General features: G+C 40.4%; 3 protein-coding genes across 8 annotated transcripts; all 3 read left to right on the plus strand.

Annotated features, from left to right (window-relative positions):
• Positions 1 to 744: 744 nt before the first annotated feature.
• Positions 745 to 65,672, plus strand: LOC308067350 (uncharacterized protein). Of its 5 annotated transcripts, none has more exons than XM_080396081.1 (20): positions 745 to 1,022; positions 1,287 to 1,387; positions 1,763 to 1,832; positions 2,630 to 2,760; positions 4,488 to 4,576; positions 7,185 to 7,284; positions 8,626 to 8,669; positions 9,822 to 9,899; positions 20,266 to 20,462; positions 22,689 to 22,753; positions 25,721 to 25,827; positions 29,066 to 29,177; positions 35,261 to 35,363; positions 46,559 to 46,598; positions 47,590 to 47,641; positions 50,789 to 50,900; positions 55,961 to 56,044; positions 57,593 to 57,716; positions 62,512 to 62,602; positions 63,689 to 65,672. In XM_080396081.1, exons 1-20 carry the CDS (start codon positions 857 to 859, stop codon positions 63,761 to 63,763), a joined length of 1,941 nt encoding a protein of 646 aa, XP_080252207.1. In that variant the 5' UTR covers positions 745 to 856; the 3' UTR covers positions 63,764 to 65,672. The 5 variants fall into 5 exon arrangements, with proteins under 5 accessions (XP_080252207.1, XP_080252208.1, XP_080252210.1 ...); XM_080396082.1 differs by having other exon boundaries at positions 35,264 to 35,363; XM_080396084.1 differs by lacking the exons at positions 62,512 to 62,602; positions 63,689 to 65,672 and adding an exon at positions 56,666 to 56,707.
• Positions 65,673 to 65,763: 91 nt separating this feature from the next.
• Positions 65,764 to 83,632, plus strand: LRAT (lecithin retinol acyltransferase). Its single transcript, XM_080396153.1, has 2 exons — positions 65,764 to 70,335; positions 70,873 to 83,632. The coding sequence occupies exons 1-2, from the start codon at positions 69,796 to 69,798 to the stop codon at positions 71,023 to 71,025; spliced, it is 693 nt and encodes a 230-aa protein (XP_080252279.1). The 5' UTR covers positions 65,764 to 69,795; the 3' UTR covers positions 71,026 to 83,632.
• A 2,531-nt stretch (positions 83,633 to 86,163) lies between these two features.
• RBM46 (RNA binding motif protein 46) lies at positions 86,164 to 108,596 on the plus strand. 2 transcript variants are annotated; one of them, XM_080396111.1, is made up of 4 exons: positions 86,164 to 89,313; positions 94,589 to 95,056; positions 96,437 to 97,219; positions 104,702 to 108,596. In XM_080396111.1, exons 1-4 carry the CDS (start codon positions 89,163 to 89,165, stop codon positions 104,725 to 104,727), a joined length of 1,428 nt encoding a protein of 475 aa, XP_080252237.1. In that variant the 5' UTR covers positions 86,164 to 89,162; the 3' UTR covers positions 104,728 to 108,596. The 2 variants fall into 2 exon arrangements, with proteins under 2 accessions (XP_080252237.1, XP_080252236.1); XM_080396110.1 differs by lacking the exon at positions 104,702 to 108,596 and having other exon boundaries at positions 86,164 to 88,394; positions 89,152 to 89,313; positions 96,437 to 103,148.
• Positions 108,597 to 140,886: the final 32,290 nt, after the last annotated feature.

Below are 140,886 nucleotides of genomic sequence, written 5' to 3' on the forward strand. Positions count from 1 at the left end.
GAATGTTGTGTTTCTCAGTGTGCTTGCAAATTGTAGCATTTCTTGATTTGCAAGAGAAAATTCAAACCCACTCAGAATCAAAGCGTACACGTGTTAAGGGAGCCCCGGCGGCTGCTGCATGGGATGCATACAAGACTGATTCAGTCACAGCCCCTGTCACATCAGGCGAAGGATGTGGATCTTCTGTAGGCAGCACCTGGACGTGACCAGCACCCTGTGGAGACCTCCACAGACCTCCAACGCAGGCTGCAGGATTGTGAAATTTTGATTTTGCCACCTTATACACCAAGGAATTTGCCGGTGTGGTGACATTTACCTCAGCCGGGGACCTGAGAAACCCTCCCTGTCACAACCCGGACACCTACTCCCACAGCAGGCCTTGTTTTCTAATAAACACCTTTTTATTTAGGGGAGGAGGAGGAGGAAACAGTGTCACCAACCTTTCAGAACCAGACCACCTCACACGCATTTGACGTCCCCACAGCCCTGAGCAGGGCTCCCACCTTTCAGGCGGCCCGGGGAGCCCGTGCCGGCCCCTCAGGGCCGCGGCAGCCGCACACCCGCGGCTGGGCCAGCACCAAGGCCGAACCCAGCCGGGCGCCCTGTGTCCGCACGCCCCGCCGCGGGGCCGTCACAGCCCTAGTGCCGCTGCCCGGCACTACGTGCGGAACAAGGCGGGCCGGCCGGCCCCAGCGGGCCTCCCCCCGCCCCGGCCATCCGCGGCCATCTCCCCCCGCCAGCCCGCGCTTCCCAGCCTCCGCTCCCCGGCCCCCCCGCAGCTGCCGCGGGCGGGGCGGGACGGGGCGGGCCCGGGCCTCAGCCAGGGGCGGCGCCCACGAGCCCGCCCGCCGCCACCATGAGCTGGGCCGCGCTGCTGGGGCTCCGGGGGCCGCGGCTGCTGGGGGCCGCCGCCCGCCCGGCCCGCCGGGGCCAGTGGCGCAGCACCGGTTGCGAGCCCCCGGCGGGCGCCGCGGTGCGCATCGGCTGCGCCTCCGGCTTCTGGGGGGACACGGCCACCGCAGGTAGGCGTGCGGCGCGGGGCCGGCGGCGGCGGCTGCCCGTGGGGGCGGTGGGGAGACCCGGCCGGGCGGCGGGGCCGGTCGCTGGGCTATCGAGGCCTGGCGGGGCGGGCGGCGGCTGCTGCCGGCGCCGCGAACGGCTCCGTTGCGTAAGCGGCAATGGCAGGGGCGGGACGGCCCGGCTCGGCTCAGCCCTGCCCCGCGGCTGCGGCCGGGCCGGACGGGGCTGCCGCGGTGCTAACGGCGCGGTCTTCCCTGCCCCGGCAGTGCCGCAGCTGCTGTACGGAGGGAAGCTGGATTTCCTTGTCTTCGACTATCTCTCCGAGATCACCATGTCATTGCTGACGGCTGCCAAAGCCCGGTCTCCCGTAAGTAGCTGTCGGCAGCCGAGGCCGGGCTGGGCGGGGGCGGGGCCGAGGCGGGGCCGGGGCGGGGCCGGGGTGGGGCCGAGGCGGGGCCGAGGCGGGGCGGCGGCCCCCAGCTCTCTCGCCCCCACAGTCTCTTCAGGACTCTTTAAGTCTCTCAGACGTGTCAGGCTGTCTTTGCTTTTGTATTTTTTTTACTCGCGCGTATTTATTCGATTTTATATATTGTTTCCTCTAGTCAGACCCTTCACGTCCGTTTCTAATAGCGTTATCCAAACCCTTTGAGCGCTCCTTGTTCTTCCCTCGTCTTGGTTAACTAAGCAAGGGGGTAGCGTTGACTGAAGTGTAACGAACGGTTACAGCTTTTAATTATTTCAGGGTTTGGGTTACACTCCGGATTTTGTCTCTGCTGCCATGGCTCCCTATATAAAAGATATTCACAGGAAAGGTATGCCAGTCTGCATGTGTTTGTGTGTTAATGAAGTTAGCTGCTCTGATATGTTTTGTGGGGCTTCTGTTACTATAAACAGCTGCTTTTCCCCCAGCATCAGCACAAATCCCATTGTAATAGGTGTGAAGTACAGCTCTGATGGTGACATTTAAATCAGGTTTTGTGTATGTGTATCTCTGTGTATTTATTGTTGTAGCTTGAATTTGTGAATGGAGCATCACTTTGCACATCTTTGTTAAAACATGAGAGCTAGACTTTTTCAAGGCAATCTGGAAGTTTTTCAACAATCCCATAGAGCTTTAGAATATCGCTTATTTGATCGTTTTTCTGTTTACATTAACACAGCTTCACAAGTTTCTTATTTTGAGAGGTGAAAGGGAATTACTTCTAAGTACTCAATACTTTGCGGTCTGGAATCTATAGAGACAGATGCATATTTCTGCTGAAATCCAGTTGTTTGGAGAGCATGGATGCTTGAGTGACTGCTGTCAAATACTGTTCCTGTAGGAGTTGTTCTGATACAGTCTCTCTGCCTTATCATGTATGTCTGTTCAGTCCCTTTCTCCTTCCACGTGTAAAAGAAAGATGAGAAGTATCTGTAACAATTCTTTTTCTGTAAACAATTTTGCTTTGGCTTATTCTGATCCTTTCACAGATTAAATGAGATTCATATTTTAACATGAGTTTAGTACTTTACTTGATTAGATGTCTGACACCTTGCAAAGATGATACCTTTCTTTATATATATAAGTGATTGTTGCTGCTGCTGAACTTAATTTGTCTTTTTTGTTCAGGTGTTCGTGTCATCAGTAATGCTGGTGGAATTAATCCACTTGCTTGTGCAGCTGCCCTTGAAGAGGTGGCAAAGAAGGCAGATGTTGATTTGAAAATAGCTGTTGTTGCTGGAGATGACCTAATGAGTGAGGTATTTTCCTTTGTCTTAAGGCTTAGTAGCATGGTGGAAATTATTTTAATCTATATAGCGTGAAGGTGGCATTTACTGGCCTACTGGTATAGGAACTTACTTTGTGTATTTTTATGCAGAAGCCTTCTGCTAGAAGCAACATTTTTAAGATGCTCTTCTTTATTTCTTTTTTTTTTTTGATGCATGAAAAAAATTCCTGGCTTCTCTTGTGTTTGGTGTGTGATGGGACTGTGTTTTTTATAAGGCTGTAGATCTGCTGTTTATCTTTTTGAAGCAAACTGTGAATGCAATCTAAGGTCTGCTTGCCCTTCAGGATAAGCTAGGATGTGCTGTTACTTATTGTTTCTGTCTAAACTAAATAAACCTGAATTTTAAAAATCTTAAATTTAAATGTGGTGTAGTTGCCACGTGTTCAAATGTTCCTCTCTTCTAGCTGTTTTTAGTAGTTTACAGGCATTTCCTGTTATTTTGTTTACCAGTGCTTGTTTTTCTGGTTTTATATGATTAGTTTATGGCCAGTAAGGTTATGTTAAGTAGGAGGTTCAAAGTTTTAATGTTAAAAAAAAAAAAGAAAGATGAGATACATGGCTTTTTTAATTTAAAGGATGATGCTTTATGTATGAAGTCAGGTTCTGCAAAAAAGTGTTGGCTGTACCTGAAAAGATACTGTGAAAACAGTTTATATACTGGTAGTAGTTAGGAGGGGATGGGTTTGCGCTATGGTTAAATCTCTGCCTGTAACTTGGAAAATTATTTATCTGTGTAGGCTTTGTTACTCCTTGCATACTATTGAATGTGGAAGATGGTCAAGTAAGATTCTTTATTTGCAAATTACGTGCAGTGCTTGGACTTCCTTTCGAGAAACTTTTGCCTTACTGAAATTACTTTAGCATCAGTGGTCCAGAATTTCATCACTGGTCCGACAGTGAAATAGTCATTATTTAAGCTTGGCTTGGATGTTTCTGATCTGAAATAGATTATTTTCTATGCTGTTGTCAGTACGTAACTTCCAGGAATCAAAACCAGACAGCTTTTACAGAAAACTTTTACTGTTGATACCAAACATCATAAATAATGCTAGGATATGTTATTTGTGGTTTGGAGGATTACAATCCCTAACACAGAATAATAAATAAATTCAAAGTGGAAGATGTTGGGTTTTTTCCCCACACTATAGATCCCTGCCCTGTAGCTAGTACTAGACATTGAGTCTATGCAGTCACTAGCATCTGGATCCACTGGTTTCCCAAGCTGCTAATTAATGGTCAAAACCACCTTCCCACACCCCCCTCCCCCCCTCACTGTATCTCTCTGGGAACACAAAGTATTTTAGATATCACCTGGAACCACAGAATTATCCTTATTTTCTGGCCACTCCACCACTGCCATTATGGCAGACACATTTCGTAGGGTTTGATTTATCCAATCTTAGAGCAATTAAAGACAGTTTAAAAGCCTAGGGAATATGTCAGTGCACTGTAGTTGATAATCTGTGGCTGACCTAGCATTCTTTAAAGACTGACTAACTCTTTTGTGTGCTGGAAAACTATGGTTAAAAGTGTATGTAGGGCTTTTAGCCATTCAACTGGTTTGTATTGGTGCTAACTAATGATTCTACGTTGCTTAGAGTTGCTATGAGGTGTATCTATTGTTTGATACTAATAAAAGGCTTACAGTAGATACTACAAAATGCTTACAGATTTGGTGTTTTGTTTCTTTTCTAACAGAAAGAGAACCTCAAAGGAGCTGGTATCACTGATACAGAGAGTGGCAAACCATTTCCAGAGAGTGTTCATAGCATGAATGTGTATCTTGGGTGAGTTATTTGAGCAAGTTGGTTTTATTATGCAAAAAATAATTTTAACACATTGACAACATGAAATTGTTTTGTTTTGCAAGTAGAACCACCTGGTTTGTGAGATTCACCTTTGTGTTACTCAGGCACCCAGAAAAAAAATTTGTTTGTAACTTGTAAATAAACTTTCAATGTAGAACCTTGCCAGTTGTGACTCCTTAGCATTAAATCTTCTGTGAATCCTCAGGTTTTAGTTCAAGCCAAAATAGTTCTAGTTTAATTATAACAATAGTAAAAATACTTCTTCATATTTGGAGTATCCTGTTGCTGTGTGGAGCAGTTGTTTAGGGTGTTGTCACTAGAGGAGTGCACCTGAGTACTGGGACGTGCTCTGCGCACTGTAGGAGGTTCCATTAGGCTGCACTGAATTGTGTGTCAGGCTGGCTTTCCAGGACAGATCACAGTTTTGAAAGATCTCCCTTATGATACCAAAAGCCTCCCATGAAATCTTTAAATGCAAGTGTTCTAGCGGCCTGTTTGTGAAGAGTCACATTTTCATTGTCACTATGAACTTCTGCAGATGAATCAATGTCAATCAGGTCGCTCAAAGGGGCAGGACTGAGAAATGGGAAAGTAGTCAGGTGTTACCAAAAGCCAGCATCTCTTCCAGTTGGTGATCCCAGTGATCCTGGTTTTGCTTTTCCTTTCTCAGTGTTGTACATACCATCCCTCCTGTATTCCTGTTCAGTGTTTCTCTAAAGCCCATGAGCACAGTTCCCCCCGTTCTTATACAAATCTTTATGGGAAAACTACTGTGCTCTCTCTTTTATCATTCTCATTGCACTTTCCAAAAATGCATCGCTGACAGGTAGCAGGGTACGGCTGTACCTAACACAGCATGTCTTTTTTTTTTTTTATCTGTACAATAAGAGCCTTTAATAAATGAGTCTTTTTAAATTCGTTTTTAGTGTTTTCTGTTGTTGCTGGATTTTCTGTTTGTTGAATTTTGACTTGCAACATTTGCAGACCATGAGTTTAACTGTAGATGAAATCTAAGAAATAACATTCAAGATTTGTAATTATGAGAAAGTGTTCATTGCCATTCTGTGATTCATGAATTAAAGCAATGCATATCAAAGCAGAGAGGACAAAAGCAGCCTAGTATGAGACATTTTAAAAATCTGTTACATCTGTCTCGGCTTCATTAACAGATGCTAGAACAGCAGTCTCTTGGTTTTCTGATAAAAGTGGTATTTCTTTATGGGCCCCTTAATCTTAGTTGCATTGAAACGTGATGCTATTATCAATTTCTAAAATTAGTCATTTTTTGTGAGTTATTTGGCAACATCAGCAGTGGATGCTTATTTATGAAGCAAATGATAAATTGATATATACTTGTAAAACAAGTCAACATTGGAGTGTATTGGGTAAAATCTGCAAGTTCTGTAGACAGTTTACTTTTAATTCCCTAAATTGATGTTTGCAGTTTGATTCTTGCTTCAAAGGTGTAAACTCCATCTGAAAAATGTGCACTGGGGTATCAATACTGAATTTCTTCTGTCCTTCCTGATTTGGGCTGTTAGTTCTGTGGACTGAGCTCATGTGTGTTTGCAAGTGCCAAATGACTTTACTGGTTTTTTAAAGGTCATTAAACAGTTTCTCTATCGGTGCCCTGTATGTATGCAGAAACCCCATTTATGCTTTATACTCGTCACTTGTTACTCGATGCTATTCCCAGAGGTGTAAAATGTTTCTGTATATTTGCTTGTTCTAGCTACTATCCTTTGGTTCATGTAGCACTGGGGGGGAAGGACCCACATACGTATATTTTATGTTTACATTGCAAAGAGAACTTCGTGTCTTCTAACTTGCCTCAGACAAAAACAGGGCTAGGTCTATAGAAACTAGAAAACCACTGCTCTTGGTTTTGTTTTTCAAGACACGTTGTTTACATGGCTTGTGTTCTCACACTGCCTATTTCAAGAAGAATAAAAGAATCCAGCACACAGCATGGGTTTAGAAGCCGGGAGCCATGCCCTCTGGTCAGAGCTTGAGCGGTTCACCAGGGTGAATCTTTTCAAACTGAACTAATTTGGACTGGGCAGACTCTTAAACTGACCAAATCTGAAAAATCTATTGCTTTGAAAATAATGACTGCACAGTACTCCTCTTGAAGTTGGTTGATGCTGGAAGTTCTAAAACCACATACATTGACCTGAAAAGTTTTAAATTGGAGGGCAGTGTCCCTAAGCTTTCTCTGTGAAGAATGTTGGTCTTTATACACTCATCTACAAACGAAACAAGAGTAATGAATCTCTGAAAACACTTATTATTTTCTGTTACCAGTAACAGAAGTGACCCTCTGCGTATTATGGCCAAGATGGTTTCTATGAGTATCAAGACAAGTGTTTCAATTATGTCATTTGGATACCCAAATATGAACGGGTGTTATGATGATTGCTTTTTAAAATATTCTTGTTGTATATACAAAATGACAAATTGGTTGTTAAAGTTGATCTTACTATTTCCTATGGGATTTTTAAGTGATTTTTATCCTGAGTGTAGCAAGAACTGATTTTTTTAAATGATGCTGTGAAAAGTACTTCCTGTTGTGTTTTGTGTCCTTCAGTGCAAGACCAATAAGCAGGGCTCTCGACCTTGGTGCTGATATTGTTGTGACGGGTAGATGTGTTGACAGTGGGATTGTATTAGGACCACTCATTCATTCTGTAAGTACAAGTTAATTTCCATATGATAATGAGCCTATGTGAATGAATATTCGGTATTCATTGTCAGACAATTTTTGTTCCTTACGAAAATGTAGATACTAAATAAAAAATAATGAGCATTTTTATTATTTTTGTCCTTGCATGCATGAAAAATTGCCAGCTTTCACTTCTCCTAAACGTATAGCAGGGATATTTACAAACTTGTGTATCATGAAGCTGGAAGGCGTTTTGGTGAAATTAAGGAAGCCTTACCATGTTTCGCCACTCCTTCCGCCCCCTACCTTTTTAAAATATAAGAAAATTTAAAATTTAAGAAACAGGTATATTTTTCTTTACCACAAGGTGGCGATAGTAGAGCTCCCTTTGGTTTTGCCGGGGGGGGGAGGGTTGCACATGAGGGGGTCTAAACCACTGGTCTTTTTCAATAGGTAAGCAGTTTTTCTTTGAGTTTCATTGCAACATTTCTCAAATTCCTTGATTTTCAACAAGGTGTACAAGCAGGATATGTGGTTTTCTGAAGTATTTTGAATAGGTTATACATTTTTGTGAATGACCACACACTGTGAAATATGTAAGCTTTTTTTCGGTGTGTATTTTTTTTTTTAAAAAAGAGGGTATGTGTTAGTGTCCAATTACAAACATCCTTTCTAAAACTTCATACTTTTCTGACTTCATGTATATTAAATATAGTCTAATACAGAATTAAATTTTCCCATTTATAAGTGCCATTATGACTTGCTGTTTTATTCCTAGCTGTTTAAATTTTCAAAATAGTTGCCAGTATGTATGAAGGACTGCAGAGAGGCTTTACTGAAAGGTTTTAGGGAGACTTGTGCTAAGTTCTGAGTAAGAAACAACAAATATATTGCTTGCACTGTGTTGGACTTGGGGGGGGAAAAATATGTTCTAGTTTAAACAGAAAGCATACTCCCAGATCTTAAGGATGACTGGTGGTACTCCAGGAACTGATAATTTTTAAAAGTTGGAAAAAGATAGCGGTTTGTTTACATGACACAAAATAGATGCTAGATTTTTATGCAAATTTTGGGTAACATGGATATAGCACTTGTTTTTTTGAAGAGGGGTGTGACTTGGAGAACTTATATTTGTTTGCGTGTATTGATAAGAGGAAAACTGAAATACATCAGAGCACTTTTACTAGTTTACTGTATAGCAACTCAAATCCACATACAGTGTCTGCCAGTAATTGTTCTTTAGATTTCTGCAGTTAAGGAAAAATATATCCAATGCGTTATTACTCAAAGCAGTGAACATACTATGTGCACTTTTCTGTACTGTATGGAACTTTTATATATTTAACGTATTTGTATTTTCTTCTAGTTTGGCTGGAATAGGGATGAATTTGACTTGCTAGCTGCAGGAAGGTAAATGATATAAGAAGAAATGGGTAAATTTGTATTTCATATCATAATGTCAGGGTAACAGAACTCTTTAAGCATTTCGTGATTTTGCATTTTATTATTGAATTCATTTATTTGAATGTTTCTGTTAGGTTTTGGGTTCTTCTTTAAGGCTTGCTTAATACTCTCATTTGGAATTGAAATTATAGAAACTTCATTCTGGAACCAACTTGAAGTAACAAAATGAGGAAAGGAGTGTGAATGATTTTATTTAACAGCTTAAATTTCTCTTCCTGTCATTTTGTGTCAAGAGGTGAAATCTTACAGTACAGACCGGGGATATGCAGCTCTTTCTGTTTGGCCATCACTGTTGATAGTTGAGATGGCAGCAGGTCTTACCCTCAAGGATGCACAGAAGGAGATTCAGTCAGAGGTCAGCATCCTTGTATGGTTTTGCAGAAGCGCAGTGTCAGTACTACCACGTGCAAACCCTAGTTGTAAGTCCTGCGGTTAGGGATCTGATGCAGAAGGCATAGGGTAAGATTCTGTCACCTAATTTAACATTCTGCATCACCTGACTGCATTGAAGTCCATAAAAATGAATGCTCACTAGGGTGACCTGAGTACACCTAGTAGTAGTCTGCTTGGACCTCCTGTTGCTTGAGAATAAATGTGGAGATAAGGATCTCCCCTGTAATTCTGTTGAGTGTTTTATGGGTTATCACAATCAAAGACTTGAAAATCATAATACATAATCATAACACATTCTGTCCTTCACATTGGAAGTGAGATGTTATATCTCTTGATTTAAAAATGGGGTTTGCATATTCAGTTCCACACAGTGCAAACTGCTAAAATACTGCACTTAGGTCAAGACTTCTAAATGACCAATGAAACTTGGTTCATGGTGTTAGATAATCTCTCAGGTGTTCTCTTTTTTTCAGGAAATTAGTTTGATTCTTTATGTAAAAGTTAGTTCTTTTTACTCTTACATTCATCTTTCAGAATCCCTTATTATGTTTAATGTGAAATTTACAAATACATTAGACGCCTATAGAGGAAAAATAGCATTTTCTGTTACATAGCTTTATTTCCATTGTACTTTTCTATTTTAAAGTTGGATATGTGAAACTTAATTTTACAGAATATTTAACTACTTGAATGCTATCTTCCCAGCCTTGCAGGTCATCTCATTGAATGTGGTGCTCAGTGTACAGGTGGAATATTCACTGACTGGCATGCGGTACCCGACTGGTAGGTAATTGTGACATCAGCATGTATGTTTATGGTGGGCCAAAGATGAAATTTCCTACCATCTGTGTTGTGAAAACTGCTTCTACTTTACTCTTTTGAGGGAGGCAGCATGGGCCTCTTGATATTTTTCCACTGTAATGTTACTCTTCTGTGATCTGTTCTCCCTGTTGCAGTTTTCCTTTCTGGTCAGTTGGGGACTTGCTTTGTTAACTTGAGAAGCAGATGGTTTGAAAAAAATTTTGGCTTTTTTTTTTTTCTTTTTAGATATTTTTTTTCTGTTTCCTTTTTCATCATCTGCTTTTTGGAGAGGTTTGCTGCTGGTTTTCATGTATGATTGTAATGGAAAAGACAATGTGCATATTTTTGATGCTGTTTCGTCAGTCTTAGTTAAATCAGAGTTACCTACTGTTCAGTCACAATTTTTTTTTTTTTTTTGGTAGAATCATGGTTTAACCCCAGCCGATAATTAGTGCCACGTAGCCACTCACTCACTCTCCCCTTACCCAGAGGCGTGGAGAGGAGAATTGGACAGGAATGTAAAACTTGAGGATTGAGATAATAACATTTTAATAAACGACATAAAATAAAAGAACCATAATAAGAATAATAATAGCAACAGTTATAATGAAAAGGAGGGAGAAGGGGAGAGAGGAATGCAATCCAATGGGAAGGGAGAGAGGAAGGCAGGAATGAATGTATGGCACAGTCCTTTCCTGCTCTATGATCTATCTCATAAATGCGTTGAGCTGGCAGTCCTTTCAAAAAGTTACATGTGTGTCTTGTGTTCAGACCTACTGAATAAGACTTTCACATAGGTAGATCCGTCTGCCTATCAAGGAAGGACTATTACAGCCGCCTTTTGACCAACTTGCTTCTAAGGGTAGTTTAAAAGTAGTCAGGGAATGTGCTTTGCATAGGGTGGGCGATTCTGGCTGCAGTTGATTCCTATTTGCCTTGGGATGAGAGGAAGGAATCTTGTTCTGTGCCGTATCAGAAAGGTTAATCATAGCTTATGTTAATGTAACGTTATTTTGTCATCTGCACAATCATCTGGCAAGAAGGCCTTCTAATTTGGGAATGAATATTCTCATATCTAGGAATCGTAAAATGTAATACGGCTTTTGATGCAGCAGGAGCACTAACACCCTCGTAAAAAAAAAAAAACCTACTTATGTTTGAATTTGAACAGGGTATTACAATGATTTAAAGGGCACAAGTCAGATGTATGCCAAAATTAGGGGCCTCCTATTGGTCTTAATCTTGTTCCCTTACCATTTTCAAAGATATTAATAGCCTCAATTTTTAATTTGAATTTTCCTTTCCTGTAAGGTATCATTAAGTTGAAAGGTGCAAATGAATGACACTGGTAATTTGATCTGCTTTGAATGTTTGTGCCTAGTATCAGAGGGTCAGAGGTTTCCAAGTTGCTTCCCCATGTGGACATCAGTTACAGAGTAGATTGTGCCCTGTACCTCCAGGGGTGTGGAGAAGACAGTGCCCGTAAGTCACCTTAAACTTTCTAGGCTTTCTCTTTCTATGTTATTTCAGGGCTGGAACATCCCCCTGTTACTTTTGTCGACTTTCTTTTGTGCATGTTTCAGGAGACAGCATCACACTTGCTGGTTACGGCCCCTTGGTGTGAGTGCGGGTCACAGGACGGGTCCCCGGTTTGCAGAATGAGGCCACCCATCATAAGCATGGGCATACAGAAGGGTTGGCTAATACTTTTCTGCAAAAGTTCCTTTATGTGATGAAGGGGAGGGCTGAAGAGTGGTGGGAGAGATGCAGGAGGGAAGGGTGGCTTCCATCAGCTGCGTTCCTGCTCCCAGGTTGACCCTGGCAAGGAGGCTGCTGGGGGCAGCCTGTGGTCCAGGTGGATGAGCCAGCAGGGCACTGTGCCCTGCATCCTGAGAGCTGCTCTCCAGACCTAGTTCCCAGGGCTGCCAAGCTTTTTTCTCCTCCTTGTAGTGACTGTGATCCGGAGTGTCATCCTGAAAGATGTATTCTGCTTTTCTGAGTTCCTGAAAACTGCTGATTTACAGGTGAAGGCACACAGGGCATCGACAGAAACGGGGTCAGATGTTTCTTTTCACCTATTGGAAGGCTACTAGCCCTGAGCAAACTACACGTGTTCTTCACTGTTGTGTTCAATAGGAAGTCAGATGAGGGGTGTATAGTAACAGGACACTGTTCAGTTTTGAAATTTATAACTGCTAATCTTACTCCTGATGTATCTCCTGTTGATTTTATTGTGCTGTATCATGAAAGTTCTTAGATTCTCCCATAACTGTGACTCTGAAAGGCCTCGCTTTATAAAAGAGTGAAAGAAAAAAACAGAATACTACTTTTCTTACTAAAATGCTTGGTAATTATTTTTAAGGACTTTTCTGTGAGAAATGGCAGTCTGGTTTTAAAAAAAGGGAAGCTTGAGTGTGTTAAGCTATGAGCTACTGGAGTGAGAGTAGCTAATTTTACAGACAGATACCCATATATTGCATATGTACATAGCTAATACTCATGTTTGCGTACATGTAAGTCATGTGACTTGTCTAAAATCATAGTCGTCTTGTGGCTTGGAAGGGACTGGTGCTGGCTTGAATTGCACCCAGTGCTGCTCTTCTGCCTTGTCCTCATACAGCCGCGTGCACAATTCTGAACCATGCATGGAGGTATTTGTGCTAATGTAAAGTAATTTGTTTACCTTTAGGTTAAGTCTATAAAGAATTAATCATAGACTAGTGGTTTTGTTTGGCAATTTGGAAAGTTCTAGGCATTTAATTGGTGAAATTATTGAACATATTACATGTCAGCTTGTATGATAAACTACTAAAAGTAGTCAAAACCAAAATAACATGTGAGCTTTAATTTTTCATGTAGAGAGGCAGAGTAAAAGATTGACTAAAGTGGACTTGTGGTCTAGCATACCCATTTAGGATACAGGGGGAAGAAAGGAAGGAGGGGAGGAGACTTCTTAGAGAGCCTTGCAGGTGGTGTCCCTGCCCCCTGATAGTTTTTTTTACTATATTTAGTCCCAAATGCATGAGGGAGGAATATTACAAAAGCTTTTAGGCTGCAGAAAAATGCATGTTCTATTTGATAGCTTAGTAGTAAACTGACTCCTTAAGTTAAAGCAACTTGATGACATGAAGTTCTTGTATTTAGACAGTCTAAATCTGTTTTCATGCTGATGATGCATTGTATAATAATGCACAAAAATAATGTGATAATTCATTATTTCAGTAGCAACCAAAACATGCAATACCTGCTGCCACTAGCATTGCTTATATTGCCAATAGGTCAGCAGAGCTCTGGCAGAATTTACAGAGGTTAGTTGTCTATAGTGTATTAATGATTTCTTCCTAATTTAGGAAAAGCTATGTTTTCAGCTGTCTCCTGAAGATAAGTGTGTGTAACTTCAATCTCAGTAAATCATAGTGTCTGTGATCATCATGTTAAATCTAGACCAGGCCAGCAAAGGCAGTAAATGTGGGAGGAAGAAGCCAGGTCAAATCTCTGTGTTTGTCATTAAAGTGCCTTTCAGGTACGAATTTCCCGCTGCCGTGAGTGCGTTTCTGCAGCTGAGACCACTCACCATTCAGTTCCGCAAGCCTGTACTGGACCTTCAGGCTAGAGCTTACGGAAACCTGTCGCAGCATTTATGCTGTCCCTGGTGACTGAACACTAGATGGCAATCTCTCTTTTCCTCGCATCTTTTTGCAGAAGGTCGATTTGGTTATAATTAGACTTGGGTGGTTTTTTGGTTTTTTTTACTGTCTTTGAGGTGTTTTTCTCGCTAGGAGCAGTAGTGTGGGTTGCCCTTCTGTCTGGCTGCTGAAAAGGGTGTAAGTGTACTGCTAAGAAGGACTGATGGGTACAAGGTTTTTTTGAACCTGTAAACAAAAAAAAGAATTTGCCAAGCTTTAGGCTTATACACCTTATCTGTCTATTGTTTATACATAATCAAAAATAATTAACTGTGTAAACGAGCACTTTTAAGTAAAGCCGGGCAAGTCAGGGTCAGATCTCACGTTCCGTGCATATGTTGTTATATGTCTGAGTACTGAGGTACTGGATTGGACCCACTTCATTCATCTCACATAGTTTTTTAGGTTGGTTTGGTTTTGGTTGTTTGGTTTTTAATTTTCTTGAGGTGCTTGATGCAGACCACTTCTAGGAGCTTGGTTCCACTGCAAAAGAGTGCTTTAAGGCTCAGGAATGTTCATGTGTGTAGATTGTGGCCATTGAATGGTTAGCTGTTAAAGTCTAATCTGTTCTTTCTTTGTCTTTGTTGTCTTGGTAAAGTAAGTTTTTAATGTAAAACAAGTAAAGTGCATGTTCCAACTCGAGTTACTTCAGTTGATAGAAGCTTGGCTTAGCTGATTTCTGTTGGCTGATCTAAGGCACCGGGATTTCTTTAATTGTGCTGGGTGTATCTCCTTAATGTATTTGACTTAAAGGTGGGAATCTTGAAGCTGTAAAGTTTTGTCCAGTTTTCATGAAAATGGGCAGACAGATGGGATAGATGCTGTTTACTTTTGCAGTAAGAGGAAGGCTGCTTGACTCACCTCTTGTGTGGGCGCAGATGTTTAGCAGAGAAAATGCAAGAAACCACTAGTTCACAGTTTGTAGAAGACTAATGTGTGTTCTTAAATGACTGATTCTAAGTAAATAACATCAAAAAAGGCATTCACTACTTCTGTGTTATTTGTGTAGTAATACATGTCAGCAGATGGTCAGAGGAAGTGATAATACATCACTACTCCCTATTCACTGTCTAGTGCATAGCACTCAATAGGAAATTCATGCAATGTTTGAAAATGAACTGTGATAATCAGAACTGTATTGATAATGCACAGCTCTGTAGTTAATTTAATTTAACGCCAGATATCACTGTCTCTTACTATTATTTAGTGCTAATGGGTGATTAGTACGTTGTTTTGTTTTGTTTTGAAATGCAGGAGAGACTAAACTAATGCTGATCAGTAGAGTAATCATTTTGAGGAGATGATAAACACTGACATTTTGCCCTAAGCCAAGAGTGTGCAATGGTTGAGACTGCATAATCCTCTGGCCTGGGATGACCAAAAGGGTAAGTCAATAGTTGTAGTCTCTTAAGGGCTGGATCCAGATTGCTTAATTTGGGACTTGGAACAGAATCCAGTATGCGAGTCCCAACCAGCAGTGTGGAGTGCCTTTTTTTCTGTAGCACCATCTATTCCAGGCAGCAAAAAACAGCAGGCACCCTGTCTGATTAGCCTGAAATTGCCTAGGTCTTAAGGGTTCACATAAAATGCATACTCTGAAATGCCCTATAGTCCGAGGAGATAAGCAAAACATTAATTGCATCACTGAAATTGGAATTGCAGCAGAAGTTAGGAAATCTGTTGGTACCTACACGTAAAGATGCGTATACCTTGCACGATCGGCACAAACTTACAGGTCTGACACATGTTAGGAGGGCTGAATTGGTTGTAAAAAGACTGTGGAAGTGGTAGCAGTTTCTGTGTTTTGCAATAGCATTGCAGTTGAGATACATGCCCAGGGAGTCGGGAAGCTTGGCTTGGAACTCTCCTCAGTGTGACACTCATGGGTCACATCCCAGGAAGCTGCGTTAGCTGTAAAGCTAAAAGTTCATACCACAGCCTACTTGGACCCGGGTTCACTTCCATGTCACATGCATTTCTGTGGCTTTTTTGGGGGTTGTTTTCTTTCTTGCAGCAGCTTTCCCTACAAGTAAATGTACTATGCTAATTTTCCCATCTTTTGTTGTCAGTAGTCTCCTCAGTCTGCCAGTAGTGGCCAGAATGAGGTACTTGAGGAGTTTGGCACCTTAGGAGAGAAGAAATACCATTTTATCTCAGGCAATGTCTTTCTCCCTGAGCCAAACAAGACCCAGTTCACAGGTTTTACTTTTTTTACTTTTTTTTTTCTTTTTTAAATGCAAATAGCGTAAGATGGGTGGCAAAACAAGAAGGAAGGGTGTCTTCATAGCCACACAGAGGTTGACTAGTGCATTGTCCCAGAGCAGACAGAGAGGAGACCTCTGCTTAGACATTACCTGTGACATGCCCATAAACTGTACCATGTCTGAGAGCCAAAAACTGAAGAAGAACCAGCATTTTACGTGGTAAAAATTGATCTGCAGAAAACTGACAGGAGACTCAATTTCAGAGCCCTGGTTTCTGTCAGGGTAGGGGAGCAGCTATAGGTGGCTGGTGAGAAGGTGGCTGCAGCAGCAAAACCAGTTTGGGAATTTCATTACCCCTGTGCCGTAGTCAGTGAGGACCTGCTTTAAATGGTAACTCCTCCCCTAGCCCCAACTTGGAGGCACTTTCTGAGATTTAATCTTGGATTTATTGGGATTTATTCAGTGCTCTGCTTTACTAATGCATATAATTTAATTGTTAAATACCAAACATGCAACCAAAACCAGACATTTTATATAAAAGAATAGTAGTTACCTCCTGTCACAAACTGATGTAGGTCTCTTCTGTGTTGTAATTCTGTGTTAAAAGAATTGCTTGAAATGTTTTAGAAGTAGTATTTCATATTTATTTTCCGTATTGTATTCTATTAATTAAAAACAGTCATATAATTTAATTTCATTTCAGTAGTTTCCTTTCTGAATTGTTAACATTGCTTAATATTGCCCCATCCTACTAGGGGATTTTATCGCTAAATCGATGCAATTCTTTTATTACTGAATGGTGCTACTTGGCCACTGTGCCGCATTGGATGCCATGGCTGTAGTTGCTGCTGAAGTTCATAGTTCTGTGGTTTAACTCCCTTGCTGCACTGTACAAAGTTACTATTTGGCTGTGGATTATGGCCAGCATGAAGTTGGTGTGTTGCAGACCTGAGGTCGTTATGGTGGGCAGCCATGAATTGGGCAAATGGAAGTGCTGATCGGGGAGATGCTGTGATCATCGTACCTGTGGTATGTACTAGAATATTGCATCCAGGTAGTTACTGCTACTAGTGAGCTCTAATACCCAGGTTAAGTAGCTGTCACTTGACTGAATCGTGCCACAGGAGTGACTTAGTCCCAGTTTGTTTCCAAGCTGAAAATTAGTTTTAAGTAATATCTTCTAGCAACATAAAAAACAAATTTTTCTCTTAAGCATGCATGTGTTAATGTAGGTTATTAACATATATATATATATGTTACGAGGTAGTATATAGGATGTATGTACTTTCGCAGTCATCCAGTTACAATACAGGTGGAATCCAGCAGCTTCTTGCTCAATTCCTTGCATTTGTACAGTTGACCTTCATCTTAAAGGTCTTCCAACAGAAATTATTCTGAATTGATTTGAATTGTTAAAAAGTGAGGGAGGCTTTCAGAGCTGGCGTGACTTGGGAGAACACACATCTTCTGCAACTAAGTGAGCGTTCAGGAACGTTCCTTGGGTGGTGGTGTACTTTGAGAGGGAAACATCCCTCACGCTTATCTCGGATGAAGGCAAAAAGTCTTCCTTGATACCTTTGCTAACTGTTGAAACAGAATGAGCAGTGAAAGAGATGACCAAAGAGTAAGTCACTGATGGTGGTGATCTTTTCATCCAACTTCTTTCTGGGTTGCGGATCTCAGGATGGTTTAAACATGGCTAAAAAGTCTTGGCTTGCTAGGACATGCTAGTGTCTTCTTAGGAAGACTTTTGGCTTTCCCCTTTGTTCTTTGTTCAGTTTTGTGGTGGTTAGTGGGTTGCTTTTTTGGGGGAGGGTGGGTGGGTGACAGGTGTTTGGGTTTTTTTGTGTTACATGTCTTCTTCATACAGTTTTCTTGCAAGCTTTGGGTCAGTGCTTTGCTGCAAGTGGTACCAGCTGAGTGTCTTTTTTTATATAGCAAATATGCCTCGACCTTAAGAGGGTATTTAGAAGCTGTTCCAGAAAATGTATTTGTACCTGTATGGCCTCCTTCCAGCTACTTGGCAGTGTAAAAAATTGCACCGTAAAGATCCTCTGACTTTAGCGTTAAGATAACAGGAAAATCAGTGTCTGTCCTTCCTTCTGCGAACTAAGGGACCTGAGTAAGTGTTGTTTATGCTGATACTGGTTATCCGCTGTCTTCCATAATTGGTCTAATTGTTGTTAGATTTTGGGTTTGAATGATTTGGGTCTTTTGAGAGTGGAGCTGGGCAAACTGAGGTTTAATCGATGTTAGTAGACTCAGTGGTGCATAGTAGAAAGTTGAGTGTCTATGGTTTACCCCTTCGTCCTTCAAAACAAAGATCCCTGGGGCTGGGTGCAGGAACGTGGTGTCAGAGTTGCATGTGCTGCTGATGATCACAGTGGGCTGCAGCAAGGATGCCAGTTGTCCCTCCGGTGGGATAGGCTGCGCTTTGTAGTCTGCCTTGATGTGAAGGTGATTTCACTTAGGGGTAGGTGATTGAATAAGCTGCAGTGAGCCTGCTAGCAAAGCACATGGTGCTGTTGCCTTGGGACGAGACAGACGAGTGGGAGGGTCAGAGCACACAAACGTGGCACCAAAAGGGTAAAAGCTTCTTAATTTGTTCAGTCACTGGTCCTGCTGTGTGACGCTGGGCGGGTTGTGGTGTTTCCTTATCTGTAAAATTGGGATAATTGTCTGTGTTAGTCCGTTACCCTGCATTAATGTGCAAGACCAAGAATTGAAAAGGTTTTTTGGGTGGTGTTTTTTTTCCATGTCGTGCTTTAATAAAATGTTGAATTACATACTTCTTACTGCCATCTTTTCTCCCTTCTCTTCCCCTCAAAAAAAACCCACGATAACTTCTATAAAAAATTGTTGATTCCATTCAATTCTCTGTATTCACCAGGATAGGGTTTTTTGTTTCCTTTTATCTGTTTAGCAGTTTAAATGGTTTCAAGGACCAACTGGTATATTATGAAGTATAATCCTTACTGATTTGACATGGACTTTTCTAGGTGTCCTATAGCCACCGTACTTCTTAAGTTGTGTATGTTGTCAGTATTAGTTGCTGATCTCTGGTAACAGAGCTTGTCTCTTAATCCTTGTTTTAAATAACAGGGTTATGTTTGAAGCTCCCCAATGATAAGGAATCTGTTCAAACTCCCATGAACTTTTACAAATGTCACTTAAAAGTTCACTGGTTTCTTTGCTTACTTCCTTCGAAACTTTGTGGATTTATGTTACACAAACTATGCTCATCTAACCTTTGCTGATAACCAATTGAGTTGTATGTTCAGCACATTGTTGCCATTAGCACCCAAAATTAATTATTTTCAGGAATGGACTGATTTTAAGTATGTACAAAGGACCTGAAGGTCATTGACTTTAATTAGAATGGTGATGTTCACCACCTTTCATCATTAGGACCTTCTTAGAACAGTTTTGCTTTTGCAAGGGGCTGTGTCTCCTTAATTCATTCTGTGTCTCTGGGACACATTACTTGTACAAATTTCCATCTTCCTGTGAGAGCGGAGTGAGCCACGTAGCCTTTTAAGAAGAATATTAATGCTCTGCTGTAATTTTCAAGTACTTTCTGATTTTTTTTATTGTTATTACTTTTGCTCAAATTCTCTGTAAATAAAATAAAAGTGTTTTAGCTGGGAAAAGAGATCCAGTTTTTGTCCTTGTAACCTTGAAAATTCTGCCCTGCTACTGTAATGACCAGCGTATGCCTCTCTCAATAAGAGTTACTTGGTCGCTTTCTCTATGTAAGTCTTGTGAGAATGTCAAATATTTTCGTTTACAAACATGTCTATAATTTTCTGGTTTACTACTTTTCTATTTTGCTATGCCTCATAGTTCTCTATTCATTTGGTCTTTTATTACTGTTCTGGCCTGGAAATCTTAACTTTCATGTATCTTTGTTTTCTGGTAACTTCTGTCTATAGTTTGTTACTAGCATGTGAAATTGTCCTTAATAGGTGTGAACAGTCTGTTCTTCGTGCTTTGGCTGTCTTTTTACAAATCCAGAGTGCAGGATGCATTTACATGTCTTCACCTTTTGTCTTGTGTGTGGCGTTGTAGCCCAACTAGGGTAGAATTAGCAATGATGGTTTTTCTTCTGAATTTACTTCTTTAGCCGTAGTCCTCTAATTCTTTTGGCTTCTTGTTACTTTAACCATTTCTGTTAGTGTCCTTCTCCATTCCTTTCCCCTTTTCTACCTGTTCGCTGTTGGTATCTATTGTTACATCTGCACTCCTTTGCCAGGCAAGAAAATTCATCCTCTTACTATTTTGATCAGTTTGTTCAGTGCTTTTTCTTGTGTTTCTGCAGAAACGACCAGATATGTTACAACTCTTGATCAGTTTTATTTAATTAGCCGTTACCATAAAATTCTGGTATGTTTTTACTCATTTTTCTTGTCACTTTCCCTATGTATTTATAGAGTTTTTTCAATGTTTTTCATATTCTAGGCACAACATAGGCTTTCCCATTGTAGAATGTTCCTCTGAAGGAGACTTTATTCTTTCCAAACCACCAGACACAGGGGGACTAGTATCGTTTGGCACTGTAGCTGAGCAGTTGGTGTATGAATTGGGCAATCCTCAGCACTATCTTTTACCAGATGTCACATGTGACTTTTCCGAAGTTTCCATCACTGAAATTCCAGGTTAGTCCTCTTACATGTCAGTGAACTGGTTTATCGAGCTAAAGCAGTTACTTTAATTTACATGTTTTCTCTGTGTATTTCTTGTTAAATCAGTTCCGTGGAGTATGATACTATACCAAACTGACTTTTTCAAGGACTTTTGCTAGAAATGCCTTTAGAAATTTTAACCATACTCTTATTTAAATCTTCCTGGCTGACTAACTCACATCTTTGATCGCTGCTCCTTTTGCTTTACTTCTAAATGAATGCCTTGCACCTACCAAGTCTTTAAACTATGTATTCTGTGTGAGCAACATTGAGACAGCTCCACTATGATCTCGGAATTTTTTAAACTGCAGGTCAGTTTCTTTGCTCAAAAAAAAAAAAAAAAGTATGTTTTGTACATGTTGTCTTATATGGCATTTGAAATGTTAGTAACAGTGGAAAGCTGTGTCTTTCAAAGCACTGCTTGGTAATGGTGTTTTTCTTAGACATTTGGGTGGATCAGCTTAATGGTAGAAGCATGCTTAGGTACTGGGTTTCCAACAGACAATCTCTGTTTGAAAAAGTCCATTTGCTATCCTCAAAAATCTCAACGGCCAGTAGACTAAAGATGAGGATAATGTATGTTCTGGATTTAGTTTTGAAAGCAAAACAGACAAAAAGACTTAGGCTTAACAGATTTGAAGATCTATAGGTTGGATAAGACCGCTTGGAAAAAAAAATCATTTGAACAACAGTCATTTGAAGTTTGGTTTTTACTGCATCCGTATTATATGTCCTTTTTCATTCTTATAGAACTTAGCTGTGACAGTATGACAAGTGTCTCTCTAAAACTTAAGACAATTGAATTCTCAAATTAAAAACTTACTGTGATAAAACTCAAAACACTGTAGTGTCAAAAATATTTTGCTTCAATAATAAAGGCACTGTAAAGTTGTGCAGTGAACCTTTTGCACATGCAACATAACCAAATGGCAGTCCGATAAGGCCAGCTTGCTGCTCTTAGCCACCAGTCTTTTTTTACAAAAAAAAAAAAAAAAGACACTCTAACCTTCCTATGAACTTTTAGCTTGCAAATGACCCGATATGACATGTTTGAACTTAAAATGAACTTTCACATGAACTTTCAGTTAGCCTTCTTAGAAATACAACAGATGGAAAATGGGCAGATTTCTTAAATATTTTTAGTTTGAAGTGCTTTGACACGTACCCCAGTAAAAACAGGCAAGCTATCTATTTTTTTCTGTTTACATTGCTGATTTTATTGTCCTGCTGGATTACTTGCAGTGTTTGAACTGAGAGGTGCTTCTGTTTTCTTTTTGTCAATGAATACTATGCATTTTGTTTTGTGGGGGTTTTAGTTTGTGTTACTCCTTCACCTGGAACATGAAACTCTTCCAGATCTTTACCCCGACTGTAGGGATATTACTCTGTATTGAGAGTTACATTAACCTGATGCCAGTCTTGTGGAGAGAGTGATGTTATTTGAGTGATACGTAAAATTTCTGCTAGTCACATTCACTTTTTCAGATACGTTCTGATTTATCTCTTAGAGTATTTGTTTAAAGCTTTGAACTGCTTCCTAAATATTTGCAAGCAGAGGTTAGGTGCAGGTGAGCTCCAGTACTGCTGGCTGGCTGTCATAAGGTGCTGATCCTGCACTCTAATTTTCACCGCACCTATTGATTTTCTCCTGTTCAAGCCTGAATGTGATGCCATGACAGCAATTTTCTCCAGTTTCTTTTTGGCATTAATATTCTTAATACTGACAAGAAGGCTAAAGTGAAATTACCCCTTCACTTACTAAGCTACCAGCAAATAAGCTTTTGCTCTTTTCTCATCTTCCTTGTTTTGTTTCTTTACCGAGTGGACTGCAGTCCACACAGGCAACTACAGTGAATTGTGTGCTCTGTGTGCGTGTGTGCAATAAATGGCTGTTAAGTGGGAAATAACTATTGGGTCTGAAGTCCTAAGGCTGCTTTCTGCCTTAAGATATATTTATTTTTTTTAAGTACAGGAATAAACATTTCAAGCATTCTGTTGAAAGGCTCATTTGCTGTTCGTGTTTCTAAGGCAGGGGAGGACTGTTGCATGAAGGGTTCTCTCTTCTGTGGCAGTATAGCTATCAATGCTTTGCTTTTTAATTAAGTGCATTTGATTAATATGTATCACAAAAGAATGTCTTTGAAGTTACATTGAAGAAGCTTAAATACTGATTTTTTTTTTTTTTTTTAATTACTACAGGTTTTGACGGTGGGGCAGTGAAAGTTCATGGAGCAAAAGGATCGCCTCCTTCAACGTTTTATAAGGTATTATCTCTTTCTGTGAAGTTGTAAGGTATTTTTGATTTCAAAAAAATCTTGTATTTTGGAGAAAATATTAAATAGTTTTTGCCAAAAACTGTTGTCACTAAAATTGTCATCCTCCCTTCTCCAGGAGTAAAAGAAGGTGGGGGAGACAAACTTTGGTACATAAAACCATGTTAATTTGTATAACAGGCTTATCCACAAACCTCCAGAGAAGACTGGAATTCATTTATAGTAATAATGATAATTTTTAGAACATGTTAGCCCAATAACACCTCTATACTTCTTGATTTTCATAATGGTATGTTGATTTTGTTCTATTTCATTGTGAAATTTATCTGTGGCAAGTGGTTTTCAAAAGGGGAGTAATGAGTAATCACATCTGTCAAAGACAGCAACTAAGAATGGGACAGGTGAAAGAAGCCTTTCTTGCATTTCTTGTAAAACTGTGAATTTTTTGATTTGTTACTATGGTCTTCCAGTGATCTCCATTTCCTGAATGAATGCTAATACGGTTCTGTTGGAGTATCAGTGAGGCTGGATCCTTTTCTTGTTTAAACTAGTGGCAAAACTGACTTCTATAGAAGCAAGATCAAGATCAGAAACTAACTGCTTAGCACAGCCGTATCAGAAGAGAGTTAACCTAAGCAGGGAATTGTGCTAGTATTTCTGTTTAAATAATATAACCTATGTCTGAATATCACTTTTCTGCAAAACTCTTTACTGCATTTTTGAAACATTTCTGACGCTTTTAATCAGTTTTATATAAGATAGGGTTTCGGTATTTAACAGACAGGGTATTTCAGAGGTAGTTAGTATCACCAAAGCAGGTTTGGGTTTGGTGGGTTGTGAAGTCAGAATAAAGAGCTCGCTAAAGGTTCCAGAGTTGAACCATACTGACAAAGCCTTTTTAGAATTCAGTGTACCACAGGTCACTTTGCTCATGCCCTTAGTTTTTCACTTCAGTCACTTTATGGAAGGGGGGTTGATATTTTGAAAGTATTGTGGGAGTGCAATCTGAACATGAGTTTTTCTAAACTTTCCCCTATTATAACGAAGCACTAATTTATTTATTTATTTTTTGATAGGCAGCCTACAATTTCAGTACAATAATAGTCTTGCCAGCTTTTGCATTTCTTCAGGATTTTAATTACTAGTGCAATAATTTTAGTTACAGAAGCTGGAACAACAGTTTTCCTTTCCATGAGTGATCTGTGTCTGCGTTATCTGCATCTTGCAATAACTGTGTCTTTTTAATCTGAAAATAAGTTTTTGTTGCATTCGAAATGGGAACAAAATAGTCTTAAAACAAATTATAAGCACATTTTTTAAAGATGTTTAGTTTACAGTGTCACCGTATAACTGACAGAGAAGTGAATTTAGAAGTAATTCCTAAAAATGACATAGAATGAGGAGTATACTTTTGTACAAAACATCAAATTCCATCAGTCAGATGATAGCTATGCTGATGCTCTTACTCCTGTAATAAATAGTGGAATTTGATACTGGCAAATATAGAAGGCAGTGAATATATGAAGCAGGAAATACTTTTTTTTTTTTTTTTTTTTTTTGCCTCCTTGGTCAGATTGTGCGGTTTGAAGCAGAATGTTTTGCTGCTTCTCAGCAACTTTTCTGTTCAGCAGCCTTGTCCTCCTGCAGTTTTTGTTCTTGACTTTACATTTCCATACTTCTGTATACCTAAGGGAAATAACTGAGACTTAAGATTTTCAGTTGATGAACCATGAAATGGAGTAAACAAGATAGTATGACAGTTTGTTTTTTACATAGCAGTAAAATAAAAATAAGATTTAATTTCTTTATTATTATGTTTTAAGCAGGACATTTGAAATGTAAGTTTAGGAATATTTTTAAAATAAATCTTACATTTTGTATATTAAACAGTGTAATGATACTCTAAAGTGTTAAGTTATACTTCCTGTGAATTATTTATATATATTTTAAAACTGTTAGTTGGCTGTAAGTAATAAATGTCCATATGCTTTGCACCCCTTTTTTTAGAAGTAATTTTTAGGAAATTAGTATGTTCAACTTGGCTAGGAAGCGACTGAATAGGCATTATAACAAGGTAGAAATATTTAAAGGGTGTGTTACATCTCTCCGTAACTGTAGAAGAAAATTATTTAATTGCAGCGTTAAAGGTTAAGTGTAGTTAGTAAAACTGTGATAAGAGAAAGGGAGATACGAGGTAGATTTCCAGGATAATAATGAGAAATACATTACCTGTGAAATAGTTTCTCAAAAGTAATGGCTGAAACACCATTTTTTGCAGACATTTAGAAGTAGGCTGGGTAAAGTGTTTGAAAATCTACTGTAGATAAAGCATTTCTGGTTGTAGATATTTATGCTGAATATTTTACCAGGTTCTTCAATTTCTGCTCTTGTTTTTATGTTACCTAACAAATGTTGAAAATGCTCATTATGCTTAGTTTAGATACATCTATTAAAGCTTTTCTACCATTTATGACCATGTATTATGGTAATCTCTTTCACCGTGCTAGAGCTCTGTTAAGCAGTTATAGTACTGGAAGTCTAGTAAAATGCTTATTAGTTAAATGTTTGCAATATATAGCATATTCTTTTTTGTGTGCGAATGTGAGTGTATGTGATATTTTTTTTTTCCCATTCATTTTAATACTTCTGGGAAACTTAGGTCTGATCTATTTCACTGAGGTGGATATTCAGCTTTTCATCATCAGAATGTGTCCTATGTACTAAAATAGGTAAGTACAGGAGGATTTGAGGATGACAATGAGAAGTGATTCAGGGTTTGTTTTGCATATCTGAATATTCCAGTAGAATTTTGTATTTTAAATAATTGAGTAAATTTTTGTGATGATAATGGTTTCTTGCTATTCTGCTTTTGCTTCATGTATGGATAATGATTGTCAGAGAGCATTTATAGCATACTGGTATTGAATCCCATGTAATGTCATAATCCCTTATCCTTAGGTAAATGCCACTTACCTTGATGGCTTCCGAGCTACTGCTGTCTGTCCGGTGGGAGGTCCAAAGGCAGTAGAAAAAGGAAGACGCACTGCGGAAAGTATTCTGCAAAGGTTAGTATTGGAGTCTTAGAAGGGGGTTTCACTTTTTCTTCTCAGAGGTGATGAAAATAAAGCTGTGACATACGATGGCAACTGTTTTAACCTTGTGAGAACTCTAGAAGATTAAAATCTTCCAATTGGGAGGACACCTCAAGACTTAAGTAGCCTGTTTAGGAAACCTGTTTTTAATGTGTAACTACACTTCAGCTACATTTGACAGAACAAGAAAGGTCTCAGATACTGTTGAAAATAGATAGCTGGGTAGTGGAGAGAAACTCAAATTAATGGGGGAAAAGCTGTGACTCAGATTAAAATGTATTAGGTGCCAGAGAGAAACCCACATGAAATACTTTTCGCTGACTTTCACAGAACATTTTAACCAAAAATCTTAGTACTATGAAATGTGGGCAGTTTACAAAGTTTGTGTGTTAAACAAAATCGTCTTAGTACCTTGTAAAATTTGGCTAATGATTTTGTTTACTAGAACAATTTTACAATTTTAAGACAGACTGATAGACCTTTAGACGTATTGTCATGCCAGTATATTTGGGTGAGGAGGGATTCCTCTTAAATACAATTCCAATGCACAGAAATATCAGAGCTTTTACTCCTGATAACCCCAGTCTTTCTGGTTAGGAGATCTGTCTCTTTGTGCCACATTTTATATAGAACTTCCCCACATCCTATTATAGACCTGTGCAGCAAGTACACCAGGATAGAAGTCTGTCAGAAATGCAAGCTTTTCTGGGGACTGAGAGTGACTCGCTGCTCGTGTGCCCACGTACAGCACTGGTGAAGGAGGAGCTGTGTGACTTCCCTCAAGAGATGTAGCAGATGAGAGCAGGCTGATACGGGATGTCTAATTAAGTTCTGGGATCCCTTTCTTCAGTTGTGTGAATGTGAAAAGTTTGCGTCCAAGAGCTACTGAGAAAATGAAGAAAAAAAACCCTTCAAAAGCTGTAAAATACAAAGACTTGGAAGTCTCCAAAAAGCAGTCTTTCTGGAAGCTAGGTGATTATTTTGGAGAGAAAAAAGAAATGGTATATTTTCCCTTTCCTGTTTGCTCTTGGACATTATTTCAGACCAGACTACATGAATCTTTCATCTGATTGAAACAGCTTGTGGTGCTGCTGCCTCTGTGACCACCATAAAGTTAATTTGGGCTGCTTACTGTGCTGTCCTGAGTAATCCTTGGAAGAGGGCTGATAAAGGCAGCCAAAAGCTGGTTAACTGGCTTGATAAGTGGCCTCTAGCCCATGAAGCATGCTTGGAGCAGTTGTGGCTTGTTCTGTGGGTTAAAAATATTACCTATCAATACATTCTCCATCTCAAACAGTCTTAAACCAGCTTAAAGTGTGGAATCATTTATTCAGCACGTTTGAAAGATTTCTCTATGTCAGCCCAGATATAGAATAAGACATTAAGCTATTCTGATCACAGAGAATGCTCTAGCAGCAACTACATCTTTTTAGGAAGCTCCAGCTTCAGTATTTCCACCAGTTCCTGTTGCAGGAGAATGTCTAAGGACATGATCTTTCAGCAAGCCAGCCCCCAGTCCATTCTAGGTTAAATTCTGCCCAGTAGTGTAATGGCAACAAGTACAGAATAAAGTGCACAAATGTAAAGTGCTTCAATGATACAGGTCAGATTAGCTGGTAGCCTAAGACATTAAGAGTTTTTGCAGCTAGTAATACAACTTTTCTTGCATGCTTCTGCTTTATTTGTTCTTTAATTTTTGAAAGCAGGAGAGGTTTGGCAGTATGTGTGTGAAGAAGTCTCTTTGGAGTAATCTTTGGTGTCCTTTCGTTTTTGATGGTTCTCTATTGCATTACCAAGACATCTGTGGGTAATTTTTAGCCCTTTCAGAATGTATTGTGAACTCCAGTATCTCAAACTGTAATGCTTGTAGATAAGTAACTTAAAATAACTTATTACAGACATAATTTGCAAATTTAGGTACCTTAAATCAAGTATCTATCTTTCTGTGGTCACTGAAATAAAGATGGCCTCATTTGTGGTACATGGACCACCTTCGTGGCTTTACAACAATTAGAAAATTGTATTTTATATTACAGTCCTGTGTACTGCTTAATTTTTCAGGTACCTTGTTAATATTTACAACGCTGATAATATATTAACAGTGTCTTCAAAATGTTCCACTGATGCAAAGTATTCTTCTCATCCGAATTCCAACGTTTCAATTGATACAGCTAGAAGGGTGCCAGAACAAGATTGTTGGGAATCCAGTTTAGCTGCTTCAGAATTTAACTTATTTTTCCAGTCTCCAACATGTTAACAAGTTGGTCTTTTTAACAGTTGGATTCTTTTAAAACTTTTTTCTAACTTTTTTTACTGTGTTTTCTTTTTTTATTTTATTTTGAACTTCATATGATTATTTTTTTAAAACTACAGCAATCATATTCAGTTTTAGTGGTTGAGATTTAGTCTCCTTTTTCTAAGAGCTGTTGCAAACAGTCTGTTTAATCTAAATTTAACGCCTGTCAAAAGCCAGTATTAATTCCTGGCTCACTTAAAGCAATGTGTCTTTTCATGGCATATAAAAAGAAGGTAATGTGCATCCCCGTTATTAATTATGGTTGGAGAAACTTGGCATTCTTGACACAATGTGCTTTGGTGCAAATGTCCTGACAGAAAGTTTGAGGGATTTCAGTGCTAGACTGGGAAGGCATGAGTAATGAAGAAACATTCTCTTTAAAAACTTCATCTACTTTTTGGCATTTGAGTTGCATGTTCATTAACCCCAAATAAATACCTTTAAGGTTTGAATGAAGGTTCCCTCTTCAGTTTGCTTTTTCTTCATTGATGCCTGTGGTTTAATGAGTCAGTCTTATGTATTTGTTGGTAGTCCATAATGCCTTATAGCAGAAACAGAATTAAGAACTGGATTACCAGTATGAAAACCAGGGAGATTGCATATACTATAACTACATTTCAAGCTGTCTTTGTTTTAAAGATGAAAGTCAGAGCTGGAAACTATTTTTGTCTTCCTGTCATCTTTCAAATAATTCAAATAAACGAAAGGCTCAGTTTGAAACCTAGGGATAAATTCAGAGGCATAACTTCCTTGTTAGTAATTGCTTGATCTGTAGTATTCAGATATATTTGTTTAGTGTAAAGTATTCATATTCCAGTTTACATGACAGAGCCTTAGCTCCTGTGGACCACACAGGGCTACTTCAGATAATCATTTTGAGGCAGTTTACTAATAAAAAACAATCATTTGTTGCAGGACTCGTCTTATTTTCAGTCAGCTTGGGTATGAAGATTACAGTGCAGTTAACATACAGGTTTTAGGGTCCGAAGATACATATGGACCTCATGCTAGAAGGAGTATAGATGGTGTAAGTATTCAGTGGAGCGTTCTTAAACTTTTACTGACCTCTTTTAATCTCTCCATATTGTTATCTTTTCCACAACTTTAAAGGAAGTCACTGTCATCTTGGGAATTTCACCCCATCGTCTTGCAAAGAATTCAGTGTCGCTACTTAGTGTACAAAATTAAAACTGACTAGGTCTTTGCAGTATTGGGTCTTCCAGAAGCGATGATATGAAATACTACAAAAATGTTGGCTTTGTAGTGTGTGTTAATGTTGTTCATTTAAATAAATCGTCTTACAGAGAAGTTCTTGTGACATGGACTAAAATTGCATGAGATTTAACTAAATGACCACATTATAAAGACTGCAGTTAAGAGATGGCAGTGTTAGTGTTGCCTGTGCAACTTTAAAACTGTCTGTGAGTCCTTTGTGAAACAATCTTCAACTTCATAATTCTGTATCCTATTTTTTAACTTAGAAAATTTTATAGATATTACAAAATTATAAAATACAAAATACACATAGTGAAGATTATGAATGATGGCCATAGCCACTGCAGTTGTGATATACTTGGTCTGTTTTCCTAATCTAGAATATGAAAGTCCTTCTTAAAGGAAAAAAGACTGTAAATCTTGTCCTCACTTACATACACTTTAAATATTTAGACAGTTTAGTTTGTTCCAGAGCAGTAGCATTTAATTCTTCTTTGTCAATGGCAGTCTTACAAAACTCTTAAGGTACACGTGGCAAAACTCAGCTCTGAGTTTGATCTTAGGAGTGACAACACTTAAAACAGCTGACAGTTTGTATGTATAGGAAACAAGAATGTGATGTGGAGAAAGACAGCAAAGTTTTTACTATAGAAATTAAGTATTTGTAGAAGTTGGGCAAGATTTATCTTGCAGCTGTTCATTTTAGTGCTTGAGCTTCAGTTTCCTTCTGCACAGCAGCAGAAGTTTCTTCCCCTGAGTAACAGGCTTTATAATGTGGTCTTTTTCCTCTTAGGACCATAAAACCTGTTGTGTTAAGTGTGTTACTGAGATTGGAGGATAGATTTTGAAACATAGGAGCAGATGTTCCAGGTGTTAAACTTGTCTGTATTCTGTTCATACCAGCTGCTTATGGTTATGCATTGTAATACATTAATTAAATTGTTACATAGGAAGCTTTTGGTCTCATTGTATAGAGCAAATATTTTTTTGAAAAAGAGCAGTTTCTTCTTCCTTATTGCTCAGTTTGCCTTGCTTACGGTACATTAAATAAATTTTCCAAATTACATTGAGTATTTGTAGTATTTTCCATATTTCCAGCCTCAACTCCCAGGTCCTATATTAAAAGTAAATAGAGCATTATCTGTATTGTATGTTCTTCCCCATGCGTGCCTGAAATAAGATATGAGAGCTAAGGCTGAAATACTGGAAATGGCTCCATTGCCTCCTCCCTTCACTTGGTTCCTCCAGCACTTCAGAAGAAGCTAACCTGACGATTTTTCACCTGGAAAGCAGCTTAGTAGCTTAAGAAAAATGGGTGGGGAGTGAGGTTTGCTTTTCCATTTAAGATATAAAGTCATAGAATCCAAAGGAAAACGTCTGCTTGTTGGGGCTTCAGGTAGGAATAACGTAGTCTCTCAAACCCTCTTTCCTACCACATCTTTCCATACAAAATTAGACATGATTATTTGGGTTGCAAATAACAGTGCTCAAAACCAGAGCCATGTTGTGTTAGGCAGTATATTAACGCACAAGGAAAACGGTTTCTGCTTTGAAGATTCTAGCATCTAAATTTAAAGTGGAGAAGCAAATGTATTTATGAATACCGAGACAGGTTAAGTTGCACAATATTTGGAGCTCAGTGAACATGTCTGATGTGCCTTGAATAATTCTCACATATCCCAGGCTTACGGAGGCCTGTGTTCTGTAGCTGTTCTGACAACAGAAAGGATCCTTGAGAAATCAAGAAACACTTGCCTCCTTCCCTTTCTGTCTTCCCCAGCTGTTTACACGGTGGTTGCTTCCCACTATGATAGCTTGCTTTATCAGCAGCAGCCCAGCATGAGCAAGAATGGGACTTGAGTCAGCCCTGAGTAACCACAGCAGTATTTAATTTTTAATATTGCCTGCTCTTTGGGTTTCTGGTGGGGAGGATGGCGGCATTTTGTCAGTCACATTGTGACTGTGTCACATTGTCACTCAGTGCATGGTTTAGAAATACTGGATGTGTTTCATGTACTAATAGTACATCAGGTATTAGTTTGCTATATAAAAACTGTGTGCTGTCTCTAGTAGTTTTCTACTAACCCTTTGTTAACCAATTTACAGCACATTGTTAGGACTTGCTGAATTGTAACTTTGTTTTGCTGTTTTGGGGTTTAGTTACGATACAATAAGATAAGTGACTCGAAAATAGTCTATATATCTAGTTTTAATACTGGATTCACCCACTCAGAACAGGACTCAGCACATTGTCTTTGTAAACCATTGTATATATATGTGCATCTGTGGGCAAGGAAGTAAACCTCAAACCTAAATGGGATGTTGGAGCCATGGTACAGTTTAGAACCAGGAAGCGGTTGTGAATGCATACGTACGTTTTCCGCAAGAATATTTCTCATAATTATTTGTAGTAATTTAATGAATCTCGTGGTAGCTTTAGGAACATCAAATATTTCTTACAAAATGCATTTGAATTTGTGTCATGGCTGCATATTTTCTGTGTAGAAACAGTTTTTTACAACAATCCAGTGAAGCTTTTTTTTAAACTGGAGAACTGATTGGTTTTGTATTTGTATTGCCTTGATCAGGATATCTGTTTCTGTATTCATAGAGGACTTCTATCCTTTCAGTGGCACATGATCTGCTGGAAGAATAGAACCTCTCGTACCTTGGCTGTGCTAAACTTTTATTTTAGGGCTTGCCTGCATGACTATGGAGATAAACTAATAAAAATGTGCATCAAGTTTGCATGATTTCCTACGTAATAGTATCGTGGCAGGTATTTTCTGGTCTGGGGGTTTGGAGGCTGAGAAACAAACTGTGTGTGTCTCCCTGTGAGTATGTCTATATAGGGGTACTTAAGAAAGATGAAAGCAATTATATTTATTGTTATGGTACCTCAGAGTACCTCTGTGTGGATGTGCCACTAGAATAGGAATAGAGAAAAATTATCTTTCAATATCATGAATATTTAGGACTTATGTTTAAACACACTAAAACAAGAGGACTTTTCCTGGGTTTTCGCTGACCACAGCTATAAAGTCAGGAACTTTTCCTCCCTTAGTGTAAGCTGGCATAAGTGAGCTTGTTCGTGTTGGGGGTTTGTCAGGTATTTTGGTTGGAATAGAGGATTTAGTTGTCTGTTAACGTATCCAGTCTCTTTGGGATACACTTACAGTAGCCAGGACGCTTAGTGCAGCGTATTCCAACATTTATGGTAAACACCATTTTGGCAGCTGTCACTAGGAAATACATCCACGTTCCTACATTGTTGAAGTTACTCAAATTCCTGAAATTGACTTGAGATTTTCGAATGTTGACATGTTCAACAGCATTGCTTTTGGGAAAAATGTACTGTATAACCACAGGAAAACGATTCTAATGTACTAGATGTCAGGATTTCAAAAGGTAATACTCAATTTGCTGGTGTACGTAATGTTTTTAATAACGCAGCTTCACAGAAATGTAGGCAATTAAGTAGCACTGGAGTTACGAGATGTGGTAAAAAATGAGCAGTTTAGGACTTCAGATCCAGCATGTAGTTTCTCAGATTATTTTGAAGAGGGAGATTTTTTTAAAGTTTAAAATGTTTAGTCAAGTCCTAAAAATTGGGGTGGGAAGACAATTTATTTTGTGATGATACTGTTAAAAGTTACTAAAGTTCTAATGAATAAGTTTATATTTTGTTAGGCATATTAGTCTAGCATTTTTCACTGCCAGCTGTGTAAATTGACAATTGATTCAAGTAATTTTTACAATAGTTTTTGACACGACTTGTAGTTCTTGAAATCGGGGATACCCATTCAACTTTGAATAGTGAATAAACATCAAAACATCCAGCAACAAGGATGCAACATGATTTTCTCTGATGGCAATTTTAATTCAGTTCATCTAACAACTGCCTGCATATAGGAACAATTTCAAGGTGTTTATCTTTTCTCTCCTGTTCCTGTGTGTTAGAGGGAAGATGCTGTTAGTGTGAAGAAAGGTTCCTCTGTCTTTTCTGTGCCAAGTCGCGAAGGATTTGGTGCTGTGTAGGGTGATGCTGTTCCAGCCCAGAGGAGGAAGGACTCCTTTAAGGAGTCATGGCTCCATTCTTTTAATCTCGCCAAAAAAATGTCCCCTCTACTCCACACCTCAACCGCTGCGTTTTGCAGTTGGGGCTGTTGAATTCTGGCAGCTTCTGTATCCTTCTTGTCTGCCGAGTATTTATGCTCTGATGCTTTCAGAAATGTTACCGGTTTCTGTATCTGAAAGAAATAGACTTTCTGCTAAAATCTGTTGTGTTATTTTAAAACACTCACGATTTTATGAGCAATTGGGAAGCTATTTAATGTTTCATAAATTATTATATGCAATGAGAGACGTTGGAATAAATTTTAAAATGGCTTATTTTTGTCATATATATTGATTTCCTGGTACAGCAGACGTCTGGCATAGATTCAGAAGGGCTTGGATCTTCCAAAATCCAGTTGTTCCTTGCTTCAGGAAAATGTGCTCTTCAATATCCTAAGTAGATATTTGTTCAACTTTCCTTTACTTTTCTACATTTTTAGAACAGCTGCCAAATCTGCAAAAATCTGTAGATGGGGCATTTAGAGAGTTATGAAATGCTCTGAGATCTGTAGAATAACAGCTCCCCTGCCCCAGGCAACCCCAGGCACTTTGGTACGTTATTCTTGCTGTCATGAAATACATCCTTTCCTGTTGATGTAAAAAAAAAAAAAAAGGACATGAATACTACAAGAAGTCTCCTGGTATCTTGTAGTCAAACTCCTCCTTTTTGAATTTGATGTTAAGTAAGCCGAGAATTTCATGTAAGGTTATGAAAGAACTTCATAGAAGTTATAGAAAGAAGTTTAGAAACTTTCTTTGTGTTCATTAACAAAGAAATCTGACTTCCAGGGAGAAGAAACACCCTGCTGCAGGACTCCACGCCTGGAGTAGTGCGGTGTGAGAAACTCCTGACCAGTAGATTTTGATACCTTGTGCAGTCCCGTTTCATCTGTATGATGGAAGTGGTTGTGCTTGTGTTTTGGGACAAGACAAGACAGACTTCTGTTGTGAGCAGGCTTCACATTTTTAGAGATTCAAAGGTAGACCAAAAGTGGGTCTTCCTGGTGGATGCAAATTCTTGAATAATGAAGTCTTTGCCCTCAGTGAGACCTAATCTTCACTCTAAGGCTTTGACAGCGTATTGATTCAAATGATAGATCTTGCAGTGGCAGAAAAGAGATTATTATTTTTTTTTTTTTTTTTAGAGCAGTAAAATCTTAAGCGAGAGAGAGTGCTTATCTGCAAGAGCAGGTGTGTTAGTTGACTATAGAGTAGGGAGCAGAGTGCTGGCTGGGTTTACCTTTAGAGGAGTATCTGCTCTTCTGTCTGGAAACATGGTGGCTTTCACAGGTTCTGTTCTCCCATTTAACTCCTAAGTATTAAGTTTGAATTCTTTTCTGTGCACAGATCTGTTTGCTTCGTGATGCTAAGAGAGGTAAACCTGGCTCTTAACTTGACCTCAAAGTATTCTTAGTGCACTTAAAGTAAGAGGAAAGGTTGTTTGCCAGTTCCACTGAGAATGAAGTATTTAATTTCTTACAAAATTTCTGTTAGTTATGGTACTTGATTCTTTGAGAATGCTGGAGAAGAAGCACAGTTACCTAGCTTCCACCCAACACCAATTTCATGGTAGCAAAATAAAAAAGATAATGAAATTTTAACAGAAAATTATAGTGATGCTGGATGAAAAGTCACAGAATGAAAGCTGTAGTTTGTGGCAGTGAGCACTAAACATTTCCATTAGATTTAACTTGAATGCTGAGCTACAATTATTTTTCAATTTGGTAAATTTAACTGATGTTCTGCATCTAAGCTAACTGAATTTCTGCTTTTTTGAAGCAGGGTCCTCGGGAAGCTGTTATTTGGCTTGCTGTACACCATAAGCAAAAAGAAGCTGTAGAGATCTTCTCCAGAGAAATTGCACCAGCTGGAACTGGCATGGGTAAATATTTACATCATCTTGTAATAATTTTACAGTGAATTTTTTTTTTTTGTCCCTGAGAATGACTAGCACCCAAAGACTTAGTCGTGTTCAGTTTCATTCTGCTGTGCTTAGTGACATTATAATTGTTTTTAAAGGTATTTATTGGTGTAGAAATGGGACCTGCAGACATTAGCAAAATGAAAGTTCTGGAGGTTTACCTCTGTTCTTTTGAGACTCTTTATCCTTCTATTGCTGCTACTGTCCCTTCCTGCTTTCCCCCCCCTTTCCTCGTTTGTCTTTTTCCTACCCATGGTTACACTGATGTGCAATAGCGTCTTACTCTGTTTTACCATGTTATTAAACCTCAGTGATGCTATTAGATTTCACTGGCGATAAACATTAAGAATGTTATTCAGCTGGCAAAATTTTACCACAGTGTCCAGCTGGTCTCTTCAGCACTTTATCATCTGATGTTACTGCAAAGGATTTTTATATATACTACTGTACTTCCGTTTAATGTGTAGCTGCTTTTGTAGGTAATTACAACTTTCAGATGTAAACCAAAACTTTTTAATACTGCAGTGATAATGCTAACAACCTGCATCTAATTTTTTATTCACAGGGTATCTTAACTACCAAACTTGAATTCTGATCCTGCACTATTAAGTCTAACTTCAAACGAAGCTGTCTTTTTAACATTCGATTTTGTATAATTTTGTGATGTGCTGCAACTATTGCAAGATGTTGGGGGTTTTTTGTAATTGACTTGTGAGGTAAAGTCAAAATACTGGGATTTAACCGATTTGTCTTCATATTGAGTGTGCATTTGAAGTATTTGCATAAGCATCACTTAGTGTGAAATAATCTATGCTGCTGTCATTTACCAAATGTTTGTTCCAAAAAAACCCTTTACATTTGCTCTTTGTAGATGTCATTGGATTCTCTTCACTTTCTAGGATGAGTTACAGTTCGGTTATTTTGCACAAACTTCTCTTCCCACCCTCCCTACCGCACGCCAGCCCCGTTTCTGTTCTCCTTCCAAGCCACCATTGTATCCATCTCAGCTGTAGGTGGCACGTTCATATATTGTGATTTGCTGCTTATGCTATGGATACTTGTCCCACCTTTTATTATCCATTTAAAATTGGGACACTTTATTTTGAGGACTAGAGCTCAGATACTTTGCAGTGACTTCTATGTATCTTAATGAAGAATATATCCAGGATTTACATAGATCTTCAAAATCGAATTCCATGAGCTTAATCTGAATCTCTCAACTTCATAGCAAATCTAGAATCCTGATTAATGGAGGGGTGGGTAGGTGTTGCCTTGCAATTGTGGAACTAATAAACATCTTATTTTCAGTGGATGCAAAATTGTATGGAAGTATGCACATTCTGTGTTGTGGTCTTTACAGTGGTAACAGAGATACAGTTAATGCAAGGCAGATTTCTTTTTTTTTTTTAAAAAAAGTTGTTTTTATAGAGGCAAGGTCAATGCATGGTCTTCCCCCCCACCCCCGCCCCACCCCAAGGCAGAATATGATCATGTAGAACTAATTGCAGTTGTTCATTGAGATAATTTTAAAAGATTCTGCAGTTCTGAAGATGGTTAGTAGGTCAGCATTTAGCATGGATGTAAGTTGCTTCTAAAGACTTTTTTCTCTAATGAATGAAAGTTGGACCAAACTGCCAGTTCTATAGTTAGTTAAGGGTTCATAATTGAAGTAGTTTTTCCTTTTTCATTAACTCAAGTAGACTATGTAACATAACTGAAAGTAAAGATCTATACGTATTTATTTTATATATGCATAGGAAATCCCCTAGAAAATATCTTTTTGAACAAAGGAAAGCTGGGTAGATTTTAAAATAACTACTTATTTGTAAGATCCAAAGCTAATGGACATGTCTCTCCAATTCTTAATCTGTGCCTTTTTTTTTTCTTTTTTTTCCTTTTTTTTTTTTTTTTTACAGAGCAATTACCGTGTGTATAAGCCTTGCTTGAAGTCTGAAAGTGCTAGGTTTAATAAGATTTGGTTTTTTTTTTCTTTCACCACGGTTCTTCACAGAATGAAAAGTTAAAAAAAAAAAAGAAATCTGTGCTACCTGGGTTGGGTGGAGTATGTAGAGGATTGAAATTGAGTTAACATGATATGTGAAGATCTGTGTTTCAGGGTGGCTGGCAAGGTGTCCGTTCACACTATCAGGGCTTCTCACCATGGCAGATTCATTCCTGTGTAGAATCAGGTTAGGCAGTCTGCGTGGATGATGGGGGGGTGTTGGTTTTGTTTCCTAAAGGAACAGTTTAAGCTTTTTAGAACATCCTGTGGCAGCTATTATTAAAAAATAAATAAATAGATAATTATCCTTTTGAATTCATAGAATAGCTGCTAATGAGCAGCAACGGGAAAGAGCATATTTCTGGAATCATCTGGGGCATCTGGTGATAAATAGCACTTTTGCTTGCCAGGTACAGGACTGCATGCAACAAGGTTGTGGGTGTGCCTGATATAAATTACTAGTGTCAGAAGGTATGAGAACTGTTTATTGGCATACTTCAGAGTGCTTGAACAACTGCATAAATAGTTATTTTTTTAATTTGTTGAAGAGATACTGCTTCATGCAATCACTTTCATTTGCTGTCAAGTGGTAGGTTTCCATTTTACCTGTACAGATAAATTCAGTGTGTGCAGAGAAGGGTCAGAACTGGGATCTAAATGCGCAGTAGGCTGGTTATTGATGTGGAATACTTTTAAGTTAGTGGTTCTGAAGAGTCTTTTTTCTTTTCTTGTTTTCTTCAGTGAGACTTAAGGGAAAAAAAAATTGTGCAACATTGCCAAACAATAATTAGCGGTGTACTAATAACTGAATCAGCTTAATGATGTTTAGTTTCTGACAGCGGGGTAGGCTGCCAGAACTTGCTGTGAAGAGCAGAACAAGGAGTACCTGCTGCTTAATTGTCTTAAAACAGGCAGCTCCATAGGCAACACTTGCATAGATGGGTGAGTGATCTTGGGAACAGAAGCCAGAACCAAGATTGTTGTTGTCCAGCGTGAATTCTCTAGTAACAGCACTTGATACTCCTTTCCTAGCCCCTTCTCCCTCGGCTTATTTGCTCTCTTTGTTTCACTAGGCCATTTTCTTTTTTTTTGACACTTCATTATTTTTGGGGTATTTAACAGTGCCCTCTAAAAAATAAAGAACACTTATTCAGTCTGTACCAGACAGAAAGGTAAAAAAGGATAAGTTTTGTTCTTCTGCTTGGACTATAGAGACTGTGGAGTATTGTTCTCAACTATATTCTTCTTTCATCCCAATAGCAGGTTGGTGTTTGTTACTCTGTGATGTGTGGACAGTTGTACAGATAATAGTTTTCATATATAGCACCTTTCATCCAAGAATTTTTAGCAAGCTATGTAAATGCCGTTGACTAAGCTTTCTAACATTTAGCAACATTGGAAAGTAATCTCTCTGCTATACAAATGGTTTCCTGAGATAGTGGAAGGAAGCATAACCGCAAAAGAATTTGAATTAGAGTCCTTTTCTGCTTTTCCTTTAAGAAATGCTAGAGAGGAGCTCCACCAATATTTAAGGGGACCGGGCTAGCTAAAATTTAGGAACGGGAAGGAGAGAGAGAGAGAGAGAGCGAGAGAAAGAAAGAAAGGAGACTTGATGATTCAGAATAAGGGTGAGGAGTCCTAAGAGCTCCTTCTCTGCTCCACAGGATTTTCTAGTACTCGTACATCTGAGAGGGAAGCAGCACCCAGCCTAGGCTATTAGATTCACCTGTGTTTATCAGCTTCATCTTTTGAGATGGAATCGGGGAGCACTGTCACTCTGGGGGTTTTGTCAGGTTGTCTCAGCCTGCTAGTCACTACTTGTGGAGCCCTGAGCTGGGTTTGGTAGGCAGGGCTGGCAATACTATCATCATATGAGAACTACAAGTTGTAGGTAAAAGACGTATACATTTATTTAATAGCCAGTACTAAAAGCCGAGTTTTGAGGGCTTTTACTTAGGCTACGCCTGCATCACTTGAATCAGAAGTTTTCTGAGCTATTTGCCTGATAAACTTTGGGAGGGAGTTCAGTTACAGTTTTTCAAACGTGTGGGGAACAACAGTAAGATGAAAAGAAATTCTTTTTCTTCCTGTGATTAGAAAGCATATTACAATTTTGTTGAGGAATTGTCTTCCTGATGCTTCACAGCAGAGACTTAAAACTTACAGTGTTAGGTCTTGAGTGTCAGAGATGTACTTTTTAGCTCTTCTAGTGAATTTAAAGTCTTAATGTCAGTATTTCTTAACTTTTGACTGATTTTGCAGCTTTGATTGTATCCAAAAATGTTTTGAAATAATACATATTTTGTGTATTTGTGTATGTAAAGGATAATAAAACTTGGGCCTCATAAAAGGAGAGTGCTCCATAACTTCTGATCAACTGGAGAGTGCCAGCTCCCCCCGCCCCATTTGTGGTAGATCTTTCCTTCTGATAATCAGCAGAAAGACAACTGTCTCAAGGTGCCGTGCTGATTTGAAATTCCGGATTTCTTATGAAATCTCATCCTCTGTGCCAGAAAGAAAAGATAAAGGGATGCTACCTATATGTTGAAATGAGCTGAAGCAACCAAGTGTGTGGGCTCTGCCGTACAGACCAGGAGTTGAGACCTGCAAGTCTGGGGAGGGTGGCAGCTTTTTTTAAAAAGCCTCCATAATCAGGAGTGAAAGGCTGAGATTTTCATAGCTATTCCCTAACATTTTTTTTCTAATGCTTTTTTAATTCCCATTGTTTTTGTTGAAGATTAGTGAGGTACATGAGTGTACTTGCACAGAAGTTTTCCGAAGTATTATTAAAAACCACGGATGAGATTCTTAAGCCTGAAGAAGAATTTAAAGTTACTGTATATAGACATGCCATACGTTAGAGAGTGATTTGCTGTTTATTTTCTGTTTGGAATGGAAGGCTTTTACTGTAAACTTCTGTTGAGCATGGTATTTAGTTTGCCAGTTTGAACACTTAATCAGTTTTCATTTGGATTATGCTCTTCTGATGAGCTTAAAGGCATACAAGTTTTTTAAAAAAAGAATAAAGTCAAGGATACAAGCTATTAAAAAAAGTCACAAAACCTAATCCAATCTTCTAATTTTTTTACTGTTAACACCTGAGTTAAACTTTCAATTGGTAAAAGTATGCTTTCTGTTTATTTCACGGTACCTTGAACGTTGATAAGAGCCAATTTTTAACAGCAGCTGGCAAGCTTGCTTGGCTTTATGCACGTATGGTCCCCTGAAAAAAATAAAAACTTTAAATGTGTCTGTAAAATGTTCAGCCTTAATAGTGAATTCTTCGCACCTATTTTCCTGTTCCATAAAGTGAGCTTTTCTGTACTTGGCAGCGAAGAATCCTAGGCACGTAGATTCCGATTTTTACATCGGTGGTAGCCTGTGGGAGTTCAGCGAAGCTCTGCGTTTTCCAGTCTATAGCAATTCACCCTCACTTCGTAAAAGCTAGCAATCACAGAGCAGGTTTGTACTGCTCTGTGCAAATGTCTTCATTATGTACGGTCTGGTCAGCAATAGGATTAACATTTCAATAATTTGGATGTAGTGTATTTATTTTTTCAACTTTAATTCAGATGTTTTATTCTGAATAAAGTGCAGTGTGGAAGAGGCTCAAGAGGAGCCTTGCTGTGGGAAATTGGCATTTATAGTTTAATAGGGGTTCGGTAGCTAAGAAATGTTTTACTAATAGCTGAAATCATGTGCTGACCCTTATTTCACATCTAAATGACCGGAGTTTGACACTAAGATGACAGCTGGTTAGTACAACTTGAGATTTTAAAGTGCTTGAGTATATGTAAATATTATGATTGATCTCCTAAGCATGTTGGAAGATACTTCCAGAAATGTTCTCATTCTAACAGTTTAGTGCAGTCCTCAGTTTTTGAGACTAATACTGCAGAAGATAGTTTATCTGCTGTATTCGGAGGACGTAGATAGAATAATTAAGGACATATGATCGACCCCTGTAAAAAAGATTGGATGCATTTTGTACTTCTGCTCAACTATATTGTAGGAACTGTTGAATATAAACCCTGTGATTTTAGATTTGTCTAGTTCGATAATTTAAAAAGAAATGCTTGAAAAGTAGACTTCTTTCGATGTCTGTTTTTTGTATATAAATATATATATCATTCCTTAAAGTACGTAGTAAATAAATTAATGTTTTGGTTGAGCTCATTCATTCACCAGAAATATAAAGGACAAACCATTTAGGGTTAAAATCTGTTAAGTTGGTAAGCAAGAGACATTGTATTTTGGATCTCTGTGAAGTTCCAAAGAAAGAAGTGTCACCTGTTAAATTGAAAGCATTTAAAGCTTTTTAGATTTCCACTAGTCAGAGCATTTTCATGCTTTTTTCACTCCAAAACATTTTATGAAAAGTTTGGTTCAGTGTAGTATCTTTCCTTCAGATACGGCATAATGGTTTTTTCTGTTAAAAAATACACCGATTTCTATGGAAATATTTATTATTTTTTGGCAGAAGTAGGTTTAAAGAGCGAGAAGAATAAGCCAAAATTGGGTGTGGCCATTAAAGTAGGATTTGAGTAGGCTAAGAGGAACTATTGAGGAGGCAAAACATAAGGCTCTTCGCCATCAGAAGATCCAGTGGGGAGTTACGAGAGCTGGAAGGAATGAAGCTTGTTTTGCTGGGAATTTGCATCTCATAGATAGGTTGATTGCAGGCTCCGACTGGAGCTGCTCCTGCCGCAGGGCATTTTGCAGGGTGTCATACCTATGGCATAGATGGCAGTGCATTAGAATATGGTGGTTCTGCATATTGAAATAGGTGCTTGTTTGGGCTGATCTTGGGCATCTTTTTGCCAGGGCTGGTTTTCAGTGGATTCCACTCCCTGAAATGCTTGTATGAGCATTGGAGCTGGTGCAGGGGAGGAGAGAAGAATGAGACAAAGGATGAACCGAGAGCAACATTGGTTTTTCTAGCACTCTTGTTTGCCTGCTACCACTGTGCATGAAATTTGTCAGAAACTTGCTGTCTTTTCCAGCATAGCATATATGATTTTTAAAAGTATTAGTACTTGCATGTCCATCCTCGGATGAGTTTTGTAGGGCGAGAGAATAAAGAAGATTTAAGGGGCAGCTGGATAAGGAAAACATATGTGGGGATTCAGAAACAATGGAGCTGCTGTATCAAGGAGTATATCGAGTGGTCTTCATCTTGTATTATCCACATGCACAGCTGTCGCTACACTGCTGCCAGATCACAGGGTTGTGGTGATCATGGGGTGTTAGTGTGCTTTGATGTTCTTGAGGTTCCTCTCCATCCTTCAGATTTGGATGAAACATGCCATTGGACCCAAAATCTGGGGTCTTGCAGGTATGCTGGAAGAGTCATGGACACAGAGGAAAAAAAAATGACAAATATAAACATACATACATATACGTGCAGAGGGTGATGGTTTGTTTTTCCTAAGGTAATTAGGCTGAGAATGGATAAGATAAAGTAGGCTAGAGGGAGGAGTCATAAAATGAAAAGACATGATGACACTGTTATGAAGAATTGCACAGATTAACCAAAGAGCAGCACTTGCTAACGAATAATTGATTCTTTATTTTGTAGATTGAGACCTTTAAGCACAGAATCCAAAGAAAGGGTCCTATACCAGTGCTTAATCACCTAGAAAGAAGTAAATTTAATGGACTTAGTGTCTGACATTTCTCTTATCGTGCCATATACTTGGGAGTTAATGAAGGTGGTGGAACTGGAGTGGTGTAATACCCGGTACTGACTCACTGCTTTTAAGTGCCCAGCCACCCTGGGAATCGGTAGTTACCAGGCTAGATCCTAAACTACAGTGAGGGAAAACGTTCTCAGAAATGGTGGGGTCAAACACTGGAAGCAAAATAAATATCGCGATACTTAGTTTGATTACACCAGACAACTGCTGTACCTACAGATGTACAAAATACAAACGGATCGAAAGGAAGGTCTCCAACTTAAATGCCGTCAGCCTATTTTGCAATACATCAGTTTTGTGCCATTCTGAGGCACAGAAGCTGGCAGGTAGCAGTGGTGACTTGTTTGTGAACTTGAAGTGAAGCAACTTGTTCAGGAGGGTGACTGGTATGACAGGAGGGCAGATGGGATGACATCGTGTTTAGGGATACTTTTGTCTGCCTTGAGGAAGTAATAAATGGAGCTCTGCTAACTAAAAAGTGGTCTTGTAAAGTTTCTGGGAAGGGAGATCAACAGCTTCAGTTTAGCTGATAATCTTCCCAACTTTATATATAACCTTATCAACAGTACTGCAGCCTGATTGATACTTTCTACAAGTATGACCAATTGTTGGTGTCACTGTAGGTAAACATAGGTATTCCAGGAGGGAGGGAGGCAGAGCATCTACAGAGATACTTAAGCAAGCCATGCAAAGTAAACGTAAAGTACAGCACAAGGAGATCTTGTTAAAGGAAGTGTCATGGGACAACAGTTGCTCTAAGGAGACGACAGTTAATTTGGCAGAAGTAGGTCTGGCCACAGCGACAAGGCTGCTGTTACCTGGTTGTGCTTCACCTTCCGTTCCTTCTTTCAGTTTAACTGGAGAGATGTAATGGAGATCTGAGCGCTGGGTTGAGGTGTGGTGGTGTGCTCCAGGGGTGTTTACACAAATAACAAATCACTGATTCTAAGCCATAATCAATTTAAGATTTGCTTCACCTTCTCTGCCTGAAGCCTAAAGGAGAACTGCATATAGATAAAATTAAATTGTACTTGCAAGTGCTCCCATCTTGCTTATGTTCGCATAAACAATGGATTGGGTGATCCTAATAACGTTGCAACTGGAATATTGGTGTAGCTTTGCGCTTGCTTTCATGTGCAGAGGTAGCTGTAGCATCTGGGGCAGATGTGCTGTTACAGTAGCTTGTGCTGGAGAACTTTGGAAGACTAGCAGTAGCAAGCAGCAGGAGGAGGTTGTGGTAGCCTCAAGGTGTGAGCAGTGGTTGCTCTTGGATGGATTGTTTTCTTGTCAGTGTTCAGAGAACTGCTTTGTTGTAGGAGCCAAGTTCCATTGTGTGAGAGCAGGCAAGTGAAGAGCTTTCTTCCAGAGCTTTCAGGAAGTTGAAATTATGTTGGAGTAAAATCTGGTACCCTTAATGAGCAGTGCGGCTGCCTAGCAGGAAGCGAGCCTTGTGACAATCCGCAGATAATTTAAATTAACTAGCTTTATGAACTTACATTTTCAACCTGACCTTACCATACCCAGCCTCCTCCCCCAGCAACTTAAATAAACAAACTAGGCACATAATTTGGTAAAATAACTTCAGTTGGTTTTAATGTTGAATGGCAGATTTCTGCTTGAAGGAGTGCCCAGGTAATACGTATAGGGCTGACTCTTCACTGGATCACTTTAGATTGTGTAACACTAATGTAAGGGATTCTTTCACATTCTGTCCGCTACCACATTTTTTTGCAGCAGAACTTATTAGATAAGGAGGTGGTAGTTCATGGCACTTTTTTGGTTGAAGTAATTATTTTTTCCCTATACTAAAAAACATCTTATGTTTTGGAGGAAAGAGGGGAAGTTAGTGCTAACACACTTGATCCCTTCCCATTGTTCTCAACTGTAGCAGCTTGTAAAGGTTGCTAAAAGTAAAAGTCAGAATTTTGGGGTTGGTTTCGTTTTTCAGCCTCTGGCCCCGTGAATGAGTTAAAACGTGCAAGTACTGCACTAGCACACTGGCCAAGGTGGCAGAGCATGACAGACTAGCCTCAGGCAAAAGACCTCTTCCATACCTTTAGGGTTATTCACTGTAGTTACAATCTCTGAATCATTCAGATGTGCACTGAATTTTAGTTTTGTTGATTCCAGATGTGTCTCCAATTGGAGCAGTGTGATCAAGATACGTATCTCGATCGTACTACTGTGTAACCTCGAGTTAACAGCCTTCCTCTTCAAAAACTCCATTAAACCACCTTGCTAACCACTGTTGCAGGGAGCTCACCTCCCGTGCACATGAATGTGTCAAGAGTGTAATCTGTGCTCTGGTGTACCCTCTGTGCTGCCGCTGGTATGTGGCCACAGTAGCAAGGCACTGAATCCAAGCTAAAACAAAGTAGAGGTTATTGGTGTGAACTTGGGTACTACAGCAGCACAGTTACATGGCTTTTAGTCTGTGTGGAGCACAGAGAGAATTCACACCTGGAGGAAGCATGAAGCCCATTTTAGCCAGGATTAATTTGGGTAAATACACCATACGGGCAGCTTTCCACAGCATTTGTTTTTAAGGGACTGCTTAACACACTTCGTTAATTCCTAGACTCATTTAATGTATGCGCTTTACGATTTCTTTCCCCTGAGGAGCTCTGTGGAGCTGTGATGTATTGTGCATGCATGCTGTCCACGCCAGAAAGAAGGGTGAGAAGCTGTGCTCAGGATGAGGAGAGCAGAACTGTTTCTTTCAGAAGTACTGAGCTGGTAGATGGGTTTCATGGTAGCAAAGCCTGGCAACCTAATATATGTCATTAGGTCATGTGTATATTGCATCTGTCGGTTTTATATATATAGAAGATACACGTATTAGGTCATATGGCAACCTAATACACAGGAGTCTAATTGCAGTGCTGATTTCTGCAAATCTGGTATCATGCTAGTGACTTAAGGCCCTAAATTACTTATGTATCAAAGAGAGAGAATGAGATCTGCAGTACCCAGCACCTTAAAAAAGCAAAGTTAGACAGTGAAAATGCTGAAGAGGAAGATGCAAGTTAATCTGAAACAGTTTATCCAATAAGCAAAGTCATATTAAACAAGTATTAAACCATGGTTCAGGTCAGAATTGTTTCTCTGCTCTTTTTAAAAGTAAGTAAAAGAACAGCAGTAAAAAACCCCAAAGCTAAGTTCTTTTTCTATCAAGTGTGTTGCCTGACTGGCATTGGAATACAAAACGTTTGGAAGAAGAACCTACGAATTTAGTTTATACTTCACACATTTTGAAACTAATTCATTTTTTGTCAGAAGTCACAGTGCCTTTTACATGTTTTGCCTTTTTAACTGCTGCATAAAATACTCAGTTTTATTAATTTATGAGAACATACGTAATTTCCTAGGGATTTCCCAGTATTTATTAAATGTGCATTATAGGAGCATTTCAAGATGGCTTTAACAGTAACTTTTGTGAATTTGATTTCCATTTGCAGCACCTGGCCTCACTGGCGTTGTTGGAGGGCGCCCCAGAGTGTAAGTTAACTCCTGATCGTTACCTTGTTGTAATGTGTGATGGTAGCGTTCCTGCCACTCGCCATCACAAGCTTCCCCACCTTGAAAGAGCAGCCACAGAAGCAACTGAAGTTTCCTGTTGCACGCTGTGCTTAATAACTAATGACAAGGTAATAGTGAGTGCTACAAGATATGTAGGCAGATAGTAACATTCTTTATTTTAATTATTTAATATGAGTCATGTAAGTCTATGATCAACTCATAACGATGTCTTTGCTTAATGAGCTGTAGGAAGAACTTTAAATGTGACTTTATGGCAGGGCAGAAGCTCAAGCATGTGCAAGGACCTGCAGGTTGCTGGACCAGGTTTCTCTTGTACTGCTTAGTTTGGAATATGGGCACAGCAAATTTATGTTTGTGCCAACCCACTTACCCTAGAAATGTGAGGTCGAATGTCCCAGAACGTCCCACAAAATGTTAACATGAACCCATTATGTGAGCGATCTGAACAGAATACTGTTGAGAATATTAAAAAAAAACTGGTTTGATTCAGTATTTTTCTAGATATGGCTAATATCTACCATACTCGAGAGAGTGTCTAAAACTTTCCTGTCACTAAGCAAATACTTCAGTATTTGTCTGTCTTGCACGTGGAGGTGGGGGAAGAACCTGTAGATATCTTGCTAGTAGCTCTCTGCAGCTAGCCTACGTGTCAACGTGGGGCTAATGCATTCTTTGTCAATTTTTTTTTTATTTTAGCTACTCCCCCTGGTAAAATTTTCTTTTTTTTTTTTTTTAAACAAAATCTTACTTTCTTCATAATGAAATCAAAGGAATTTCTACACTTCTCAGGCTTTCTAAGATGTTTGGAAAACTATTGCTAATCGTGGCTAAATAGCTTTTAATTTCCGAAGTGTTTGTGTGGTGTATGGATATTCTAAAGATGTATGATCTGACATTTTCATTAATTTCTGGTTAAATGCATTTATCCTTGTTGGTTTTGTATGTCTAGGTCTCCAGTTTTGAAGCCATTTTTCTTCTATTATCCCAAAAGCAATGTTCAGGTAAGACTTACTGCTTAAAACCTGCTCTGTTCTCTTTGAAGTCGCTTGTAAAATTCTGCTGACTCTGGCATTTTTCAGTGACTTTGAGTCCTAAAACTGCGAAGTATTCTGGTAACTTTGATTAAAAAATATTTTCTCGGACACTGGTGTTACTCTCGCAGCATGTTTTACAGCGGTTGAACTTGCCAACCTCGCATTTTAATTGCTGCGGATTTTGAAATATCTTGCATCAAAACTGAACTTCTCTTTTTCAGGTTCCTGGAATTGTAGGTTTGAATTACTTCTACTGCATCTGCAGAGTGGTTATGAAAATTATGTATTTTGAGAGTTAACAGTCCCTCTTTAAAGAGAAGGCAGTTGGGTGTTCAGAGTTGAACATCAATCTTGTGAACTTGGACAAGTCTTCTGACTTTTGGGGGCATCTATATTTTGTATATACTACTGTAAATAAGTATTAACATCAGTTAAATTTCCCCAGATTCACACAGGTTTTGGTCTTTTCCTTCCAAATACTCTGTCTATAAAAATAGGAATAGTAATTTCTGCTCTTGCCTATATGGCAAAAACTGTAGGATTATGAAAGCCTGTGCAACTGTTGTGATGCGTGTCCCGGAGGAGCCCGTGAGTGAGATCTCTCTCTGTGGCCCTACTCGGTTGGTAACGATAGTTTCTTTCAGTCTGAGAAGTTACGGGTCAGGTGACGGGGTGGCCCTAGGTGGGAAATTACAGCGTAAGATGAAACATTGAGCTAGAGCCCTACTTTCCTGTTATGCGTGTACGTCTGTCTAGATCGAAGTCTTCAGGACAAACTTGAAGAAACTGGTTGTCCTGAAAACTAGAATGTTTGGATTTATAAATGTTGGTCTCTGTTTTCTGAATGGAGACTGCAGACAAAACTGCACACACGCCCTTCTTTTTGCAAGGCCTTTAACTGACTTGAAGCTATTGCAGGCATCTCGTGCCAAGGCATCCTAATGATGATGCTTTCTCACTTAGTTAGAGCTTTCTCACTCATTCACCATCGAGGAAGCAGCCAAAGGCCAGAATGTTGGTCCGTGTTGGACCACAGGTACTGTGACAGGGTTCTGCATAGGGTAGTGGAGGGAAGCAGGAGGAGCACAGGCGGCAAGTGAAAAGATGGGGGGCAAGCGAGGGGGATGGACACGAACAAAACCCAATTGATCTAAACCCCAATGTTGTAAAACTGTTATCAGCCAGCAATGTAAGTGTTCTAAGCATTTCAGAAAAGGACTATTTACTTTTTTCACGTGCGTGCAGTGTTTGGCACAGGCAAGCCCACATGTTATACTTCTCTTTGAGTGATACTCTGCATTAATGGGAAATAATTTAAGATTGATTTTACAGAGGAGATGCTATTTAGTTATTAAAACTAAGTTTATAAACTGTGTGTAGAGGAAAAGCATTAGAAAAAAACCCTACCTTTCCTGTCATTTAAAGAAATTCAGCTACTTATTTTTACAGTCAATTACATTTTGCTTTATGCAAATGGCTTTTCTTTGCCAAGTTCAATATGAAATTATTATCTTTATGGGAGTTTAGCCTGCCACTGTTTTGTAAACATACTAATTAGCGCTGTGTTCCAGACTTCGTAAAATGCTGTTGAGATTAAATAATAACCTAATTCAGCAGGGAAAACAAGCTGTGTCTCGTGTGCTCTTTTCAATACAGAAAATCAAACCCGTTGCTCTGTGTAACTAATCTGAGTGCGCTGATACACTATTAGCAACATGCCACGTGACCTATCGCTGCTGGACTGCAGTAATACTAAAGGTTATGTAAAAGTGTGGTGGAAGTGATTCAAGTCCTTGATTCAGCATTTTGTCCATGTATTAACGACGGTGGTCTAGGTAGAGATTACAGAGTAAGTAAGGGATAAATTAACTGCTTTTCTGGATTGGAAGTGCAGTTACAAAGAGTCTAGCTGCCCTAGTTCAGCATTTGACCTAAAACCAAAAAAACTCCGTAAGGAGATTTTCAGATATGTTAACATTGCCACAGTGGGTTCTTTTGTTTTGTGTTTGATAACACCTTTCTGGATGTCAGCTTGGGTCCAGTATTGCGTGTGGTGTTTCCACTGCTCTTATGCAATTGTCCTAGTTTATCATCTATCACCGGTGGTGTTAGTGCGGACAGTAGTTACTTTCCATGTGTGCTTTTCCATGTTTAAAAACATGCTTTAAAAACCTAAAACTCTTCCCTAGGGAGAAAAATTCCAGCCAATGCTACTGAAGGCAAAAACAGGTTTTTCTGAAATACATATTTATTTTTTTTTAATCTTCCCCTTGCATAAGCATTGGAGACCTGTGTCGCTGTTGGCTATGATCTAAGAACGATCTTAAGAAAGAGGGCTGAGTAGATTTACCTTGCGTTTGTTGACAGCTGGGCACTGATAACTGCTGCAGCTGAGTTGGTGTATATTGTTTTGTTGTGGCAGCGTGACCTGATTGTACGTCTGAGTCTTCAGTACTGGGAGTCCTCCAACGTAGATGAAATGGACGGAGTTAATTTTTCAGCGTGATTGTGCTGTATGATTTAATTGGAGAAACCTTTGCTTAATCTTAAGTGAACAGGCCAACCAGCTGATGAATTGGCACACTTCACTATATCTATTTTTTCCGATTTCTTTGAGGGCAGGGGTAGGGAGAGCATATCATACAAGGTGAACAGCATGGCATTCTGCAATTTCATATTTTCATCTCAACATAGATGCAAAATATCCAGTATCATTTTATTTTGTTCTAAGTTGCTTTCACAAAATTTATCTGAAGATGACGACAGGATCCAAAGGGAGGTTTTTCATTAATATGGACAGGGACATTAAGAAGAAAAGAGGTTGGTTATATCATGGAAGAGATGGAAAGAGAGAGATTGGTCTTGCTTTGAAACAGACCCAACTAGATAGATCACTTATTTGATTTTTATGCTCTTTTCCCTACACAAAGATTTCTTTTAGATTTATAATAGATAATTATTGTGACTTTCTAAAAGGGAGTGACAGAACCTTATCCATAACGCTATTACTGAAAATGTGCCAGGTCAGTACTTAATTAGAAATATATTTTATTTATTGACTTTGCACTGGATTTCTAATTTTACAGTTTGAAATTTGGTATCTTTTTCTTCCAGATCAACCTGTTTTTAAATGGTCAGCATGTGGAAACATTTGAGGAGGATCTCACATTTACGTCAGATGAGGTTGTTTCCTCTGATCCACCTAAGATGAGCAGTGAATTGAAAGGTCTGTTCATCTTTTTATTTGTGAATGCATCATTTGCTATCTATCAGCCTGGAAAATCATGTTAGATTTTGTCTGTGAAATATACTTTTGCCTCTTTTTATTTTTAAGTCTGTTGCAAAACACGTAAGCTACTTTTATTGGAAGGAAGGAGGTTAGCATCACATAGTATAAAACATGTTTTGAAACTAACAAGTATGTAAGTAAATTGTCCAGAAAGCTTAAGCCTTAGACACAAATGAAGACAGTTGAATGCTGCCTTGAAATTAAAATGTGGTTTTGACATTTACTGCAGTATATGTATATACAAAATATATATGATATGTATAATATATCACATATTTTATATATATATATATAATATATATTAAATATAATGTTAAGCCTGGAAATATTTGGGTTCTTACATCGAAATAGCTGTTGAGAATGGAGAACAGACTTACAGAATGCTTAGCTTTTAGGTAATTAAATTTTGGCCCTATTCTATATGATAGCCTCTACAAAATGAACAAGAATGGGATCAACCCGGAACTGGTGACTTTTAAAGAAAACATACTGGGCTAATGAGATCCAACACGATAATTCCTGTGTTGCTGGTAGACTTGTCTAACCAAATTCTCTGCAGAAGGAAAAAAGAAAATTTGAGAAGGGCAAACCCATGAGCTGGGTAAAATGGGTCAGGATGCCTGCAACAGAAAGGAAGTGTTCAATCACAGCTGCCCTTACAAGTTCGGTCCTAGATTATGGATTATTCAAAGTGCTAGGCACTCAAAAATGTTTACATTTTTTTCTAATGGCAGAACTATATACAGTGTTTCTTAACATATAGCACACTTCATAATTCCCTTTCGGTCCAAACAGAATCTTTATTACCTTATTCCTGCTTACCAGAGAACTGAGAGAACTGATTTAAAGCTGTGAATAGGTAATTTCAAATCTAAATTGGGTAACTGTACCTAAAGATTACTTGTTAGAAATATTTCTAAAAGTAATACTAATGCTGAAAGCGTAATTCAGGTACTTAAGTCTGTGTATGCTCAAAAAATTAATGCTCTGAAGGCACCAATATGTTAAGGTTTATTCTGGATTCCAGATACAGGCAAGTAGTATTTCTAAAAACTGGTAATAGAATAGTGTAACAACTAATTGTAAGTTTGTAGGGAATGTTTTGTATCATGTAGAGAAACACTGAAATACACATAGACTGTGTTTAATGCCATTTGAAAGTCACCAACAGTGGATGCCTGATTGATGCCTGAGTTAATTTTCCCCACCTATTCAGACATCTCTTCAATGACATGATTTATGTGTCATGCAGAAACAACTTAAACTCTTAAATACGTTTGCAGCTCTTGTATCTGTTGCAAATCTATCATCACACCAGAACCTCTGTGATACCTGGGAGTTACCAGGAGGGCAGCAGGAGATTTGGACCATCAAACCGGGGGAGTTAACGAATAGGGAATCATTGTTCCATTTAATAAAAGGGTTAGCAAAGGTCCTGGTATATTATTTTTTTCCCCAAGGTGACTACAGTGCTAACTATTGGAGAAACAAAAAGCTATTGGGACTCCCGATTGCCACCTTATAATTTGAGAAAACTTCGACGTGTCTGACATGAGCATTTAAGTACTGAATTCTTCAGGCTTTATTCAGGCGAAACCCCACTTTTGAGGGACAGCAGAGCTCCTCTGGTTGTTCCCCTGAGAAGCATCTCTTAAACTTTTGCCCTTAGTTGTAAATATAAATGTTTTCTGTATGTCACTAAATACTTCCCTACTTCTGTGGCTTAACCCACAGGCAGCGTGGATGAGAAATAGATGAATAGGTTAGACTGTAAAAGAAGTAACTTCTGCTAAAAGACTTTCTGTCAGCATTTAGTAAGGAGGGAAGTATTTTTCTTAGTTTCCTTAGTTTCATGGTTATCTCAAGTGTGAGGGACTGTTAGTTGTCTTTGAATAGATAAGAGAAATATGTGAAAATGGATTTCAGAAATGCTGCTAGATGTGGTTCTGGGAGGGTGGAATTTGAATTTACCATTTGCCCTAGCAAAATTCTTCTGTAGATTTAAGTTGTTTATTGAATGAAACTAATTTCCTGATAAACAGATCGCGAAAGATAAATCAATGAGAGTAATAAGTAGAGAACACCAGAACACTGTCTGTCTTGAACTGGTTTTGTTTAAAGGAAAACTCTCAAAGACTGCCTGTGTAAAATGTCTGATGGAGAAGACTTCTACAGCTTATACAATTTTAACATAGTCATACTTCAGCCTTTGAAGAAGCACTACTTTTATTTTTCTTCTTGGAATTGTGTATTGAATGAAATTATTAACAATAACATGATTTCTGTGGTGCATGAAGTGCGGTAGTCTTACCCAGAATGAACAATGAGCTGGACTTTTTCAGATCCTTTCTCGATGGAGATGTTTAATCAAAAATAGTATTCCTAATAAATAGACCCTTCAATATTTTCTGCCGAGTTTCATGGCACATTTCTGTTTGCATTTTTCATGGAACTGATCGTGAACTGAGCATCAAGCTTAAAACAAACTTCCCGTCAACTCTTTCATTGTGTGCTTCCCCTGTTTCAGATATCATGCTATGGTGACTTACTACCAACGGATAACCTTTCTGCCAGACTAAACTGGAATCACTTGCAGTTCATTTTTGACAGTAACCCAACGTATGTTGTAAAACTTCAGTTAAAGCAGTTGTTTGTAGATGTTCCCTTTCTGATCCTGCTGTGCCGTAGAAGAGGTTGGTGGGATGAGCCCCCAGCTGTTTTTTACTGTTTTCCCCATTATTGCCACTCAGATGTGCCAGCAGTAAGTGCTGCCAGATCTGTTTCAACCAAGTACGTGCCATACACTAAAATATATATCATACAAATTAGGTGTGATGTTGTAGCAAGGCATTTTTGTCATCCACAGTATCTCCCCCTCCATACTAAAATGAACTCTGGGGATCTGTCCAGCTACCGTAGACTGCCTCCCTGTCTGACAGGGACAGTGAAAATGGCAGCCAGTAGGATTTGGAAGTAGTTTCTTTCATACCCAGCTTTGCTAAAGCTTTTCAGGTCAGCCTGGCTCATGTCTGAGAAGTCAGCAGTTCTTTGTGGGCAGGAAGGAGTTAAAGGTAATGATGATTTAGCTGGGGCTGGGTTGACCTGATCACCTGATGCGGTTCACCCGTTGGTATCTACCCATGCCTTAATAGTTGGTGTACTTTAAAGCATACTTGAACTTGCCACAGTGTTAACTTGGCTTTAAAGTGTAGTTCAAACATTCATGTGAACCTTGAGGGTGAATTTAGATCAGTACATTTACACTTCTTAATATAGCCTGCCTTTGGTCAGCATTTAGAGCATAGCATCTTTAGTATTGGATCTCTTACTCCCTAAAATAAATTTTAAAAAAAGGAAAACCAAAACAAAACCAGCACAATAGTTTGATATCCTCAGCAGAAGCAATAACAATACAAAAAAGATACTGATGCATTTTCAAATTGCATTGTCTTGCAGTATGGTTTCTCCAGCATAATTGCTTGACAAGACCTTTTCTTCAATTCCTTTAAATTTGACAGTTTTTAACATGTTAGACTGAAATTTGCTGTGACAAGCATGTGCCTGGGACTGAACTGTTTGGTGTTTTGCAGAAATGAAAAAAAAAACAACCAAAAAACAAAAAACCCCAAACAAACAATGTTTTGGACGTGTTTCAGTTGCTTCCTGTGTGGCTGCTACCAGCAGCTGTGGCAGAAGGCAGGAGGGGCCGTTGCTTCCCCGCTCTGAATGTTCCCTCTGCTGGTGTCCGAGGAGCAGGGAGAGGGGGTGGCTGCCTCTCCTGTGCAGGGTGACAAAACAGCAGCAAGGGGAGAAGGGCAGCTGAGGGGTGACAAGTCTAGGTGAGTGAGGAGCATCGACGCGTCCGTTAGAGGTGCTGGGACTGAAAAGCCAGGGAGGCCAGGAGAGCTGATGTGGCTGTAGGGTTGGATCAGAAGCAAAACTGGCTGGAAACTCCTGGATTCTCACTGCCTAAAACCTGGGATATAACCTGTGCTTCAAGTTCCAGTGTTGGGCTGCTGTCAGTGTCTTAACTGAAACTCGGTGACAAGCGTGTGCTTCATCTCTTGCTTTGGGGAACAGAAACTATATGGTGATAGCTTACTACCCTTAGTAATCAAGGATTGCAAGATGTCTGTGCTGTGTAACTTAACCATCAAACCTCGTGGATAAACTGTGTGGATCCCACAAGACTGAGTTTTTGGATTTGGGCAGGAGTGGGTTTGTGGGTTTTTGATGTGCAAATGGGTAAAAATAGTAAGAACTTAGTTCAGTGAGTTTAGTTCCTAAACACTTGGAAGTCCAGTACTCAGACATCTACAAGTAAAAAAAATAATTGATTGGCTTCCTACTGAGCATGCATTTATGACCTTGTCTTATATAATGCTGAGATATTTACAAAATTTCTAATTTGAAAATGAAATCTCTGGTTTCTTCTATGTAGCTGAATAAATACCGGTTATAATGGCATATGAAAGTGAGAGGCACGTGTTGGCCTGAAATGGAATTTTAAATTGTGACTGTTTTCTACAAACATCATCAGAATAAACAGACATTACAGAATTATCAGGACAGTAGCAACTACATTTTTTTCCGCCTGCACTGGAAGCAGAGACTTGTGTGTGTTAAGGGGACAAAAGCTGTCAGCTAGTCAAGAAATGACAAGTAGCTGCTATGGCTTCTTCAGAGGTACCACATGGCGAAGACCAGGATGAATTTTTATATTCAAGGGTGGTGGAAGAGGGGATTCCTGGCACAGTATTTGGCTGTAAAAAGGTAAAAGGGATTTGGGAAACTGAGCAGGAAGGATCAGTTTTGTAATTTTGGCCCCCAGCCTTGCCTCTGTTCTGTGCGTGTTCCTGTGGGAAGAAAGCTTTGGAAGGTTTTCAGGAGTACTACAGACAAGGCAGAGGGTATACACTTAAAATTACAGTTACTTCTTCAAAATGTACTATTAGTTGTAGCTGTCATTAACATGTATTCATTTTTATGTTGTCTAGACCTGCCAAGCGGTCCACATACTTACCGCTTAGAAGATCTTGCCTATACTAGAAGTGGAGATAAAGGCAATTCTGCGAACATAGGTATCTTTCTTTTTCTTGCTTTCTGAAGTGATACAAGATTTTTCACGTAAGATCTACGTATCAAGAGCTCTTAATGTTTTTTTTAGATGTCTCACATTACTTGGGTTTTATTTTTTTTAATTGTGGCTGTGCTAAAACAACAGTCTGTATAAAACAAGTATATTACTAGGGAAATATCTGTAGTTTTCTGTTTAGCAGTAGTCGAAATCTGACGTACTAAGAAAAAAAATTGCATGTCATACTGCAAAGAAAGGTCTTTGTTTAGGGTAGCAAAGTCAAGCTCCCCAAAGTTAAGAAATGCCTTTTTAAGGTTTCCTTTACATGTCAGTTGCTCCTCCTTCGTGTCTGTGTGTTATGTAATACAATCTTTTGCTTGTCTGATCATGTATAATATTCCCATACATCTAATTTTAACATGCATATGGCTCAAACATTGACAGTGTTAGGAGATGCTGAAGTTGTTCTTGCATGTAAGAGGATGTTTTTATTATATTGTTAATCCAAATGGTGTATTTCACTGTGCAGTCTCTTTACATGGATTGTGCTGCTGCTTGCATTGTTTAATAATTCCTTCTATTCCTTACTTCTGCATGCAACAATTGGCTCTCTTACTTGTTGGAGGATTGAGAGCATGTGGTGTTCAAAGCTCAGTATGAATTAAAGGTGCGTTTGGGATTTGATTTGCTATTAGCTGTCATGCTAAAATTGATTAATTCTGTTCATTTTATGTTTAGGGATATCGTTTACTTGTCCTTGTTTGTGAAACTGGTTTTTGGGTTGAAGAATGAAAGAATGTTGATTTTTATTTTTTTTTATTATTATTTTTTTATTCTTTTTCTTTCCCCGTGGATGACCACTGTTGCAATGTAGCATTGCCAAACCGTCAGTGATGCATCACTGACAGACTTCCTCAGATACAGACACTACTGCTTTATTAAGGAACAATGACAAGAACAAACTTGACCTCTAAGATTAATTTGGCTGTGAAGTCCACAGATAAAAAGATCCCCGTGACACAAATCTGCTTTCCTGATTCTGCTGTGGAACCTCTCAACTTCAGGATAAAGTTACCTGAAGCTTGTGAAAGCATATTTACAGCAATAAAAATGTAATTGTGATTTCTCATGCTTACGTCAGGATCTCACGCAAGAAGTAGGGCAAGGACCGAACCTTCAGTCATTGATCATGCTGTGTTATCGGTAATTGCAATTACTTATCTAAGTCTTGGAAACCATTTAGGGGAAGACACGTGCCTGTGGGTTGTTTGTTGTGGTGGTGATGTTGTTCTTTAGGTGTCTTTCAGTGGCAAGGGACTGTTTGCAGCCAGAAAAATAATTAGTCTGGGAGCATTCTTTCATGTCATTCTTCACACTAAGTCTCTACTGACAGAAGGAAAGCTGTCATACTATTGGTTTTTATTCAGGAGATCATTAAAGAGGATCCATATACATGGTTTCAGTTAGGATCTCAAATCAGTTTTGAAAGGGTGAATACAGATCAGTTTTAACAGCTGCTGTTCCAACTAACACAAAGTTATACACCTAACAGGTGTGATAGCACGGCATCCCCTCTACTATCCGTACCTAAAGAAAACTTTAACAGCCGAAGCCCTGGAGAATTACTTCAAACACCTTTTAAAGCAAGAAGAACCTGTAAAAGAGCTAGTAACAAGGTGAGTCGCTTGCTGTTTGGTCCTCAGTTGTACAGTAGATACATGATGGTATCGGAAGTTATCTTAAAGTATGTTAACATAAATATTACAAACCTGTGTGTATTGTTTTCAGTACATTTTTATGTATCTTTCTTTCCCTTTTTAAGTAACAGCTTGAGCAGTATTAATTGAAAAAGAATAATAACTTGGGCCTCTCCTGCAACTGGACAAAGGTAGTGAATCCATTTAGTGAAGGCACTTAAAATCCCAGAATTAGCACATTAGCGTTAGGGCTATTTCTTTGTTCTGTTCGGTACAGAATGTTTCTGCAAAATAGAAGTAACTTCTAATGTCCCTTCGGAAAAATATCTTCCCACTGTTCTTTGAACCATTTGGAGCCTCTTACCCACTTTTCTGACACATATACCAAGCCAGAACTGAAAGAAAAAAAACTCAGCTAATTTCCATTTTTAATATATGAAACGGAATACATCCTGAAGAGGACGCTTTTACCTATCTGCAAAAGAATGTCCTCTGCCAGCGGATGGCATTATGTAGTATTTTTGTTTTCATGGTGGTTTTGGCTGATGCTCAGGGTCCTTCCCGGGGACTGGCACGTGAGACACCCACTGTTCCTGTAACACGAGGTAATAGGGCTGTTTCTCCTAAGGATGTCCAATAAAACAGTCAACAGAATTCAAACCTTTTTCTCTCTTCAAAAACAAACAAAAGCTTAATATTGCACAAACCATTGAGTCTTCTAAAACCTGCTTTCATACAAAGTCAATTATTCTGCAGATCTGGAGATTCTGCCAAACCCATTATGTATTTCCATGAGTAATGGATAAACCCTTAAGTGTCTTTTTGCTTGTTGAAACAGCTTGAGTCAGAAAGGTGCAGCTCGAAGTTCAGAGAGAGCTTGGAGTTACTTTAACCCCTGATCTTTGAGTTGTAAGTGCCATTCTTTGTCTTCATAAGCGGCTCAGTGCAGGTCTCACCCACTGTTTCATAAGTGCTAACCGATCTATCTAATAAACTGATACCAAGAAATGTGATTGAGTTTCCTTTGAAACGTAAAGAAGGGAAGAAATCCAAAATGTCATGCCTCTTAATGGTACTTCTAGAAATTGATTCATTGTCGTTCCTTAATGCTGTTTATGTTCATGAAAAAAAAAAAAAAAAGCTAGAATTTGCTGTGTCTGGGTGAAGGCAATTTATTGTGGTTAATTAGATTATCTGTTTCTGGGTTTGGCTTCCTTTAATGATGTGATAATGGAGCTCTGTGAGTGAATTGAAAAGCTACTGGGGCAAAAGAATAAAGCCTTTTGTGGAAATATTTAGGATTATAAGGAATAAAGAATTACAAGCTCATGTGCTTCAGATTGTATAGTTTGTTTTTACATTACTTGTTTATTTTTTCGTTGTAACTGTCATAAAAAGAGCTACCTTACTCTTTCATTTTCCTTCGTTTCCTTTATTTAAATTGCGAGTGGTTAAGAAACATGCCAGCCATGGCTCTGGCTCACTACAGAGCAGAGAAATTCAGCCAGTTGTCTTTCATTCTTTTTCATTAAAGCTATTAAATAGGTGTACTAAACAGGGAAAAGGTGGGATTATCCTGATGGAGAACACTGAAAATTTATAAACTTCCACATTTTCAGGTAACATAGTGACAAAAGGTAGTCTTTCAGACCCTGTGTCCCAAAACCCCAAACCTATACCATTGCTTCTTCCCCTTATGTAGAGTACATTCTTAATAGATCTGGTAATCGTAAGATATGGAATAACAGACTTCTAATTTAGTGGTATTAGGTCAGTCATTTAAGAAGGATAGTCAGATTATCCTGTGAGAATTTGCTGGCTTCATCTTCTGAAATATGGTTGTTACCTTTGTGTTATGAGAGCATCCCAGTGCTCAAAAATAAAAAAAAAAAATGACACCTGATTTCTTCTTCTGGGATATTTTTACTGAGAGCTGAAGAACACAGAGTGTGCGTCCTGATGCTTCTTAGATTGCTTTTTTTGTAGGTACATTTGTTGTGGGGGGTGGGGTGGCTGGAATATTTCTCTATAGTATAGCTCATACGTAAATGCCTCTTTTAGCCTATGGACTCGGTTCCTGATTTCCTCTGATGTGAGGAATCCTATCTCTTCCTTGATTTAAATGCATTAGATAATTTCTGTTACCATTATTAGTTCCATGCATTTTAACAGGAAATTCAGAGGGAAACCTGCCTTTGAGCCAGCATGGGCAGCACTGGGAGGGAAGTAGTTAGGCAGGCACCCCATTGTGCGTAAGCATAGGAGTTCAGCTACAACAGTGAATTTTCCTTGTTTTACTGGTTTCTGTCACAGACTTAATATTCTTGGAAGGATTTATTTGTTCTCTGTGCTTTTTAAAAGCAGCTCTTAAAACTTTTGATTGATTTGTACAATTAGGTAACATTTTCTTCCTTTAGATCTCAGTTAATTAAACTTAAATGGTTTAATTATGCTGGATAAAAGCATGCCAGCATTTTGGTTAGTGTGTTGTTGCTGCTTAAGACTATTACGATGGTTGTAGTGGTTTTTCTTTTTTTATTATGGGAGTGTATTTTTTTGTGCGGAAATATATTGGATGCTCAAATGCTTCAAACTTCAAACAGACTTTAAAATATTGAACGTGCTGACCTTTGTGTATTATATTGTAAACCTAGTTTTAGCTAGAGTATCTCACTGTAAATATTTCCTCAAAGTACTTGAAGGGAATTCACCATTCTGTAACGTTCCAAATTAAGATCTGTTGCTAGTATTACATACTCCCTCTGCCAGAATTACTGCAGAAAGTAAAACTAAATTCTTCCACTGCTTTTACTGTTTGCTTCTGCTTTTATAAGCTCTTCAGTTTCTTTCCTGATTTGTCTACGCGACTGATTTTCATGAAACGTTTTTTCAGACCTGGGATATTAGCTCCTGGAATACATATCCCATTAGTCTAGTCCTTGCGGAGAGATCGGCCAGTTGTGAAATTGCTTGATGCCTGGAAGTCTTTGCCAGTTCTTCAGAGTAACATTTGCAGTGTAGTGTTTTGGTAGACCTCTAGCTTTCATGGTATATTCTTTTTGGAAATAAGTCTTGAGTTTTTTAGTTGAAAATTTTGTGGGGTCCTCTGATCCTGCTATGTAGTGGATTATGCTATTAGATTTACTAAATTAGGTAGAAGACTTATTGTGGAAATGGCTTTATTCTTCGTATTCCTGTTGTCTAGTAGAGCACTGTTGAATTAATTGAACTGTCCTGCATTCCCAATGGATTTGCCTTTGAGCATGATAATGTTGCCTGGCAACAAGTTTTCAAGGAAGGTCAACGGAATGCTAACGCCAGGGTTTTTCCTAATAACAACTAATAACGTTAATACTGAAGCAGAGTGTGGCAATGAAAGGGTAGAAGCAACAGCGAAAAGCCCTCGCCTGGCACACAGGCACAGAGACTCTGTGACTACTGCTTGCAAGAGCATAACAAGAACCGAAGTGTTTGCCAGGCTGCTCAGCAGGCTCATCTCCTTCCGTGAAATGTTTGCATCCTGTGCCCAAGATACAGGGGCATACAGAGCTGGGAACAGCAGCAATGACTGCAGTTTTCAAAATGCTAAAAAGGAGCTGAAAAAGATAAACCTCACAGTGACAAAGTCAGCGGTGTAAGAGCACTGCAAGAAATTCCAGCTATTGAAGGGGACAGATTTGAAGAATCTGCCCCAAACAGATGAAGATCAGGTAGGTGGGTAGAGAAAAATAGGTGGTGTTGGAGGAAACGTGATTTAAGTTGCAGCAGTAAAACATCTGGAGGCAGAGCAAGAATTGGATACCATCTTTCTTTGCTATTCCTCATCTTGCTGATGTTCTGATTAAATCCTTTCCTATATAAAAAAGGAAAGCTATTGAGTCCTTAGACAAAGAAAATATTGGAGAAAAGCAAGAATACAGGGAAGGTGACAAAACGCTGAAAAATTGTGCAAGGAGAAGCAAATGGAAATACGCTGTAGACCTATTTATGGAATTTGAAACAACTTTGTTAGGAAACCACAGAGCCATTTGCCAAACTTCCACAAAAGTTTCCAGGTTGGAACTGCACCAGTCAAAAGCAAGGATGGAAAAATCCTTACAGTGGCAATGGAACAGAAAAATAGGTCTGTCACAGTAAAATAAAATTTCATCTGAGCAAAGTACGTGGCTCCAAGAAAGCATTGAAATGTAGCTCTACTTTCCACTTGTTATAAAATTATCTGTAGTTGGTCGTAGGAGTTTAATCTAGCGACTCGTAGTTGTATCTCAGTAATAAGGAGGATGCCTTCCCAGTTAGCTGGTAGCCTTTGTTAGCAACAGTGAATTCCAGGAATTAAGCGACGGTATTTTTCAGTATTAGAACTAGGAAGTATTAAAATTACTTCCCTCTGCCCACTGTGTTCTCAGAGTTCATATTAGATCTTGAACTTCTTGTTTGCAGAGCCTTCTGTATGGGCTTTAACTCTTAGGGGGGAAAAAAAAAAAAAGTAGAAAACAACCTCATTAGAAATGAATGAGTCATGAAGTTGAATAGGAGAATGATTACTTTATGATCCTGCTTTAAAACTGTTAAGGGCTGTTGATTTGGAGTAAGGCAAAGGAACAAGAAGGTAGGGAAGGCCATGGGTTAATCTTCAGTTAACTTTTAGGCTTGACTCAGCAGTGGTATGCCGTCACAAGCGTGGAATTTTTGCATGCTGTCTTTTGCTTGACGTTCTGTACAAGCCTTTTGTACAAATTCTCCTGAGAAATAATGTGTAGATTTTACCTTGCAGATACGAGTTGCCAGGAATCCATGGATTAAACTTTGTTCTGAAGAATTCCCTTGGTGGTGGTGGCATAGCATCCCTAAGAAGTGACCCACAGGCATGTATCGAAGCATGTGTTTTAATGCAAATCTTTTATAACTCTGTATTACACAGTCTCTTTATAACCAGCTTTGGGGCTGGAACTGTAAGCTTTTAGTTTTGACTCTTCGGTTCCTTTTACTTTCCTGTTAATATACATTATGTACCTAATTGTTTTAAGTTTTAAGATTTGTAAACAACACAGGGAGGTAGAAGGTTTATTTAGAGTATTTGGTGAAAAAGATATGTACAAGGAACTACTAAGAGAGTCTTCCAATCAGTTGCACTCATTATGATGCGCTACCTATGGGTTTAGATGCACCAACAAAATTAGCATCTCAAAAAGTTTTGGAGTTGTACTAGACAATTCTGATCTTTTCCTAGTACGTACAGGAACTGTTAACTGTATAACAGCTCCTCTAGTTTAGCCTATGACTCCTACAGCTAAAATGTTAATAATATAAATCTGAAAGTGCAAACTAGATGGACAGAAGACCTTTTGTGTTGACGTTATGTGAATCTGAAACTAACTTTTTTAAAAATTTGAAACATCTAAACCTGAAGATGAGATCCCATAATGCGGCAATGCTGTGGCTACGGCAGAGCACAGTTCTGCCAGCATAGGGTGACAAATGCTTATGTGTACAAATAATCTCAGCGTGGTCAGGAGGACTGTTCACAAAACAAGGTCATGCTATGTATGAATCGGCTAGCAGAACTGACCCCAAATAAATTGATTTTAGCACTAGGTAAGAAGTAAATTGAAGAAACTATTCAATCTGTTCAGGTTGAGATGCTTGAAAACTAAACTGTACATTGTTTTCCTACTTCATTACATTCATTCACAAGTGAGGAAGCCAAATAAATGAACAGGGTAAATATAACTCTGGATAACTTACAATCCAGGGCTTGATATAAAGCTCACCCAAAATGTGTCTATGTAAGTATATGTTGAGATAAATACTCATAAAACTTAAAAACCACACTGCATTCTTACACTGATTATAGGAAAAATGCCTTATGAACCCATTTATAAAACTTACTTTACAAAGGTGGTATATTTAGATGGCAAACTGTAATGTTGATTTGGGTGTTTTTCTTACAGGGCAAAGCACTTGGACAGATGCTGTTGGATTTCCAGATTAAAAATGTTCCCGATTTAAAATCCCTGATAGAGTAACAGGTGTTTAATACATATGCTTTTAACACTGAGTGGTATAAAAACACATTATAAACAAGAACGGGCTTCTTGAGTGAGATATATTTTAGTGTGGGGTTGGTTGTTGGGGTTTTTTGTAAGTCAAAGAGTAGCAATTAGTGACAGTTATCTCTCAGAGGCTTAGCTATATGGCACAGATTAGAAAATGTTTTGAGTAATACCAGACTAATGGCTTTGTCTGTGACTGATAACATTTCCTGTGTGGATAATACATTGGATGAAGAATTAATTTATTTCCTGTAAAATAGAATTAATCACATTGCAACATAACATTTAATTATGAGACGAGATAATCTTTGGACCAAGATGGAAATTGTCTCCTGTTCAGTCCGTCTCGCTTTCCCTTCTCTCAATCTTTATTGGAAAATTAAATGGACCAGTGTCGTTGAGCTCGTGGCAGCTGCGTTTGTCCTGCACACAGAGTGTGTCTGGGCAACCTGCTGTGCGTCGTGGCGGAGTCAGCACCGTCTGGTACTGGGTGACAGCCTTCCCCAGCGGGCAGTAAGGAAAAGTCGGCGTTGTTACCGTTCCAGAGTGACTGGTAGTAAATTCTGACCTTTGGTGGTAATCCACCGAGCTTCTAGCACTTTGCCCAATTAAAGACAGGCTTTATTATTACAGCTCCCAACATCTCTTACTGATTAATCTATCAGTTTCAATTTACAACTTTCAACTGATAGATGAATCAGTAAGAGATTGCAGATCTCTGTGTGGGAATAAATCTGGAGATGAGGAGAGTGCAGTGAGCTAGTCCGCCTGCTCGTGCTCTCTCATGGAGGTGCATTCCTGGCAGGGAGGCGGTGCGCCTGGTGGTGGAGGGATACCTCGTTTTGTTTCAGGGCTGTTAAGTCCTCGTTTGCTGCAGCAGAGTTCCACCTGGATTAAATTCTGGACTGTCATTTGCATTGCCCTTCCCACGGAAGGGTCCACAAACTTTCCACAGAAAGGTCTGTCTCCTGCTGCAAAGGAATACCCTGTTTGAACGCAGCGTGCTCCATCCCTCTCCGGACTGCACCATCACCTCCCCGGCTCCCCTCCTGCACAACATGACTGGCATGTTCAAATTCGGGTACTCCTGAACCTCTTGACCTGATTAGGCAGAAACTTAAAAATCTGTATCATACCTCCTGGGACAACATTGTGGTGGAAATTCTGGCCCAATGACTAACTATTTCTTCTGCAGAAGCCGTAGAAATATTACTCCACAGGTTCAGGCATTTTATATTCCCAAGCTAATATTTTCATTTATTTTGGGGGGACTGTATTAATTGTTTAGTGCTGACAAAATGAGACTACTCATATCGGATAAAATCAGGAAAATAAGTATTTTTTTGTCACCAAAACTGTTAGTTGTTCCTAAATCTCAATCTGTGCTATCACTACTATTAATTTGCTAGTCTCTTGCTTGCTAATGAGGACTATAAAGTTAATTGTTCCCACCTTTTCCGTGGTTTTGCTCATTTGAATGGAAGGTATCGTAAGTGAACACTTTACCCATCTAAATATATTACTCTCTTAGCGAGTCCTAAGTGCTGTGTATACAGCATGATTCAGTCTAGTTGTAAAAAATGAGTCATTACTTCATTGCAGAAAAATATCTAACTTAACTTCAAAGGGAAAATGGCATGCTGGCTTTATTATGTTTACAGTTATTGATTGTTAGAAAACTCTTGTTAATAACTTGGAAGCCTGTTAGTTTAGCAAGACACAGAGGTATTGAAAGGAAACAAAGTGGGAGACCCGAGTAGCAAACCTACAAGGATAAAAAGGCTACAGTAAATATTTGCAGTTCACTCGATATGCTGTTTAAGTGACTGTAACTGTGTATACAATTATTTTTGAATAAAAGTGAACATTTATGAAGTATAAATTTGCTTTAGTCATTGATGTTGTTTCTTTGACTGGAGGAGAGCAATACTTAGTTCAAAGGTTCTTTGATTTGGGGTTGTTTCACTTGCCTGCAGTTTCATGCATTGTCTTGCTGGTTCCCTTCTTCCTTCAGATTTTGTCTGTTCAGTCCCCAGTCTTTGTTAAATACAAAAACTGAAGAAGTAAATGATACTATTTTCTAGAGAGCTGGTCATTTACAGCTCTACAAAGGAAGCTGTAATTTGCTGAGAAGAATGGTACAGTGTTCAGATGGGCTGGGTATGGCAGTACAAAGGCGTTATTTCTCTCTGGAGTTGCCCTTTTGGATGCTGTGAAACCGTCCTTCAAACAGGCTTTCTGTCCATTATGCGGTTCAGCGTACCAGCTGAAACCAAGTGGTACTGCTTTTCAGATACTTTTCTCACAAATTACAGCCTGTAAAAATCCCTATCCAAAGATTTTATTCTCCTTGACCTCCTTAACAGGTTTTGAATTCATGAACCTGTACTGCTGGAAGCGGTCCCAGCTGACCTGAAAGCTTGGTAAAGCTGCATTTGTTTCTTAATGTACAGTAGAGGTTGAGTAATTGAGAGAGCTTTGGTAAAACATAAATTGTACTTGAAGGTGAGCATGTATGCAGTCAGCACTGGTTTAACTTCAATTTAAAAAAAAAAAAAAAAAAAAGCATTTTGCCTGCTTGTTAAACCAGGGCTGTTCCTCCTGCGGGCAAGAATTTAAGCTTCCAGTTGCCTTTCTTTCCCTGATTTGTGTTAGCTGTGCGGGCAGGATGGAAGTAGTAGTGCCTAGTGTATAAAATAAGGTTCCATCTAATATACAAGTTTCGGTGTAATGGAAACTGGCTCACACCTCTTGCCTGGGAAGTTTTTGTGCCGTGGCTCATCTGCATTGCAAAACAAGGGCTGCGTTCTCTTACCTGTCACAGCCTCCTTGCCACAGCTCACCTAACTCTCAAAAACATATAGTTTTATCATTATTCTATAGCAGCTAGAAGTCAAAAAAAGAACTTTGTCAGTGTTTGTTGTTTAATATTTCAAAGTAATTTTCCCACTGAAATTTGTGTGTTAAAGGTACAAAAGTTATTATGCAGAAGTGATCCAAGATAAAGGATGTGCCAGAGTGCTTGAGGCATAGAGCATATTCTCAGTTTAGCCATCTTCCATGAAGCCATTTTTCCACTAAAATACAGGGGTGATTTTCCCCTTTAGAGGAGAGGAAAAATAATTGTAAGTATACCTTTTAAATTTTGTTTTGCATCATGGCCCTTTGAAAGTTAAATAGGAGTGCAGCCCTTAACATGTTAAAAGCAGGAAATGCCGGGTGCAGGTTGTCTTTCTAGAATATGGAAGGCTTCATGCAGCAATTACTTTGCTATGTTGTGTGAAGTGTTCTGCAGACAGCAGCGCTTGCAACAGTTGCAAGGTGGTGGCTGAGCATTACCTGGGTGGATTTCACCCGCTGCAGCCCGGTGCCTGTTTTGGCTGGGGGCGCAAAGCAGTTTCCCAGACCTGCCTGCTGTGTAACGCAGTTGGGGTTGTTCCGTTGGGGAGGGAGGGGGGAGGCTCGTGGGTGCCTCAGGTACGAGGAAATTGCACTGCAGAAATGTCGCACCTCTGCCCTGACTTCTTTGAAACCCTCCCATGGAGTAAGACTTCGAGTCTCCTCCTCGTGACTATTCATCTTCAGTTTCATCCTGGTTTCCTTTTCGGATTTACGTGAAATGGACCCTGGTGATTTTGGGATTAAAGCTAACTAGCGTTAAGGAAGCAAACGAAGGATGCCTCCAAGTAAACCATTCCGCTGGGAAATGGCTGTTTCTACCAGGGCGTTCGGCTGAGTTCCTCAGCCTTCCTTCGGGCGGGAGAGAGAAACCTGCACTGTGGGACATGAAGCGTCTCTTAACACCTATTTCAACAGGGACCATCCAGACGCTCCCTTGGCAGCTTTGGGAAGGGTCTGGGGGTGGGGGGTGGGGGTGGGGTGGGGGGAAGCTCTGGAGATGGCAGCACAGGGCAGAACCAGGGCTTGCCCTTGCAGGAGGGAGATGGAAACCTTACTGTGCTGGGACTCTGTGGAGTCTTTGGTAACCTCCCAGCAGTGACACAATGCTCCAGCTCTGGACCAGGTGCTGTGGCTGTCACCAGACAGGTGAGACCCTTTATCAAGAGGAGGGAGTTTAATATTTCCACCACCCCCCCCCCCCCGTCCCTTAAAAATAACGTACTAGTTAAAAATGAGAAAAGCTCCCCCTCCTCTCCCTGTTTTTATTTACTAGTAGCAAAAGCTTCAAACCTTCTAAATCCATTTAAATGTGGATTTGAAAATATGCTGGTTTAATTATGTAATTGCGGGGGGGTGGTGGCTAATTCACAGGTTCGTACCAGCATCACAAACCACATCTATAAGGTATTTTCTCTTTTGTAAGTGATCCCATTTGAAGGGGGGTGGGGTGGGTGGGAAAGCTTGAGAGGACTAAGCCTCTGTTGCATAAAAATTTGGCTGAGACTCTCCAAAGAAAATCCCAAATGCCTGATCGCTCTGGTCAGAAGTGTGTGATCTGACCACACGAGGTTATGGTATGGCCCTCTGTGCAGATGAAGCAAGGTGAGGATAATCTTCAGTTCCCCAGGAAGCTGGGCTGTGCTCCAGCAGGAGGAAGCAGGAGGGCAACGCCAGCCATCATTTTTTGCTGGCAAGCAGTGAGGTTACCCACTTGCCTGAAATATTTTCTTCGCTGAGGAGTGGAAAACTGGCTTTGGGTCATTGATAAGCCTCATCTTTCCTGTGCAGAAGATCCTGCCTGGGCCTTGGTTCTGTATCCGTGGTGGTAGGAGGCTCTCACCTGCTGGATCATTCACATCCCCTTTACCTTTCTATTCATACTAGAGCTGTTTCCCTGCTGGAAAGAAAAGGGATGGGGAATCTTTTTGCTTTTTTGCTCGTGTGACTAAAGAGGTTCTGCAGCTCGAGGACGGTCTAGGGATTTCATTCTTGACCCACAGGCTCTCAGGTTTAAAGTGACTAAGGAGAGGGGAAAAAACCTCGGTGTTCCAACACGGTTTGCCTGTGGAGAGGCGCCAAGCAGTTGCACGCCAGCGCTGCTCTCCCTGCTTTCCGGGTTTGTACCTGGCGCCGTGTTACAGTGAGCAGCCACAGCCTGCAGGAGGATGGCTGAGGCGAGCCGGCAGCTGCGGAGCCGGGGCTGGGGGAAGATGCTCTGACAAACTCGCTCATCCCCCCGCGCACCCCGAGTCTCACCGAGGGCAGCGCTTGCCCCGCAGCTGGAGCCGGGCGGCGGGGGCTGGGGAAGGGATGTAGGCTCGGGGGGCGGCTAGGCCGCCCCTCCCGGGGCCCTATCACCTCCCAGGTAAGATGAATGTCCCAGCCATCATCCCGCAGTCCCCGAGGGGGCGGGAATTTGCTGGGCTACTGCAATTTAACTGGCCTCAGCCGGGGCGGCTTTGTTGAGCCGAGCGGGCTGCGCTGCTGCGGGCTCTGTTGCCAGGACCTGTCATTTACATACGGGATTAGCAGGGACAACTGCCTCGGGGATGCCTCCCGGCTTCTCCCGCTCTTTCTTTTCGGGCGAATTACATTATAAAGGGGATCGCTGCCCCCCTCGGATGCCCGTTTTCCTCCGAGCCCCAGTGCCCCAGTGCGCTCCCCTCTCCCACCGCCGGGCGACACCGCGGCAGCCCCCTGCCCTGCCTCCGAGCCTGTGTCCCTGTCCTGCCCCGTCCCCGCCCGCGGCCCCGCAGGTCCCATCGCCGGGGCAAGGAGGACGAACGGCCGCGGCGCCGGGAGCCCCGCGCTGCGCCCCCCGGTCGCACGAAGGGCTCCGGACGCGCTTTTTCCTGCCATCCCACCCGGGCAGCGCCGGGGGAGGCGGAGGGCAGCTGGCGGGGCTGGCCGGCCCCTGGGTGCGGGCTGCTCGGCCCGGGGCGCCGGCCGCCCCGCCATAAATCGCGGCGCTGCCCGGGGCGGGCGCTGCCGCTCGCCGCAGCCGGTGGGCTGGCCCGGGCCGCCCCGCCCCGCCCCGCAGCCTAGAAAAGCGGGGCCGGGCGGCGGGCGCTGCTCGGCGGCAGCGAGGGCTCCCCCCGCCGACCATGAAGAACCCGGTGCCGCAGGCGGCCTCGCTGCTGCTGGAGAAGCTGCTGCTCCTCGTCCACGTCCGCCCGCTGCCGGCGGGCTCCGGCGGGGAACCGCCGCCGGCCCCCAGCTACTACGACACCAGCTGCTTCAAGCGGGGCGACCTACTGGAGGTGCCCCGCACCCTCTTCGTCCACTTCGGCATCTACCTGGGCGAGAACCGCGTCGCCCACCTGATGCCCGACATCCTGCCCGTCCTCACCGGCGACCGGCGGCAGATCCAGCAGGTGGTGACCAACAAGCGGCTCATCCTGGGCGTCATCGCCAGGACGGCCAGCATCCGCGTGGACACGGTGGAGGACTTCGCCTACGGCGGCAGCATCCTGGTCAACCACATGGACCGGCTCTTCGAGGACCAGGTGCTGGCCAGCGAGGAGGCGGCGCGCCGGGCCGAGAAGCTGGTGGGCGCCACGGCCTACAGCTTGCTCTGGAACAACTGCGAGCACTTCGTCACCTACTGCCGCTACGGAGCCCCGGTCAGCTTCCAGACCGACAAGGTACGGCGCCGGGGAGCCCGGGAGCCGCTCCGCCGGGGGGGCGCGGGGCTGCCGGGAGGGGCGGTGGGCGGTGCCGGGGGCGGGGCTGCCCTTCCCGGGGGTCCCCGCTCCGCTCCCCGAAACGGGGTCAGCCGGCACCGCGCCCCCGGGGCCGCCCCCCGCCGGAGCTGACGGGCCCCCTGCCCGCAGCGGTGCGGGGCCGCTCGGGAGGGCGGGTGACCTGGCCTCCGCTGGCTTCCAGCGGCGAGGAGAGCGACGCTGAATTCGCGGGACGATTAACAGGCGCTTAAAAAGCAGCTCCGGAGCTACCGGAGCCCGCTGGAGCCGCGGCCGTACCGGGGCCAAGCGGGGCCGTGAGCCAGCCCCACTCGCCCTGTGCTGCGCACTGGGGAGCCCGCTGAGGGCTGGGGTGCTCTGGAACGGAGGGACTGGGCAGCTCCAGCTTGCCCCGTTAGAGCTTTCCTCTTTAATCCTGATCTTTTGCCTTTTTTTTTCTTCTCACCCCCCTCACCCCCCCCCCCCCCCCCCCCCCCCCAGTTCTGTGAGACTGTGAAGATGATTATTCGGGACCAGAGGAGTGTACTTGCTTCGGTGCTTGTGGGACTAGCATCAATAGTCTGCCTGGGTTTGGCACCCTCCACCACGCTCCCCACTATCTTCATTCCCTTCATTCTGTGGATGGCTGGCTAACGGCCTGCTCGGAAGCTCGCAGCCACTGTCTGTATATAGGATGTATGCTACTGTATTTATGAAAGCATCAGTGTCACGTAAAGTTTCTTAACCTTGTGTGCTGTTTTAAATACAGCTTTGTCTAGAACGCAGTGCACAAGGCATAGCTTACTGTGTAAGCCGAATAATAGATTTCCTGAATCTCTGTTGGTACATTTTAACACACCTTGAAATCATGAAAAAGTAGGGTTGCGATGCAGTTCTGCTCCTTGCCATTAGCCATAAGTGATTCTGGTAATGCTTTCACGTTCTTCAGTTTCTTGGTTGCATATCCAGGGGCCATAACTATTAATAAAAATGGATGATGGTGTTCCACAAAGTGAAGGATGTGGAGAACAAACTACTTGCCTTTTCCTTAGATACAGCATATATTCAGAAGTCACTGTCTTCATTCACTAGAATATCCATTAGTGGAGATACAAGTAAGTAAACTGCCTCGATTTGATAGCAAAGAAGAAAAAACAGCTCTAGGCTGGGTGCTGTGGGAACACATCTGGCCGGATCAGCTGTAGTCATTTCCCTTCTGGGAAGTTTTCACAAATCTCTCATTTGTATGACTTGTATAAACACTTGCTATGGTGTTGAACAACTTTTTAACTGGATTAGTGGTAAGGAAAGACAGCAATTCCTCAGCGTTTTCCTTGCTACTGGTAGTGGTTAGTATGGCTAATACAAATGGCTACAGAGGGGTTTTTTGAGATGCAGGAAGAAGCAAGCTTGCTGTATGACAACTAGTGACATACAAATGTTGGAAGTTTCCAGCGTGCCAGGGCACATGGCAGGGAGGTGAAGGACAGATGCTCATTCTAGTTCCTGCCTTCCCTCAGCACTGGGACCGATGTGGATGCCATAAAGCATCAGGGATCACTGGAGCAGTTTCTGTGCTGGCTGTATTGTCATTTTGGATATTGCCTTAAAACAACATGCTGTCACGTGAAAGATGACATGTCTTTCTGCACTCATCTCTTGTGAATAAGTATTCACTCGCCAGCAGTTGGTGCTAAAAACATTTTCGTCTTCTGTTGAGGCCTTTCCATTTATCAATAACTTGTAAAGTTGGACTTGAAATCAAGTTCATCTAGCCAATTGTTTGAGCGCTAAAAACCTTTGCTATTTTTTTTCTTAGCAATGTCTTGATGTATGCAGAGAAATTGTTCAGCAGCTGGAATGCCTTGCCTGCGATACACGCACTTACATGTTCATGCGCTGTGCTTGCCTTCCTTTCTGGTCAGAGGCAAATACGGTGGTGTCTTCAGCGAGGACTTCTGTGAGTGGTGTTCAGTATCCCGTCATCAGCGCTGCTACTGAAGTGGCCGCTTTCCCTGGTTTTAGATTTGTTTAACCATGCTGTATAAACCCGTCCTCCTTGCCCTAGACCTTACAGCTTCTTGAAGATTGGATTCTTGAACTGTCAGTCTATCTGGCTGCTCTCTAATCATCTTCTTCTGGCTGCTCCACTCTAACCGACGAAGAATGTAAAGACTGGGGTGAAATTCCAGGCTGTTAGGAGACGGCAGCATGACTGCTGCTGCCATCAACCAAGGGAGGATTTCAGCCCAGCTTTCAGTACGCATTCAATCTGCAGCCCAGCTCCAAGCAGCTGGATATCAATTACTGCTGGATCCTTGCAAACAACTTCTGTTCCGCTTTCAAAGATTGCCATGTGTAGTGTAACTGTTTATGGTAAACTTTTCAAATTAAGGTGTTTTTTAATTAACATGAATTGCTTTTTCATCGTGTATGTGTTAGTAATATTGACATAAATACTAGTGTGTTTTTTTTACTTGCTGTGTTAAGGTATGAACTGTAGTCATTACTGTAATTATATAAATAGAATTTATTCATTTAAAAATGTCTACCGGTCTCTTGAAATGGAGTGTAATGCTATAGCATTACTCTTAACGTACCCCAGTAGGGCACTGAACAGTCCATTAACATGCAGTTACATGGTGTCTGATTACAGGTAGGCTTTTCTTTTCCCCTTTATTTACTTGGGATTTATAAGCATTCCAGTAATTCTTACAATTCACTTATGCAATAAACAACGGGGTCATGACCAGTATCCGAATCATAAGTGGGATTGTTGGAAGGCAGGGAAATGTTCCTGCTCCAGCTTCACTATCAAAGGACCAGTGCTCCTGCTTTGCTAATGCTATTGAGCAAGAAGAATCCAGATTAGACTGGGGGGACTAAAGAGGGATTTTCATTGGTGTCCATGAAAGAAATGAAAGCAGTTCCTTGCAGACTTCCACCTCTATTAGTAGAATTTCCTTCAAAGAAAAAGTAAAGTTTTAACATTATGAAATACTATGAAATGGTCTAGAATGTCTCCTTGTATCCTTTCATCAAACAGAAGTAATAATATGGGCATAGGAACAAAAATTCAGCTGTGTGTTTGGGAGCTTTTTCCTACCAGCTCTAATTCTAGCAGAGATCTGGAAATTGTGTTAGAAGTCAGGCATGAGTCAAATTCGTCATACTCTGGGAGGAAAAACAAGGCTAGCAGGCATGAATTCTCATGTTCAGCTCAGCCGGTGGTGTTTGTGCTCTGAAATATTTTGGTCAATGTCAGCGTCAACTTTTTTTTCTGTAATTACTTGAGTAAAAATAAGCACATGCCCTAGGTGGAGCATTGCATTTCAGACTTGAGCTCAACTGTGATGCTGTTGAAGTGAAGGAGCTAGTTATAATAAGAAAAACACAGAAAACTGTGGAGCGGTTCAGCTGTTTGGAAATGTGTGTGCTTAGAAGTGAAATTGTTCATTGGTAACTAAGTGATGGTGACGGGGAGTGTAAATCTAGAGTTGCAGCTCATTTTAGTAGTGGGGCTGTTTTGAAAAGCTGTGTGGTTAAACCAGAAGATGTAATGGAGGAGTATAACCATCACCCCTGTGCCACTGGCAAAGGCAAGTAGTGAAGACATCAAGTTAAAAAGATAGATGTTGCACTTCAAGCTTTCCAAAGAAAACAAAAATAAAATGATCATTCACAAGGCTTGAAATGTTTTTACAAACCCTGCATTTAAAAGGAAAAAAAAAAAGTTGCTAAATGAAGGCATTAGAACAGTGAGCTTTCTGTTTGTATTTATTTTAGCTCGGAACATAAATGATTACTCATTTTGTGGTGAACAGTCATCTGCTGCTTGATTTCACCTTTGGGTCCTCCTGTGCTGAAGGAGAATGCTACATATAAATACCACTGAGGCTTTTAATAAAAACAAAATCATAGCAATACTTGTTGAAAGTCTGAGGGGGTGGGGAAGAGCGAATTAAACTTGTGTGTGACTTGACATCGTCCAGACAGGTTTTAGAAAGCAAGCTGCAGCAACAAGAAATATTAGAACTGTGATCTCTAGAAATGATACAGGTTTGTATTATTTATTGCATGCTCTCACATTAAAGCAGCACATACCACTAAATGATACAGGCCTGTGTTAGACAGTCATTAGTTAGCATCTCCTTTATATGTGGAAACAAAAAAAGAAAATGTCTCAGGTGAGACTTCAGAGCCATTTGCTCCTTATGCTTTGTAATAGCTTAGGACCCGATTCCTCTGAGTGCTGAACTGTCATGAATGGGCTTACTGACGGGAGATGAAGATACAAAAGCTTAGCTTTGAGGCTCTGCTGTAGTGCATTGCACTGCTGTAAGCGTTACAGAAATCCTTCCAAACTGCGCTGGTAAAATAAAACTATCTCCTTTGCTGTAGGAATAGATCACTAAAAGGGTTTGAGGGATGTTTTTGGCATAATTTCTTACAAATCAATTGTGTGCTGTGTTTTGTGGCTTAGCTTTGCTTCCAAAGTCAAGGGAACATTTAGGATATGGTCCTGAGCACTCAGACTAGGGAGGAGCGGGGTGATCTTTAGGAGACTTAAATTAGAATTATGTTGATTGCAGTACTGCAGTTGTGTCTGTGACAAAACTGATGGGTTGGTTACTGTTTCTGTGTCTCAGGGTAAAAAGCTTTCTGTAAGATGTTCTGTAGCTTTTTAATGTTTTCCCTGTTTATTAGGGAACTTTAGCCCTGTGGCCTTGTTTTAGTAGTTGCCTCTTCTCTATAGCATATCTGTGAATTGGAAAACAGTCAGCAGCTCTGTGAATGAACAATTTGAGGCTAATCAGCTGCATAGTCCCCTGCGACTACATCATGACACCTACAACTAGGTGCTTGGTCTGAACAAGGCCATGAAAGTGCGGGAGGCAGGTAATGTAGGTTTATTTTATTTGTGAGGGCAGGTCATATTGAGTGTGCTGAAGCACCAGTCAATGAAGGCAGAGGTGTGTGCCTGTGAACACTCACACCGCTTAGCTGGGCACGCTGGGAACAGTGATGTCTCTGCTATCCTGTCCCCAGCTGGAATTTAGTGGGATTGAGATGGGGTTGTATGTTAGGGCTGAGATTAAATGGATTAACTTGCCTTCCCTTAAATTGAGAGGTATGCCATCAATGCCACAGACTTTAATCTAATCTAGTAAAGAAAATGGGCTGTGGTCCATCTTCTGACTACATGGTGGTACACTGTGACTCAGACCCATATAGCTAAACTCCCTCACCGCTACAGTGTAGCTTCACTTCTAGTAACTATAGGTAGTGCTCCCTGATCTGCCCTGTCCCAAGGCACACTCCAAGAGTGCACTAGTTACCAGGGGCTGCAACTGGCATCATGCAAAGAGCATCCATGCAAACATAGATGTGACCTTGTTTAGCTGATTAACCTGCCCAGAATTTTAAGGTAGACATCCCCATTTGTTACCTAAAACCTTGAGTCCCTTCCTGATCGAGCAGCACTTTGAATGGAAACAGCAATACCGTTTTATAAAGAGTGCAAAAATGTGACGGTTACAGCATTTCTGGGGATCTGGGGGACCTGTTCCTAGGACCTTCTCAGTCCATCCTGCAGGAGACTTGCAAAACTTCGGACAAGGCTATGAGGTAGTTACCATTCACCTTTTCTAGTTTTATCTCATGGTTAGGACAGTGTTTACTGTTTTGTTTGGGATTTTAAAAATCAAGTTAGGCAACACCTTTGGCTTTGAATTAGAAAGAGAAAGTGGCTCTCTGGCCACTCGGTGTTGGAACAGGCTCTCTTCGGGCTCTGTGTATTTGCCCCCTCTAAGAGGGGTGTTGCTTCTTATGATCTATGGACCCCAGTGAGGTTTTGAGTGGGAACCAGATCCCTAGATACAGCCAGGAACTAAAAGTGCTGACTGGGACATTTCTGACTCTGACACAACAAAACCTGCAGCCATTCAGAGAACTTTCAGGTAAAAATAAGGGAGAAACTATCAGGTTAAATCAAAAGTTTGCTGCTTTGCTGCAGCATTGCTTTAGTTAAAGCACTTTTAGTTAAAGCAGCTACCTGCTGTAACTGTTTTCTTTGGTTTCTTTCTTAAAATTCTTCCCTATTTCTGTAACCGGAACAGTAATTCGCTCTCTCTTTTCTGGCCAGCTGCAAGACTTGGTTAATATCTCCATAAGGCTGTGGGTTCCTTGCATTGGATGTATCTATTCATCAAATAAATGAAATCCATGGTTCCTTACCAGAAGGCAATTTCCCTGCCTGTGAAACCAGTTTTCTGTGAGGCTAAGGAGGTATGCTATTTAATATAATTAAGAATACACGCAAATGAAGGGTTATGCTCTGCTAAACTTGCCAAGCCACCTTATCTTCTGCTTCTGCATAGTTTAAGACCCGACTCAGATTTGCACCTGTGTTCCTTGCAGTTTCGCAGAAAATACCTGCACATTTCCAATTGTGTGCACCGCACACAAACACGGGGAGGGGTGGGTCTGCTACTGCCCCACAGCAGGCAGAAGGTTAGTAACTAAATCTAACCAAAAGCGAAGAAATGGGGGGGTGAAGATAATGAGAGCCCTCCTGCACTCCTGGTGGAAAGATCAGAATTAGCTATTAAACGGAGTAACTTTTGCTATTTCTGTTTGTAGACGGGATCGGACATAGCTCCAAGTGGATGCTCAGGAGGAGGGAGGCACCTGGTTTCAATCATATTCATTTCGAGTCTATCCAGACGATGCGGTAGTGCACTGTGTAAGTAGGCTGGAGCCAACGATGACTCGGTTGCCTCCAGAACCAGCATAGCTGTGCAAACACAGAAGTGCGTTTAGCCCTCGGGGAAGAAGGCTGTTTGATTCAGCATCACACCATCCCAGCTCTGTCATGTTTGGGGCCTGAACAGGTAGCACCTCACGATCCTGTCCCGTTTTGCAGTCATACCAACCCACCTGAAACAAGACCTCTAAATCATGCAGTTATGCCCCAGACAGTTTAAATTCCATCTCAAGCCTTGTTTTATTAATGGGTTACTTTACACAGGTTTCAGCTCTGTCAATTCCCGCGAAGTCTTTCTCGAAGTATCTAACCCTTCCCAAGCTTTGGAAGAGGAGCCTGAAGGCCTTGCTCAGGACTGAGAATTACCTCAGATGGGCAAGTATGTAAGGCTGCAATGCCTAAAGTATGTGTGAAGATGTAGCCTGTGATATCCAGTCATGTTGCCATGTCCCATTCCCCAGTCTTTCATCAAGCTCAGGACATGCACAAAACCCAGCTTCTCTGAAAATTCAAATGTGTAATAAACTAGGACATGTCCTGGACAAAGAGGTGAAAGTTAACATCTCTTCATCCAGTATATCTGCCATTTAGCACTGACAATGGCATGGTAAAGACAGCTTTTTATTTTCCTTTAGGTAGTACTCTCAGTTTCTGACAGCAAGTAGGTTTGGTCATATTGTATGTAAGAAAGAACCACTTTGTTGTACAAGTAACTATTTTAGAATGACGATTAGATCATATATTGACAGACAGGGTATAGACTGGGAATAACGTCTTTTCAAAAACTTGCCTGGAGAAAGCAGTAATTCTGCTTGGCCAGTGAACTGAAATTCCAGTGAGGAACAGAGCGTTTCTATTTCTGATGTCTTTGAGCAATTCCAGTAACTCTAGTAGTTAAAGTATTGAGAATTGCACAGGCAGTAGACCTGATGTATAGTCATGAAATTTGTTTCAAAATGATAATGAGGTTTTTATGACTTGCAAAGAGGTTTTTTTTAACAAGCGAACTGAAAACCCAAGACAGTTACAGAAATTACTTTTCCTCTGTAACTTTCTAGTTTGCATTTTTCACTTTGGGGAATGTTTGTATTAAAAGCTCTCTAACAGATAGTACTCAGTCCTGCAATTAAATACAAATTTGTGCTTGCAACAACAAGCCTCTTCTTATGGGAAGGACGCTGGATTTGTGACATTAATTGTGAGCTCACTGTATAATTAAGCAGGAAGGGAACATGGGATGTGAGCAAGACATCTGTTTATATAAAAACCATTTGATCCTAAGAAAAAGAATAGTAAGAGAAGTTACTTTAAAATAATAAAAAAAATTAATCACTTTACTAGCACTGCATATTTTAAAATTACCCCATTAGGACAGGTTGTCAGTGATTCACTAGGTCTGCCACTACATAGTACATAGTACATAGTACATAGTGCTCCAGGCTCCTTTATTACAACAGCATCACTGAGTATGTTTCTTCCAGCTAAAATCATCAGGAGCTTTGTCCTTGTCTTCACAGAGAGCAAGATTAAGTATGAAGTTTTCCTACCCATTCCCTGACCTCCCCAAAATCTTGTACCTGTGGAAATTTAATAACGATGTTCAGAAATGAACCCCCAGTGACTATGAACTTCACACTGAATTACGATCTGAAGAATCTTACAGGTCATAAACTGTGCAGGTATTTTTGTTGTAGTTTTTCAAATCTATTCAGACAGCTGCCTGTGGCTGCTTTTGTGCTGCCACCAGTGTTTCTGCCTAGTTTTTTTACTGGTCTAGGCAATGTACTCTTCAGCTGGCTTCTGAGGTATTTTTCTGTGAGCACAACTAGTGCCATTAATCTTTAGGAAAACTGGACTCTCAATCCAGAGCTGCAGCAAGACAACCAGACACCGTTAACAATTTAACTACCTCTGAGATCCTTGAGCTTATAGATGAGGGCCAAATTTTTCAGCATCACAGGGACACAGGAATGAACTTGGCAATATCTGAAGGTCAGTTTAGCCCTGTATCATTCTCCACCGGTGAGCAACAGTGAGTGCTTGTGGACAGGCTATGGGTGCAGACAGTCTTGATACCGTCTCAAAAAATTCCGTAAGCAACAATTCACAAACTTCCAGCTTTAAAGCTTGCATTCATTTCATCATGTTTAATACTCTTATGCTCTGTGAACTTGTCCTACTCCTTTTTTAGTTTATCTGTCTGGTCTCCAAAAGGTTTTATGGCAAGATTAATTACAACATATGAAGAAGCACTTTATTTTAAATTGGCTGCCTGATGACTACCTTAGCTGTTCCTCCCCTTCTTGTACTACAGGGAACAATGATTATTTTGTATTCATTTTTTTCCACTTACAGTCTTACAACTCAGATGTTCCTGATGTGGAAGTCAAAGTCTTTGCCGTTTCCATAAATGTGTATTCAAATTCTTTAGAAAGCAGCTCATTTGGCACCATCCTTCTAGGACCATGGCTGTCTTCAGAAATTTATTACACATTACACCTCTCAGTCCAATAATACCATCCTGGAGTTTCTTTAGACTTGAATACACCCAGCCTTGTTAATCTGTTACTTTGATTTTACTCATCTGTCCTAAAATGCCTTTTATTGATCCCTCAGTTTAGTACTAATATGAAGCTCTATTGCCTGTAAAAAAGAACCAGCTTACTTTGAAAACTTCTCTATCACTTTTGTGTTGAGTTTCACTACAAAAAACTGTTTTTTTTCCTATAGCCTAATTCTTCAAAAGGCCCATTCTATATCATCTGCCAGTTCTCCCCCTGCCAAACGCCGGGCTTCTGAAATACTTTACTAAGTTGTTTGTTGTTTGTTTTTTTTTTAATTATTAGCTTTTATGTTAGCAACGTGATCCACTGATTCTGTTTTAGCCTGGTTCCTTGGGCTTTCTACATAACTAGCTTATGCAGAGCGCTTGTACTCCTTGTTAGGGTAAGAGATCTGCTTTTTGAAGGGTGACACTTCTGCTGAGCCTTTGCCTTTGCTTGCCCCAGCTCGACTCCTGCTGGGCTGAAGGAGGAGCAAGGCAAGCAGCATCTCCCCAGTGCGCAGTGTGGCCACCAGCGTTGAAAAATCCCAACTCGATCACCAGCTGGCCACGGTGTGGGCAGTGCTGCAGCACCTCGCCGAGTTGGCAATCCTTGTTTTAAGAGGACATACTCCCACCTAGTGGCTTTCTTACGTTCAGGAAAATGCACTGGCTGCAGCAAAACGGGAGGTTAGCTAAACTTGCATTTAAAGAACAGCTAGGTCAGCAGCTCTTTATTAAGTCGACGTAACTGCTCAGTAGGTTTAGAAATGCTGATCTTTAATTTCTGTTTCACTGTTGTAACATCTAACCAGAAATCACAAAGGAACAGTTAATCTGTGTTACACCAATTTTGTTTATAGTTGCCCACAATGTAGTGGTTCTTGGTTTAGTTTTTCATTGCGGTTTTGGTTGTGTCACTAGGTTTTGTAGGAAAGACAAGAGATAGATACAGAAAAGCACTTAAAAATCTTTCAGTTAAAACCCTCAAAGGTAAGTCATGGGATTCTATGTGTGTACAAGATACAAATATATATAAATATGTGTATATATATGTAAGTGAAAGAATTCCACAGAAACATGTTATATAGCTTCAGACTTAAATAGTGTCTCCAAGCATAGCACTATATGCTTAAAGCCTGAGGAAAAATGCAAAGTAAAATCACACAGAAGCATCTTAAGTTGTTTAACTATAATCGGCATTGACAGTCCAGAGTTTCCTGACTTAAAAGCTAGTTAGCAGCTCACAGCAGCTGGATTATAAATTAAAAGGATGTGAGCTTGAAAATCAATGCCTTTCAGGTTTCTCAGAATAAGCAGGAATTCAAAGCCAAGTATGCACAGCCTGAAGAAAGAGTGGCTTCTTTCCACTTTTCAAACTACAGTTAAGGTATTTTAAATATTTAAATTTAGGAAAAGTAAAAATCTTGTTCTCCACTGTTGCACTCAATGTAATTTGTTTCCAGAATAATTAAATATTCAGAAGGTAATGTGATATAAAAATTTTATCGTCTCCCTGGTAAACTTCCAGTTAATGCCTAGATCAGATCAGGTATGACCAGAGACTTTGCAGTTTGATGTCTGATGCCTGTTTGGTTCCATTGCTGAAACACACTCTAAGATTTTCACAGAAGCTACCATAAATTCAAATATTTTCTGACAATATTTGCAGAGAAAAAAAACCCCAAAACTTTACAGTGACTGAGAGGGGACTGTCTCCAATCTTTCTGAGCCCTCAGATGAGGACTGAGACACCAGCGGTGCGATGAAAAGGTGCTTCACATTCTTGTGGAAAGAAAACTTTGGTTTCAAGGTTGTTGGGGCTGTAGCCACTTTCAGAAGCACTAAAAATACCAAGCCTCTTTAACTGGTGCTGTACAGCCATGTGGAGGATATACTACCATTTCAGAATTCATTTAAGTTGCCTGCCTAAAAAGCAGATGAGAAAGCATTCTGTAGTGGTGGAGCATCAAAAGGCTGCAGGGCAGGATTCTCCATCTCCCTTGGCCCCTCCATCCTTCCCTCCCTCCTATTTCCTGACATTTACCTCTTCTTCCCCTTGCAGCGTTACTGTTTTCATCAGTTCCCATCTGCTCCTTCCCTCTGGGGGTTAGCTGTATTGCCAGAAACCAGCGGGTTTGTTCAGTGATTAAAGGTATGGCTTTGTCACACAGGGTCCAGGTTTAGAGTGAGATGGTGGGCTGGAGCATCTCTGCTACGAAGACGGGCTGAGAGAGCTGGGGGGTCAGCCTGGAGGAGAAGGCTCCAGGGAGACCTTCTAGCAGCTGCCAGTGCCTGAAGGGGCTACAGGAAAGCTGGGGAGGGACGTTGTACAGGGGCCTGTAGTGATGGGACAAGGGGGAATGGCTTTAACCTGAAAGAGAGGAGATTTAGGTTAGATATTAGGAAAAAATTCTTTCTGTGAGGGTGGTGAGGCACTGGAACAGGTTGCCCAGAGCAGCTGTGGCTGCCCCATCCCTGGCAGTGCTCAAGGCCAGGCTGGACGGGGCTGGGAGCAACCTGGGCTGGTGGAAGGTGTCCCTGCCCATGGCGGGGGGGGTGGTGGAACTAGATGTTCTTTAGGGTTCTTTCCAGTTCAAACCATTCCACAATTCCAGGAGATATGGAGGGAGAGCAGCAAACAATAGTTCTGGAAGTAGTAAGAGGAAAACCAAAGAGATTTTATACATTTTATGTGCATTTTACATCACTCTGCAGTCAACGCTGTTGGCTTAAAGTTTATTTAATTCAATTTACATCAGTGAAATTGTTGATGCCCATGTCAGTGAAGGCAGAACATGCTTCAGTATCCATTTTTTCATATTCATTGCATATCTGCATGTTAAAATCATGTGGCATGTGTGTCTTGAAGTGGTTTACAAAAAAGGGAAAACAATTCTATATTATGTTTTCTCTAAAATTAATATTCTGTTCCCCCAAATGCTTGTTCCAGCAATATCAGATTTTGTAATTTTATAATTAAAAAACATTCCAAGTCTTTTAGGGCAGAAAGCTGAATGATGAGAAACAGCACCTTTCAAGAAAAAAGACCCTTTAGGCACTAGGGTGCCTTGTTAGGAGGATCCTACTTAACAGCCATTGCAGCTACTTGATAAAATGAAACCCAAAATGAAGTCTTTCTAGACAGCTTACTATAGTTAGATTTACAATCATATTATGTCTAGGTTTTCTACAGAGACCTTTGTCTAAACTTCAAAGAATGTCTGCTTCCTTTTAAAGTATTTCCACCACCTACATATCAAACCTGTCAGAGTGGAGAAATACTACATACCCTCTTTTCCTGCTCCAGGCCATAGTAAAATTTACACTGATAAAAAAAAAGTTTATGCTTCTATTAAAGCATATTACAACTGCAGTAATAGCCCACTCCAGGAGTATATATGCTGGGGCTTGCTAGCATTCCAATGAAACAGAAGTTAAAAAACATCAAGGACTTCTGTGTTACAGCCACCTAAAATAACTTGTAAGGAAAAGAAAAGCAACTGTCTGGTGCAGTCCTATAAAATAAAATGTGTAAGAAAAAGACCTCTTTCACATCTTAAAATTTAGCCAAAGGAATAAATGTCATAATCTTGGCAGGACTCTGCCCTCATTCCTCATCCATCAGAGCTGGGACAGTTTCAAAAAGACATTCGTGAGGAAACTAACTTAGTGTTAATAGCAACAGTATAAAGCTTCAGGGCAAATAGCATATTATTTGCAATTTAAAGTAATTTTCTAATCAGAATTTGTGCCAAGTGCTTTTTGTAAAGTATGCTGTAATGCTTGTAAAATAATCCTGAAATAAGTTTCTATTCATTGGGGTTAAAAGTTAAACATCAATGTACTAAGGTACTGATTCAATAAAGCAGTAAAAAACTAAATACTCTGATAAATAACAAACGTTGTTCTGGGCCTGGCCTTTCTTCCCATCCTTTTGTTTATCTTCAGTAAAATATGGCATAAATTTGGATAAGTGGTACTCATACATGTATGGAGAAAGAGAAATTACAACTGTGAGAAACTGTCCCTTTGCTGTGAATGGCTGTCACTCTTAGAGAAGGGAATTAAAATGTTAATTGTCCTTCTCCTGCCTTCTCCAACTGATGGCTACTGATAAATGGGCAAGACGCTTCTTTTGAATGCACAATGCAATCAAGTACTGTGTGGGCAAAAGGGAAAGAAATTAAAATAAGGTGGAATTCCCTGGGGGCAGTGCCTATCTGGAGGATGAGAGAGACAGTTTATTCCCTACAACTGTTTTCTGATTTGACAGAATTACACACTGTTAAAAGTAACTAAACCTAACTTTTTACAATAGGAGATTGACTGAAGGGCTTGCTTGGTGAGGATTCTGCTCGTAATTCGTAAATAACTTGTTCAATTTAGCCGTGAGCTTTCAGGTGTGCAAACTCTTTTTTGAAGACCTTAAGTTATCAGATATACTGCTTGATTTAACAAAAACATGGTACTCCCATGTAAATTTTGTCTTAGAAAATAAATAAAAATATTCCATGCAGACTTCATCGTTGAGTCACAGCAAAATCCAAAACAAATACAGGTCAGAAACAGTTGTTCTTACGAAAAACTAATTATACTGAACAATCAGACTGTCAGAGAGAAAAAAACCAGCTAGTACCTGTGGGCAAGGGGGTAGTGAGAACTCTGATACCCAATTAGCATGTGGGGAACAAGGGGAAAAAAAAGGATCACTAATTTCTTTTAGAGAGGCAGGTGTCAGCAAGAAAGTCTTTAGTCCCTATGACTTTGATGTTTGATAAGAGATTATAATGTAGACATTGAATACTTTTAGGTTATTTTGCTTTTCTCTTTGATTCATGTCATAAACTGAAAAACGTGGTGGCAATTTTGTAGGTTTTCCTTGAGACGTTCTGCTGTGAAGTGCTGGAACGGGTCAACATTTCCAGCTGCTCAGCTCCTCTATCCTAGAACAGCAGTTGTCGTACTCCAGCAGTAAGTGGTAACCCATGCAGTAAGATGTCACTTAGATGAAATACAAAGAAAATGCTAAGGAGTTGTGGGGTCGGTGGGGTTTTTTTTGGTTGTGGGGTGTTTTTTTTGTTTGTTTGGGGTTTTTTTTCTTTCTTTTTTTTTCCTCCCCCTTTTCATTCAGAAGAGGTTGTCTGCATTCTTTCATTACTTCCCACCAACAATAACAACTGAGACATACAGAGTTTTCTGCCAGGGACCGAGCAGTCTCCAAGGTAACAGGGACACACTAAGCTGCAGTCAAAGTGCCCCAAACTTTATTTAACTTAATATACCCCAAATTCGTTCCTATTAGAGGTTTTGTGGCCCATTTAGATGTGGTCAAAAAACAAGCAGACACCTGAAATCTTGAAGGCAATAGCTTTGGTACATCAGCTGTTCAGAACTTTTAAATGGAGGCACATCGTTTGTAAAATATATGATTAGTGTATCGCGCCATTATTAGTAAGAGGATAATACGCTTTATCTTTGAAAAATAAGCAGACTCAAATCGGTAAATGGGTAGTATGATGTAACAAATTTATGGCAGTATGTATTTAAAACTAGATTGCCAAAAGCTCTGGAACATACTCATAATGAAGATGAATTTGCATGTCCCAAAGTTAAAATTCTTGGGGTCCTCTGCCTTATTAATAGTTGAGCATTTAAATGTTAGGAAAAGGGAGGGGGAAGGAGTCGTTAGTGAAATTATTTTGGCTTTGGGAGGCTTTCATTTGCTAGATGAAGAAAACATGCCAGAGGTTCCTAAGAACAAATAGAAGAACTCACAAACAAACCCATACTCTTTATTGACCTGGGTGCATCCGATGTGTGCCCATCAGTGCCACAGTGTGCCTGCACACCTGTGACCCCTGAGGAGTTTTAATGGGGAGTTCAAGAGCAGCACTGAACCTGCAAGGCCTCCAGCCCCACTGGCTTGAGAAGTGTCGGTAGCCCTTAAGCTAATCAGCTTTGTTTGCAAGATACCCAAGTATTAATTAAAAAAATAGGGATTTAAACCAGACCTATTTCACTTCAGTATTACTGATCAGCACGGATCTGCACAACACTAAATGCTTCCTAAAGCACAAGGGCACACCAGCGCCCAAATACACCTTTTAAAAGCAGGTTTAAACCAAAAGAGACACCGGGTAACAGCCAGGTTAACCAAGGCTGAACAACTCCCCTCTGGGGGTGGAGGGAGGGGTGAGGCGGCTCCCCTCACGCCGGGGCTCCCCTCAGGCACTGACCCGCCTTTAGGCCGTCACGCGACGCCCAACCGTCTTCCGCGGGCGCCGGCCGCACCCTCCTCGTTTAACGGTCGGCTGTTTTAAAAGAGCTCGCGTGCCGGCCATCGCCCTTTGCCTTGTTTTGATTGGCTGCTGTCGCCTGTCAATTATACCCGTGCCCACCCTGGCCGCCTGCTGATTGGCTAGGCGGGCGCAGAGCGAGGGAAAGCCGTGGCGGCGGGGCAGCGGGTGAGGTGCCTGGCGGCCGCGGGGGGGGGGAAGGCAGGCTGGCTGTGTCCTGCCGCCCGCTCGGCCGGTGTGGCGTGGGGCTCGCAGCGGGGCGGCGGGGGTCGTGCCGCGGCCTCGCCTCCTTGGGGACAGCGGCGGCTTCGGGCTCTTGCGGTGCTGTGGGGAAGGGTGACGGCGGCGTGAGGGACGAGGGTGTGTGGAGAAGGGGCCGCCGGCGGCCGCCCTCAACGTGCAAGTCGGCGAGAGGAGTGCAGGGTATTTCTGGGGCTGCTGGTTTTCCCTCTCTCCGTCCATGTCCCCTATGCCCTCCTGCCGCCTCAAGTGCTGGTTTCGTCCTCGGGCCCCCTCCGTGGACGCCTTGTTTCCTCCTTTGGTCTTTTATCTGAATTCTTAACTGCCTCCTCACCTCTGTGGGAGCGTTGTGGACATTCTCAATTCCCGTTATCTTAATCTGGTGTCTCCTTGCTACTCTTAGGGATAGCGTTCTTTCCGGCTGCACATTTGAGCTAACTGAGATGAAGGGAAAATTAGTCTACCTCTCCCTCGCCCCACCTTTGTTGTCTTTTTTTCTGTACCTTGCTAGGCCTGAAACTGCTGAGAGATTCCCTGATGTTGGAATCTCCATGCAGATTGTAGGCTGTGAAACACAGTAAATGTAATTAACTTGCTGGAAGGACGTGGGACACCAAACGGGAGCCGTGGTGTTACATGCCTGCAACATGCTGGTGCCTGTCGGGGGAGTTTTTATGCTCTACCCTCCTTCTTTTCTGGAATTTCATTTTGATGAGGCCATGAGCTTGGGGTTTGGCTTTTATAATGGCTGGTGGTGGGTGTCAGAAATTTCTCCAGAGTGGTTGCTTACGTTGATACCTGCCCCCAAATTAATACCAGCTTGGTAGAAAAAAAAAAACATACCACAAAAAGTTGTCTTTTTTCTGGAATGGAAAAAAATAGCAGTTGTGTTTTTTCTGTCACCATTCTTGTTAAGGAAAGCGTAGAATCTCTTACAGTGTCATACGAAGGCGGTTGTGGAAAGAATGCATTGAAGAATGGTTTCATTATTACTTTGATTCAAAGCACATTTGAAATGACTTAGGCCTTGGGGGAGGTGGGGAGGGGGGAAGTCCACCTCTGGATAATAATATTGCATAACATGCATAAGTGTGGCAGTGGAAGGGGCTTGATCATTCCATAAATACAAGGTACAATCTTTTCAAAAACTTAAATTTATGCAAAATGATTTTAATTTGAGATAATGGGGTAGTTTTCAGGGGAATGTTTTAAGAATAAAGACTAGCAACCATGGGGATGGTTAATCTTTTGAGTATGGAGGCAAATGCTTGCGTAGGGTGAGAGCAATCATCTGAAAACCTTTATGTGTAAAGATGTGTGGGGTAACATTTGGGACGTTAGCAAATATATACGGCATTATTGTTACTAATTCGAGTTACATAGCTGTTAGGTAATCTGTGTAGACAATGCTGCTCATTTGGATAATCAACCTAAAAGTAATGGTTTAGTTAGTACAGAAACACCAGAAGTGATAAGCTGAAGAGAAGAAGGTGGCTTGAGCTTCAGACTGTAGAAAAAGGATGCAGTTGTAACCGTTCTGAACCCTTCTTCCCTCCCTTTTGAAGTGTTCAGTGACACAACTTTCTAGTTCACTGCAGTGCTTGCAGTAACTGGTTTCTTGGGGCCTTAAGTAGTGGAAGCGTAATGAAGAGACAGGCACATGAATGCTTGTGTGCTCTTCACTGCCCTTGATTTAGTTGCCTTTATTCTCTGTTTTCCAGATACTTTATTAATTGAGGCCTTAATTAGGAAGCCTTGTTGTTCATCAGACAATAGTGGGTTGATAGGAAACGTTTATGTGAAATTTAAGCTGTTTTTGACTTTTTCTTTTAAAAAAAAAAATCAACTGCTGATGTGTCGGGACATGATTTGTTTGTGTCTGATCCTAGAGACAAAGCAAGCTGAAAATACAAGGGAAATTAAATGACAAACAGAAGTTGTAGCTTATTTTTTTGGTGGTGTTTTTTTTTGGCAGCATTTGTTTTGGAGAATGAGTGGCATAGCACTTGGATATACCATTTACACAAAGGATTGAAGTGGTGAAGAAGATTGCTTGTCCAAGTATTGCAGACCTTAACGCAGAAAATCTTGGGAAAAGAAGGAGATCGGTTGGGGAAAAAAAAAATCTGACTTGAAAGTTAATTTTTTTTGGTTTGGAGGCTTGACTAGCAAAGTTGTAAGTACCAAACAGGTTCCTTGGTGTCATTGTTTCCTGTCACCTGGATGACAGAAACATAAAGCTGCCAAACTAGATCATGGCATGCCAGAGAAATAGTGGATACAACAGCAACAACTATATTGATAAACTTTTTTAGTTCTGGAAATAGTGAAAATGCATAAAGTAATGAAAACAAGGATCCCAGAGGTGGGATTATTTAAGCCCCTTAGTTTTACCAGACAGTTCTGCTTGGTTTTGTTGTATATTGGTTTAAATTAAATTATTTTGTTCATTCTTTGAATTCTTTGTATTAAATAGGCATGGACTTAATGTATTTCTTAAGTATTTTTGTGCTAAAATAGTTGAAAAATCATTGGTTTTTCTATAAAATACAGCAATAAAAAAGTGGAACTTGTCACATTGAGTAGCATATAGGTCCCTACGCAACTGTGATAATGTGATGTATGAAAGAGTTCGTTATTCTACTTGAAGGGCAGCATACTTAGAAAATAGTTGTGATACCACTTAACAAAAGTTAGCATATAGAATATGTAGTTGCTGGTCAAGGTTCAAGATTATCACAGCTACAGAACAAAGTTTTGAAAGCATTATATAGATGATAGTAGTTGGATATAGGACTGAAGCCTTATGCTAAACAAAGTCAAGTAAACAGGCAAGTATAGCGTAAGTTGTTTTCCTGTGTTTTGGTAGCTTCTCTGTACATCTAACAATTTAGAAATATCTGAACTGAAATAGCGGAAATGTTCTGTTGAAGCTATTGCAGATATGCATGAGGAAAGTAAAGCTGCAGCAAATGGATGTGGCAAAATCCGAAGTGGCACTCAGAATGAGGCTGCTTTACTTGCCCTGATGGAGAAGACTGGATACAGCATGGTTCAGGAAAATGGGCAAAGAAAATTCGGTGGTCCTCCACCAGGTAGGTGTTTCTTTTCAGATTACAAAGTTGAAGTTCATTTTTTTCCAGGGAGAGCTATACTTAATCAGGCTGAAAAGTTGCGTAGCCCTGTATCTTTATAGTGACCACTAGTAGGTGCTTATGGGAGGAGTGTAAGAAACACAAGTGCTCAGGGTCTTGATGTGGTTTACAGTTTCTAGCAGTTTTGAGATCTCTTGTCCTAGACTATGTTGAACATTTGCTCTCGTCGGAGTTAAGAAGTCACCGGTTTAAGAACAGCTAAAATTGACAGCAAAAGGAATGTGGAGCTGAAAATACTGAGTGTGTTCCATATTACTGAGAACATGCTTGAAAATACTTAATACGCACAGAAGGGGAAAAACAAGTTGATGAAACCAAGCATAACCTACTTTTATTTCTTGTCTTTCCACTTGCATTGGCCAAAGCATTTGTGTGTGTGTGTATATATATATATGTATATATTTGTTGTTAACAAACTCTGAAGTGGTACCAGTGAATATAATATAACTCATTTTGTTTTCAGAGTTGACTAACCTGTTCTCCATATCTAACATAACTACCCCCACACCCCTTTGTTCTGAGAAGAAAAATTGATAGCTGAACTTCTGGAGCTTTTATCTTTCGTTGGATGTGTTTTTAACAATGAAGTACAACAGTTTATTATTCCTGTGTTACTGTTCTTTCACTTAGTACAATGGAAGACAGAAATTGTTGAGTATGTATCCATATGTAAAAAGAAAATAACAGCTGATAAAAATCTCAGAGGATAACAGAGATTGTTATAAAAACTACAGTCCTCTTGGTGAATGTATGGTGATTTGGGATTTACTGTCATGATGCAGAAAGGAGACTTACACGCTTGAACTGGGAAGTTACTGCTGCAGTGAAAACAAACTTTTCCACTGAATTGTTTTTCTGTATGCCCAATTATATTTCCAGTAAAGTCAGTGGGAAAAAAAAAACGAATTAAGTCCTGCACTATATGGAATGTGTATATTGCAATTTTGAAACAGTGGCTATTGGATTTAGTAAACACTTCAGGATGTTACTGTGTTGGAAGACTTGATTTTTTTCTTGTATATTAAATGCTGTTTTAAAAACGTGTCTGATACTGTGATTAAGTAACTTGGCAATAATAAATCTCTTGAAATAGCCCTATTCCCTGCTAAAATACTTTTACTGAAAACTGCTGCAGCAGATTTAATTTACAGAAAGCGAGTAATGCTCACAGGTAGTGCAAGGAAAAGCTTTTGTTCAGCACTTTGCTTTCCAAAGTAAATCTAAATTACTTTTAGTTTAAGTAGGACTGTTAAAGGGTGTTTTTGTTTGAAGATGTTGCAGGATCATTCAGCTTTAATCCGTGCTTATACGAATGCTGGAAACTAGTGGGTTTATCTCATGATGCAAAGGCTGAAAGTTTGTTAAATAAATTAATAAAACCCAAATGATTGAATTTACTATTGTTTTGAATGAAGGCACTTGAACAGCGGAGGAGGAATATTTCAGTAGATACGTTTTGGGTTTTTTTTAATTTCGTTTTTTTTATTTTTTTGTTATTATTCTTCTGTTCAAGCGTTTAAATTTATGTTTGGGTTTTTTCCCTAACAAAATGTCATTTTTTCCTTTTCAGGAATACGTTAAGAAATTAAGTTGCTTCTATATCATTTAGTCTGAACTTCTATATGTCTTACACATTTACTTTCTGCAGTTGTTACGGTGCTGAGCCTGATGACTATTTTTGGCTAAGACACATGTTCAGATTAGTATCTAGCTTTGATTTTGAGAGCTCTGAAAGGTGGGATTATCTCATCCTACACTTACCTGGTTAAAATGGTTAGTGTCATTGCTGCTAAATTTGGGCTTTATTTCTAGTCTGAGATAGTTTTTTTGAAATTTCCTTATAAAATACTTAGTACCTGTAATTCTCTGTAATAATACTGTGTCATTTCCCTTTATCTTAACATTGCTTGTTATTCTGATGAAATATGTCAAATGCCTTAAATCTTTATGAAGCATTTTTTCTATTTTGAATAGTTTTTCCAGTTGTTGACATCAACTATGTAGAAGAATTTTGCCATTAGTCTTGGTTGTATCCCATGGAGCACAGTAACGCTTCTTTTTGAGTCAGATTATGCACTTACACAAGCAGAAAGAAGGAAAATTCTTTGTACTGCTGTTTCAGTTAATTCTCAGTTGTGGCCTGTAATCCATTATCTTTGTAAGTCATGCTTGTAAGCATGAACTGTATTGCTCATTGCTATACGTAATTTAAGATAACAGCTGCATCAAAATTATTTTTTTCTGGAAGTTGGGAAGTTTTTTCCAAGTCTAAAAGTATGTACATACTTTTACTAGGCTATATAAAATAGCCAAAGGAAGCCTTGTGAAATTACTTTGCAAATGGCACTGGAAAAAGAACTGCAGGGAATCAGTGACTACTTTGAGGTCTCAGCCTGTTCTTAAATTATGTAATACATTTGTTACATTATCAATATGATTTTTAATTAGAACATTAGGCAGTATTAAGCATATGTGTTTGGCAAATTTACTTTAATTAAATTTCTGTAACTAGATGCGTTTGACAAGGTATATTTTTGTTGCAGCTGTTCATTGACATTAATTATATACCTCTCCTTTAAATTTTTGTGAGTTTTTATACTTCCTTAGGCTGGGAATTACCCCAAGTTACTATAAATGGTTTTCTAGGCAGATGAGTCTTGAATGTTTGAGATGGCTTGTAAGAAGTTTACAATAGCTGTAAATGAAGAGTTTCACTGTGAATTTTGCTTGTGTAAGATGTGATTTCTATAAACTTGTGTTGCTCTCAAAGGAGATGGTCTCACTGTCAGCTCTGTTTTGCTGTTATCATGTTATTTATGTGACTGGCAGGTTACCCAGAGCAAGCAACTCTTCTGGCTCAAAATTGCCCTAAAAAATACTATTCCCCCCCCCCCCCCCACACACACACACACTTCAATTGGCAGCAGCACAGTTCTTGCTCAGTTTATGCCACGTGTGGAAAATGTACCTGTAGAGTGAGGAAAACCAAATCTTTAAGAATGTGAATTTTCATTGCTTTGTTTGAGTCCTCTGCTTAGATTGTTGCAGGTATAATGCCATTAGGTATGTAAGTCATTAGAATTACATGGAAGAAAAGTTGAGATTACATGGATCTCACTAACAGTGGGAGGATTATTACTATAATGTTCACTGAAGTTTGATCACTTGAACCGCTGCAAAGAAAGGAATCCCATAATGTATCATCTGTGAATGAATCAAATACCCAGTCAAGGAAACGGTCTGGTCAGTTGGTAACTACTTGAGGAATGGTGCTTTTGATTAGTTCTTTCCATGCTTGCTTTAACTATATGTTGCTCGTCGGTAAATGTGGCACAGACCATGTTTTAAGTCAGGAGTCATAACTTACTCCCAGTTGACCATAATGTGCAGGAATGCTAAGTTAGTATGCAGCTCTAAAATAAGAAGGGCGTCTTTTTGAATGGTAGATGGCTTTTTACTTACTGAAAACTGATGTTTAATCAGTTACCAGGCTGAAGATGATTGTAAAAGTTTGTCTAGTTAGTAAATGAACATCGTTACTGAATTACATTACTTCCCTACACAGCCAAGTGTAGCCTTCTCTTTTCCTCATGAAGGTGTGCAGTTGCTTTTGTCCTTGGAGCTCCTAGATGTCCTGTTAGTTTATGCTTTTTTAGGTGGGCAACTGACTGGCATGATGTGAGTGATGGCAGTACTAACTTGCAAACTGGATTACCTGCCATGTCCTGTCAGACCTCAGCTGAAGTGGTCATAAATGTTTATAAAGCTGAACATGATAAAGATGTTGAATGCTGCATGGAACAGGGCCAGACTTGCTCCTGGATAAGCCATGGCAGCATGGCTCCAAATGCATATCAGTTCTGATGCCTTGGTAGCTTCCCCGTGTACTATGTAGTTCCTAGTCTACAGTTTATAGATGAAAATTTATTCTGTGAGAAGGCAAAAATTTCTCAATTCTGTTAAAAATTTTTTCACGAGTAAATTATGTGCCCTTTGATACTAATATGAAGGAAAAAGTTTTAAGTTAATTAGAAAATCATCTAAATACAATTTATCCTGAACTTCAAGCCAAAGTATTTAATTACCTTCTTGTTTTAATTTGTCAACAGTAATTTTTCAATAATTTTTTTTCACTTTACCTCCTTATACTTTGTCATTTCATACTAGTACTTAACAAATTTTGTATGAATTGTTTCTGCCAATTTTGTACTTGTTTTCTGTCATGCAGAGAACCTTTCTTGTCAGAGCTTCAGAAAAAGCTGTTAGCTATGGTTTGACTATTTGTCTGCCGTTGAAACTTCTGTTTCGTCTAATTTGTTACAAAAAACTCAAGCTTTTTTTTTTTTTTTTTGAAATGTGTATTTTGGGAAAGTGGAGTGCCATATTTGCAGACTATAACTCCATGTTTTTAAATGTACCTATGCAGAGATACAAAAGAGTGTATTAAAGTCCTTGGCTTAAGGACAGAGGCATGGATGTTCTTGTAACTTTCAGATGTGAACTAGGGACTGGCTTGTTCTGTGGATTTTTTTTTCTTTTCTTTTTTTCTTTTTTCCCACATCCAGCTCCAGCCTGTGAAAAGCATGGTCTGTTTTAGGAAAAGTGTTCAGTCTTTTTGGCTGTTGAAGAAAGGATGGCTCTGTATCCTGCCTTCCTTAGGGAGTCCTGTTTTAGTGGATGAATGGAGGAGGTGGAGGCAAAATGTTTGGCCCTCCTGAATGATGTCAAGGAAGAAAAAAAAAAATACTGCACTGGGGAACCTGACCAAAATTTCTTAAAATATGGGAAGAAGTACAGAGAAACATTTGCAACTTCTGAATGTTAGAGTAGAAAATAGAACTTAAGTTGTTTCTCAGTTATCACCTGTTGATTGTATTAATAAACTGACATATAATTCTATAGGACAAAAAATAATTGAAACGTGGACTCTTATAGCAAACCTATCAGTGTTTTAATAATGCTAGGTTCAGTGGGTTGGCATAGAGATTTCAGTGAAAAAAGCAGAAGATGGAATTAAAAGAAATACAGATCATGGGCTTATAGAATGTTTTTATTTAAACATAGCAAAAATAAGAATTAAATAATGGATGAGAACATGCTAGTTCTAAATTGAGACTAAAAATAAATAAATAACTTCCAATTGCAAATTATGGGGATGAGAAGTGTGCTTATCTGGCATTTGTACTAAGATTGTTGTTGGATGATTTATTTCAAGGTTGGGAAGGTCCTCCACCACCTCGTGGATGTGAAGTTTTTGTGGGTAAAATTCCTCGTGATATGTATGAAGATGAATTAGTTCCTGTTTTTGAGAAAGCTGGGAAAATCTATGAGTTCAGACTGATGATGGAATTTAGTGGTGAGAATCGAGGCTATGCTTTTGTGATGTATACTACTAAAGAGGACGCCCAGCTAGCCATCAGGATTCTAAATAATTACGAAATTCGTCCAGGGAAATTTATTGGTGTCTGCGTAAGCTTGGATAACTGCCGACTGTTCATTGGAGCAATTCCAAAAGAGAAGAAGAAAGAAGAAATACTGAATGAAATGAGAAAAGTTACAGAAGGAGTGGTGGATGTCATTGTTTATCCAAATGCCACTGACAAAACAAAAAATCGTGGCTTTGCCTTTGTAGAATATGAATCTCACAGAGCAGCTGCAATGGCTAGAAGACGGCTAATCCCAGGTAAACCTATTTGTAATTAAATCTAGTTTTTGTGGGAGTATCTGTCTCCATTTTGTGGGGGGTGTGGGGTGTGGATGATCATCCTTGTTTTCCTTTCGTTAAGGTATTTTGAGAGTTACAAAACTGCAGTGCTGCCTTTCAGCTAAAGAGGTTTCGCTTTTTTCATTCATAAATCAGTTTTTTTTTGGTTTGTATTTCATAATTTATTTTTTTTAGAAAAGAAGCTGGGCTTTTAACATTTAAGCAATTCTGAGAATGAAAGAGCAGCCATCGATTTTATAAGCACAAGTTACTGTAATTTACACCAAGATAGGTATTTGCTTGGGCGTCCATCCAGTTTTCATTTGCATGCTCTAGGCCCTGCACATGAATTCTCTTAAAGCTGAGCCTAAAAAATAAACTACTTGGAATGTGTTCCTTATTACCTTTGAGTGTCACAAATGATGTTATTGCTGTTTCATACTTTAAATATGTTGAAAGTGGGTATTTAATCTTTTACTAGAAAATAATTTTAAGAGTTTGCACCTTTATACATTTTGAGAGGGGGAAGTATAAGGGATTAAATATAGTGGAAGAGGAGGGACTAGGTGAAGGTACAGTTAAAAAGGGAAATTGTAGAAGAGAGAGGAAGAAAAATTAAACAGGAAATGAAACAAAATAGTTTGAGAAGCAAAGTTATTAAACTAGATAATACAGCATTGGCCTTGCTGAAATGAATGACAAAACTCTTATTTATTAAGGCAAAGATGTAGGCAAGTCGCACGTTGATTGCTGACAGTGTTAGGAAGAAGTGTTACCTAAGACTTAAATAAGCCTTGTAAAATAATGGGAGAAATATGGCAATATCACTGAATGTAAAATAAACTACTTGTGTGATTACGCAAAGTGGTGGCTTGAAATGAGTAACAACGTGGGTTTTTTTTTTTTTAGTTCATGGTTTCAGTGTCTGCTGCAACATAGATTAAGGCTCGTGCTAGTGCATATACATTTAGATTACTTCTTCCAGGTGTTGACCTTAGTTTTTAAAGTAGATATATTACTGAGGAGGCTGTGTTTACTAACTAGCAAAACAGTGTTGCTTATGTTTGCTTTATATATGCATGTATATGTATGCCACAGAATCACAAAATCTGCTATTACAGCTTATGTTGCTGAATGAACCTAAAGGTTACAGATAGAACACTGAATTTTTTCAGTGTCTTACTTTCTTTAGTAATTTAAAGTAGCAATATTTTACATATTTTGCTTTAAGTAGATACAGGCAACAAAAACCAGTTTCATGTGTCATGCGTCACGTTTGCTTTTTGTAGAGGTAGTTGATAAGAATGATTTTGTTTTCCTTCGCATATTTCTTATTGATGTAATACTGCTTTGCTGTAGGAACATTCCAGCTCTGGGGCCATGCTATTCAAGTAGACTGGGCAGACCCTGAGAAAGAAGTCGATGAAGAAACAATGCAAAGAGTTAAAGTACTATATGTAAGAAATTTAATGATGTTTACTACAGAGGACACAATTAAAGCTGAATTCAATAAGTTCAAGCCAGGAGTAGTGGAACGTGTGAAGAAGCTGAGAGACTATGCGTTTGTTCATTTTTTCCACCGAGAAGATGCCATTGCTGCAATGTCTGTAATGAATGGGAAGTGCATTGATGGAGCTAGTATTGAGGTGACACTGGCAAAGCCAGTTAACAAAGAAAATACTTGGAAGCAACATTTCAATGGTCATATAGGTCCTGGTTCAGAAAATCTCTCAGGGTTTCCTAACAAAGAAGATGGTCATCAAAAATCCTTAGGGAAACCAGCAAGTCTTTCAGTTCGTCTTAATGGTCAGCACAGTCCAAGCCCCCCTGTAGTTGAAAGATGTACATACCCTTTTTTTCCAGGAATAAAGCTTACTCCAATTAGCATGTATTCTTTAAAATCCAGTCACTTCAGTTCTGCAGCAATGCATCTGGATTATTTTTGCAATAAAAATAATTGGGCACCGCCAGAATACTACCTGTATTCAACCACAAGTCAGGATGGGAGAATTCTCTTGGTGTACAAGGTGCTTATTCCGAGTATAGCTGATGGTTCCCAGAGTTACTTCATGCCAGACAAACTCTGTACAACAGTAGAAGGTGCAAAGGAATTGGCAGCACAGTTCACACTTCTGCATCTAGGTAAGCATAAATGTTGTCAAATAGTTCTTAAGAAACGAAGCTAGAAAAGTTACTTTAATATTGTTCTTTATGTATCTTGCCTTGGTGTGTATCTTTATATAAAATACAAGTTAGTCTACAGAATAATTATTTCTTACATTGTCAGTTGAGTCTGGACCATCAGGTGAGAGAACTGAAGAAACTGTGTAAACATCTGCAGTGCAGTGCTAGGGTCATTTTTGCTTCCTTTTATCTGCTGTAATGACTTACAAAGAAGAACTAGATGACATGTTAAGTGACTTAGGTATAAGGTCTTCTGGGTGATGATTATGATGCTGAAAATTTATTTGAAAGGCTGTGTTCTTAATTTATTACATAAAGGGAAAACAGAAGTGTTAGATCCATATTCAGATAAATAAATAGGTTTGGGAAGCTTTTCTTATTGCTCTTTATAGACGTTCCTAAAGCTATAGCAGAGTATGCAAGTGCTGTCACTTACTGTTCTTTTTTAAATTGATTTTTTAACCAGAAATGGGATAAAACATGGATACAGTTATTTAATTTCTAAGTCTAGTGTCTTCATTTGTATATATTATATTTCTTAAAATTAGCATGCAGCTGCTAGAAAAGGGAAGTTTTTATATTATAAAAAGCAATGGTAAAATCTCTTCATAACTGAGATGACAGATCATTGCAGTTTTGACAGTGTTATCCGTGGAGCTCTAGGAAATTAATTATGTAAATAATACAAAACAGAACACTTGCCATCTAGTTCCTGCCCAGCATTTTTCAGAACATTCAGCACACAGCATTCAGAACAGAGAACCGATTCCTAGTGCCAGGTTGTTTCATTAGTAATTGCAGCTATCAATTGGAGATCAAACTCCATCCTCAAAGAAAGTGGAATTTTGGCTCTTTGGTACTCAGATTTGAAGGCTGTTACGGAAACTTACGATAATGGTCTGAAAACTCCTCATACTTCCAGACAAAGCTTTGTATAACTTATTCCGCTTGTTCTTTTAAACATTTCTTTTCTGCTTAGTTAGCTTGTTTTCTCTTTCTGGCCTTTACATCCTGCTGTATTTGAAGATGAAATAGGACTGATCTTTGTAAGTTGGCACATATTACAAACCATCACATAATTTCTCTGATTTGCTAAAGTTCTTGTGTTATTGTTACATGGTTTCTTTCAGCATGACTAGATCAGTAGATGCTGTATCATGAAATGAATTCTTGCTAGTCTTTTTTAGAGCAACATAAATATTTTTCTGTTATTACAAAAAAAAAAAATGTTCCTAATGAATCCTAGAGCCAGAGATTCGGGGTTTTTTTCTTTTTTCTTTTTTTTTTTTTTTTTTTTTTTTTTTCCTGTCCATGCAGAATTATTTCTGTGAAGAATTACATTGGAGATGATGGGGTTGTTCAGATGGGGTTGTTCAGATAATGCAAACTAGTTTCTTGTCTAATTATGTGCAGAAAGTTGGAGGTTTTTTTTTAGTTTGTGGGTGGTGGGTTGGGTTTTTTTGTATGTTGGTTTGTTTGGTGTTTTTTTTTAATTTATTTCAGAAATTAAGCAATGTCAGGCTTGTTTGGGAGGGAGTGTTTCGGTTTTCATAGTGGTGGTAGGCAAGTTCTTCCAAAGTTTCTTATATTATCTGGGATGTTCAAGCACATTGTGCTTTAAATACTATTATTTGTGTTTATTAACAGACTGCTGTGGTTTTTTCACATTTTGGTTTAGAATATCAGGCTTCTGAAGCCATGGACTTCCAGGTTTGAAGGGCGGTGGCATTCTCTGTGGATGGTGCCTACTGTGTGTGGGCCAGGCAGTGTCTGAAGCATCAGACTTGATCCAGTATAGTGCAGCTCTGGATAGAAGCACGATGACATTGTACAGTACAGTAAATAATCCTTTCTGATTAGCTGTGCATGCGTACAGGGCCCAGGACTACATCCACAGCATTTAAATCTCAATTCTGCTTTAGGAATGTAAGGAGGACAAATGAGAACAGATAAAACAGTGTTTATTAAAATGCTTTTACTTTGTAATTTTGGCCCAGTGAAAGTAAATTTTCAGGGAAATGGAAGGATAAATAGTAACAGAAAGATTAAGTGGAGTCCTGTTTAGTGATGGCTGCTTTTGTTATTGAGAACTTTAAGAAAGACTTTTCTGTTCCCCTCTATTCCCCTCCCCCCCTTCTTTTTTTTTTTTTTTTTTTTTTTTTTCTTCTTTTTTTCTCACCTGTTCTAGTTTTGGTGGATTGAAAAAGCTACTGCTGATAGCAAACTGTTAAAGTAGTGTTGCCATCCTTCTTTTCCTCATACTGCTACTTAGCACTTGTTCTGGAAGCCTCTTGATACTTAGGCTGTGGTGAGATTTTTCCTCTGGATGAATTTGTGGCAGACTTCTTTAAGGCTTGACTGTGATGCCTTTTTTTGCAATGCATGACTGAAATGTAAACAAGCTTTTCCTTCTTGCTTAGAATCTTGCTTCTCCTTGGTTTTGATTTTGCATGCCCAAAAGGTCTCAGAGGAAGGACAATCTCCAAAACACAAAGCCTTAATCAGTCTCCACTTTAGCAGTGGTATTTTTGGCTTGCATTAGTAGGTCACCTCCAAAAGGCGTTGCTTTCAGATGGTCAAAGTGATGGGAGTTACTTATTTTTAATAATACAATGGCGAAATATCTGTGCCTGGTTTTGTACACACTGTGGGTGGTGTTTTACTGGTTGAGCGTCTGTTTCTGGTTTTTTATAGCTATGAAAATTAGGGCCAAAGCTTTTATAACCTGTGTAATCTGAACCTGAAAAGGATGCAAAATGTGAAATAGTGATGTGAGACTTTCCTTCTTTAAAAAAGAATGAAGACAGCTTCAGGTTCTATGCTTGACCATGCATACCTGCCCATTTTGTGGCTTACAGATGTGTTATCTAAAGATAGTATTTTCTCTCCTGTACTTTTTTGGGAAAGAATCACCAGAACAAAAAAACAGTTAGACTAAGAATGATTATTCACAGCTGTGGTCAAATCCAGAATGCAGACAAGTTTAAAAAAATGAAGAAAGTATGTGTTGAGATTTTTCTCTCTTCAATCATAGCTACAAGTGCTATAGGGAAAGCGTGTTAAGGTGAGCTTAAATTAACAGTACTTTGAGTACTTCAGTGTGCTATATGATCACAATTAATGTGAATTCTTACTTAGCAGAATTCCCAGATCCCAGGTTTGGTTTGTAAAAGTTGTCTGTGTAATGGCGTAGTGCTAGTAATGCTGTCTTGTTTTCTTTGAACTATTAAAACTTTTTTCTTTTCATGGCTTCTTGTGCATTCTTGTTTCTGAGGATTTGGCCCTGCACGAAGTATACAGAGCCATATTTCAAAGCAAACCTCATGGCAGACTTTGGAAAGATACATCTTTTTCATGTTGATAAAACTCTTTTTGGATGTTGGCATTGTCGTGATACTGAAACATAGCCCTAAGGAGTCTAGAAAGTTTATTTTCCTATCTAATCTACAGAAGTTGTTTTTGTTCCAACTTAATACTTACACTGTGTTGAAAGAGACATCTGCAGCTGAAGAAGAGTTACGAGCTGTGGCACAAGATCCCACCTTCTCACTGAAGAGTCTGTTGTGTGATTTGACATGTTTAATGATGCTGCATGGATGCATGTGTTGCGGTTTTTCTTTGCGGTGTGTGGTTTTTTTTGTGTTTGGTTTTGTTTTTTCTAATAAGTAGCAGTGATTTTGAGGAAAAGTGTAAGTGTGTTTCTTCTTGGAAGCAACTCACTAAAAGCACGACTATACAAAGATGACATGGAATAATTCTTTCTGGTAAGTAACTTCTCTTGCAGGAACTTAATTTTTTTGCCCACTTGATTTTTTGATGGTGTGTACAAGTTTTCTTTTTAAAGCATATAAGCAGACTAAGGTAAGTGAATGAGAAAGGGTTGCTTTGATAGAATTTTCAAATTGGACTGTTAATAATCTCAAAGCATTCTGTTGGCTTGTTTTTGGTGATATGTATTTCTGTATTTACTTTGACATAACAGTAGCCCTGAACAGATAGCAGTACAACAGTTAACCGCTTGGTGTCACCTGAATATTTTGAAAATGATGCTCGGAGAAAATACAGAAAGTATCATTTCACTGAAAGATGAATAACCTGTATTTTAACGTTACTGGGTAAATCATGGACAGATCAAGGTAGTGAAAACAGTCAGGCTTGTTTACATACATGGAAATTACATGTCTGGATGTCCATGTGTGAGAAGGGGAGCAGAGCTACATGTTGAAATATCAGAAGGTAACTGTTAGGTGGGGTGGCAGTGGGGAACAGAAAAAGAAAAAAAACTGAATGCACCGTAGAAGAAATTAGTACCTTTTTCATTAATTTGAATCTCATTTCAATGCAAATAAATCTGTGTCTTTAGAAGTTATGCAACACCTTAGCATTTGCAAAACTGTGCTTGGCTGTTGAATGTGTGTCGAGTAAGACTTCTTACTCTTGTCTGCCCTGGAGACTGATTAGATGTGAGGCAGTTCCAAATTGGAGACTGTATAGTTGTGCTAGTTAACACACTCTGTATTCTACCTCTAGTTCAGAGGCAGTGTCAGTGCAGAATCAGTTCCAAACAGGAAGCATTATTTGTCATTCAGGCCCTTTGCATCAGTAATGTAGCTTTTTAGTTATAGAATCAAGCTAGATTGTCTGGATGACTTTGATGTATAGGCAGAAGAGAACTCGAAGTTGTATAGATGTGCTCTGAATTATAGGAGAGCTTCTACCTCCCTTTCTTTACTAAGAGTAACCATCAGAAGCCATTCTTCTGAGAATGATTGGTTCATGGTGGTTATTTTTGTTTTTTGTTTTCCCTTACTGCTGGTGGAATTCCACTGGTATCAGGAAATACCAGAAGATGTCCGAACCTCTTTCTGGTCCTTAAGATAACACCCTCTGTAGCAAAGACTGAATCCTGGGGAGTTCTTTTCCTGCTGAGTCTGACTTAAGGGTGATGGGGAAGAAGTTAAGAAGTTGTGCTAGTTTCTTCAGTTTGGGGGATCTGGCAGATCTTAGACATGTATTCCACAATAGGATGTTCTCTGTTTACTCACACATGCTATCCATGTTGCATCTCACTGAGGCACAACTTAAGAAATTAATTTTTAGGTAGAAGACAGTACTTAAAAGTATTTAACAAAGTATTTAAAAATGTACTGATAAATCTCTGAAATAAGGAAAAGCATTTTCATAACTATAGCATGTAAATAACTCTTTAATTCCAGTTCACCACATAAAATGTATGTAGTAAACGGTACTGAAACAGATGGAGCAAGCGTTATATCTCACTACTATGAATTCGCTTGTTTAATCTTCTTAAATACTGCATGCAGTAGCAATTTACAAGTCAAAGATAAAACTTGTATAAACTAGTTCAAGAGCATGTACTCAGCATCTGGGCCTCGGAACAAATGTATCAATAGATAGCTGCCCTGGATTTTGGACATAAAGTTCAAGTGAAATGTTTTTATTTTACTATAGGGATATCCGTTGTAAGGATTTTCTTCAACACTGACTTGGTTTGCTTTGTCAAAATTAACTATATTGCTGTTGGAACAAGCAACAGCCCGGTGCAAAATGTAAGATGTTTAAAAAAAAAAAAAAAAAAAAAAAAAAAAAGGCAAAACAGAAATTGCTGGCTTTGTTTAACAAATACAGATTATTAAACAGGTGTTTATTTTCTTAGGGATTTTTAGAAATGCTCAGAATGTAGTATAAGAGGTTCTGAAACAGTATGAATTTAGAAGTCTTAAATACTTACTGGATTACTTACACATAATGGTTTTTATCACAGCCCCTGAGCAAGCATATGTAACTTTTCTGTCCCTGAACGCAATATAGTGGGCTAGTAGAGGTGAGTAAACCTCCCAGGATATTAGATATTAGGAAGAAATTCTTCCCTCTGAGGGTGGTGAGAACTACCCTCTACTACCCCTACTACTGAGGGGGGGTGGAACTAGATGCTCTTTAAGGTCTCTTCCAACCCAAACCATGTCATGATTCTGTTTGGTGCAGGTTTTTGCCCCCTTCAAAGACATTGTGTTAGCTGCACTGTTTGGGCTCTTCGTTAGAGAAGTTGGTCTCAAAGTTATTTCCCCAACAGACACATCTCTGAGAAGGCTTGTGGAACTACTTTTGTCCATTTTTTTGGGTTTTTTTTTTCCAAAACAGAGCATAGCTGTGCTGCTGTGGACCTGCTGATGGATCATCCAGTCTGATGTTCATGTGGATTGTGCAACACAAAGGAAGATTATGGTTTTTACTCCTATAGTGACGAAGTCATTTTTCACAGTAATTTCTAAATTATTTGGATTTCCAGCTTGGGTTTAAATTTACGTTTGGAAGTGAAGTTACTACACTAGTGACAGACTGTTTCTTTGGGTAGTCAGTTTCACGTGAAAGAAAGAGACTAATGTCTCCTGATTTGCAGGAAGGGTTTTTTAACTTCCTGCATTCTATGCTACAAGGGTAAATGTTCTCTTTTTTCAAATGCTTTTGTGGATGAATTTAAGTGTGGATGTCTGTCACTTCTGAGGCTTCTTTCATTTTTTAAGATGAGGATTACCATCTTCTCTGAGTGTTGTGAGATTGGTTTTCAAAAGCTTATAAGGCAGTTTGAAAATAGCATTAAATCCATGCTCAGTGTTTACTGCTGGAAGCTTCTAACCTGAGTCACCCAGGGTTTGTCCTGAAGATTCAGTTGTTTTCTGTTGCTGCTGCTTACAGACAGGGAACATAAATTTGTAAATCTGGGCCTGTGTAGGAGAACTTGGGGAAAAAATAAGTAAGAAAGATGCAAAAACATTGGGCTATGTATATCCATGGAATAACTTGACTGATTTCAGTAGTCGCTTCAAAACAGGATTGCATTTAGTGCCCTCTTCTAGTCCATTGACGACCACGGTGAAGTTGGAGTTTGTGTAGTCTATGTCTAGCAGGAGTTGGTACGTAGTTAATAGACATTCAGATCTAAAGTGTTAAATATAAAATATGAAATACTGCTGCTGTGATACATAGAAGATGCAACAGATCAATGCAACAGTAGAGTGATTTAATATGCACATTACAGTTGTCTTTGTTAATATTTTGTGTTCAGTGGAGGTGAAATATTGTGATGTTGCATTAAAACAAATATATGTAGGCTGAGAAAATACTTCTGTTCAGTATCAAAGAATCTTTTTTTAAAGTATTAAGGTTTTTAGGAAAAAAACCTGAGGTTAGTAAGTTCTCATTTTTTCTTCCTCTTTTTTTACTAGGTTCTTTGTGGTGTTGCTTGAACCGTTGACTAAATAATTGAATGATTTGAGTTCATATTAGGGGTGCAGAGGAAAGGGAAGAATGCAGCATTGGTATAAGATTTAAATCCATCTTGGAATAGGTAATGCAGTATGCTTGCTGAAAATAAGTGTCTCTTTCTCTGCCTCCCCCCTTCCCCCTCTTTTTCTGCAGCTAAGTGTACACCCTATTTGGCTTGAATTGTCCAGAAGAAGAAAAGTTCAGAATTTGTTGCTTTGGATCTTGCCACGAAAGAAGAAAAAGAACCACCACACTGATAGATAATTACCAAAAATTCACATTATACGTTTGTTGATTAATAATTCTTCAGAGCATACGTGTGTATTAAACATTTCACTTTAAAGATTAGTGAAATCAAATGTTTAATTGTTTTTGTTAGGTTGATTAAATTTGTTTTGAAAAGATAATTTGTTCAAAAGATTTTAATTACCTGTAATAGTTTATAGAACAGTAGCTTATTTTTAGTGTTGAAAGAATTTGTTACAATTCCTACTCTTCTATTTTGAGTTTCATGCAGAATTTTTACAGCTTCTGTTGTAAGTAATGAATCCTAAGCAAACATTTAAGAAAAACCAAACCAACAAAAACATACCACCCTGGCAAACTTGGTGCAAAGTTTTATAGGTAGGAAAGTCCAAATACAATCTTTGCTTCTGTGATAGCGTTACATCAATGGATGAGTGGTATTTTGAAGGGCTTTATGTCAACATACCATCAGGCTACAGGAGATGTATTTCTATAGTCATAGCAATGAGGTTCAATACCTTAGATAATTTAAAACAAAAATGGACAAAAAAATATAATCTTGACATATACAAATTCCATGTACTTTTCTGTACAGCTCAATAAGTTGTCTCTGCTGTTAGCACCTCTCTGCTGGATGCGTGTGTAAACAGAGGCCTTACTCTTACCTAGGCTGTCCCTCTTAACCAGCCCTCCTATTTGCCCCCAGTAGCCATGCTGAACAGCAGCTTGCTCACTTTCTAATCAGGCCGTGTTCTTCTTAAAAAACATTGTTTAGCATTGAACTGAAAATAGTTTTAAATTTTTTAAATCGGGTATATGTAATTCATTCTGAGTGGGCTGTTTTTGATTTTATTGTGACTCTTTAGCATTTCTCAGTGAAGTATTCTATTTATTAAATGACAAAAAGTACAGGCCTTTTTTTTTTTTCCTTTTTTTAAAAATTCTGAAACTAATACAGTAGATCGTTTTTGAAATTTAGTATATAGTTTCAGTTCCTGGTCAAGGAATGGGCCGAGTAGCATATGTTAAAGAATCTAAGGGTCTCACCTATGCAGGTATTGATTTTAAGTATTGTTTTGTCTGAAATGTGTTTCTCAAAACCAAATATTATGTAGACAGAAAACTATGCAATGGAAAGATTTAAAGTTGAATAGTTTCTTATAAGCAGTCAACTATTGTGGTCCATTACTTATTTTGGTTCAACATGTTTCATCACCCTATTAAATTGTCTTTTGATGATAATTTAGGTGCAGTTGTAGCAATTTAATTTTATTTGCATTTGATACTAGCTACATAGTAGTTGTTTTAAGTGTTCTAATTGTTAATGTTGAAATCATGTGTTTGACTTATGTACTTGAATTAACATTTATATTAAACTTATGTTGTTAGTATTTGGTGTGTGTGAAAAAAAATATATTATTTTATACATCATACCTTCACAAACTTACTTTGCAGGATTCACTTTGCTTTCTCTAGTAGTAAACTTTGGCCAGAGGCTCCAGTGCAGGTGCTTTGCTGAACAAGAGGACGAGTAATTAAGTGGTTTGGTGAAACCTTGAAAAAAGTAATTTTTAGAAAGTGAGTTTGCTTAGTAATTTCCATCACATTTGAAAGTTGTTGAACTGTTATGATTTCCTAAGAAGCTTTGTTGGGAGGAAAAGAGGGGACTGTTGCTTTACTTCATGGTTAAACTAAGTGGGTCCCTGAGGCCAAGACAAAAATCAGTGTTTGAGAGAGAATAATACAGTACAATGCTGATAAGGAGAATAATACAGTACAGTGCTGATAAGATATGGGTGAACTAATTTTAAAGTATTTGTTCCTGGCAGCCTGAGAATTCTAGTCTACACACTACTGAAATTACCTTTATTTTTGTATTTTCAGGTGCCTTGATTAAGACTTGCTTTTTTATTACAATTTCTTGTTACAGATGCCTTTAATGACACCTTGAAAATACAGTAGACTTTTAGCATGTGTAAGAAAGATCGGATAAAACAATACTTGTAATACTTCTAAGGGAAGTCTGGGCCAACCAAACCTAGGTGGAATTGGTATTGTTAGGTACTTTAGGGAACTGTGTGACAAGCTGCACAAAGATTGCATAGCATTAAAATGAATACCTGTAGGAGAGCTGACTAACCCAGCAAACAAAAGGAGGTACTGACCGGTACTGCCGAAAGCCATGGGATTGTCTTTTTCAGGTATGTAACACCCTTCTTGTTCATATTTCTAACTGTGCTCCCATCGTTGAAGCAATCTGTGCAAAAGGCTGATTCATTACAAACTAGCAACTCCCATAATTATTAAAGCCAGCGTGTACCTTGGCGGTCATTTTCAGTAGACCCAACAAGTGTGACTGTACAAACCCATGATCAAATGTTTGAGTGTAATGAGTACTGGGTGGAAGATAGAATTTGGTCTTCGTTTTGCAGGTAAGAACAGAGGTGTAAGGAATAAGCAGCTGAAGCAGCAGTAGCACTCTGTAGCTGTAATTCAGGGGTTTTGAAGTTTATTTAGAACAGATAATTAAAAATATCTTAATCAGTGTGCAAAATCGCAAGCATATTTTTCATATTTATAAAAGTCTCACTGGAGCTTATTAGCCTTTGAAAAAAACCAACCCATGTATTTCTTCTAAAAATGTTGTGACAAAGGGAGAACATAGTGTTGCATCTTTTTTTATGGTACTGTTGTATAACTGATAGAAATGAAACTGTATACCATCCTGTTTTATAATTGGTGTAGAAACCAGAAGTCCCTCTGAAACTAGAGGTTACTGACTTCAGTGAAACAAAGTTTGTTCCTTTGCGCTAAACCCACTGTATTAAAAAGTTGCCCTAAATAAGAAAAGGTAGTCCTTATTCTTACAATTACCTTTTCATCTGCTTGCTTGCCCTTTTTTTTTTTTTTTAATATTATTATTACTACCTTGTAATGTAACAGGTGAGAGATGGTAAAGCCAATGTTATGAAGCAAGCATGTTGTGGCAGCAGCCTCTATCTTCCAACCTGTTTTGACATGGGGGAAAAAAAAACAATAGATGGGGTGGGGGGAACTAAGACTATTTGTTACTGAGAACTAGTGTCCTGTATAATAACACAAACCAGAATTACTAAATTAATGGGAATTTCTTTTAAATAGGAAACAGTATTAAAGAGCAAGTAGCTGGGAGTTACTAGGTTAACCCATGCTCTTGAGGTAAAAGCAAACCCCAAGAAGTCAGTTATCAAAAGTCTTTCAGTGAATTTGTTATCACAGTTGCTGCGCCTAACAAGGGATGACCAGTTTAGCATCTCTTCGCAATAGTTAGTGTTCAACTTAACGGACAACCAGAGAAAGGCAAACAGGTAATGATCCAGCAGTCTTAAATACCACTTCCCTGCAGTTAGAAGGAGCTCGTTTGGGCCCCAAAACAGCCAAGGAAAGGGAAGGTTTAAAGCCGTGATTTGGAGCTCCATCCTTGACCCCTCACTAGTGTCTCACTGTGCTAAGGAGGCTGTTAAAAGCCTTGAAATTGTTCCAAGTTGTCTGATGCTGAACCATTTGGTTTAAGAGTCAGAAAAAGTAAAAAGGCTTGCTGTCCTCGCTGCATTGCAGGCTGCATCAGTGATAACAGCCTCTTCAGGCCACAGAGCCCGTGTTGCCTTGTGAAAGCAGTGCTCGAGCCCCCAGAAAGGCACCAGGTATCAGGACTGGCATCAGGCATGGCATATGGGATCAGGTTGAGGGCTGCCTTTTCCAAGGTACAGGCACTGCAAAACTACCATGGAGGAGCATTAGCAAGAATTAGATCTAAGTATACCCCAGCAACAGGTTATTTTTTGTTTAAATGATGTTCCATTCAACTGACAAAGCTTTGGCCTTACTGCAGAAGGGCTCAATTTCTCTACCGCTGGCCCTTGTTTTGAAAAGCTTTTCAGTCCCTAGAAATGTAAACTGCAGCCATAGAAAAATCAAACACCACAACCACTGTCAACTCAGGTGGAATATGTAGGACTCTAGAATGCAAATATCTGCTTGTGGGAATTGAAAGAAAGTCTTACATACTGCTTGAAGGCCGGTGAAATTTGAAGTATAAGGACACTTAATCTTCAAAAAGAAGCCTGCAAAACCAAGATTGTTCCAGTCTTAACATTTTGAGAATGCAACAATGCTCTTTAAGCCATCAGATAAAGTTTTAGACTTGAAAGAGGTGAGTAACCCAGGGTCATAACTTCGAGTGCAGTACTGGCTTGTAAGTCAAGCACTAGCGATTTTACTCTGCATTTTAAAACCTGTGATGCTTCAGAAAGAAGGCATAAAATTGCAGTTTTTAGATGTGAGGAGGGAAGTGTTGAGGTAGAGAAGTTTTACTGTCACAAAGTAATTGAAATCAGAACAATCAGAAACTGAAATGAAGCAGTGCAGGAACCAGAAGCATCTACCAAGCCAGGCTGTAGCTCCCAGGGGCTGGTCTGTTCACTACAGTTCAGTTTAGGTAGGAAGTCGGGTTCCTTTAGAAAGCCATGGCAGCGTGTGCCTGGCTAAACTCTGCGCCCCTTAACACAAAACGTCTTCCTTTTCTCTGCCGTCTGGCTTGCTGCGTGGTGTGTTTGTCCTCCAGTTGAGCACAAGCATCACCAACTCCGGCTCGTTCTCTTATTGTCAGCAGATTAGCATGGGGCATTTACCTGCTCAGCTGTCCCACCTTGTGATGCTGTTGAGATTGTAGAATTCGGTATCCGCAGCTGACATGGAACTGCAATGTTTCTGAACGTACTCCTCTGCATGTTGATCTCGGCACGGTTGTTAACGTTGTCTTCCTACTTGGGAGGCGTTTGGGTGGAGTTACCTGGATGATCATGCAGTCCTTCAGGACTTCCTTAGGGTTGTGGCTTGCTTATTTAAGTTTCACTCCTGGGGAAGAGGCCGAGGTAACTGAACTGTAACTGAAAAGTGACTCTGCTTTATTACCAGTATTAGTGAAAACTTTATAAACAAGATTTTTGAGACAGGAGGTGAAATTTTTCCTTCTGCTTATTCAGTCTATAAATTGAGTCACAAATTCTTTTTACAATTTGAGCCAGACCTCTTCAATGGGATCGATGTGAATCTCTTTCCTTTATCCTCCCACTATGAATGTGAGGGCTGCAGTTTTCTGGTGATGAGCCTGTTGATGAGTTTTCTGAGCCTCTTCACTATTGTGACTTTAGTAGGGCCTGCAGTGATAGGACAAAGGGTAACTGTTTTAAACTAAAAGAGGATAGATTTAGGTTATGTATTGGGAAGGAATTCTTCCCTGTGAGGGTGGTGAGGCACTGGAACAGGTTGCCCAGAGCAGCTGTGGCTGCCCCATCCCTGGACGTGCTCAAGGCCAGGCTGGACGGGGCTGGGAGCAACCTGGGCTGGTGAAAGGTGTCCTTGCCCATGGCAGGGGGGTTGGGACTAGTGATCTGTAAGGCTTCTTCCAACCCAAACCATTCTGTGACATGAAAGATGACCCTCTCTCCTCTGACAGTCCAAGGAGGGTAATGCTTGTAAGCACCAGTGGTAGAATATTCTACATGGGTAAAGGCAGATTATTTATGTGCTGTCAGAATCCACTGGGAAAAAATAAATACCTTGATGGAAAACTTAATGTAAATCATTACTGTACCACTAGGGCAGTTCACCAAGAAACAAGTACCCATTTCAGTTAATTTAACTACATGAGTTACCACTTGAGGCCTCAAACATTTTCTTCCAGTGCCAGAGGCTGTGGCTGCTATTTACTTAGAGCTTCCTGCAGAGGGAAGTGCTCGCTAGTGTATGCAAACCAAAGCAAGTCAGATTATCTTTGTCAAAGCTGGAAATGTCTCTGTGTAAGCAAACAGCGAAAGACTAGAATGTCAAGAATGGTATTCACAGAGTTAGGTGGTTTTTTTAGGAGAAGTCAAAACATTTCAAGGGATAAAATAGCTCTCTAAGCAAAGGAAACTTATCAAACCAACAGGAAATACAAGAGAGGCATCTTAAACCTTACCCCTTTGTGATTCAGGGGCCTGCCTCTGGGCTGTGATACTTATGTTGTTACTCTAATGAAGAAAAAAAAAAGATATAATTACTGTTTTAAAAAGAATGGCCCTGGAGATTCCTGTTTTTCCCTGGATGTGTACTTCCATCTCGGCTCTGTATTCCTTTCTGCCAAACTATTTCTGTCCCCTGTGTTTGAGGAGAGGATGTAACTCCTGGATCTGGGCTGTCCTCAGGTGGGCAGGCACTCCTGAAGCAGCATATGTGACATTCCTACCTGTGCTGAGTGCCTTGGCGGGTCCCTGCAGCAACAGGGCCCTTCTGTCCCAGATCCTGATGTCTCCCTTGCTCTGTCCTGCAGGTCCAGCAGCGAGAGAGGGGAAGAATGATTCTTTCCATTTCCCAGTACCTTTTCTCAGACAGAACTCAGTATTGGCAGCACACTCCTAGAGAAGACAGAGTAGGAGGTTGGATCCAGACTGATTGAGGAAAGAGACCTTTAAGTTTCCATACTAACTGCCCCCCCCCCCCCCCCTTTTATTTTTTAAGTGATAAGGATCATTGCAGCGTTTGTAGGTATATACTTTAATTATGCTAAAGGTGCTTACGTTAATCAGGCTCAGGAAGATTAGGCAGAATAACATCTATAGGGAAAGCTGTCTGGGCTCAGCAGGAAGCTGTCATGATCTTTCAGGAATTAAGTGATTCTAGCTGAGGAGGAGATGCCTCAAACTTAAATAGCAAAGGAAGGCTTGGGTAAGTGCAAAAAAAAAAAAAATCAAGATGCTACAGGGTGACACAGATTTTGAGGAGCACACGGCAAAGTGTAAGTGCACAATTGCAGTTCTCTCTTGTGGATAGCTATGGCTAAAGCTCAAAATTCTTAATGGAATCCAAGGAGATGTTTGGGGTTTAATACATTATTTTTATACAGGGAATAGAGGTACATCAGAAAATGGCTGACAGCTTGTTTGTAGCACCAGCTTTCTAAGGAGGGGGGAGCAGCTTTCTCACATGAAGGTCTTACAGTGAAAACTGCGGTCATAGGAGCAACGATAAAAGGTTTTGTTGTTGTTTGTGTAAACTAGACAAAAATGTAGACAAGGCAACTCCCCCCCCCCCATGCCCTGAAAACACACTGCCATTACCTAAAGCAACATTCATGAGAGAAAGCTGCCTGAATTCTCTGTACCACCAAGGCATACATTTGATGAAACCTTTACTATGTATTTTTCCTTAAAAAAACCATAGCTACCATGAAATCATACTGATTTTATCCATTCATCCTAATCAAGGATTTAAGCTATGAAAGCGGTGGATGAAGACCAGCGGAAACAGTCACATCACCCAGTTTGCCCAGTAGTCCAAACGCATCACCGAGTTCCATTACATGCTTGTGGTGGTGCATTTTGCCCCCTCCTCTGGCCACTCCACAGCCTCAGGACCCCCCCTTCGGCCTGGTGGTTGTGTCATGAGTGGGGCAGTTCAGCTCCACTGAACCGTGCCAGCCACTCCTGTGGGACAGAGGTGGCAGCGACACTGTCTGTGCCAGGAACTTCTGGTGCCTGGCCAAGGTAGAGAACAAGAGCAGGGACCATCACTCCCTGAGTCCCGTGACATTCCTGACTGGGATCGCAACCAGCCTGAATGGTACCATTGCTACTGGAATTCTGAGAAAAATTACTGACTCACGGCCAGGATGGAGATGCACAGATGGGTAAAGCCAGTCATCTCACAACCTTATAAACAGCAGTCCTGAGTGAGAGTGAGACCCTTGCAGCTCTCCTGGACCACGGTGGGCTGCAACCAGCATCTCCCCAAGCGGGATGCTGCTCAGAGCTTGCAAACTCCCATTTGCAATGCTGGGGGGGGACGGGGACACGGGGGACGGCTGTCACCAATAGCTGACAATGGGGCCTGGGCTGATACCCCTGCTCCTCGAGGGTCAACCCTTCGCCTGTTGAGAAATGCCAAGGCATTTCCCGTGAGTATTTTACTGAACCCAAGAGGAACTTGTCACAGGTATACATTTTTTGTACATTTGTCATATATCTCTCTACATCTCTCTTTTTGTACAGGTGTGTGTGAACTGATGGAGGTATCTCATAGTAATATCAGTATTACCGTCTGAATCCATAGTAAACCACTTCTGTAATTTAAGTAAACCCTGTTGATTCGTTTTGCAGATGTTAAAATAGCCATAGATTAAGCAGTGCTAAAATCTTACAATCAACCTTGAACTGTGACTAAACCTTGGACATCCTTTAGATACAAACTATTCTCCAAGTCTGAGGCTTAGATTGGACCTAGCTGCACCCAAGTTCTATTAAGAGTTTAGAAAGCAAAGGGGTCTGTTAAGCCATGTAAGAAGTAATAGAGTGAACCTTGCCATCAAGGTTCATGTAGTTGCATTTCCACAAATTCAGATTAAACCTATTTTGCTCATCATATCTTTGATGGTGATTTTTAAGCAACCCAACCTAAACTTCTCATTTAATGACAACGCCTCTAGAGCAAGCCCAACACCAGCTGGTGAAAGCACATCTTCCAGAAAGGCATCAAAATCCACAAGGTGCCAAATCTTGCAACATAAATTGGATCAAGGTTTCCTAACTTTAAAAGTCACAGTACTTTATTGCAAAAATACTAATTTCTCCCACATACAGAGGGTGTTTCCCAAGCTTTTGGTATCTTCTCTTGCTTTGAGCTCAATATATTTTCAAAGCTACCTACCAGCTCTATGTATTGGTAGCAGCTTGTCTCTATTAATAGCTATCAGCTGTATTTTCCTGCTTCACAACCTCGTGTTAAGCTTGTTTAATATTTCAGCAACTACTGGGTGACTGAACGAGGACTCTAGCGAGCCGTGAAGCACGTGGAGTTCAACTCCTGCTTAGCTTTGGTGAGCCTGCACAACAGCTCACGAGCTGGTCCTGTTCCACAGCTGAACTGGTGAGAACTGTGCATTAGCAGATCTCACTCCCCCGATTTGGGCTTCTCTGTGGGGCCCCTGGGGCTGAGCTACTGGTGAGCCACAGGTCTCCAGTTTGAGAGGAGCTGGAGCTGGGTGCTCTCACCGGAGAGTTCAGGGGCAATGTGGATGCAGGTATTCACAGATGGATAGGATGTCTGTCTGTCAGAGAAAGTCCTTCGGGGATCATCTGGACAAATTATGTACTTAACAGCATGAAATATTTTCATCCTAAAGTAGAACAAGAATTCTTTAAGAGCATCAGACCTTGTAAATTTTGTAAACAATTCTACTAATGCTTATTTAGGCTCTTAGGCTAGGGGTAAGGGCTGTGTAGTGCATGCTGTATCAGTTAGGGCAGGCATTTAGTGAAATCTCAAATGCTTCTGTACAAACCTAGCTAACAGATTAACCCTACAGTCTTCTGGAAGCTCAGCTTTCCTGGTTTGCTCCCCCTATTTCAAACCCATCCCTGCTTTTAGGGCTGATTAAAGGCTAGCACAAGAGTCCTGCTGTAGTAGAGTGTCTGCTGAACTACTGCTGTCCTACCCTAGAGTTATTTGCCAGAAAAGTCAGTTTTTTCCATTTCATACTGAATTTGTGCTTGTTAAATCCATTTCAACTGCATGACATACCGGCATTTCATAATGGAAAGAAGCTGCTCTTCTGTATAGGTGTGACTTGACTTTTTCTTAGCTATTTTTCCTTAAATTTTCAGCAATCAGCTGGGATAGGGAGACTACTGTAGTAAGGGAAAAAAAAATGAGAAAAAAAAAATTGCATATTTTGACCATTCTTATTTAGGTGCTAAGCCTTCTACCTAAATTCCTTGCTCCGTTCTAGTTCTGCAGCTTTTCTGCTTCAGGAAGAATTGAATACATATTGAACTTTCAAGTTGTTAGAAAATTCTGGATAGTGATAGGCTTCAAGTGCAGAGGAAAACCTGATCAGACACCCCCCCAGGGTTTTAACAGCCTCATTATTACAAGCTAGTCAGCGGTAATTTAAAAGCTGTTGGTTTTTTTTTTTTTTTTTTTACTTTGCAGCCAGAGTAGAGATTCCTACTTACGTGCTCCCATCCTAGTGCACTGTTTGTCAAACAGGAGCCAGCAGCGACAGGAGAGGCATCTACACAAGGAAGAATGCACTTGCAGCCTAAAGAAAACCAGCGTAACTCAGGGAAGCTTCATGTCTGTATCTTGTTTGAAAGTTTAAAAAAAGAGCTTATAAAAGATTTTTGGGAAACATTTTTAAAATTCCACTTGATTAAAATTTACTTATACTCCTGGCAGTTTAACAGTTCATAAGAGGGAAAAAAAAAAGCAGCTATTTAATTACTATTGCATGGGAGGGAATCGCAGAGAAGATGAGAAAAGCAGGGATAAAGATCTAAGTTCCAAGTACCAGTAGACATTTTTAATTGCATTACATGGATAACTGTTCCATTACTTTGGATTATTAGAATTCATAATGTTAGGGTAAGCAGATGTTTGACTATAAATGAGAATACCCTACCCAAACAATCTTAGTCAGCGTGGATAAGACTCAGATGTATTACAGCTCCTGCAAGTGAACTACGATTAACTTTTTCACCATAGAGCATGTTTGCCCTTTTTGGTCTAATTTCCAAGACTGTTCAGCAAGCTGTATCTCAAACTGCATTGCCTTTCTCATCAGCTCTCTTTCGATTCTCCGCGCTTCGTTGGTACTTCACCATTTTTTAGACCTTGCTTGGTATTTTTCCATGTCATAGAATCATAGAAGCGATTGGGTTGGGAGGGACCTTTAAAGGTCATAGAGTCCAACCCCCCTGTCATCAGCAGGACATCTTCAGCTGGGCCTGGGCTGCTCAGAGCCCCGGCCAACCTGGCCTTGGTCATCAGTTACTCTTCCCCAATAGGCTTCAGTCTACTGCGGCATTTAAGTGAAAACTATTTGCAGCTTTTTCCTTGTAGCTGACTTTGTGTTTTCTTGAAAAAGAAATCCAAACCCCAGCACATCCCTCAGGCATATCTATTATGATTCTTTTACTTAAAACAGTGCTGGTTGCTCTTACACTGGTGTCAAAATATTCTCCTCTTCTGCATTTGCAGACTATTTCCAAATAGATTGTGTCCATCTTTAAGGGTCCTTTTGAGATAAGGTACCAGAGTATCCCTTTGAGTGTGGATGCAGCATCACTAGCATGCAGGCTCCTGTTAGCTCAGCTGCGTCTGCCGCTGGTTATGTTCTCTCGTATCCTTAAGTGCTGTTGGAAGCTTACATGGCGGACTTCGGCTAAGTATCAAACATAATCTCAGTTCTTTTCACAATGAGTGATCTTTTACAGATGTTTGACAAAGGGAGAGCTCGATGCATCTACCACATCACTAATTCTTTGGCAAGAAGACACCTACTCAGCGGAGAAATGGTCCCCCGTGATCATTACATATATTTTATGTTACTATATCTAACAGATACTGTGGTAGTACAGGATCTTTGTAGAATCATTTCAAGCGTGCAAACACAATTAGCTGAGCACCTGACAAACTTTCAGTGTTCATTGTGTGGTCAGTTCTGGGAGGCACAGGGACTGAAGGGTGTACAAAACAAACTCAGGCCATGGCAGCCAAAATCCCTACTGAAAACGAACTAGAGGGTTGTAAGAGGAAATTAGAAGTGAAGGACAGAGGAAGTATACGGAAGTTCATAGTTAAGTTGGTCTCCAGGTGGCAGAGGTATATGGGGTAAAAAAATCCCCAAAGTGAAGAAGAGCTTTCTGAGATGAGATTTCAAGCTCAGGATGAGGAAGAGGGACTGTGCTGCTAACACTCCCAGGCTGCATTCCCAGATTTCCACAGCGTCCCTGTTAGCTGCTCTGACTGAAAAGCTCTTGCAGCACATTGTAAATCCAGAGAACTATTTTTATGAAGGGCCATCCATCCTAACAGAATTTGTAACAGAAAGAAATGGCTGTTTAGTTCTGGTACTGTAATCTTCCTTCCTGTATAATCAGTGTTGTACGTGGTACTCAGCCGAAGTTTTTCAAAAGCCGATACAGGGTTATGACAGTAAGGCAAGATCTGTAGGGAAGAGGGAGACTTAACGGTGATTTCCCTTCCCTGCAAATTTCCCTTCCATCCTGCAGAGTTTCACCTGCCTGAACTGGTCCCACTGCATCATAAATGCCTCTGCCAGTCTCTTGCTTAGCCTGGGCAAAAGCAGCAGCACTGTCTCCACACTAGTTCATGTACATTCCTGCGTGATGTCCAATTTAGAGCTGGATTTTTATTTTTAGTGTGCAAATTAATAAATCAATACCTGGAAATATTCCAGTCATCGGTAAGAAAAATGTACAGTTCCAGGACAGATGGTAACATGACTTTTTTGGCTTGAAAATACAAAAACTATTACCTTTGGGGAAAAATAATCCAAAAGAAAGACATTAACATGGAGCTCAAAGAAAAGCATCAAAGGGACTGTAGTTCTGGAAGGGCAAATGTTTGAGGAAAGATTTTTAAAGCTAAATATGAATATTTGGCTAAGCACTAATTTAATAAGGGATCGGGAGATAAATCTGTAACTATTTAATTCATAGAATGTTAGTGTTATTGGTGAAACAGACTTTTTTTTTAAAGCACAGAGATGTTTGTTTTTCAGTAGATGCACATCAAAATTTTGGAGAGCAAAATGAAGAAACTGATTTCTTAAACATCCCATCAAAACACTAAAGCCAGTTCTTAGTCAAATCCTATCTGAATCAGATCTTAGAGTCTTGAGCAATTAAGCTACAACGTGTGGGTGTGTGTGGGGGGAATAGAGGCTTGTTTTTGATTTTTGTGTTACGTTCTTCTAGAAATTTCTAGTCTTGCTTTTTTTTAGTGCTAGAAGTTTCACACCACTTGCTGACTTGTGCTGGAAAGGCTGGGAAGAACATGAGCGCAAGCCTGACAGGGGAAAACCCATCTACATTTCAACCAATGCTGCTTTCAGAACATTGTTATCATTAAACTGAATTTCTGATACAACTGTGCTATCCCTATCAGACTAAATCCTGATGGAAATCAAGGCATTGAAAGTCAGGAGCTCAAGTAAGGCTTTGAAGGCAGCCGAGCTCAGTAATGGCACTGATAGCAGCAGTTATGTGAAAGATGAAACGTGGTATCACGATGGATCCTTGTAAGTGCAAGGTACCAGACTGAGAGCAACATGTAACAGTCATTATTCATATTGGCCTATGATGACAAGACAACTAATGGTAATTTAAGTTACCAAGACAATGAATGCTCTGATTATTAAATTAACTTACAGCTTTATGAAATGAAAGATGCTCTAATTTTTTTAGTGTTGGTTACTTTTATCTCCAACTTTGCAATACCTGATAGTAAGTGAAGAATCTTAGAGGCTTTTAAGAAACTGACTCTGATGTGAACATGAGCTTCTTATTTAATACTCTTCCCCCCCCCCCCCCCCCCCAAAGCACTTGTTCATGCTGTCATAATCAAAGACACTCACTATGATAACTTTTCAGAATAGATTTTCACTGAACAAAACCTCTGTATGGCAAGTAACTTGTTGGTTTTCACAAGCGAACGTGGTATCACTGAAAGACAAGATCAGTCTGGAGCTTGGCTTTGTTCAGCTGTAATGGACCAGAGCCTGCATCAGTACAACGCCTTCGCAGCCAAAACTTGGTGTCCAACGTTTAAAATAACAGCTGCTTTCGAAAGGTGTGCACACCTAATAAACCTCAGACATGTGCTTGTATTTTCATATTCTGAAATCTCCAGGGAGGCTAGAGAAGAGGCAAAGGGGAAAGAAGCAAGGCTTAGCTGGAAGAATTTTTTTTTTTTTTGCTGCTGTTGAAGACAAGTTTAACAGAAAGCTGAGGGACAGGACAGTGCCAGCAATATCCTAACCTGCGTAGGTAAAACCCAGGGCACGGAGAAGGGTGCTGCCTCCTGAGCAGGAGCCAGCGGTGCAGCCACCCCCAAGGCAGCCATGGGCAGCTCTGTGGGAACACCTGCCTTGGTAGGAACTCCAGGGGTGACACAGAACTGTAAATACGCAAAACATCCCCTTCCATCCGTACAATGAATTGCAGCATGCTCAAAAGGTGGGGATTTTGACTAACTTCCAGTTTTAAAAGAAATTAAAACTGCCTTTCAAGGCACTAGAGCAGCCAGACCCTAGTGGTTCTCACTGCTCTTTGAGTAACTCCCCTGGCTTCTCTCCAGCAGAAACAGATTGGCTTTTTGTCTTGTTATTACACTGCTACGTTATACGCATAATGTTACACATATTATGTTATACACTGCTGTTATTTTGAACCAGGGCGTCAACACCCAGGCACAGAAAATGAGTTTTAAAAAGATGAATAAAAATCTAATACTATGGCTGAGAGATTAACCTGACAGGGGGAAAAAAGCCATTTAATGATTGGATTTAATTGGCACAGAGAGATGAACTACAATTCTGTGGTAGCCTGTGATGTGGAACACAAGGCGTGTGTGGGTGCCCTGGGGCAGCCCTGGGCTTGGAGCACCAGCTTGCGCCGGGCAGAAGGAAGCAGGTCCCAAGGGACAGCCCTAGAGCATCATCTCCTGCTTCTCTCCACCCTCACATTTCATCAGGAATACTTACACAAGCCCAAAAGATGTGATGGATAGATTTTAGCACAGGTACTGCCAATTTAGCGTGCTGATGCAAGTAATCTTGGCGAGTCCTAGCTCTGTGCCCTTAATAACTTGCCTCCCCTCCTATGTGTTTCGTCTGCCATAAAGGGATTACTGGAGCCCAAACCAAGCTGTGGTACCCCGAGTGGCAAAGCCTACCCCTGCTTCTTTTCCTTTCCCCATTTCTCAGTTCACCCCTCTCAGGCTTGGAGCACCTCCAGCTGTGAAAGGGGATAGTAGGATAGCTCCGCTGTAGTGTGGAGGAGTTCACTGTGAGATGCAAGCAGCGAGGAAAGGGGAAGGTTCTTGGAAGATGGTAGGGTCCATCCTGTGGTATTTCTGTACCTCCCACCCCCACTAACTTGTTAAAGGAAATTTAAAAAGGTCCTCCCAGCCTGCTGGATGCATCCCAGTGGCAACAGCCATGTTTACTGGTGGAAGCATCCTATAGTCTAAGTAATATTGCCACTGTGGAAGCATTCCTCTGGTGTCACACTTGCCCATCTTCGGTCTAATTATGCAATTAAAATAGGCTACAAATTGCTTTCAAAACTGGAAGCAAGACAAACAGAGACTTGTTCTGGCTCGGGGAAGAATTTCACTGAGTTATAACAAACCGAATTCCCCACAGGCAATGTGCTCACCTTCTTCCTTCAGTGCAAAAAGGGTATAAAGGAAACTCAGCACCAGAATTGCTGCAAAAATCCCACTGACCTCAGTAAGCTAGTATTTCAATGTTGAAATTTTATTCTGCAATTTTTTTTAAAGAGGTGTTGGATTAGGAATAGGTCCTTTGGTGGATTTTTTCCCCCAACAGGGAAAGAAAAAGTGTTTTAAACTTCCCCTTGCCCTACTTCATGAAAAAAAATATAATCAAAGCGTTAGGAGAAACCTACTGGAGAATATTTAAAAATACTTGATGGTTGTACAGTATCATTTTTATCATTAGTCACCATGAGTTCTGAACTAAATAGTAAAACAACCTATGATCAGTACTCAGCTTCAGCATTAACTTCTCAAGTGTTCACTACATCAGGAAAAAGTTTGTCACTTTTTGATCTACTGAGGGAACGCTATCAAACCAGTATATACAAGGCTACTATGTCAAACGCATATTATTTACACACAGCATGCCAACAAGAGCGTGGAGGAGCTCAGTCATCCCAAATCACCCGGTATCACTCTAGAATACTCCTGTAGTGTCAAATACCATCCTTAGCAAGAGGTAGGCACTAATCTTATCTACACAGCAATGTAGTATGTGACTGATAGAAATGTGATTCATGCAAAAATGGGATTCAGCATGTGGTTTTGGAAAAGGATTACGTGGTAAACTGGAAGACAGGCTGTCCTGCTGGGTAGCAGCAGCGTGCTGGATGTGCATGCAACACAGGATTTGCTGGGGAGCAGCTCTGCAGAAGGGAAGTTTCTGCCAAGGGAAGTTTCCCCGCTGCTACTCACTGCTTAAAGCTGCACCTGGAACAGTGTCTGGCTGTGCTTCCCCCAGCATGGGAGCGATGGAGCTCAGTGGAGAGCTACTGGGATGGTCGAGAGCTGCAGCCCGTGATGCATGAGCAGCCGCAGAGGGAGGTGAGCGTGCCCAGCCTGCAGAAGGGCAGGCTGCTGCAGGAGCTGGCGGCTGGCTGCTACTGCTGCTAGGGTGGGGAAAGCTGGGCAGAAGACAGATCCTTCTCTGAGGTGCACAGTGAGAGCACAAGAAGCAACGGTCATTGGTAGGAGCAAGGAAAATTTCAACTAACCTTTCTTTCCCCTCCCTCCTAACGAAGGTGGTTAAGCACTGCAGAAGGATACCCGGAGAGGGTGTCAGGTCTCTGTCCCTGCAGATATTAAAAACTCCCCTGAACAAGATCCCTGTGTCTGATCTGATTTAGATGTCGGTCTTGCTGGAGCAAGGGTTGAACTAGAGACCTCCAGAGGTCCCACCTGACTTGAATGAAGCCATGAAGCTAGAAAGCAAGCCAAACAAAACCCGTTAGTTGCCTAGATGGGAGGTGCCCAGCATCACAGCATTTCCAGAGGGTAACTAAGTCAGGAAATACAACATTTGTAAGAGCAGGAAGGCTGGAGGTTGAAGGATACCCTTGCATCCCTCTTTCCCATCAAACCATGAACCAAACGGATGGGAAACTCTCAGGCATCCGCCTGCCCGAATCCGAGCATCCCTCCTGCAGCTGCTGTCCACAAAGGATGCTCAGCACAGCGGGGGTCCTGGCAGCCTGTCAGGGAAGCCTGCTTCTCACTGGGCTGTGGGAAGAGAGGCCTTTAAAGATTCCATCATGTGAGATGCTGTCCTGCATCTTCAAAAACCTCTGTAAGCTCTGTTTGAATTCCATAAATAATTTTTTTTGTTTGCTTTAACCTTAACCCGGCTTGAATTAAAATGAGCCTCTCAATTTCTAAAAATCAAGACAGCAGGTAAAATCACATCTGTGTACTCCTCCTAACGTATCAAAAAATGGACAGATTGTATCCCTCCCTAACTGCTCTGGGGGGCGAGTAGTTGGTGGTGTGATAGTGTTGATGTCTGTGGGGAAGAGCCTGGTTTCCAGCAAAAACGCAGAAAGGTGCCAGGGTGTCCCCGCAGCAGGCTGGCATGTCAGCAAGCAGCACAGCTCAGCCCTGCGGGTCTGAGGATCTGCACAATTTTTTGTAATAACCTGTGATAGTTCAGTGAGAGCTGGGGGAGAAACTGGATCATATTTTTCATTTTGGTACATCCAGAATACACATCAACTTTTCAGAGCAGTACGCTTGTGAGAGCGCGAGCCTGCTGTTGGAAACTGGGAAAGGTCACTTCTGAGTCACATCAAAAGACTAATTGAATTTTACTACACTATAATTTGTAGGAAATGATTGTACAAATCTTCATTTAGAGGGCATGGCTCAAATCCTTTTTCCTCTCTCACAAGTTATATCAAGGGAAGTTTGTTTGAGATGACCAGAAAAGTAAGACCTAAGTAAAACCAAACCTGTGAAGCATTCAGTGTTTTAAACACAGAACAACAAAGCTGCAAGCTAGAACTAAACAAGTTCAAATTACTTTGCTTTGGTCCTTTTTACATCTCCTGAAATCATGCCTGAGCAGCAACCCAGCATGATCTAGGAGACACTAACAAAAGACTCAATCTAACGTACATGGTTAGGTCTTTTATTGGATCATAGTGGAGTACTGTATAGATGATTATTGGTTTACATCTCAATGAAAATTTAAGAGTCTTACTGTGGAGTTAAAATGAGACAGTTACAGTTAAAGCATTTTGGACTTGCTTTAAAAGCGCTTTGCTCTTTTCAAATAAGCACCACTGGGGAGCTACCACATCGAGGTTTCTCTTTTTGGGAAGATCAGGAGCCCTCTTAAGGTGCTTATGGAAGAACTGGAGCACCCGACCCCATTCCATCCACGAGCCAAGTGACCTTCCTCTTAGAAGGCGACCACCACTGCTCCGGTTACAAGGGCTTGTCCCAGAGCTTTGCTCTTCTGAGTTAGGAGTTTCTCACAGTTTGCAGCCAAGGTTTACTGATGGCCAGTTTTAGTCCTGTGCTTTTCCTGACACAACTCTCCAAGTTACCCAGCTGTTTATTCACTGAAGTTCACAGGCAGTAATCTTGCCCTACTTTACTGACAGAAAGACCTAACCTTTGTATTTTCTGATACATTCATCACTGGTTCAAACCCCAACACCACTAGCTTTCGTCAGTTTGTTGTAACTTTTTGTCTTGGGGTTTTACTTTTAGCTCTTGCTGATGGAGCTAAAAAAAAAAAAAAGGTATAACCAATTAAGTCATGTTTTCCTACTGATGCTACTTACAAAGAAAAACTTGTAAGCATGGCTCAGGGGAGCTCTGGCATCTCAAAAATCAGAAGACAAATAATACATTTTTAACAAGATCCTCAAAGTCTGCTGTATTTTAGTGCTATTTGAGGGGTCTGTCTCAGGAGTTCAGTAATGTTGCAGTAAGTGCATGATTTTGAGGGTTACTGCAAGTTTCAATGCTTTCTTTCAGGTGGTTGTTGAAAGTTAAAAATTGCATTGTTTGACAAACACAGGACACTGGGTGTTTTATATCCATTTAGTTTTCCTCCCACCTTCCCAAGACCATCTCTATTTGTGAGTTGTCCGAGCAGAGCCACCTGTCAGACGCAGCAGTGGAGACACAGAAACCCAGAGAAGATCCCTGCCCCATCTCGCTCAGCCGACAAGGGCACTGCTTCAGGCTTGCCAAGCCTATGGCTACCTCCAGCTTGTTCCCAAGAAAGCCTGGTCGGCCACCACCAGCACTTCTCAGGCCATGCCATCCATCTCATGGCTTCTCAAGCGATAGCTCCCACTTTCCTAGGGACAACCTGGGAGCAGACTCAGGATAACAGTATATTGGGTGAACTGTTCTGCAGTGCAAACAGCTTCCAGCCATCCTCTTCCTCCCCGATTTCTTCAAACTTCCCCACTCCGTGACTAGATGCACCCCCATCTCTGCACGGGCAGGAGCCCCCCCGCTCTGGAGCATGCTGCTGCTACCAGAGGAGTCACACCTTGCTCGTAGCCTGCTGGTGGTGGGCCCCAGGAAAGCTGGTGAGCTGTCCTGGCTGACTGCTGAGGCACCTCTGTTCCAGGAGACCTGCCATCGATCTCATTTATTGGCCTAGTGCTGCACTGTAGGGCTGTAAAAAGCAGTAAGAGGAAAACAGCTGGGCTGGAGTTACCCGAAATGTGCTGTTCGCCTTGTTTCCACACTGCTGGTGACTGCGTGAATGTATTGCAGAGGCAGCAGTAGCAATTTTATGCCATCACTGCCCTGTTTGCACTAAATACCCCCCATATATTGTCGCCTTTCTCTGTTTCCCTACCTGCACGCATTTCAAGTCTCTCTCCCCTCGCAGTGGCATTATTAGTAACAATTTGCAAAGCCCTGACTATGCCAAATACAAAAGCAGAATTCTCATGATTTTCATCAACATTATATATCACCAAATGGCAGGGGGTAATAACAGCTCAAGTGGACAGATTTTAGCCGTAGTTACATTGCGTGTCTCACTAAATACTGTCGTTAAAATCCCACATTCTTCTCTTGTGCATGTGAGCATTCCCTCCTCCCTACCCATGCCCGCTGGCATAAACTAAGCAAGACAGGAACTCTTGCAATTTTTATCATACTTCATGTAATATAATGCCTTCTGAGCCATGCAATTACTTGCAAAGGCCTAGTGGAATATGCAACACAGACATTTAAGAACAGGCATGCCTCTGCAGGCTTGATGTCCTGTGAAATCTGCTGCAGCCACACCACCCTTGCCAAGCACAGACATCTCAAGAACCGCGATATGCCAGGAGCCAGCTTGGAAGAAACACAACGCCAGGACAAGAGAGGGCAAAACAGCTTTGGCTAAAGCAGGCTGCTGAGGAAGTAGGTGTGATGCTGGAGCAGGACACGGATGGTGGTCCGCATGGGCCCTGATACTTGGCATCTCTTGGGATCAGGTCCGTGGCAAGCACAACACAATTAGAATATTTATAGTTTATTAGTTACACAGGTGAAATGGAGCGAGGATTAGAAGATCCAATCTAATTCTCTTTGCAAATAATTTTTTTTTAAGATGTAAAACTTGTGTATGGTTTATAACATTCAGAATTAAAGACAGTAATTTCTGATTAAGTTTTATTACTACACTAAAAATGAACTCAGTCACGGTGAATTATTTTGTTAGTAAAAAGATACAAAAAGGCACATCCAGAGGGATTCTTCATCTGCTTAGTATTAATGTCCATCTATGAAATCAACTAAATTAAAATTGAGTTAAGGGTCACTCTTTTAGGAAGAAGAATCCCCATTTTGGGAAGATGCGTGTATTTTTCAGTAGCACAAAACCTGTTATAACTGTCCGGGCTGGCACACCTCTCGTCAGATGAAAAAACTGTCACTTCAATAGCTATCTTCAAAGAAAGACAGGTTGCACATGAAAGCAACTGCAATAAAGATCTTAACATTAAAAATACATACTTATTGATGCTTGTTAAATTCAGTTAAATAATCACGACTGTAATATATCTGGCACTAAGACAAGGCTTATATGGCAAGGTTAATTAACTCCTATTTTCACACTGGCTGGCGTTGCTATAAAACAAAAAGATATTTTCTAGTGGGAGTGCAACCTGCAGCACTAACTGCTGTTTAGGGTATGTGTTCTTACACATTGCTGTCTTGGTTTCAGCTGGGGTAGAGTTAATTTTCTTCCTAGTAGCTGGTACAGTGCTGTGTTTTGGATATAGTACAAGGATAATGATGACATGCTGATGATGTAGTTGTGGCTCAGTAGTGCTTACTCTAAATCGGGGACTTTTCAGCTTCCCGTGCTCTGCCAGTGAGCAGGTGCACAAGCAGCCGGGAGGGAGCAGAGCCAGGACAGCTCATCCCAACTAGCCAAAGGGATGTTCCATACCATAGAGTGTCATGGTCAGTGTATAAACTGGGGGGAGGTGGCCAGGGGCCACCGGTCACTGCCTGGGGACGTGCTGGGCATTGGTCGGTGGGTGGCGAGAAATTCCATTGGCATCACTTGTCTGTCTTGGGTTTTATTTCTCTCTCTTTTTGTTGTCTCCCTTTTCATTACAATTATTATATTTTATTTTGATTATTAAACTGTTCGTATCTCAGCCCATGGGGTTTACCTTTTTCTTTGGTTCTCCTCCCCATCGCGCTTGGGCAGGGTGTGAGCAAGTGGCTGCACAGAACATAGCTGCTGGCTGGGGTTAAACCACAACTGCTCAGCAGCAGCGAGGGTAAGGCAAGACCACGGAGAGAAACAAAATACTGCAACTCATCTTGTGACATTTTCAGAAACACCAGTAAGTTGTATTAATTTTCAAGTTTGTCTTTGAGAAAACAAACCCAACACCATCCCTTAGTGCCTGATTGGTCTTTTAGGGTTTTCTTTTTTGGTGTTTACCGAGCAAGAAGTTACAAATCAAGCTTAGCTAATTTTAGCAGTGGCGAGTCATACAGACCCCCAGGAACCAGCCGAATTCAACATTTGACTGTGCTTTGCTTCTCATGGACTCTGGGAGGAAAATGGTGGTGATCCACATGGTGCAAAAAAATAGTCTTTGTTTTGTGGCTGGGCTGAGGACCTCACAATCGCTCCTTTTCTCTGCCTATTCCATACCATCGGTTTGAGTAGCTGCATAGATAAATGCTTTAAATACACACACACATTCATTCAAGCTCTTTTATTGAGGAGCAGAAGTCTTACATGAAATGCTAAATGCTCAGGTTTGAGTGAAGGGGTGTGATGTTGCTGAAAACTTGCACTGTCAGACTAGTTTCATGCTGTAACCCTTGGAGGTTTCAGGTATTAAAGTTTTATACAAATCCTGAATGCCCTCACCCCTTCTATAAGAGCTTCATTAAACTCTTCAAAACCACTGACTTTCTTCCTTGCTTGGGAATAACCTTCACATGACACCAACAAATTCCCATTTTGACAGACTTTTGTTTAGCTATAGCCAGAGAAATTTCACGTATAGCTGAAGGAAAAGCCCAAACAGTGCCACCTTTATTCACGAAAACTGCCATGCAGCAGCTAACGAAGAAAAATAGGCATTTGCCTGCTATAAATGGGTCCCCCTGGCCCAAAACACTATTCCAAACATGAAGAAGTTGAGCTGCATTTTGATGGGCCATTTCCAAATGCAGCAGAAGAGACATATCTTGAACATATCTTTCCACGTACGTTTCCCTGTTTCAAGCATTTCCCAGAAACCATAATTCAAACAGGGACCAGATCTAGCAGACCAGATTCAGGCAAAATACAATTTGCATTTAAATCAGTGAGAGCTACTGGTGACTAGCATGCAGCATTAAACCACGTGTACTTATTAGCGTCCTAACAGAAACATGTATTTTAAAACAGATGGTGGAAGTTGAAAGAAAATTGAATCACAAAATAAGACCATTAACATAAATGCTTCCTCTTCTAATCAGCTACCACTGTGTTAGTATCAACTAGGGTGTTGGGGAATAGAATTCGTTTCCTCATCTCAGAATCTAAATATATGGATTATTTCGCTCCCTACATCCCCCCTGACTCTGCACAGGTGCTTTGTGTTTCCATATTCCCCCTCCCCCCCCCCCAGTTAGACAAAAAATTAGAGCAGACCATTTTCTTTTCTTTTCTTCTCTCCTTCCCAGCAGCAGAGCTCTATGCACCCACTGAAAGAACCCCTGGATGTTGCCAGAGGGGGATATTCTGGGATCACATTTTAGACTTATTTCTCCACATAGCTACCTCCCACACAAGAACACAACCTTTCAGGCCCAAGCATAACAGCTTGGGAAAACAGCTGAAAAAATACAACCACTAAAGAAAAAAAGCAGAGCGTAGTCATTCCATCTTTCTCAGTTTACATAGCAAGTAAACTGCCAGTACCTTGTGCACAAAACCACTCAGCTACAAACAAGCTCTGTTTTTTTCCCCTTGCCCATCGCATTCATCGACAAGATTTCTGCAATCAGAATTTAACCAGCAGTTTGACCATATCAGGAACCAGAACATCACTTAAAATGCTCTTCACTGGCAATGTAGTGAGAACTGACTTGCTGGTCAGCAATACAGAGAGGAGTTAGAGCACCAGTAAAACCCAGTGATCACAAGAAGCAAGGATGCTTGAATTATACTAGCATACTACAAGGGCTGTCAAAGCTAACTCAAAAAAAAAAGTCACATAAAAATGGTGTTCCCTTACCTGACAGAGCTTTCACCGACACACGTCCATCGTATATACCCCCAGTGCAGTAAGACAACATGCTTCTGTGACTTCTTTTCCTCGAGGAACAAAGCAGCTCAGTACAGAGCCCTGCTCAGCCCTTTGCCCAGCTGCAAGCTGTTGGCCCTGCCAGACCCCTGCCCTGATCCTGATCCTGATCCTCCCCAAGCCCCAGCTGGCAGCAATGGGCGATTTCCCTGCAGGACCCTCAGGGTGGTAAAACTCCTTAGTGCTGAGGACCTGGCACAGGTGCTCTTCTCTTGGAAAAGGAGCGCACCCTTCCTTGAAGTTCCCACAAAGTTCAGGTAGGGCTCTGTGCAAAAGGGCTGTGAAACGGTTGCAGACATAGTAATGGCAATTACTATGGCAATTAAAATTCTGGGGAAGACAGTAGCTGGTTTTGCTGATTTCCCGTGTAATGGGGCTTGATCTGCAGTAATTTAAAAAGGCTGAAACAGGGCATGGAATTTAACCCCAAGCCTTTATTTTTCTTTTTAATGTTACAGTGCTGCAAATATTGCTGCAACCTAGAGATGAGGTTTCAAATGAAAGAGCCCACTGTGGTTACTCCTCTACTCTTCCTGCCCATGTTCTCAGCAAACAGAAGGGGCTGATGGTTGAAGTAGTAACGCTAAATGCACGAACAAGGCCAAAAGTTCAGGCACACAGTGTTGTAGGTACAGGGCTGAGCTGCAAAATCATTAACTCCTTCCCCTACATAAAGTTACTGGTAATTCTTTATACACAGAAAAGAAATTGCTACCATTTTTATGTAGAAATATTGATGTATTTGTTCTCCCCTATATAAAGGGACAAAACTTCCCCCTATTATTTTCCCAGATGGAAGCTAATCCATGCTGAACTTTGCTGCAGCACTGGAGGTTTCTGGAAAGCTTCACAAATTGAGTTGTAGCTTCAATACACAGGATCCCTCAGTAGGCAAAAGAGTATCGTCCTTCGTTCGTCATAAACCTTTTTAAAGCAGGAAGAAGAGTGAAAAAAGAAGAGCAGATGAACCTGTTCAAAGGTTCTGAGCGCGTTACTTCTGCCAGCAATCTTACTAACTACCCTGCAGGTTTGTGTGGTTATTTCAAGCTTTTAAGAGTTATGGAGCTGACTGACTTCAAGCTAGTGGTGCCACGCTGTAAATGCAAATCAAAACTTGGTGCTCCCACCCTCCATGAACACTGCAAGGCTGTTTCGCCTCTCCACACAGCTATTTTCGATGACAGCCGGTTTTCAAGGCAGGCTAACAGGCTTTTGCTGCTGCAGAACCTCCCAGGCAGCTGCTCATCAACGAGGTCCTGCACTAATTGCGGAGGCGAACTCTCATCAGACTCAGTACGGGTGTACACCGAGTCTGGAACAGACCTGGGTTTCTTCTGGGGCTTTTTAGCACAGTTCTGGGCCTTTTGTCCCGCTGAAGTACTGGTTCAACAGAACAGAATGACACACTTGCAGCACAATTATGTGATCTGTTTTTCATCTAATCTTCCATTTTCAAGTTCACCTGAACTTCTGAACTGGTATCTTTTCCATTCTTTTTTCCCAGTTAGCTTAAGTAACTGGTTCATGGCACAGTGATTTGGAAAATGCTCATTTATAAAGGCTAGCATTTCACCCACTGTTCAGCTCCCAGAGACAATTGTACTACTGGATGTTATAAAGCTAAGGCAGCTCACACACAGACGGCAAAAACTGTTGGTGTAGCAGGAAAGTAATCGTATTTAGTCCTGCCAGCTGCTCTGAATCCTATGTGTATGCAGGAGCAAGAAAACACATTAAAACCTTCCCCTTGTGCAAGAACTAGCTGTGAGCTCCTGGTTGTAGAAAGTTCAGTAGACGTCCTTCAATGTGCCTTGCTGAGGGCTCTAAGGCTGAAACAGTCCGGTCTCTCCTGTAGCATCTCTCAGTGCCTTCTGGTGAGGGATCTGCTCTTTTAGGCCTGCAGCTCAGAGATTTCTTTAAAATCTGGGGAAAACAGTGGCAGAGCGATCTTCTGTGCTGTAGGTCGCTGCTGGGAGCTTCACTGTGCTCACTTTGCCAGCCACAGGGACCTCCAAGGCAGCTGCCCTGGAAACCAAACACCCAACCAACAAAAATCACCTTTAAAATCTCCTCCTTTTATAAAAGTAATATAAAGGATGGAACAGAACCGAATATTTGTTTACTGATAAAAACTCGTTGGAACCATGATTAATTGGTTCTAAAATCCCAAATGGCATGTTCATTCCTGGCTAAACTGAGAAAGCAGAGCAGCTGGCTTTCTCCTCCCAAATGTTTATGATGCTAAGCTTGACATGACATCCCATGTCTAAATATTTTGCTTTCCCGACATCCTGAGCTGACACAATAGAAATAACTTGCACTACACAGGAAATATTGCTGGACTCAAAGACTGAATCCTGTGCAGCTCAGGTCAGTGCCTTGCTCCAGCTGGGATTATCTGAAATACCATGGCAGTTCCGTCCTCGGGGTAAGGCACTAAGGAGGAGTGAGGCATTTCAACGTGGAGAACAGGTTTGTGGCACTGTGCATTTTCCTAGTGCATTGCTTTATATTGATATATTTCTTAGTACTTTCACTTTTCTGAGCTTCTGAAGTGTGTCCACCGCTTAGCAGCACCTTATTGCACAGAGAGACACACTGAAATAGAGGAATTTGTTGCAGTAAGACAGCAGTCTGTGAAAAGAGATACAGGTCCTCATTCATCTTCATAGGACTTTTCCAGATAGGGACCATTCAGGGGCATTTTTTAGTGTCACACTGGGATGCTTAGAGTCAGGGATGGTCTGAAAAACTTCCTGCATTGCAAAATGTCACTGCACACATAATTGTTACTATAATTGTTATTACTACTGTTACTAGGTTTATCATTCCCATGAAATATACAGCGCTGAGCTATGTATGCGTTCACAGTACAGCCACAGCTACTGCTCCTCTCCTTTCTGCTCCAAAGCAAGCTGTGTGCACGTCGTGATGAAAATGTCATTGAGACAAAACAACTAAATAGACCCCTTTCTTCTGGTAGGACAGAGCCAACAAGGCTGTCAAGAGCATGGTGGAAAATTATAGCAATAGGATAGTGGAAAAATTGCAGTCAGTGGAGAATGAACTCTATTGCTTCTACATTTAACAGCTCTGTGGAGAATAGGAACAGCTTTTCTGCGGAATGATTTGACGTCAGTGCCAAAAATTTGAATTGACACCTTAAAATAACCTGCTGAAGAAGGGGAAAAAAATAACCTTTCTTCTTGAAATACTGTAGCAGGGTTAACTCAAATTAGTACATTTTAGTACTGCTGCCCAGAGCTGCGAGCTGGGGGAATGGTGACTATTAAGTATGGATTTTGGTCTAAGTTCATGGAAAAGCTGGAGAGTTATTCAGCAGTGATAGACGCTCTGGGTAATTTGTTTGGAAATTCTAATACTGATTAAAATACTCCTAAGCCTCTGCTCACATGGGAGGAGTTTTACTTTCTTCAAATAAAGGCAATCTGATTATTCTGTACAATAGCTTTTCAAGAAATTCTTGTGGGACACTCATTATTTTGCATTTATTAAGGCTGTTCTTTTAAGTTGTATTTCTGAACAAAAACCCCAGAAGACAATGCATCAGCGTCTGAATGCCTAAAGTAGTCTTATACATTTTGGTGTTTAGTCCTGTGATACTTAAAAAACCCCATTAATAGGTTTGCATCTGATTTCTTTCCAATAGAGATAATCATATGTATGTTTTTAATATTGACAACAACACTGACAATGTATATTTCTTCATAGTACAGCGACAAATACCAATTGTATCAGTTACATGGGTTGCCTTTGCATTCAGTACATTTTTGTAGTTTGAAGAAAAGTCTGTAGAAGGATCAGCTGCAAATACAGAAAGAAAAATTAAGCTGGTAAGATGTATCAGCATCTATGCTTCCAAACAAATAGAAGTACCTAAAGCAGCACCATCCAGGTCTAATGAAGGCTCAGCAGGTAAGTGAACCTGTCATCTTTGGATAAGGAAAAATAAGGGTGTTTTGCTGTGCAGAGCATGCCTACTCGTACTCATACAGTGACTTCATCTTCCCAGCATCTGTTCCAGAAGAAAATATTTGCTAAAGACGAGGTCTTAATCTACTAGGATAAATGAAAATTGAAAAATCGATCAGTGCAAAATTCAGAAAGAAATTAAATCTGAAAAACTTCTGTAAGTTGCTTGCCAAGCTCTGTTGCAAACTCTTCCAGCACCCCCTGAGAAACATTTCCAAGACGTGTCCAGGACCATCACACCTCCGGCAGCCGCTGCAGTGACTTCGGGAGCTCTGTGCTGTGTCTCAAAGACCTTCCAGCAACGGATGAAAAAAGGATGAAAAATTCCCTCTGTCCTGTGCAGCTGGACCGTGAGCGCCTGTTAGCTGCTGTGGTCTGCCAAGGCACAGGCACGAACGCTTCCTTCAAGAACAGGTCTGGGGAAGGGACAAGGCTGCACTTAGGTACCATCACTGGTGGGCAGCACCTGGAGACTCTGTGGGTGACCTGCAAGTTGTGCTTCTGGGGTGCTCCCTTATGCTCAGCTGGAATGAAGTTCTTGGGGAAGCAGTGAGTGGCTCTGAGCATAAACGGAGCCCAGTTGTAAAATGTTGTGCATCTTCACTGACAGCAAGTTTTGAAAAATTTTTTTTTTTTTAAGGGCAGGACTCCCATTTTCTTGTCGTGAGTTAACCACACACCTGCATCAGATACCACAAATCAGTCATATTATTGCTGGAGAACAGGATGGCTCAAGAATGGGTCCTGGGTTTTCAAAAGATGCTTCGTCTTCTGAGGCTTGACTTGAGACCCATCACAGTCTCTCCAGTGCCTCAGAAAATGCAGTGCTCGGGGTAAAACGTCGTGCAATACCCAAAAGTCTTTATTGCTCTTTTGGATACAACTTTGCTAGTTGCAATCACTTAATAAAACTTTTAATAAGTGCAGAGATATAAAATCTAATCTTTTGGCCAGAAAATAATATGACTAATTACATTCCACTATCTGTGTTTCCCCTGAGGTTTCAGGATTTCCTGCTTTCCTCCCAAACTGCAACGTAATACAATTTCTACCAGTATGTAATTTGTTATTAATTTAAATAATACACAAACTATATTTTGGTTCCTCTGGGGGAGAAAGCATCACCGTCTTCTTTGACACAGTAGAAAAAAAAATCTAAACTTTAAAAAATTACATTTTAAATTATGTTTCTAGAAAATCAGCATTAACACACAAGGTAGACTAGTTTTCACAAGCTTGGTGCAAATGTTTTAGATGTAGAGTTTATTTATCTGTACTGGGTCTGCGTGGCAAGGGTTTGGTAGCAGGGGGGCTACAAAGGGGTGGTTTCTGAGAGAAGCTTCTCCCCTGTCCGATGGAGCCAATGCCAGCCAGTTCTAGGGTGGACTTTTCTTCTTACCTACTCAGTGTGCACCTCTCGTCGGTGCAGTTCTCAACAACTGCTTGCACAGAGGTTGAGTTTGGTGAACGTCTCCATTCACAACTTACAAAATCTGAAAGACTGATGGTATGGCATATAGTTCTGGCTGTGGTCTGTCCTCTTCATGTGTGGTATCTATTCATTAAGGTACATTGTTGGGGGAGACCTAAGGAACCTCTAGTGTCGAGTCCCCTGCTGGAATGGAAGGTTTGATATCTCCTAAAGTCCTGCGCTCCTGGAATGAACCACTGATAAATGTGGGAGATCATTAAGCCTTATAAGACCACCAATATTTATATTCAAATATCTGAAAAAGACTTATTTGGAGTATGTATTCATAAATTAATGATCCCTCTTCAAAGGTTTGCTGCTTTGGCCATGTATAGCTGTGTCTGTGGTCGTCCAGCGTTTATAGCCGTGATCACATCATGTGTTCCTTGCCACACTGGACCACACAATTATCGTAACAGTACCACACTAAGTGCAGTGAACTCTAGTGTTTGTAGCATTTGGAAGATTATTTACGATTTATTCATTCAAGAATTGGGAGAAGGAAATCCAGAGGAAACATTCATTTATTCCCTGTAGCCTTCCCAAATTTCAGAGAGTTAAAAAGCAGAGCATCTCGCAGCCTGGGCAAAGGCTGGCTCCTCTCAGGTGTAACTGCCCATTAAACAGTTTGGTACAGCACTGGACTCTGTTTCCATGGGTACTGTAAGGATTCTGTTGCGGAAAATCTTAAAGTGCTATTATTTTTAAAAGGTACTATATAAATACTATATAAATATGAAAATAAATGTAGTGTTATCATTCATCACTCTGCAACCATTTAGTTCATACTGCCAAGTCAAATGACTCTTGCGTGTATTACCTTCCTGCTCACCTCCATCAGAGGTCCTATGAAAATGCATTTCACTCTGCCAAACCAAATAATCCGTTGCCAAGAAACACATGGAGCTTTTAAAATAATTCTTTTTCTGTATTTATGCAGTTTAGAGAAGAATGGCTTAAATATTTGATTGAAACAGGTCATTAATCAGCACTTCCACTGACAAGTGGTCTCTATCTTTGGTGAAAAGGTTTTATTTCAAGCATTTTTTGGGTCCACAGGAGTTAACTCATGAATTTCTCGTCTTACAGAAAGCCTTTTGATACCATGTGCTGTATGAAAGCAAAGTGCTTTAGAGTCCTAGTCCAATGTATAGGCAAAGCTCAGCCCCTTCATTTGCCTCCCACTAGTAGCAAATAATTGCCATTGATTTAATGCCAGGCCTATTTATCTTATGGCTTGCTTCTGTGAGCAGTAACCATAAACCAAGCTAAACCATGGATCTACAGTACTCCAATGGTTCCCTGGTAACTGCCCGAGTACGCTCCCATACCCGGTAGGGCACACAAGGTGTGTGACCTGCTCCTTACCCTCTTGTTCTCTCCTTCTTCCTCTTCTGAATCTCAAATTTAATGTAGGGTAAGAATGGATACATCCATATAGTCACTGGTGCCAGCCTTTCCTCAAACAGTTTTGTGGGTAGTTTATGTTCTTTGCCCTTAAGGTTTTATCGCTACTTTTCACTTAGCGTACCTGAGCCCTTCCAGGTAATGGATTTGTAAGGTGGAACCAGTGAGAGGGTTAACTCCCTCTCGCAGGGACTTGGGGATGGATGAGGGGATGGATTCTTTGGCACTGGGTTGCCGGAAGGCACTGCGTGGTCACTCACATGTTACTTTACTTGTGATGGAAAACTTCTTACAAAGTGGAATAGTTTTCATTGCAGCTCAGAAATACCAAGGTTTTGTGCCTTCTGTTAAGTAAACATACTAAATAACAATGATTAAATAAATATACAGTTTTAGAATGCTAAGGTTTAGATAAATATAAATATGAAATTTAAATATACATGAAACTTTAGTAAATATCCTAAATACTAAGGTTTTGTGGCAGTCAGAGTTGGACTCCTGTGTCTGAGGACACATTGTCTCCTGCTCTCACATTCTCTCTGCTGGAATTTGTAATCTGTTTTTCTCCTGTAAAGTACATCTATTTCAGTGTTTCAGCAGAGGAAGAGGTAGTAGGCAGCTATGATAAATCAGTTCTCATGTAGCTGATTTAATAGATCTCACTTTGGACATTCTTATGAGCTAAAGTCAAAAAGATACAGAAAAAAACTTGCAGTGCAGCTGGAGAAAATTCAGATTCAGATGCTGGTCACAGGAAGAGTTAGTACGTGGCATCCTATAAGGGACAGATGAACCAGTATTTATAATTACAGTATCTGCAAATGAGCTTCATCAGAAGTTTCTCCTGTGATTCTTCCAATGTTTCTGTGAAAAAGGATTATCAACACAAAAATAATCATGTCTTTGTGATACCTGTAGTGTGAAGAAAGCCATTATCATCAACCTCTTTGCAAGAATATAATCACTTCTTGAAGCATTCCCTTAAAACATTTTTTTTTTAGCAGTAGCTTCTTTTAATACTCCAAAATCCATACTGCCTCTAGAAAAAGTATTCTGACAAAGCTAGTGGAGTAACTGTGGAGTTATGCCAATGGACTCAAGAACAAACTTACCTTAAGACAACACAGATTCGATGTGCAAGATTGTTGTGCAAGACACACAGATGCGCTGTAATATTGTATTTGTTAAATGTCTTACCCTCTAGTGTCTCCCTAGGCTTTTGGTGCTCTTAGCAAGTGGTGTGGACTCGAGCACTAGATGGCGAAGTTAGGTAACCTGTGAGCGTACTACCAGCTCAAAAGAAAGAAGTTGAAAGCAATCCGTAATTTAGTTTGGGAAGAAACAACAACAGAAAATGTCCTCAGTATCCCAGGGATGCAGAGAAGTGCTCGGCAGTCCTACTGGCAGCCCTTCCTTCTCCACAGCCTCTCTGAAAGGTTAAAAGGGTGGTAGCTGTGCACCCCTTTTCCTCCAGAGGCACAGTACTCCAACCACAGCCCGGAAAACCACTGACTGAGTAACTCGCAGCGGTGGTTTTCAGCATGACTCCTGTGGAGTTTACAGCCCTTCCCAGCAGAGGTCAGGGAAGGCACTGTGGTGACTGAGCAAAAGGGATTATTTAATGAAATAACCTTAATGCACTAATTGCATTTCCCTTTCAAATTAGTGCTGGACTGCATTTCCCCTGCTGCCTCAGAGATTTTGAGACTGTGTCTGGAGCCAGAAAGGGAAGGTGGGAGCTAAACTCTTAATCGCATCAGTCCCAGTTGCACCATTGCCCTCCCCTGCCTTTCCTCTCCTCCTGGCAGTATCCCACTGCCTCTAGCACCATCCTTTACTAAACAGCAGGACACAGCCTCAGCGTGGACTGACGGGGCATGGAAAGCTCGGAGAAAAGTTGCACTTTGCTCAGTAACTCTTCCTTGTCCTGTTGTTTCTGGACTGAATCCAGGCTTCACGCTAGGAGGTTTCGAGGGAAGGCAAGTCCATGGGTGTGTGCGAATTGCACGGCTGGAGAGGAAGGAGAAAACACGATTCTGCCAACCCGGGTTTTTGGAAGGAGTGGGAGCTGATAGAGTTTGTTGGGTGGTTTGAAATTCTTAGTGGTGTCCTTGGCAGATCGGTTAGGGACCTGAGTGCACGTACAGGGTGAAGAGCTGAGTGACAAATTATATTTATCTAATATTAACACAAGGCTTTGCAACCTGTACCAAAACTACAAGCACCGGAAATTTGGACGATATATCTGTATTTGTGAAGATATCTATATATGCATGAAAAAACCTTGCAGTACCTCTAATCATTATAGAGAGCAGTCCCAAGATAATTTGACAGTGGCTTTGGGCAAAATCCACTGAAAACCTCCCAGTTAAGAGTTGTCATGGTCCCATGGTAAGAAGCCCTCAGAAAACCACATCAAATATTGCTCTGAACGCTGCTCTTTGGCCAGGAAATAAGGCAGCGAATCAATACCAAGCGCAAGGCTGGAACATCCCTGAAACCATTTTGTAAATCACACGATCCCGATGTTCTAGCAGCTGCACTTTTATTTCATCTGGGTGTGGGTAGCTGCTGGCTGAAGCCTGACACATCTTGAGTATTTAATGGATTTCTTGGAAACACCTTTAGGACTATTTTTCTCCATTTTTGCACCAATCTTTTTTTCCTCCTGTATTTGGACCTCCTTAAGATAGGTATGGCCATGTCTGGTATCATGCTTCCATGGAGACAGGGGGACAGGTGAGGTTCCTGAGGGTCAGTTATTTGATAGCATGTGAATGTCACAAAGGTTGCCATGTCCTTCTCGCTGTCACAGCTGGAGTTCAGGGCTGTAGCGCCTTTCATCGAGGGTCAATTACCTGCCTCAGCAGTGCAGCGAGCAGAGTGCAACCTTCTAGCGGGATACTCCAGAGGCATTTTCTTCCTCAAAATTTCTCCTGTGGGACTTTCCACAGCTGGAAAGTCTTCTCTGGTGCATGACGGCAATTACTCTGCGCACAGAGCAAACAGAGCCAGAAAAAAGCAGGAAAAAAATTCTTGCTCCTTTTCCCACACTGACCGTAGAATACACTGTCTGGCTTTGAACCGAGGGCCAAGAAATACCATGTAACATGTTTAGCCGGGGAAAGTGCTTTGACATTTAAAGGGATATTTTAAAACCATCTCATACACATTTTTGTTGGGGAGCAGCAAGACGTGGGCTGTTCCACGGGGGCAGGCGAGGGCAGGCACATGGCAAGCCAGGCATGGTCCCACGGACCAGGGGCAGCCAAGGGCCCTGACAAATCCTCTTCAAACCTCCTGTACCAGATTTTTAAGTGTCCAGACATAGATCCCCCAGGCTACGTATTGAGTACTGTGCTATTAGATCTTGTGTTGGTCTTCACGTGGGGGCAACCAATAGATTGTAGTGGCTGTTGGTAAAAATCCTCAGCCAGAAATTGCCTGCTGCTGGAGTCCGTAAAGTTTCTCCACCAGGAGAAACACAAGGGTATAGTAAGCATTTTGTTTTCCTCTTCTCACACCTGACTTCACATTTTTTTAACAGGGAAGATTGATTTCGGCAAGAGGCTCTCACTGAGGTTAGAGAGCTTACTCTATGAAAAATACACAAAAGAAACTCTAGCAACGATTGATTGTCAGTGTTGCTATTTATGACATTAATCAAAAGTTGCTGTAATTAAGCTGCTTCTAAAAAGACCAGCGTTCAGCCAGCTGTTGCTGTCTGCTTGCTTTTTTCTTGTGGGAGTGGGGTGTCGATATTTATGAAATGTTTCAATGGAGTAGATTTTGTTCTAGGACATAAGGAGGTCTTGAAACCCTCTCTCCTGCCCTCCTTGGATCTCATTTTCCTTTTGCACGCTTTCCTCCTGCAACCAGTTTTTCAGAAAGTGCCTGCCAACTCCCTGTTTGCCTGGGGATGTGGCTGATGGCTCTGCATGGACTGCAGAGATCCATCTTCCGTGACTCTTGCAGAGGGGGTGACATACTGTTAACACCCCTCTCCCAGTGTCAGGAATGCAATAGCTTTTGTTCTGGCTTGTCTAACTTCTCCCAAGACTGCATTAGGGATAGCTGATGGCACTGGTTTGTCTGGATTGATCGTTCCCAGGAGCTTAATTTGGTCTGTGGTTGATCTCCTTTGGTTGCCCTAAGTTTTTAGAAGTGACTGCTTTGATGATGTGTAACTGATATTTGTTTCCTTCGTGTGGGCCATCACTGCAGACTCTCTATTAATTGTGGCAGTTCTAATCACTTAACTGTTCTGGATGGAAATACATACATATAGATGTATGTGGTTTAGTAATTTAGAAAAAAATATAATAACAAAGAATGTAAAGGCCAAGATTCTAGATACAAACAGTAAAAAAGTCAAGGAGTTAGTTTAACCAATGCAGTATTGTACTTAGCAGTTGAGTAGCCTAATTGTTTACTACTACATGATGTTGACTCTTAGACAAACTCTTTGTCAATAAAAAAATCATTATGCAAGAATTAGTAGTATTCAGCTAAAGTCTCTGAAGAAATAAAAAGGGTACTGTGATTACTGTGTAATTCTGAAGGAAATGATTAGTACCTATGGAGTATTTATGGCATCCACAGGCTCTCAGAAGTAGGTGAAGCTAGTGACGCTATGGAAGAATCAGGACTATTAAAGAAAATGTTTAGTGGATTTAACTTTTTTTTTTTTTGTTCTGCCAATATCTGAGTAAATATATCTGCTTTATTCTCCAAAATATTCTTTGTAAGGAACAAAACTTCAGCATCCATGGATATTTGTACTATAACTTTCTTGGAGACTTAGGAGTTCACTTCCACTCTCCACTGTGGTCTTGCAAACAGAAATGGCAGGTAACACACGCATTACACAGGTGTCAGTGGCTAGTTCAAAGCAAAGCCTGCTCCTTGCAAAATGCCTACATGGAATACTGGTAAAGAGGATGCATGGGTGGTAGGATGGCAATTAACCATTTCCAGCACAGGTTCACCAACAGAAGAAGCTCTTTGTCTGACTAAAATTATCAAATGTGTATACTATACATGAACAGCAGCCGCTGTTGAATCCAGACATTTTCAAATGTTTGCTCTAACAAAAATCATTACATCATAGTGACATCCATTGTATTTCTTTTGAAGTTCAGTGTTCTCCCTTTATTAAGACACAGCATGATGCCTTCATGACAGTGCCAATTGCAGTGAAACAGAGGATCTTGGTGGTTGGATAGGATGTCCTCAAAACACCTTTCCCTTGGACCACAGCTGTGTTGAAATGTCACGTTTTCAGGAAAAAAATGTTTATGACATGAATCATCTGCTTCTGAGTATTTCAGATTGTTTGATGAAGTGCAGCCTCTTGGTTAAAAAATTAAGAATTTTAAGTGTGTTCCCTAGGCAGTCTTTTCACTTTGCTTATAAATATTTACTTTGAACAGAGAACGAAGAGCAACAAGAAAGCACAAAACATAAGGTAGTAGTATAATATGGTAGAAAGTTAATATGTAAAACTCATTGATAAGGGAATGAAAATATCTCAATGGCACACAATAAGGAAGTTTTGTAATCTAAATACAGTGTTTTCTAAGGTATTCTAAATTCTATTTTTTTAATAAGAAAACATATTCTGTAAGACATGACAAAATCTTTGGCCTCTCATTTTACTTCTCATTCATCTTAGCACTCAGAGGTCTAGATGTGCAGATTGATACAAAACTTTGTTAGTAACAGCTTTACCACCTTTTTTTTTTTTTTTAATGGATGTGTCATTTGCTCCTCTGTGT

This window comes from Falco punctatus (assembly GCF_963210335.1).
Source record: "Falco punctatus genome assembly, chromosome: 1".
Lineage (NCBI taxonomy): Eukaryota > Metazoa > Chordata > Aves > Falconiformes > Falconidae > Falco > Falco punctatus.

Coding starts and splice junctions, on each gene's coding strand:
- LOC308067350 (XM_080396081.1), top strand. CDS start 857: ATGAGCTGGGCCGCGCTGCTGGGGCTCCGGGGGCCGCGGCTGCTGGGG. Junction 25,828..29,065: donor GCGGAAAGTATTCTGCAAAG/GTTAGTATTGGA, acceptor CATTTGTTGCAG/GACTCGTCTTATTTTCAGTC. Junction 57,717..62,511: donor GTAAAAGAGCTAGTAACAAG/GTGAGTCGCTTG, acceptor TTTACCTTGCAG/ATACGAGTTGCCAGGAATCC.
- LRAT (XM_080396153.1), top strand. CDS start 69,796: ATGAAGAACCCGGTGCCGCAGGCGGCCTCGCTGCTGCTGGAGAAGCTG. Junction 70,336..70,872: donor TCAGCTTCCAGACCGACAAG/GTACGGCGCCGG, acceptor CCCCCCCCCCAG/TTCTGTGAGACTGTGAAGAT.
- RBM46 (XM_080396110.1), top strand. CDS start 89,163: ATGCATGAGGAAAGTAAAGCTGCAGCAAATGGATGTGGCAAAATCCGA. Junction 89,314..94,588: donor ATTCGGTGGTCCTCCACCAG/GTAGGTGTTTCT, acceptor ATTTATTTCAAG/GTTGGGAAGGTCCTCCACCA. Junction 95,057..96,436: donor TAGAAGACGGCTAATCCCAG/GTAAACCTATTT, acceptor GCTTTGCTGTAG/GAACATTCCAGCTCTGGGGC.